Source organism: Mustelus asterias, chromosome 4 (assembly GCF_964213995.1).
Source record: "Mustelus asterias chromosome 4, sMusAst1.hap1.1, whole genome shotgun sequence".
NCBI classification, from domain to species: domain Eukaryota; kingdom Metazoa; phylum Chordata; class Chondrichthyes; order Carcharhiniformes; family Triakidae; genus Mustelus; species Mustelus asterias.
Genome location: NC_135804.1, coordinates 82,347,333 through 82,466,873, shown reverse-complemented (window position 1 = coordinate 82,466,873; position 119,541 = coordinate 82,347,333). Strand labels below are relative to the sequence as shown.

Below are 119,541 nucleotides of genomic sequence, written 5' to 3'. Positions count from 1 at the left end.
TCACCCTGTATCCCATGTGCATTTGCCTTCTTAATAAGTCTCCCGTGTGGGACTTTGTCAAGGACTTTGCTGAAATCCATGTAAACTACATCAACCGCACTGCCCTCATACACACACTTGGTTACATGCTCAAAAGATTCAATCAAATTTGTTAGGCATAACCTAAGTGGGAAATGGGAAAGTTAGTGGGTGATTGGGGAGAGGGGAAAGTGGGTTTCAAAGGTGACCTGTCTCATTTTTCCAATCTGACCTTGACCAATCAGTGAATCAGTCAGTGAGATCTCTCACATTGGGAAGTCTTTCAGGTAGTTGGAGTACAAGGTCAGTACAAGTGAACGAATATAGGGACACCCCAATAATTATGAAGCAACTGGATGTCAACCGCACTCCATTGTGTTCTCTCTATGGTGAAGGCTGCATTGCAGCAGGTTTATTCCCAACTCAGGGGCCCCATAACATTGAGTTCCCAGCAAGGCGTGGAGCTGCAGTTCATTGTATGCCATTTGTCATTGGCTGCAGCCGGCGGCAGGGATGCAGGGAGGGAGATGGAATGCCTCCAAGGGACATGGCTGGTGGATGGCTGCCAACTCCAAACCTTCATCCCCCCCGGTGAATGATCATGGCTGACAAGGGATCATGTGGTTACTCTTTCTCTGCTGCCAAGGAAGGTGTCTCTCTATAGAGTTTCAAGGATAGTGGAGAGTAGCGGAAAAGTGTCTGCATAAATCTTCTTGCACAAGACTCTCATTACCCTGGTCAATGGGCATTGTTGCCATACACATTCATGTTTGTATAGGAGGTCCTCCAGGATGTCCTTTACCTGGAAGGGATGGTATGCCATGTCCAGACAGAGGTCAGTTGAAGGCCTTAGCATGGGTCTGCTGGCTTTGAGATGGGGGGGAAACCTGTAAAGGGCTTGCTCACTAAATGTATCACTTTAATTCGTTCTCACATCCACTGAGATGTTGACAATTCAGGCAGTAGGCAACGCTGCCTTGGTCTCATCCAGAACAGGAAAAGGAGGGCTGACCTCTGTTTGGCACAGGACCAAGAAGAGCAAGAGGCTGATGAACATGAACCATTGTAACTGCAAGCATTGGCTCAACCATGGGTCTATTGTTGACAGTGTTCTTATCGGAGATGAGTGAAATGCAACGCTGGAGACACTCTTGTAAGTTCTAGAATGTGGTTGGTCACATCCATAAGCTTCTCCAGTCTGAGCTGCAGCTGCGAGGACTCTAGAAGAATAGTGCAGAGCTCCTGACCCGCAATGAGTGAATAAGTTTCCAGATGTTTTTTAAATATATAGTGGCAAGACAAGACCTTTGACTCCATGAAGTGAAGGCAATGTGAGCGACTTCCTGTCTGCCCCAGCACAAAACTTGCTGAGCTTGTGGAATCATTATTAAGGAGGTCAGAAGTGGAAGATCACACGTATTCACCCACCATGCCACCCAGCGGGAACACGTTGATTATCCTGTCTGCCATATTCTCCACAATGGAAAATTCCAGACCTAGTCTCAATAGGATTGGCCCAGGCAACTATCATTGATTGTTATAAAAAAAACACCTGGTTCACTTCAGAGAAGGAAATCTGCCCGCCTTGTGTGGTCTGGCCTACATGTGACTCCAGTTTGACTCTTAACTTCCCTCTGAAACTTCCCTCTCAACAAGCCATTTCATTCGAGGGAAATTAGGGACAGGCAGCAAATGCTGCCTCTGTCAGCTATGTTCCCTTCCTATGAAAGATTTAAAAAACGGATCATGTCCAGGACACATTGGAATATGTGGTGCTGCCTTGTCAGATGGAGCCTCTATCTGTGCAGTGCCTGGATCTGTCAAACTATATCTGCAATTTTTCAATTCTGATCCTTGTTGGGTACCTTTAAATAGTGGAGGTAAAACAGGCTGATGAGGGTCAACATAATGCTTGCCCGCTCTAATTGGTCAGCACACTGGAAGATTAATGTTGATGCAGTGGCTTGGTTAAAAAGCTACTGACAAATCTTCTGCTGACACTTTAATTTTAATTTTTAAAAATTTATTATTGTCACAAGTAGGCTTACATTAACACTGCAACAAAGTTACTGTGAAAATCCTCTGGTCGCCACACTCCTGGTGCCTGTTCAGATACGCTGAGGGAGAATTTAGCATTTCGGAATGTGGGAGGAAACTGGAGCACCCGGAGGAAACCCATGCAGACACGGGGAGAACATACAGACTTCGCACAGACAGTGACCCAAGCCAGGAATTGAACCTGGGTCCCTGGTGCTGTGAGGCAGTAGTGCTAACCACTGTGCCACCATGCTGTCCATAATGGTCCCAATGCCCTCTCAGCATCTCCCACAGTGAAGGGGTCTGACGGTTAAGATTCAGCCCACAATCTCAGTAAGACTAGAGCCAAAACAAATATTGGAACAGTTGTTCTAAAGAACTCAAAACAGTGTAGTGGATTGTTTTTAAGGTTCAAAGAAAACAATTCCTATTGTTTAAGCAAACACATGGAGGGTTTGGCATCACCTGAACTCCTGCCTGGTGCATCTGTAAGGTTCTGCCCCCTTTAAAAATTCAGCTGTAGACAAAACTGTAGATGCACTTTGATATGGAGTGTTCTGACATTAATACACATAATAGCCAATAAGGAACATGTGGTCTGGCACCTGTTATTGGTGAAATATTCAGGGACCTTGGATGTACGTATGACCTCTGCAACCAAAGCTAAACTTATTTTAATTACATATGGAAAAGTTCTTGTACTTTGCACTGCTATTGGACTCTGTTTCCGAACTCAGTCCTTTCACCAGGATATTGCAGCTGTGTAACGTCTTCAAACTGGAGTTCCACACCCTCAGCAAATAGAAAATCCTGCACCATTCTCCAAATGGACAAGGGAGAATTGTCTTTATCTGAATTCTCCCAGAATGACCATCAGGCACACCTTCCAGAGGACACGGTGAGTAATTTATCAAAACATGACAGTAAACGCCTGTAAAACTCTGAGACTGCTTATGATTTGGGGATTTTGGTTGTTGTGTATTGCAGCGCCTCTCCATGGGGTCCAGGGTGCTTCCAAACTATTAACTGTTTGCTGCAAAATGGAGAACAACACAATTGTCCTGGGTGAAAACTATTTATTGTTTGAGTTCCAGTCTGGGAAAGTCTTAATTTCAGAGTTGTCCATTTCCCCTCTTTCCCCCCAGGCTGTCACCAATGGACATGAGGGTGAAAGTGACGAGAATGTGGAGCGAGGCAACTGGTCCTCGAAGACTGACTACTTGCTCTCAGTGATCGGCTCTGCTGTGGGTCTGGGCAACGTCTGGAGATTCCCTTACTTGGCTTACAAAAATGGAGGAGGTAATGTAGACAAATCTAAAATAGAATGCAGGTAAAGTCAGAAATAAAGGGAACAATGCATGTATTTATAAAGAATATTACATTCAATGAACCAGGGAACACTTTAATTTACAGTCACCAATAACGACACCTTCCACCCTCACTCCAGACAAGTACTGAGGTTAGGTTTCAATTACAGCTTAAGTTGCATGACTGAAATTTAACCTAAACATACAATCACAATCAGAGATCATAAAACAACTGTTTTTTTCGGTCAGTATAGAAGCTGATGCTTGCTTCCAGGCATACAGCCAGTTGATTACTTAGTGTTTTGGGTGTTGTTGGTTATTACTTGTTTTGGAGACTGTGGGGAGTTCAGAGGAGAGCGGAGGGTAGCATTTCAGAAAAGGCCTGAATCTCAGGAGTTTTGCTGAGAGGTGAGAGATTAGCATCAACTGCCGGTGATTCCTGCAATATGATGAGTCACTAATGTTTATGACCCACTGAAATTATGTTTGTGTCAGCAATCCACTCACTCTGTTCAGCGATTTGAGCATAGTATCCCCTGGATGGATTGCTTGAATTGATTGAGTGTTCCTGCTGTAGTAATACTGATCATGTTGCTTACATAGAAACAGAAATTAGAAGCAGGAGTAGGCCATTTGGCCCTTCGAACCTGCTCTGCCATTCATTTTGATCATGACTGATTATCGAATTCAATACCCTGATCCCCCCCTTCCCCCCCATATCCTTTGGTCCCTTTAGCTCCAAGAGCGATATCTATTTTTTTCTTGAAATCAGTGGATGTGTGAAATGTGTGGAATTCACGACTACTTTCTGTGGTAGTGAATTCCACACATTCACCACCCTCTGGGTGAAGAAATTTCTCCTCACCTCAGTTCTAAACGATTTACCCCTTATCCTCAAACTATGACCCCTAGCTCTGGATGCCCCCACCATTGGGAACATTCCATGCTGACAAGCACAAAGTGTCTTCTTCAGTCGCACGTCAAACCTATAAGAATGTACCTTCTATTGGAAGTAGAGTTTTGCACCTATAGTGATACAACTTTGCTTGGTGTGTTACACCAATTTAATAGAATTAGACTCTCTGATTGACTGGCCTCCTTGTATATGAGATAGAGGGACAGCTGAGGAGTTAGATAGAGTCAGATTGGAGAGATTCACGGCGGTATTTTCTAGCCCCCCCGCAGCCTGTCTTTTGGAGGTGGCTCGTCCTTGGCTGTTGCAGGATCTTCCAGTCCCACCAATGTCTATGGCATTTTGCGTGGCTTACCTGTACCACCTCTGGGGAACCGACTGGGCAAGGGTTCACCTCTGGCAGGAGCAAAAGATTCTGCTGGCAGGAACGGCCGGAAAATCGGGCCCATAGATGGGGAATGCCTTGAGAGTCAGGAGCCCGAGTGAAAGCTGAAAGCAGAGAGGCAACCAGAAAGAGGAAGGAAGAGAGAAGGAAATCTGCAGTCCTTACCCTATCTGACTCCAGAGCCACAATAATGTGGTTGACTCTTAATTGCCCTCTGATATGGCTTAACAAACAATTCAATGTATCACTCAGTTGTATAGAAAAGAAAGCATTGTGGGTGTACCTATACCACGTAGACTGTAGTGGTTCAAGAAGGTGACTCACTACCTCCTACATGCACTTAGGTATAGGTAATAAATACTGGCCTTGTCAGCGATGCTCACATCTCACGAACAAACTAAGAAAAGAGTCACAAATTAGAGTGTGAGATGAGAGCAGAGAAAGTCAGGAGCCTGAGAGAGAATTGGGAGCCAAAGCCAGACACAAAAAATCAAGGAGTAACATCACAGAACAGGTAAATGATCAACTGTTAAATATTACAGTTTTACAAGGTCTCTTTTTCTAAGCTACGAAACTGTAACTTGCTATTTATTATCTTACTAAATAAGTAACTTAAACTAGATGAACTAATTAATTGTGAAACTAAAATCATTGATTCTAATAAAAAACATAAAATAATGACTAAGAAAATAACTGAATAAATTAGCAAGGTTAGATAGACATTAGGTGATGTGCAGTAACTGCAGAATGTAGGAGTTTGAGAGGACTGCAATCTCTGACAACTATGTCTACAGTAATAGAGTTATATAACACAGAAACAGGCCCTTTGGCCCACCATGTCTATGTCGACCATCAAATATCAATTGGACCATAGTCTACTATGCCTTGGTGATTTAAGTGCTCATCCAGATGCTTCTTAAATACAGTGAGAGTACCTGCCTCCACCACCCTCTCAGGCAGCACGTTCCATATTTCCAGCACCCTCTGGGTGAAAATATTTTTCCTTAGTTCCCCTCTAAACTGCTTATTCCTTAATCTTATGCCCTCTGGTTTTAGACACACCTGCCATGAGGAAAATATCCTTATGATGTGCCTTATCTATGCCTCCCATAATTTTGTATACCTCTATCAGACCCTCAGCCTCCTCTGCTCCAGGGAAAACAGTCCCAGCCTATCCAGTCTCTCTTCATAGCTGAAACTTTTCATCCCAAGCAACATCCTGGTGAATCTCCTCTGCACCCTCTCCAGTGCAATCTCATCCTTCTGATAGTGTGGCGACCAGGACTGCACACAATACTCCATCTGTGGCCTAATTAATGTTTTATAAAATTATGGCATGGTTTACAAAATTATGAGAGGCATGGATAGCATGGTTGGTCGGAGTCTTTTTTCCCAGGGTAGAAATTTCAATTACTAGGGGACATGGGTTTATGGTAAAAGGGGGAAAGTTTAAAGGAGACATGGGAGGCAAGTGTTTTTACACAGACGGGTGGTAAGTACCTGGGATGCGCCGCCAGAGGAGATGATAGAAGCAGATGCAATGGCAATGTTTAAGAAGCATCTTGACAGATACATGAATAGGCAGAGAATATAGGGATATGGACTGTGTAGAGGCAAAAAGTCTTTAGTTGAGAAAGGTGTCATGTGCGGTGCAGACTTGGTGGCTGAAGGGCCTGTTCCTGTGCTGTACTGTTCTTTGTTCTGTGATGATCCTGTGCCTTTAAGAAATTTATTTTGATCATGTTTCTGTGAAGGTTTTTCAAGCAGGCTTGGTGCTTTTGTTGCCGTGGTATCTGAGCCGGTGTCCTCTAATTGTTGCTAAAGCAATATAATGGGCATCTTGTTTATTTTTAATCTGGGCCTAATGCAGTGTCCTGCAGTTTTATGACCCTTTTGGAATTGTTGGGTGGAACCTGATTAACAGGTCAGGTGGAAAAAAAAAGGTTTTGGTTTCATTTTGGGCAGAAGCTGTTTGGACTGCAGACTGAAAGGCGTGAAGTGTTCGCTGTCTCTCGAAAATTCTGCTGTCTGTGTGGTGCAGCTGGAAGCCAGAGGCAAGCAGTATCTCTGTGTCACTCAAGATGTGCTGGAAGTTCCAGGGCTGGGAAGTCTCAGTTGTAATCCCACATTTCAAAGGACCAATTTGCAGCAGTTGTTGCAAAGCTGCAAAATCCAGCATCTCGTGAGCATACTTGCTCCCTGTGCCAAGCCTACAACAGGGTGTATGTTTGTGCGGGTTGTTTAATTTGAAACAGTATACTTAGCTGTTAAGGTTTATATGATATCATGGTTGTTCTTTTTGTAATTGTTAAAAGTTATGCTAATTTTCTTATTATATGTTAACTGTTTTCTTAAATAAACTTTGTTTGATTAAAGCTCTCTAGTGGGTCACTTAAATCAAACCTGGAATGAAATATCTTATGCTCACCCATGCCAAATGCAAAGTGCAAATCCTATGGTCGTCGAACCCTTGGAGTTTCTGGCCTGCGTCATAACAGTTCTTTGTTTTTAATCCCACAGCAAACTTGAGATAGGATGAACTCAGAGATTTAGTTCATTTGCGCACACACAAAATGTGGGCGACTCTCTGTGTATTCATCCAATAAAAGAGAGATAGAGAAAGAAAGATTTTGCAGGGCAAAGATCATAGAGAAAAGTATTATTTTTTTTACATGAGTCCAGAGTCCAGAATCAAGGTCTAATGGTGAATTCCTTCACAGAGGCTGCAGATTGATGCTGGACAATTCACTTTTCTAGTGGAGATCACTTCCATGATGCGATAGGCATACAGAGCTGAATTAGTGTTGTAGACGATGGTAGAGAAGTTCAGAAGTTCCAGTGGTAAGAATATGGATGGGACCAAGAATCCAAATCTGGACAGAGCCCCTTTTCTGTCCTGCTGCTTGGTAGGTGTAAGATAGCAGACTGAGTTACAATACAGCATGACAGTATAACTGGTATTCACTGCTCACAACACTTCCACTCCTCGACTTTAGCTTTGACAAAGGGTATATATTCCTTTGCCTGGGTTCCTGAGTTTTCTAATGTTCCAACTATTAAAAATTTGAAAGAAAGATTACAAGGCTCTTTGTCCTAGCAGACTAGTAGTCTCCAGTGGGCAGACCTGGCTTACGAAATATAGATGGCCTTTGTATAATTTCCTTTGAATTTGGCCATTACATTCCACAGGGGCCATTACAATCCACAGGGGTTGTCATTGTCACTTCAGAGGTGCTGGAGGCACAAGTCTCTGCGATACTGTCCTGATAGCTCTTATTGTTCGAAGATTACAACCAGACATGACTTCAGGAATTTCTGAAAGGTCATTGCTCAGTTTTAAAATTTTAGGAATTAGCCATGATTATATATATATATATATATATATATATTTTATATATATATATAATATATAAAATATATAATTCATAAAAATATAGTATAAACTCTTAGCTTTGTTACAACCCCTCTGTTGTTTAGCAAACAACAGCCCAGCAAATCCGGTAGAGGCGGCTGAAGGACTTCACTGGTGCATTCTGGGAGAAGTCGGACCAGCAACATCTACTAAGAAGTGGGAAGCGGAAGATCTGGTGTCAAGGAGCGGTTGGGGGGAATGGCCTATCAGGTGATTGATGCGCGTTATCATACACGAGGCTAGATGCTCGGGAAATAAAGGCTTTTATTTACTGTAATGAAGCAGCCAATAATTATATACACGATCCCAGACTGAGGGGTCCCAGCCAGAGCAGGGACCTTTATACCTCTCCCAGGAGGCGGAGCCCGACTGGGATGTACCACAACACTACAATACAAAGGTGTAACAACCCCACTCTAACCCCAACAGCAACAAGTAGCACAACCCAACAGTAACATATGTACATCCTTGTAGTACTGGCCAGACCCTGGCTCAGTACTATCCAGTGGGAACCAACGATGGTTCACCACATTCACCCCTCCTTTGAGAACAAAGGCTGGCGGGGTACAAAAAAAACAGAATAAAGTGTCATCAGTCTATAAGTTCAGATGGTCAGGGGGACCGCACCGTCGTTGTGACCTCCTCAATACCGGCGGTGACACCGGAGTAGGCACTTGCGGTGGCGTTCTCCCCAAGGCGGCGTCCAGCTGTTCTTCCACGGACTCACAGGCCGGTTGACCCTGAGGTGACGGTAGTCCCTGGAGTCCTGACACGCCCTGCAGTGGCGACCATCTTCTGGACTCAGGCAAGCTGTACACGGGAGTAAAAGGGTTAAGCAATGGTCCCGATGCTGCCCGCGCCGTGTCCGGGGGAGAAACAAGAGTTAAGGGGTTTGTAACAGGGGGTATGGGAGCGACAGGGGTTGCTACGTCCCCTGCTGGCGCCAGGTCTTGGATCGAGACCGTGTCCTCTTGCCCGTCAGGGTATGCCACATCGGCATACTGAGGGTTGGCGTGGAGGAGATGGACCTGTTCGACCAACGGGTCGGACTTGCGGGCCCTTACATGTCGCCGCAGGAGGACGGGTCCTGAGTACGTCAACCAAGACGGTAATGAGGTCCCCGAGGAAGACTTCCGAGGGAATGAAAACATCTTCTCATGGGGAGTAGCATTGGTTGCCGTACACAGGAGTGAGCGAATAGAATGGAGTGCATCAGGGAGCACCTCTTGCCAACGGGAGACTGGAAGACTTTTTGACTTCAACGCCAGTAAGACAGCCTTCCAGACTGTAGCATTCTCACGTTCCACCTGTCCGTTACCCCTAGGGTTGTAGCTCATGGTCCTACTAGAGGCAATCCCGTATGAGAGCAGGAATTGCCTCAAGTCATCGCTCATGAACGATGAGCCCCTGTCGCTGTGAATGTAGCCGGGGTACCCGAACAGGGTAAAAAGATCACGGAATGCCTTGATAACCGTGGCAGCGGATGTATCAGAGCAGGGAACAACAAAAGGGAACCTAGAGTACTCGTCAATGATATTGAGGAAGTACACATTCCAATCTGTTGAGGGAAGGGGGCCCTTAAAATCGACACTCAGTCTCTCGAAGGGACGAGTGGCCTTGACTAAATGTGCCCGGTCAGGTCGGTAAAAGTGCGGTTTACATTCCGCGCAAACCCGACAGCTTCTTGTTACGGACCTGACGTCCTCCACCGAGTAGGGCAGGTTGCGGGCTTTTATAAAGTGGTAGAGCCGAGTGACCCCAGGATGGCATAGGTCATTATGGAGAGCCTGCAAACGGTCCTCCTGTATACTGGCGCATGTTCCACACGAGAGGGCATCCGAGGGCTCATTGAGTTTCCCTGGATGGTACATGATGTCGTAGTTATAGATGGAGAGTTCAATTCTCCACCGCAAGATCTTGTCATTCTTGATCTTGCCCCTCTGCGTGTTATTAAACATGAACGCCACGGACCGCTGGTCCGTGATCAGGGTGAACCGTTTTCCCGCCAAGTAATGGCGCCAGTGCCTGACGGCCTCCACAATGGCCTGGGCCTCCTTTTCCACCGCTGAATGCCGGATTTCAGGGCCTTGGAGGGTGCGGGAAAAAAATGCGACGGGCCTGCCCGCCTGGTTAAGTGTGGCGGCCAGGGCGAAATCAGATGCATTGCTCTCCACCTGAAAGGGGATGGACTCGTCAACAGCGTGCATCGTAGCTTTCGCGATGTCGGCTTTTAATTTATCGAAGGCCAATTGGGCCTCTGGCGTTAGGGGAAAAGTCGTGGACTTAATGAGCGGACGGGCTTTGTCCGCGTAATTGGGAACCCACTGCGCATAATAAGAGAAGAAGCCTAAGCATCTTCTCAGTGCTTTTGCACTAGCGGGCAAGGGAAGTTCAGAAAGGGGGCGCATATGGTCTGGATCAGGGCCAATGACCCCGTTTTCCACCACGTATCCTAGGGTGGCTAAACGGCGCGTACGAAACACACACTTCTCCCTGTTGTAGGTCAGGTTCAGGCGAGATGCAGTGCGTAGGAAATTCAGGAGATTCGTGTCGTGGTCCTGCTGGTCATGGCCGCAGATGGTGACATTATCCAAGTACGGGAAGGTAGCCCGCAGCCCGTTCTGGTCCACCATTCGGTCCATAGCACGCTGGAAGACCGAGACCCCATTGGTGACACCAAAGGGAACCCTGAGAAAGTGATACAAGCGACCATCCGCCTCAAAAGACGTGTATTGTCGGTCCTCTGGGCGAATGGGGAATTGGTGGTAGGCAGACTTGAGGTCTATGGTGGAGAACACCCGGTACTGCGCAATCTGATTGACCATATCAGATATGCGCGGGAGAGGATACGCATCCAGCTGCATGTATCGATTAATGGTCTGACTATAGTCAATGACCATCCGGGGTTTGTTCCCGCTCTTGACCACCACGACCTGCGCCCTCCACGGACTAGCGCTGGGTTGTATGATCCTTTCTTTGAGGAACCGCTGAACCTCAGATCTAATGAAGATCCGATCCTCAGCGCTGTAACGCCTACTTTTAGTCGCGATGGGCTTGCAGCCTGGCACAAGATTCTGGAACAGGGAGGGTGTGGTGATCTTCAGCGTCGAGAGGCTACAGGCGGGGCGCGTTGGGCAATTTGGAGGCTGCTGTTCTCCCACTGACAGTGAAGGGAGTGGCCCACCGTACTGTAGGGTTACACTCCTCAAGTGGACCATGAAGTTTAGTCCGAGAAGTATTGGTGCGCAAAGGTACGGCAACACTAGGAGCTTGAAACGCTCGTAAACCGTGCCTTGCAGCGTCAAAGTTACCACGCAACTCCCTAGCACGGTGACAGACCGGGACCTCGATGCCATAGAGATTGTCTGTTTGGCAGGTTGAATCCGGAGTCCACTCCGCTTCACAGTGTCTGTGTGGATAAAGCTCTCAGTGCTCCCGCTGTCAAACAGACAATAAATCACGTGGTCATTTACCTGGATGTTCATCATAGATTTGTCAAGTCTATGAGGCTTGGCCTGGTCCAGGATGATCGACGCCACCGTTGGTTCCTGAGCGCCACTGCAGGCAGCTGAAATTGACGAGGAGGACCCCTGCTGGTCGTTCGCGGTCGGTGCCGGCCAACATGGCCGGTCCCATAGGTCGCACGTGGGTGATGGCGCCAAACTCAGCGACCCCTGGTGGTCACACACCTCCGACTCCGTCGACCGTAATGGCGTCGCCCTGGCCTCGCACGTGGACGAACCCCTCGATGATTTCGACGACAAAGAGCCGAGCTCTGAAGAATTGCAGGCCGCACTGCCGTTCCTAGATTTAGATCGGCACACTTTTGAATAGTGCCCCTTCTTACCGCAGGCGGAGCACAACACAGCCTTAGCGGGACACCGTTGCCGAGTATGCTTCGCTCCCCCACAGAAGTAACACCGCGGGCCGCCCGGAGTTGCTGCCGTCGTCTGGCCCGAGTGTGAGCACGCCATTACGCAGCATTTCGAACCCGAGGGACAAGGAGGTATTGGCGACTGCTCCTGCCACGTTGTCTCCACGTGGTCTTCCGGATACAATACTAAGCTTTTGGAGGCCGTCTCCAGCATCTCCGCTAGCTCGATTGCCTGGGTAAGGTCAAGGTTACCTTTCTCCAATAGTTTAAGTCGAATGTACGACGATCCGACTCCCGCCACAAACGCATCTCGGGCGAGGTTGTTCATGCTCTGCTCAGGCGACACAGCTTTGCAGTTACAGCCCCTGGCTAGCTGTAGGAGCTCGTTCGCATATTCCTCCATCGTTTCGCCAGACTGCCGTCGTCGAGTGGCTAAGAGGTAACGAGCGTGTATTTCATTGGGCGGTTTAATATAACGCTTCTTCAGAAGCTCGAGGGCCTTTGTGTAATCGGTGGCCGCACGGATCGCGAGGTAGACAGTGTCGCTTACCCTCGCATGGAGGACCCGGAGTCTGTCATCATCTGTGGTGACCGCTGCGGAGGCTGCCAGGTAGTCTTCGAAACACTTCAGCCAGTGGTCGAAGGTGTTAGAGGCGCCCACCGCACGTGGATCTAGTGTAAGGCGTTCCGGCTTCAGTATCTGCTCCATACTCTCTTTTTTTTTTCTTCGACGAAAGTTTAACAACAGTAAATAAAATTGATGCGCGTTATCATACACGAGGCTAGATGCTCGGGAAATAAAGGCTTTTATTTACTGTAATGAAGCAGCCAATAATTATATACACGATCCCAGACTGAGGGATCCCAGCCAGGGCAGGGACCTTTATACCTCTCCCAGGAGGCGGAGCCCGACTGGGATGTACCACAACACTACAGTACAAAGGTGTAACAACCCCACCCTAACCCCAACAGCAACAAGTAGCACAACCCAACAGTAACATATGTACATCCTTGTAGTACTGGCCAGACCCTGGCTCAGTAGTATCCAGTGGGAACCAACGATGGTTCACCACAGTGATAACAACAGCAGCAGCCAAGGCAGTGGCATCATGGCTGGCTCTGTTGTTAAGCAGGGAGGGACAAAGAGCACTGGAGCAATAGTTATAGGAGACTCTATAGTTAGGGGTGCAGACAGGCGCTTCTGTGGACGTGAAAGAGACTCCAGAATGGTATGTCACCTCTCTGGTGCCAGGGTCCAGGATGTCTCTGAACGGACAGAAAGCATTCTGAAGGGAGAGGGCGAGCAGCCAGAGGTCGTGGTACGTATTGGTCCAAACGACATAGGCAGGAAGAGTGATGAGGTCCTGCAGCAGCAGTTTAGGGAGTTAGGTAGAAAGTTAAAAAGCAGGACCTCTCGGGTTGTCATCTCAGGATTACTCCCTGTGCCACATGCCAGTGAGGCTAGAAATAGGAAGATAGTGCAGCTCAACACGTGGCTAAACAGCTGGTGTAGGAGGGAGGGTTTCAGATATCTGGACCATTGGGATCTCTTCCGGGGCAGGTGGGACCTGTACAAAAAGGAAGGGTTGCGTCTAAACTGGAAAGGCATAAATATTCTGGCTGGGAGGTTTGCTAGTGTCACACGGGAGAATTTAAACTAGTTTGGCAGGGGGGTGGGAACCAAAGCAAAGGTGAATTAACAGAAGGGGAACTAGGGAGCAGGGCCAGTAAGACTCAGAAGAAGAGCAGACAGGGTGTGGTTGCTAATCAAACAGGGTGTGGTGGATTGAAGTGCATTTATTTCAATGCAAGAAGTGTAACAGGTAAGACAGATAAACTTAGAGCTTGGGTAAGTACTTGGAACTATGATGTTGTTGCTATTACAGAGACTTGGCTAAGGGAAGGACAGGATTGGCAGCTTAACGTTCCAGCATACAGATGTTTCAGGCAGGATAAAGGGAGATGTAAAAGGGGTGGGGGAGTTGCACTACTCATTAAGGAGAATATCACAGCTGTAGTGCGGAAGGACACTTGGAGGGCTCATACAGCGAGGCAAAATGGATAGAGCTCAGGAATAAGAAGAGTGTAGTCACAATGTTGGGGGTTTACTATAGGCCACCCAACTGCCAGCGGGAGATAGAGGAACAGATATGGAGGCAGATTTTGGCAAGGTGTAAAAATAACAGGATTGTTGTGGTGGGTGATTTTAACTTTCCCTATATTGACTAGGACTCACTTAGTGCTAGGGGTGTGGATGGGGCAGAGTTTGTAAGGGGCATCCAGGAGGGCTTCTTGAAGCAGTATGCAGATAGTCCAACAAGGGAAGGGGCTGTACTGGACCTGGTACTGGGGAATGAGCCCAGACAGGTGGTCAATGTTTCAGTAGGGGAGCAGTTCGGGAACAGTGACCACAATTCAGTAAGCTTTAAGGTACTGATGGATAAAGATAAGTGTAGTCTTCAAGTGAAGATGCTAAATTGGGGGAAGGCTTATTGCAACAATATTAGGCAGGAACTGAAGAATATAGATTGGGAGCAGATGTTTGAGTGCAAATCCACATCTGGCATGTGAAATGCTTTCAAGTGTAAGTTGATAGGGATTCAGGACCAGCACATTCCTGTAAGGATGAAGATAAGTATGGCAAGTTTTGGGAACCTTGGATAACAAGAGGTATTGTGAGCGTAGTCAAAGTGAAAAAGGAAGCATTTGTCAAAGCTAGGAGGCTGGGAACACACGAAGCAAGTGTGGAATACAAGGAAAGTAGAAAGAAACTTAAGTAAGGAGGGCTAAAAGGGGTCATGAAAAGTCATTGGCCAGCAGGATTAAGGAAAATCCCAAGGCTTTTTATACATATATAAAGAGCAAGAGGGTAGCCAGGGAGAGGGTTGGCCCACTCAAGGACAGGGGAGGGAATCTATCCGTGGAGCCAGAGGAAATGGGTGAGATATTAAATGAATACTTTGTGTCAGTATTCACCAAAGAGAAGGACTTGGTGGATGATGAATCTGGGAAAGGGTGTGTAGATGGTTTGAGTCATGTTGAGATCCAAAAGGAGGAGGTATTGGGGTTCTTGAGAAACATTAAGGTAGACAAATCCCCAGGGCCTAATGGGATATGCCCCAGAATACTGAAAGAGGCAAGGGAGGAAATTACTGGGGCCTTGAGAGAAATCTTTGTATCCTCACTAGCTACAGGGGAGGTCCCAGAGGATTGGAGAATAGCCAGTGTTGTTCATTTGTTTAAGAAGGGCAGCAAGAATAATCCACGTAATTACAGGTCGGTGAGCCTGATGTCAGTGGTAGGGAAATTATTGGAGAGGATTCTTTGAGACAGGATTTACTCCCACCTGGAAATAAGTGGATGTATTAGCGAGAGGCAACATGGTTTTGTGAAGGGGAGATTGTGCCTCACTAAGTTTTTCGAGGAAGTGACGAAGATGATTGATGAGGGTAGGCAGTGGATGTTGTCTACATGGACTTCAGTAAGGCCTTTGACAAGGTCCCTCATGGCAGACTGTTGAGAAGGTGAAGTCGCATGGGATCAGAGGTGAGCTGGCAAGGTGGATACAGAACTGGCTCGATCAAAGAAGACAGAGGATAGCAGTGGAAGGGTGCGTTTCTGAATGGAGGGCTGTGACAAGTCACATTCCTCAGGGATCAGTGCTGGGACCTTTGCTGTTTGTAATATATAAATGATTTGGAGGAAAATGTAATTGGCTTGATTAGTAAGTTTGCAGACGACACAAAGGTTGGTGGATTGGCGGATACCGATGAGGACCATCAGACGATACAGCAGGTCATAGATTGGTTGGTGACTTGGGCGGAGAGATGGCAGATGGAGTTTAATCCGGACAAATGTGAGGTAATGCATTTTGGAAGGTTTAATACAGATAGGAAATGTACAGTAAATGGCAGAACCCTTAAGAGTATTGATAGACAGAGGGATCTGGGTGTACAGGTACACAGGTCACTGCAAGTGGCAAAGCAGGTGGATAAGGTAGTCAAGAAGGCATATGGCATGCTTGCCTTCATTGGCCGGGGCATTGAGTTTAAAAATTGGCAAGTCATGTTGCAGCTTTATAGAACCTTAGTTAGGCTGCACTTGGAATATAGTGTTCAATTCTGGTCGCCACACTACCAGAAGGATGTGGAGGCTTTAGGAACATAAGAAATAGGAGCAGGAGTAGGCCATCTAGCCCCTCAAGCCTGCTCCGCCATTCAATAAGATCATGGCTGATCTGATAGTGGGTTCAGTTCCACTTACCCGCCCGCTCCCCATAACCCTTAATTCCCTTAATGGTTAAAAGTCTATCTATCTGTGACTTAAAAACATTTAAGGAGGTAGCCTCTACTGCTTCATTGGGCAGAGAATTCCAAAGATTCACTACCCTCTGGGAGAAGAAGTTCCTCCTCAACTCTGTTCTAAATTGACTCCCCCATATTTTGAGGCTATGCCCCCTCGTTCTTGTTTCCATTGTAAGTGGAAATAACCTCGCTGCTTTTACCCTGTCTCGCCACTTCATTACCTTATATGTCTCTATAAGATCTCCCCTCAACCTTTTAAACTCCAATGAGTACAGGCCCAGTCTACTCAATCTCTCCTCATAAGCTAACCCCCTCATCTCCGGAATCAACCTGGTGAACCTTCTCTGTACCTCCTCCAAAGCTAATATATCCTTTCTTAAATAAGGGGACCAAAATTGTACACAGTACTCTAGGTGCGACCTCACCAGTACCCTGTACATTGCAGCATGACCTCCCTGCTTTTATACTCCATCCCTCTTGCGATAAAGGCTGACATTCCATTTGCCTCCTTGATTACCTGCTGCACCTGCAAACTGAGTTTTTGTGATTCATGCAAAAGGACCCCCAGGTCCCTCTGCACAGTAGCATGTTGTAATTTTTCACCGTTTAAATAATAGTCCATTTTACTATTATTTCTTCCAAAGTGGATAACCTCACACTTACCAACGTTATACTCCATCTGCCAGATCCTTGCCCACTCACTTAACCTATCCAAATCTCTCTGCAGACTCTCTGTGTCCTCCACGCAATTTGCTTTCCCACTCATCTTTGTGTCATCCGCAAACTTTGTTACCCTACACTCAGTCCCCTCCTCTAGATTGTCTATGTATATGGTAAATAGTTGAGGCCCCAGCACTGATCCCTGCGGCACGCCACTAGTCACTGATTACCAACCGGAAAAGCACCCATTTATTCTGACTCTCTGCTTTCTGTTAGATAGCCAATCCTCAGTCCACGCTAACACTTTACCCCCAACTCCGTGTACCTTTATCTTATGCAGCAACCTTTTGTGAGGCACCTTATCGAATGCCTTCTGGAAATCTAAATACACCACATCCACCGGTTCCCCTCTGTCAACCGCGCTCGTTATATCCTCAAAAAATTCCAATAAATTAGTCAAATATGACTTTCCCTCCATGAAAGAGGGTTGGAGAGGGTACAGAAAAGGTTTACCAGGATGTTGCCTGGTATGGAGGGCATTAGCTATGAGGAGCGGTTGGAGAAACTTGGTTTGTTCTCACTGGAACGACAGAGGTTGAGGGGCGACCTGATGGAAGTCCACAAGATTATGAGGGGCATGGATAATGTCGATAGTCAGAAGCTTTTTCCCAGGGTGGGAGAGTCAATTACTAGGAGGCATAGGTTTAAGGTGCGAGGGGCAAGGTTTAAAGGAGATGTAAGAGGCAAGTTTCTTTACATAGAGGGTGGTGGGTGCCTGGAACTCGCTACTGGGGGAGGTAGTGGAAGCAGGTATGATAGTGAGTTTTAAGGGGCTTCTTGACAAATACATGAATAGGATGGGAATAGAGGGATACGGCCCCCGGAAGGGTAGGGGGTTTTAGTTCCGCGGGAAGCATGGTCGGTGCAGGCTTGGAGGGCCGAAGGGCCTGTTCCTGTGCTGTAATTTCTTTTGTTCTTTGTTCAAACTATAATCTTTCAGGTTTTGTGGATCACTGTGCTATCACATATTGGCCGTTGCAGTGGCTCCATGAAGAACGAATATACTGTTTTCTCTCAAGGTTACAGCATTTGTGTTCCTAGCACTGCTGTTCCTTCATTTCCCTTACAGTTGCTTCTCAGGAAACCAGTCCTTATTGTTGCTCCTCATGCTAAGGTGAAGCAGTTTGAAGCCAGGCCCTCAAAGCCCAGAGCTGTTCATGGTCATCCTGCAAGGCCATCTATAATCTCCTGCTGTGAAAGTCAGCAGCTTTCTATCATTCAAGCTTCAGCCCTGGGGTAGCACTGGAGACTAACACTAGGACAGGCAATGCATCCAAAAGCAGATAGTGATGGTTTGCACAATGGTGTTTGTGTAATTGGGTGTGTTGATGGACAAAGAAGTTGTGTGTTGGTGACATTCATTGATTGCTGTTGGTCAAGGGGACTTTGTGGTGGGGAGTCTGAAATGAACGCGATGGTGGGGAATGGTGGTCTGTAGTGGGAAAGAGAGCTTTGTCTGAATTGAAGGACCTCTCACAATCTAAACTCTCTCACTGAGTCCAGTTACAGGCATTCAATGTTGCCTCCTCCCTCCCTCCACCTCTTTCCATCTTCTTCCTTGAAACGGTCTCCAGGTTGCAGGAGGTATTGTTTGTGCCCTCATACTGGCAGGAAATGGAGGATGTAGTGCACCATCACAATTGTGGAGATGCTCTCAGGTGCTCTTGTAAAGATCACCCATTAAAAGCCTTTTCTTGTGATGTCCACTATCCTCTGCTTCATTCGGGATTGGGATTCTTCCCCTGTTTCATAAACATAACAGCACCAACACACCTGAGGGAACTGGGATCAATGCGAGAAGCTTCTATTGGCAGTACAGATTATGTTTTCACTTCGAGCTCCAACCCAATAATGAATTTCCTGTAAACTATTTGACTGCTAAAATAGAGCACTTATTTTGTGTCAGTTGCCATTTGAAAGTCTCAAGTGCCAGGAACTGGGGTGTTGGGAGTAATGCAATAGGATAAGAGCCTGAATGTTCATAACAGGCTACAAGATGAAGGCACGTAAAATTGCCGGCTCCAACGCACCCCTCCCTGATGAGCTCAATACATTCTATGCCCGTTTTGAGCAAGAGATCAGTGAGAGCATGCCCTCCACCCTGGAAGCTTCGGATGAACCTCTATCTGAGGTCACTATTGCAGATGTCAGAGCAACTTTCTCGAAGGCCAACCCACAGAAAGTGACTGGCCCGGATGGGGTACCTGGACAAGCACTCAGAGCCTGCGCGGATCAGCTGGCGGGGGTAGTTGCAGAAATCTCCAACCTCTCTTTACGACAATCTGAGATCCATATCTGCTTCAAGAAGATGACCATCATCCCAGTGCCAAAGAAAAGCCAAGCAGGGTGCCTTAATGACTATCGTCCGGTGGTTCTGACAAGACACGATTCAAGACACGAATCAATTCCAGCCTCCTGGACTGCCTGGATCCACTACAGTTCACCTACCACCACAACAGGTCCACAGCAGACACCATCTCCCTGACCCTGCATTCAACCCTGCAACACCTGGATAACAACGACACCTATGTCAGACTCCTATTTATTGACTACAGCTCAGCCTTCAACACCATTATTCCTTCGAAACTCATCTCCAAACTCTGGTCTGGGCCTCAGCTCCTCCCTCTGTGACTGGATCCTGAACTTCCTAACCCAAAGACCACAATCAGTAAGGATAGGCAACAACACCGCCTCTACAATCATCCCCAACATGAGTGCCCCACAAGGCTGTGTTCTCAGTCCCCTACTATACTCCTTATACACCTATGACTGTGTGGCTAAATTCCCCACCAACTCGATTTTCAAGTTTGCTGATGACACCACCATAGTTGGATCTCAAGCAATGACAAGACAGAGTACAGGAATGAGATAGAGAATCTGGTGAACTGGTGCGGTGACAATAACCTCTCCCTCAATGTCAACAAAAGGAAGGAGATTGTCATCAACTTCGGGGAGCATAATGGAAAACATGCCCCTGTCTACATCAACGGGACGAAATAGAAAGGGTCAAGAGCTTCAAGTTTTTAGGTGTCCAGATCACCAACAACCTGTCCTGGTCCCCCCATGCCGACACTATAGTTAAGAAAGCCCACCAACACCTCTACTTTTTCAGGAGGCTAAGGAAATTTGGCATGTCAGCTACGACTCTCACCAACTTTTACAGATGCACCATAGAAAACATTCTTTCTGGTTGTATGGCTTCTGCTCCGCTCAAGACCGCAAGAAACTACAAAAGGTCATGAATGTAGCCCAATCCAACATGCAAACCAGCGTCCTATCCATTGATTCTGTCTACACTTCCCGATGCCTCGGCAAAGCAGCCAGCATAATTAAGGACCCCACGCACCCCGGACATTCTCTCTTCCACCTTCTTTGGTCGGAAAAAAGAACCAACCGACTCAAGAACAGCTTCTCCCCTGCTGCCATCAGACATTTAAATGGACTTACCTTGCATTAAGTTGATCTTTCTCTACACCCTAACTATGACTGTAACACAACATTCTGCACTCTCTCGGTTCCTTCTTTAGAACGGGATGCCTTGTCTGTATAGCGCACAAGAAACAATACTTTTCAATATGCACTAATACATGTGACAATACTAAATCAAATCAAATGGCTGTTTTGTTTTGTATTCTGACACTGAGTAAACTGACAATCTGCACTCACACTGTAATATCAAGGGGAACATTTAATTCCTGTGTTAATATGAGATGGTCCGTTTACTTGTTTAATATCCATTCTAAAACTGTCTGAATAAACCTGGTCTTCAACATCCAGACAATCTATTTCCCTTTCCTTTTACTACATTTTCCAGGTGCGTTTCTCATTCCTTATACATTCATGCTGGCATTTGCTGGGATGCCGATGTTTTTCCTGGAATCATCCTCTGGGCAGTTTGCCAGCCGTGGGCCTGTTGCAGTGTGGAAAGCAGTGCCAATGTTACAAGGTGAATATTTATCGAACACTAACTTGTTAACAATTGAAATGAGCAATAGTGTTTAATACCTATAAACGTACTGGCTATATTTTCTTATCAGATGGTGGTGTCAGCTGGCCTTGTTCTCAATCTCTTCTATTGATAATTTAAAAGGCAAGTGCAGACAATGAGTGGAATGTTTTATTTCCTCATTCCAAATTTAGGAAAATGTTCATCGCTTTCTCAATAATTGAAATAGACCTTGTGGGGAACTGGAGAGATTAGCATGATGACAACAGGTTATAGAATTCAGCCAGAAGCACAATGTTGCATGATCTCTAAATCTGAGCGAGTGAATTAGTGAAGATGTTCTTCAGGGTGGCTAACCCAAAGGAGATCTGAATGGGCCAGGGGATTCTTTTTATGGCCCAAACTGATGAAAGAACTTGGTATGCTGCTCCACATTAAGAATGTAATTATGTCTGTGTGCCATTCTCAAGCAAATGGCCTTGCAAAGATATTCAGTAGAACTCTTTAATGGGGAGGCGATGGCCTAGTAGTATTATCGCTAGATTATTAATCCAGAAACTCAGCTAATGTTCTGGGGACCCTGTTTCAAATCCTGCCTTGGCAGGTGGTGAAATTTAAATTCAGTAAAAAACATCTGGAATTAAGAATCTACTGATAACCTTGAAACTATTGACAATTGTTGGAAAAACCCATCTGGTTCACTAATGTCCTTTAGGGAAGGAGATCTGCCATCCTTATCTCATCTGGCGTACATGTGACTCCAGAGCCACAGCAATGTGGTTGACTCTCAACTGCCTGGCCAGCCAGCGACACCAACATCCCATAAATGAATTAAAAAATAGATTATGGTATAATTGGTTGCAGATAATGACGGGACAAATGTTTGTACTCTCCTGTTTCGACTTAGGGATGTCCCCGAGTTCTCTACAGGTTTGTCCTATTTGAAGTGACAACCTCATGGATTCCCTGACATTGTGAAGGAGCACAGTAAGAAGTCTCACAACACCAGGTTAAAGTCCAACAGGTTTATTTTGTAGCACAAGCCACTAGCTTTCGGAGCGCTGCCCCTTCGTCAGGTGAGTGAGAGTTCTATTCACAAGCAGGGCATATAAAGACACAAACTCAATGCGAGTCTTTACAGGTAATCAAGTCTTAAAGGTACAGACAATGTGAGTGGAGAGACGGTTAAGCACAGGTTAAAGAGATATGTATTGTCTCCAGCCAGGACAGCTGGTGAGATTTTGCAAGCCCAAGGTGGCCTTCACGACACATGACAACGCAGAATCGCTGAGCAGAAACTGATAGCCAAGTTCCGCACACATGAGGACAGCCTCAACCGGGATCTTGGGTTCATGTCACACTATCTGTAACCCCCACGACTTGCCTGGGCTTGCAAAATCTCACTAACTGTCCTGACTGGAGACAATATACATCTCTTTAATCTGTGCTTAACTCTCTCTCCACTCACATTGTCTGTACCTTTAAGACTTGATTACCTGTAAAGACTCGCATTCCAACCATTATTTTGTAAATTGAGTTTGTGTCTTTATATGCCCTGTTTGTGAACAGAACTCCCACTCACCTGATGAAGGAGCAGCGCTCTGAAAGCCTGTGGCTTGTGCTACCAAATAAACCTGTTGGACTTTAACCTGGTGTTGTGAGACTTCTTTGCTTACCCCAGTCCAACGCCGGCATCTCCACATCATTGTGAAAGAGGACAGGGAGGAAGAAAATCATTTCTCAAAAATATGGAACATGTAGGTGAGGGAGCAAAATGAGATGTATACACCCTTAGACATCACTGAGGGCTCATTTACAGAGGGCGCAGGAGAATCTGAGAGTCCGACATAATAAAGAGGCTGTGGTTAGAAAATCCAAACTGATGATCCCTTGATGGTCCTGACCTCCACATCTGAATCCAGCTTTTTGTATTGTAGCATGGATCTAATAAACCTACAGGAATTGTGGGCCCAGTGAACTATAAGATCAGACAGCTTCAGAGAAGGGAGCCTGAGCAGATAATACTAGATAAACATTCTGAGGTTATGGAGAGAGACTGAGAGAGAGAGAAAGAAACAGAGAGAGAGAGGGAGGCTTGCACAATGATGGAGGAACTATAATGGGACTTGACCCCAAGGTGCAGAGAACAGTTTATCTCTCTGCTGAACTGAGTGACGATGCGTATAAGTGGGTTCAGGCATGGTACACCAGGAAAACTCCATTCACATCTTGACCCAGGAGAATGAGGGTGATTTACCAGGACAGGACAACACCACTAAGGGTCATAATAAAGGTGAGACAATACCATTTACTGTACAGACTGTTATAATCTCAAATGATATGTAGTGAAGGATAAAACTGCAGCCAATCTTTACACCTGTCAACAAGCATCTATTTACAGAGGTAAACATTTTAAGTAAGCATCCTTTATTCCAACAATTCCAGTTTAGTTGCTCCTCTTTGGATGGGCACAAGTGAATCCCCAGCTAATGCCCGAAACCTGCATACAATTAAACACAATTAGCATACAATTAAACACAATTAGCATACAATTAACATGTTATTAACATACTATTAACATAGAGTGGATTCATACTTATATGAAGTGGAGCCTCTATGAGATAGTGTAAGACTGTTTGAGCTCATTGCAAACCCAGAGAAGTTTCATATTGGGTTTTTAGTCGCCAAATACCTAGAATATACCAAATAATTGAAGCCTTGGGTAAAGAAAATAGAAATTCTGAAAGCATGATGCCAAATTAGGAGTAAGAAATAAGTGAGAACTTTTGGAGCTGATTGGCTATTACTGGTGGTTTATTTTAAACTTTACTATCTGAGCACCCCCCTCTCACAGACCTGACTGAAGCTTGGGCATCAAACCGAGTTTGGTGGAGCCCTGAGGCAGAGGTATCACCCAGGCACCTGAGCCAACCTCTGTGCAATAATCCAGTGTCCAAGGTCCCAGGATTTAGGAAAAAATTAGTATTGCAAACATATGTTTCAGAGATTTATTTGGGAGCTGTAATCACTCAAACGTCACACACCATGTTCTATCTGATCAGAAACCAGAGTCTAGGAAACAACAGAATATTGTTATAGAGAAGAAGTGTCTACCAAAAATAGACATTCGAAATGTTCAAATACTGTGAAGGAAGTGACCCATTTATTGAAGAAACTAAGTAGCACAACGGACAGCACAGTGGTTAGAACTACTGCCTCACAGCGCCAGGGTCCCAGGTTCAATTCCCGGCTTGGGTCACTGTCTGTGTGGAGTTTGCAAGTTCTCCCTGTGTCTGCGTGGGTTTCTTCCGGGTGCTCCGGTCTCGTCTCACAGTCTGAAAGACACGCTGGTCAGGTGCATTGACCTGAACAGGCTCCAGAGTATGGCAACTAGGGGAATTTCACAGTACCTTCATTGCAGTGTCAATGTAAGCCTTACTTGTGATTAATAAATACACTTTGTTTTTACTTTAAAAATTAATAGAAGTTGAAAAAATAAATACACTATGCAACCTTTGAACTAGTGCCAAGAAGCTGGTGAAAAACATTACACAGAGGTGCAGGAATTCATAAGAACCTTGTATCCCTTTTGGAAAACAATGGAAACCTATAACAGAAATTTGATGGTAAGAAGAAATTGACCCTCAAAGATTCGCGGGAAGACAGCCTGTAACTTTACTGTCGGGTCACGATGGGAGATGCGCATCTGTGGCCTGGAACAGGGATTGGCGCATGTACCGGGAACGCATGCGCATCTCCCACAGCCGGTGAACAGTCGCCGGTCAGACCACGCTGGAAACCGGCGCGAAGGCAGGTAAAATATTTAAATCTGTTTTTAATCTGTTTTAAATATGCATATGAGGTAATTATCAGGACATTTCAGGTCCCGATCGAATCTCCCACCCCACCAGGAATGCTTCATTAAGCGGGGTTCAGACTAGTTCACCCCGCCGGAATGAAGGGGGGACAATCGGGGCCCCCCAGGGGGTCGGGCGTTGGGGGAGTGGTGTCCCCTGGGCATGGGCACCCTGGCTGTGCCAGCCTGTGCCCCTGGCACTGCCCAAGGGGCAAAATGCCCATGCCCAGGGGGCACCTTGCCACTGCCCACCTTTTGTGGGTAGGGCCTAGGGCGATCAGTGGGGGTGGAGAGTCCCACTGCCACTCTGCAGACAGGATCATTCTGGGATGGAGGGAGGGCAGAGATTGAGGCGGGCTGGGGGAGTGGTCTGCTGGGGTGGGGGGGGGGGGGGTGGCGGAATCACCACTGCTGGAGGGTGGGGCCTGGACATCGGGGTGCTCTGGGATGGAGGGGTCATGGCTGGTCCGGGAATTGTTGTGAGGGCTGCGATTGGGCCGTGGGGGGAGGGGGCTGGAGGGGCAGCACTGCGGAAGTCCCGAGCTGGCCAGCAAATGGGAGGTTGGGGCCACTGTGCATGTGCAGAGCTCCAGAACTATCAAATTCCGATGCAAATAGGCCCCCCACCCCCCCCTCCCCCCCCAGGTTTTTAATGAGATTCACGACTGGGACCTCTTCAGTGCATAGAGGGCGGAGATTTAGGTGAGAAGCAGAACTGACAGAACAGTCGGGATTTGGAACAGTTTTCCCACCAATTCAGCACTTTTGGGAGAATCGCGGCCGTGATTGCTAAGACTTAGTAAAAAATTATTTTTGTGGTATACAATATGCTATGCCAACCTATTTCAATAATCCACAGAGACAAAATTCATGTCTTAAAGAAACCACGGACACAGAGACATAGGTTAGTCATAATTAGTGGAATTTTTCATTTTTTCTTCTAAGTGCTGCACCAGGCAAGAAAAGTGGTGTGTAGCTTCTGGCTACACAGCTGACTTTTCTCACTATATTGCCCAGCATATAGAAGAAGTAAATCCTGGAGGTGTGTCCCATCGGTGGGGTGGGGCTTAAAAGAGCTGACAACATCAGCTTTCCAGAGATTGGGGTATCATTTTTAAAGGGTTCCCTTCGCCTGGTTCCCATTTTAAAAAACCTGTTGTAAACCTTGCTGACGTGATGTCATGCCGGCAAGGTGGGAAATCCCAATGTTGCGGGACAATACAGCAGATAGCTCACTAATGAGATGGAAATATATTTAAATAAGGTTCCTGGCCTTCCCCCTGGATAGAAGTCTTGTTATGTCAATGGTGGAGGACGTGTACAATTGCAACCTTAGATCTCACCGGCGAGGTTCTCGTTTTTTTCCCTCTTGCTGGGTTTTGCACCTATAGTCCCTTAACGGTTGAGACAAAACACACCCTAAATAAATTATGCTGGATTCTGTGCATAATCTTTTCAAGTTAACATCTGTTTGCACATCCACTTATTAATTAAGGTGGATTTGCACATTGTATGCAAATTTAAAGTCACGTTTAATCTTTGATTAACTACAGTTAACACTCATCAATACAGGAATATAGAATCATAGAAATCATAGAAACCCTACAGCGCAGAAAGAGGCCATCTGGCCCATCGAGTCTGCACCGACCACAATCCCACCCAGGCCCTACCCCCATATCCCTACACATTTACCCGCTAATCCCTCTAACCCACGCATCTCAGGACACGAAGGGGCAATTTTAGCATGGCCAATCAACCTAACTTGCATATCTTTGGACTGTGGGAGGAAACCGGAGCACCCGGAGGAAACCCACGCAGACACGGGGAGAATGTGCAAACTCCACACAGACAGTGACCCAAGCCAGGAATCGAACCCAGGTCCCTGGAGCTGTGAAGCAGCAGTGCTAACCACTGTGCTACCGTGCCGCCCCAATATAGTATAATATATTATAATATATAATATAGTATTAAATATTTACTTCTCTCGGAACAGTCACTGTCTGTATAAGTGAAGTGATTGCCTTTAAGACGATCTACTCCATGCTATGGTATAAATTACTATAATGTAATCTATAATTGATTTTTATGATAAATTTTCAGAAGCAAGTATAAAAGAATTGAAGTCTCATACTTATATCCTCATGAGCCCACATATAAATAATAGGATCCTATAATTCTTAAGTGAGGATACTGTGCTATTTTGATATATTTTATATGTAAGGTTGCCTTTAAACTAAGTCAAAGCAAGTACGCCTGTGTTTTGTTAACTAATTTTAATGAAGGGTTGAAGTCTATAAAATAAATATTTCTTGATTGGAACTTGTTAGGGGAATTTTCTGGGGGTTTCCCTCTGGGGGTCCGGCGTTGAGCCAAAGCTAATACAAAACTTGCGAGAGACAGTATGCCGTTAAAGACGTTCTATATTTGACCAGCAGGTATTGGGAGAGAGATGCTGGAGGATTCCAACTTCCCTCTGAAGTTGCGTCACATGAACCATTCTGATACACTATTTTTGAAGATTCATATTCCTGCCCAATCTGTCTTATTAACTGGATTGTCCAATTACATTAATACACACTATTTACCTTGGCCAACAGCACTCTATCCCTTTGCATAATTAGGAACTCATTGGTGAACTAGACTTGGAGGTCTTTCCCCCTGCTGCTTAGCAACCTTACCTACGCATGTCTGACAGGTTCAAGGTTCACTCTTGCCATCTGCATACTGTGAGAACTAAAAGCGAGTCAGGGAGTCATCCTGCCTAACTAGCTATAATTTATCATCACAGCCCCCACTGGGAGGCCAAGAGTGAGGAGCAGAATGCTCCTATTCATTTTAATTGGCAACTCAATCCTTCTATTCATTCCATAATCTTACCATACAGTTGCAAGGTCTTCCAAAGCCTTTCACTGATTAGGTTCTATAATTCATTGTTCCAGAGAATGTGGCCTGCCTGGTTCTGCTTTTTCCCATTATGCTTTTAGGGCAGGCTGCCCTTGGCCAAAGCTTACAAGACATTCAAAACTACATTTTAAAATTACAATATTTGTTAACAATTCACTACTGTTGATTATATTGTGTTTAATAGACAATGTCTTTGTATAATATATGTAGGAGGCACATAGTGATACCTTTGGTATATATAAGGCACATTATGATCTCTATTTTAAAGTGGTCTACTTTGTTTTAAAAGCCCCAGAAAGCAGGGGTTTTGGCATTCCCTGCTAAAGAACTCATCGGGCCCTATTTTACCATTTTGATTCCAAGTGCTGGACAGACTTGAATCTGACTTTTAGACCCGTTTTCTGGCACCCCCATACGCACTCTGCCTACAAAAATATCAGCAAGTCTGAATCGTGCTGCACAAGCCTGTGGGCGGGGCTTAATGCGCCCGAAGCCCTGCAGCTCCGATCGGCGCCTCCAACTGCGCATGCGCAGAAAAAAAAATGATAGAATGCGGCTCCCCTATTACTTTGCTCCCGGGCTGGGTAATGCCTCCCCCAGCCCCCACAGACATTGCCCCATCCCCACAACATTACTGACCCCCTTATCCCCCCACCCACCTGCCACCCAGACGATCCTGGGCCCCTCCCCCCTTTCCGCCCAATGATCTCAGGCAGAGTGGCAGCGGACCCCCCTTCCCCCACACCGAGCTCAGGTAGAGATTCATCCTCCCCCTCCACCTAACAGATATCAGGCAGTGATCCCCCTCACCCTGGACCCTCCCTCACAAGGCCCCCATCTCCTCCGGACTCCGATGGCTGTGTGACACCTCCCTCTCTCTCCCCTGTCCCAATCATTGAGGCACTGATCCACCAACCCGCTCCCCCCCCTCCCCCCTCCCCATCAGCACACCTGCAAGTTCTCACTTGCCTTCCCCTCAATGCTAACAAGCAAACTGCATGGAACTTGCTCTGCCAAACTGCCTGCAGCTGATCTGCCCTAACAAGGGGCAGTTCCAATAAAAACTCAAGAATGGACAGGCAGACAGGCATTCCTGCACAAAATGTGCGCACGACCAGCCCCCCGATTTACTGAGGGTGACCTGGAGAGGCTACTGGATGCAGCAGAGGCGAAGCGGGACACCCCCTTCCCCCAAGAAGGACACAGACCCAGGAGGGCTGATAGAAATGTGGCCTGGGAGGAAGTCACTACCTCGGCCAGTGCCAGGGCACTGGCCCCCCGAACTGCGAAGCAGTGCCAGAAAAAGTCAATGACCTCATCCGTTCAGCAAGGGTGAGTGCTGAACCCCATCTTGCATCTTCCTCCAAATTTCCCCCAGGTCCTCCCATCCCCAGCACCCTGCATGCTCCCAGCTCCTGACCCCCAAGCGCCTCCTTCCTATCCCCCCAAGAGCCCCACTGTGCTTGTCCTCTAAGGGCCACCACCTGATATTCTGCAGGAGTCATGCCACCATTTATTTCATGGCTCCTTCTGTCTCCACAGGAGAAGACCAACCATAACACTTGTGAGAGGGCGATGGGTGGTGAGCCAGATCTCCGAGTCCTCACCCCCTTTGAGGAGCGGGCGCTGGAGCTGTCAAGAGAAGGGGAGACGCGGGCTGTCAGTGACAGCATGGTCGGGCTGCCATCAAGATGTGAGCACCTGTCATTCTTCCACTCATTTTGAGGCAACTTCTCAGGGGCACAAGTTTCGGGTGCGAGAGGCAAGATTTAAACAAGATGTATGAGGCATGTTTATTTGTGATGTGGAGATGCCGGCGTTGGACTGGGATGTCTGTGTCAATATGCGCGATCTTCTTGGAGATCCTCTCCACTTGGAGCCGGCAGTTTGCGATGTCGATGGTAGTCATGATGTGGAGATGCCGGCGTTGGACTGGTATTAGTATTCTAGTATTAGTATTCACACTAGTATTCTGTAACTTGATTTCTGTGTCTCTGTGCACTGTTGGAGAACAGATATCCACTCCATCTGACGAAGGGGCAGCGCTCCGAAAGCTTATGGTATTTGCTACCAAATAAACCTGTTGGACTTTAACCTGATGTTGTGAGACTTCTTACTGTGCATGTTTATTTGCACGGAGAGGGTAGTGGGTGCTTGGAACTCACTGCCGGGGGAGGTCGCGGAGGCAGATACGATTGTGACCTTTAAGGGGCATCTCTACAGCTATGTGAATGGGATGGGAATAGAGGCATATGGTCCCCGGAAGGGTAGGGGGTTACAATTCAGATGGGCAGCATGGTTGCTACAGGCTTGGAGGGCCGAAGGGCCTGTTGGTGCTTTGTTCTATGTTCAATGGAAAAATGTGAATCACGTGTTTTACATCCCAGATTCCTCTCCCTCCCTTGCACTTAACCTTGTGTCCTGTGCTGCAGGGACAGATCAGGACGCCCTGGGGCCTTCTAGGCTCCAGACCCGTACTGCAGCTCCTGTCCATCCTGGTCCAGACAGCTCGGATGAGTCCTCGGAGGATATGGGTGAAGGGACCTCCGAGGGTGGCACAGTTTTGGCGTCAGCTTCCCCCTCACAACTCACCATCCCAGATACTAACATGTCGGTGGGTTCAGTTAGTGGTGAGGCTTCTGGGTCACTCTCTGGTGAGCACGACACATCTGATAATGTACATCGGGCGAAGAAAGGAATGTCCGAGGCCAGTGGCATGCAGGGGGCTTTCGGAGGCGAGGACTCAGCTGGCCCCAGGCTACATGCTGGGCCTCTGAGATCACTTCTCCTTCAGCTGCTGGAGATGCAGCAACAGAGCCAGGGAATGCAGGAGGGGCTGACGGTCACACTGGACCGACTGCGAAGCTGTTGGGAGGAGTCCCAAACCTTTCAGGCGGAGCAGCTATTGCCTGTCTTGCGTGGTTCCCAGGCCAACACTGCAAGGATGGTGCCTGCAGAGGAAAGCCTGGGGCAGAGGATCCTAACCATGAGTGGCAAGCTCCAAGCGATGGCTGAGTCACAGCGGGCCACAGTTGAGGGACTGAACAGGCTTCTCGAGATTCTACAGCCCAAGAGCTTGCAGGAGACCCAGCGGGACAGCGCTGAGACACAGCGGGCTATGGCAGCAGCCCTTGAGAACGTGGCCCTGTCGCAGAGGGTCATGGCTGAGGGCTTTCAGAGCATGGCCCAGTCTCAGAGCGCACTTGCTGTGGCTATTGAGAGGTGGCCCCCAACTCAAGTGGGCATCGCAGAGGGCTCGACCACCATGGGTAGGATGCAGGTAGTCCTCCAGGACTGGCAATGTCAGGTGACGCCGGAGCTTTTGGAGCTCACTGCAGAAGCACCACTGTCCCATGAAATGACCCAAGGGCCCACAGGAACCCCCAAGGGAGGAGGAAGGGCTCGGGCCCATGCCGGAGCCTTCCAGCCAGGAGACTGTGGCTGTGACTATGCCTTCTGACTCCCCACTTCCTGACAATGGGGCATCTCAGGAGCAGTGGGATGAAGAAAGTGTCATGGAAACATCCCAGACACCTGGAAGCAGGCCAGGGCCCTCAACGTCAAGGGTCTCCAGAGGACGCCCACCACGCGCATCACAGGCCATGGTGCATGGTAAACAGCTGGCCCCCTCCACCTCCGAATTACATTCTGGGGAGTCACTGAGACGTAGTTGTAGGCCACGTAAGGTTAGGAAGTTGTAGTTGCACTGAGGTGGCACAGGTGAAGGGCTGCACTAGTTAGAAAGGTATTTAAGCACTTTAATGTTTTCTGTTCACACGTTTTTATGTTAGGACGTCTCATTTAAACACCTTTATTGTAATTGTTAAATCTTTTTTCACCACCCACCTGCGACTAATTTGTCTCAGATTTGACTTGAGTAGGAATCCTCTTCCATTGATGATCGCTGGAACGATGCTTTATGTTGATGTCAGTTGGGGAGGCCCCTCAATATTGTGTCACTGAGAAAAGGAAGCCATTGGTTCCCCAGACCCCACTTGTGATTCCCTCCCGTTCCCCCACCCCTCCCGTCCAGGGCCCTGGATGGGGGTTTCAGATCCCTTACCCACTACACAGACGTGGGCCCAGGTGCCAGCGTGCATGCAGAGCTCAGGTAGGAGTCAGACTGGTTTGCACCAGGGCATCATCATAATGGTGCTTAGCGAGTCGTCATCACCCTCCTGCCTGCCAAAAAGCTCACTCACACAGAGTACCCAGGCCCACCGCTCTGGTGTGACAATGTTGCAGGAGATAGAAGGAATTTTGTGGGGGGAATGGAACCCTCAGACACAAACCCCTAACGAGTGAACCGCCTGGTGATCAGGGTCTCCCTTGCCGCCCTCACATGCCTTATTTGAGCTGCCAGCCCTCCAGTGCATGCCTCAGCATACTCTTCCTCACCTTCCTCCTCCTCCTGCTGGTCATCCTCCCCAGCGACACCCAGCTGGTCAGCCTCCACGTCCTCCTCCATTAGGTCACCTCTTTGTAGAGCCAGATTGTCCAAGGCACAGCACACAACTAGTACGCGGGAACAGATCACTGGGCTGTATTGTAGGGCCCCGCCAGATCGGTCCAGGCACCGGAATCGCATTTTGAGGAGCCCAATGCGCCTCTCCATTATCGCGTGGGTGGCTCCATGGGCCTCATTATAGCGGGTCTCTGCCTCAGACACAGGCCTCTGCAGAGGCACCATCAGCCATGTCCGAAGCGGGTAACCCATATCACCCACGAGCCACCCTCGCAGCCTGGGCTCCTCCTCAAATCCCTCTGGGATGTCCGAGCACCTGACATTGAAGCTGTCATGCACACTCCCTGGATGTCTTGCGCAGAGATGCATAATGTTATGGTCACACACGAGTTGAACATTCAGGGAGTGGAACCCCTTCCTGTTGATGAATCTCCGTGGATTCTGTAGGGGGGCCTTGAAGGTGACGTGTGTGCAGTCGATCGCTCCCTGTACATTAGGGCTTCTCGATGGGCCTGGTCCAGGTTAAATTTGATGTACTGGCCAGCCCGGGCATACAGGGTTTCTGTGGCCTCCTTGACACAGGTATGCACAGCTGATTGGGAAATGCCACAGACAACTCCGCTCGGGTCTGGAAGGAGCCAGTCACATAAACGTTCAGAGTGGCTGTCAATTTGACAGCCACCAAGAGTGGGTGCCCCCCCTGCCCCTGCATCTAGGTGCCAGGTCCTGCAACAGGTTGCACAGGTGTTGCACTGTCTCTTTTCGGAGGCGTAGATGTCGGCGGCATACGGTATCTGACACTCAAATGACACTCGTGCATGGAACCGCCGGGGTCTCTGTTCCCTCCATCTCCTGCGCCAAACTGCCCCCCCCACCGCCCCCTGGGTGAATGGTGGCCACCTCCTGCCTCTGGTGGTTGTCTCCCTCTACTCCTGCAAGTGGTAAGGCCCGGGCCTCCTGTGCTTGCAATTCTTCCTCCTGCTCCTCCTCAGCTCCAGCAGCAACCAAAAGAACAGTAAGATCAATCACTTGCATTGCAAAAACTATCTCGTCACTCTGAAAGGGGGTCGGGGGGGGGGGGGGGGGGGAGAGCAGGGTGGTGTTGGAGATGGAGTTGGAGATGGAGAGGAACACATGCAGAGGTTAAGGAATGTTGCTTGCCCCGAGCACATCAACAGTCACTGTCCATACTGCCCATTCCCCCAGCCACATGCTCCCCAGAATCACAGACCCCCATCAACCACATGCTCCCCAGAATCATAGCTCCTTGGAAAGTTCAGAGGTTGCAGCAGTGCAATTTGCGAGGGGTTTCTGCACATCCTTCGGCTGGCAGATTGCTGTGTGCACTAAGGCCCAGCAACATCCAAAAGACCCGAGGTCGGTGCTGAGACCCAGATCCGTGCTGCAAATCAGACATCGTAGACCCTGCTGAGCAACAGCCCCCGATCCTGCTCACACACTTGCAGAGCCCGGACCGACCCGAGAAACAAAATGGCCACAAAAAAAAGGGCCCCTAAGCAGCAGAGAGCCGTCCGATGCTCCGCACTAACCTCCTCATTAACCCTCACTGATGGAGCGCTGGAGTCGGACTTTTATGGAGCATGTCTGTTTTGTGCCGATTCCGGATGGGCGAACGCGGTGGTAAAGGGGGAAGTCCCAGTAAAGTTGGGCGTGCAGCCCATTAAGTCAATTTAAATGCATGTAAATGCCTTGATAAAGGGGGAACCGGCAGGGAGGCAGGCGCAGATCGCGCTACTTGCCTCACACCCGACTTTACCAAGTTTGTGCGCCCAAAAATGGGTGCAACTCGATGGTAAAATCAGGTCCTTAGTGCAATGAATGATCCTCCATGTGAATCATGTCATGGAGGCTCCAGGCGCTGACTCTTCCAAAATAGCCGCGACTCTGCGCCATTAACAAGGAGGAGCTGCATTTAAAGGCAAACGAGGTACCCACAGTCAGTCATGTCAAGAAGAGGGCACCTCGTGTAGCAACACCATGCTGCACAGGGAGAGTTGGGATGGCTGCTGGATGCCATGGAGAAGAAGAGGGGCATCTTCTTCCTGCAAGATGGTCGGCACCCCAAGGGTCGGGCCGGAAATACGGCCTGGGAAGCAGTGGTAGTGCCAGTCAGTGCCCGTGCATTGACACAGAGGACTGGTGACCAGTGCAGAAAGAAAATTAATTACCTCGTTTGGGCAGCAAGGGTGAGTGTCAATCTCATCCTGGCATCACTCCAATCCGTCACACCCAGAATGTCCACGTTGATCCACTCCCTGACAACCCACGGCCTCCTAGCACCCGAACTCCTAGCACCTTCCTCAAACACCTCCGGCACCCTCCTTCACAACCCCGGCCTGCCGAGGCATGGTGCGGACATACATCACCCGATTGCCCCCACCTCTGACATCTTGATACCCTGACATCCTACCAACCATCAGGCTTTCAGTCCCCCCCCCCTTTTACCCCACAGGAGAAGATAGCCCATAGCAGGAGAGAATGGGAGAAAACTGGAGCTGTGTCTCCTGACTTCCTTCGAGGAGTGTGCCATAAACCTGACAAGGAGGCCAAGGGTCAAGCTGTGACTGGCAGTCAGGTCGGCATGCGTCACATAAATGAGGATCTATAAAACGTTCATCCACATGACCTAACTGAAGTAAGTTGCGATCTACCCAGATACTTAGAACATAGAACATAGAAAAAATACAGCACAAACAGGCCCTTCGGCCCACAAGTTGCGCCGGTCGTGTCCCTACCTACCTAGGCTTATATATAGTCTTACCTATAACCCTCAATCCTATTAAGTCCCATGTACTCATCCAGAAGTCTCTCAAAAGACCCTATCGAGTTTGCCTCCACCACCACTGACGGCAGCCCATTCCAATCACCAACCACCCTCTGAGTGAAAAACTTACCCCTGACATCTCCTCTGTACCTACTCCCCAGCACCTTCAACCAGTGTCCTCTCGTAGCAACCATTTCAGCCCTGGGAAAAAGCCTCCGAGAATCCACCTCTCTACATCTATACCTCTCAACATCTTATACACCTCTATCAGGCCGCCTCTCATCCTTCGTCTCTCCAAGGAGAAAAGACCGAGCTCCCTCAGCCTATCCTCATAAGGCATGCCAACCAATCCAGGTAACATTCTTGTAAATCTTCTCTGCACCCTTTCAATCATTTCCACATCCCTCCTGTAATGAAGCGACCAGAACTGAGCACAGTACTCCAAGTGGGGTCTGACGAGGGTCTTATAAAGCTGCATCATTATCTCCCGACTCCTAAACTCAATCCCTCGATTGATGAAGGCCAGCACACCATACACCTTCTTATCCACCTCCTCTACCTGCGAGGCTGATTTAAGAGTCCTATGGACCCCGACCCCAAGGTCCTTCTGATCCTCTACACTGCTACGAGTCTTACCCTTGATATTATACTCCTTCATCCCATTTGACTTGCCAAAATGGACTACTACACATTTATCCGGGTTGAAGTCCATCTGCCACTTCTCCGCCCAGTCTTGCATCCTATCTATGTCACGCTGCACCTTCTGACATCCCTCCAACCTATACAAAACACCACCAACCTTCGTGTCGTCGGCAAACTTACCAACCCATCCCTCCACTTCCTCATCCAGGTCATTTATGAAAATGACAAACAGCAAGGGTCCCAGAACAGAATCCTGGGGCACTCCACTGGTGACCGACCTCCATTCAGAAAAAGACCCGTCTACAACCACTCTCTGCCTTCTGCAGGCAAGCCAGTTCTGAATCCACAAGGCAACAGCCCCTTGGATCCCATGCCTCTCACTTTCTCGAGAAGTCTTGCATGGGGGACCTTATCGAACGCCTTGCTGAAGTCCATGTAAACCACATCTACCGCTTTTCCTTTGTCAATGTGTTGTGTCACATTTTCAAAGAACTCCACCAGGCTCGTAAGGCACGATTTGCCTTTGACAAAGCCGTGCTGACTGCTTTTGAGCACACTAAACTTCTCTAAATGTTCATAAATCCTGTCCCTCAGGATCTTCTCCATCAACTTACCAACCACTGAGGTTAGACTCACCGGTCGGTAATTTCCTGGGCTATCCCTATTCCCTTTCTTGAATATAGGAACTACATCCGCAATCCTCCAATCCTCCGGAACCTCTCCTGTCTCCATCGACGACGCAAAGATCATTGCCAGAGGCTCTGCAATCTCTTCCCTCGCCTCCCACAGTAACCTGGGATACATCCCATCCGGTCCCGGCGACTTATCTATCTTGATGCTATTCGAAATTCCCAACATATCCTCTTTCTTAATGTCCATATACTCAATCTTTTCAGTCCACCTCAATCCTGTAGTACAACCACCCAGGTCTTTTTCCACCGTGAATACCGAGGTAAAATATTCATTAATCACCTCTGCTATTTCTTCCGGTTCTGTACAGACTTTCTCACCTTCACCTTTTATAGGTCCTATTCCTTCACATCTCATCCTTTTACTCTTCACATATTTATAGAACGCCTTAGGGTTCTCCTTAATCTTACCTGCCAAGGCCTTCTCGTGACCCCTTCTAGCTCTCCTAATTTCTTTCTTAAGTCTCTTCCTACAAGCCGTATACTCATCTAGATCCCTATCATCGCCTAGCTCTTTCCTTTCTTTCTCACTAGGTTCAGCGCAGCTTTCGTGCACCACGGTTCCCGTAACCTACCAAAACCTCCCTGTCTCATCGGAACGTTGTCATGCAGAACTCCAGACAAACATTCCTTGAAAATCTGCCACCTTACTTCAGTACTTTTCCTCGAGAATGCCTCCTTCCAATTTACGCCTCTAATCTCCTGCCTGATGGCTTCATATTTCCCCTTACTCCAGATAAACACTTTCCTGGCTTGCCTGATCCTATCTCTTTCCAATGCTAGCGTAAAGGAGATAGAGTTATGATCACTAACCCCAAGATGCTTCCCCACTGAGAGATCCGACACCTGTCCAGGCTCATTAGCCAGTACCAGATCGAGTACAGCCTCTCCTTTTGTAAGCTTATCCACATGCTGTGTCAGGAAACCCTCCTGAACACGCCTAACAAACTCCTCCCCATCCAAACCCCTTACCCTAGGGATATTCCAATCGATGTTTGGGAAATTAAAGTCTCCCATCACGACAACCCTGTTATTCCTACATCTAAGTAAGAAGTCTCACAACACCAGGTTAAAGTCCAACAGGTTTATTTGGTAGAAAATACCATAAGCTTTCGGAGCGCTGCCCCTTCGTCAGATGGAGTGGATATCTGCTCTCAAACAGTGCACAGACACAGAAATCAAGTTACAGAATACTGATTAGAATGCAATCTCTGGTATTTGCTACCAAATAAACCTGTTGGACTTTAACCTGGTGTTGTGAGACTTCTTACTGTGCTTACCCCAGTCCAACGCCGGCATCTCCACATCATTCCTACATCTGTCCAGGATCTGTTTCCCTATCTGCTCCTCAACATCCCTGTTACTATTGGGCGGCCTGTAGAAAACACCCAGCAAAGTTATCGACCCCTTCCCGCTCCAAACTTCCACCCACAGAGACTCCGGAGACAATCCCTCCATGGCTTCCACCTTCTCTACAGCTGTGACACTATCCCTGATCAGCAGTGCCACTCTCCCCCCTCTTTTGCCTCCCTCTCTGTCCTTTCTGAAACATCTGAAATCCGGCACCTGAAGTATCCAGTTCTGTACCTGTTGCCAAGTCTCCGTAATGGCCACCACATCACACTTCCAAGCATCGATCTACACTCTAAGCTCATCCACTTTATTCACTACACTCCTTGTCCCTCCTTGTCCCTCCCTTGCACTGAACCATGTTTCTTGTTGTGCAGGGGGTGACCCTGATGAGGCCGGGCCATCAAGAGTCGTTGCCTCCACCCCCACCCCACCCCCCCATCCTGCTGAGACCACCATCGACACCTCGAGGAAAGTTCCGAGACACCCTTGAAGCACAGACAAAGAACAAAGAACAATACAGCACAGGAACAGGCCCTTCGGCCCTCCAAGCCCGCGCCGCTCCCTGGTCCAAACTAGACCATTCTTTTGTATCCCTCCATTCCCACTCCGTTCATGAGTGCGCCCACCTGATCGACTGCTGCTGTGGCTTCCACGAATGGCTTGAGGTTCAGAGAGTTGGTGGAGAAGCACCCTCATGTCTTTCATGTGATTGTGGCCATTGTAGCAAGCACTGCAGAGTCCATGCAGTGTGAGGAGCTGTGTTAACACACGCACAACTCCCGTGATTGGTCTACACCTGCCAGGCCTGGTGCTTGTTACTGTTAGAGGGGCCTGGGATGGAATGTCTGCAATAAACCACTGAGCCTGAACAGCAGAGTGACATTAACGGGGTTGGGATTCGACCTAATATGCAAACCTTTGGTGGTCATTCAGCAGCCAGGGGGATTGAGCACAACACAAGCCCCAAGCCGGCGCCGGACCGGCACGAGCCCCCCCCCCCGCAAAGCCCCTGTACCCATGCAAGGCCTCCACCCTACCCCGTACCATGGCAACGGCTGAGACCGCTCTCTTCTCCTTCCTCCCCCAGCACCCCAGATGTTGGTGTTCAGTGATACTCATCTCCTCACTCTCCTTCAATGCTGCTGTGCCTGAGCTGCACTTTTATAGCGCAGTAGTGAATCGCGTTGGCGCAATGTCTCACCAGAGAGTTGGGAAGCATCTAGGAGAGAGGAAGTGTATGCGCCAAATCCGCCAATGGTATTGAATTCCAGTCAGCTGTGCGTCCATTTTATGCGCAAAGCATTGGCGCCATTAAGAGCCTGGGAAGATAGCAAACCCTTTGCCGCTGGGTGTGAATTGGCATCACATGCTATTTTCCCTGCTCGCCATGTTGATCGGAGTGGTAAAATCATGCCCAACCCGTTTTACATTCGTATAATTAGAAACATAACTATTTCCATTAAATAGCTTGGAATTAAAGTTCAACTGGTCCTAATCTATGAAATAATTCCAGAGAATTATGGATACACAATTAACTGCAGAAATTATGAGGGTGATTCTCCTAAAAGCACTGAATTGGCGGGAAAACTGTTCTAGATCACGACTGTTTTGTCAGTTCAACTTCTCACCTGAATCTCCGCGCTCTGCGCACTGAAGAGGGCCCAGTCGTGAATCTCATTAAAAACCCGGGGGGGCCTATTCACGCCGGAGTCTGACAGCTCCGGAATTCTGTGCATGTGCAGTGCTCCCGATCTGTCAGTCTCCCCGTTTGCTGGTCAGCTTGATCGCTGGCCAGTCCGGGACTCCCGCTGTGCTGCCCCTCCAGCACCCCCCCCCCCCCCCCCCGCCCCCGGCCCAACGGCCCGCTCGCGGTCCCCACAACAATTCCCGAACCCCACAACAATTCCCAGGCCAGCCCTGACCCCCCCTTGCCCCACCCAGAGCGCCCCGATGTCCAGCTCACCCCCCCCCCCGAATCAGTGGCGATCCCCCAACCCCCCTCACCCTGGCAGACCCCCCTCCTCCTGGCAGATCACCCTCCCAGCAGACCACACCCGCCCCCCCCCCCCAGCCCGCCCCTCCCGCCATCCCCGACCGATCCCAATGCAGAGTGGCAGCAGGACCCCCCACCGATTACCCCTAGGCCCCGCCCACAATACACCCCTTGGCACTGCTCGATGGGCAGTGCCAAGGTGGGCAGTGCCAGGGAGCACAGGCTGGCACTGCCAAGGTGCCCATGCCCAGGGGCAGCACCCCCCACCACCCGATCCTCTGGGGGGCCCTGATTGCCCCCCCCTTCATTCTGACGGGGTCTCCCGCTAGTTCCCCGAACGTGGGAAACGACTCTAAACCCCACCGAATGAAGTACTCCTGGTGGAGTGGGAGATTCAATCGTGACCGGTAAGTCCTCGATAATGAAATGTAAAATACATTTAAAACATATTAAAAAAAGATTCAAATGACTTATCTGTCTTTTTCCTGCCACTTTCCAGCGTAGTCTGGACTCTGACTGCTCTCCAGCTCTGGGAGATGCGCATGCGTTCCCGACGCATGTGCAAATCTCAGAACAAGGTCAGCGACGCGCACTTCCCACTCTGACCCACCAGAAAAGTTGCGGTTCAGGATGGGAGAATCCAATGCCGACTGGTATCTGGACAAAATTAGTTTGACTCCCAGCTGAAACTTGAGAGAGTTTATTTTCGAAGCAGTTTTGAATAAGCTCGTTTTCCTTGTTCTATTTTAAGGTTTAGGCATAAATATGGTCCTTCTTGAAACAATTGCCATCAATGCCTACACCTGCATCATCGCCTACAGCCTGTACTACTTGTTCGCCTCCTTCCAATCCCCCCTGCCGTGGGCAGACTGCTTCAGTTGGTGGGGTGCAGATGAAACATGCAGCAGGACTCCCAAAGGTACTGTCTGAGCTTCTATTGGGTAAAGTATACAGACCGACTGGTCAATTTTCATTCTGTCAGTTGGAATGAGAGAGAAAAATGGACAATAGTTTCAGTGACCCACTTCATTGGGATCGGAAATACTGGGATAGAAATCAGCAGCAGGAACCATGTTATTGAATCATTGGGATTTCAGGATAATCGATATTAAATGCTTTTTTGAATCCACAGAAAGCTTTAAAGAAAATAGTGATCTCCTTTTAAGTAGCTCATGAGGAAAAGTCAATAAACTGCGTTATAAATTTCTCCTTGATTGCAGTGCAGAAATGGCTACAGTAAATTGACATCTCAATTACTCCCGGTCTGAATTACTTTTCCATCAATGTCAGTGAGAGAAAATATCCCTGGGCTAGCAATTTTGTTCGCCTTGTTTTCAGGCAGGGAATTTCACTGAATGATGTTTTTTTTTGTGCTAAGTTGAGTTCAGAAAGGCAGCAGGCAAACCTCTTGCTGACCACTCATTGACATGATTGTAGTGAGCTGCCCAGTGTGAAACGCATTGCTAACTGACTGGACACTCATCAGTAGCCAGGTGTGTATGTGGCTCAAGCAATGAACAGCTAACTTGCACTTAAAGGCAACTAAGCAACACTACCCGCCCCTCCCAACCCCCGGTAATCTCCACCTGCACAGAACTCCCCACACCCACTGCTCCCAATTGACATGATCCTCCCACCGACCCACCCGCCCGCTCTCAATCTGAATGACAGTCCCCCGACTTGAACTATGCCCTCCTGACCTGAAGCACCCCCAACCAGACACACCACCAATCTGACTCCTCCCTGACCCAATGATAACCCACCTGACCCAATCACCCCCCCCCCCCCCCGCAACCTGACGCCTGGACCTCTCCCCAATGTCTGGATACCTTCGTTGTCCACCAATGTCCGGACGTGTCACCCAGCTCCCTGATGTCTTGACTCCCCAGCCGCCATGTCCGGATCCTTCCCCTGGGGCTGGATCCTCCCTACGCTGATGTTCAACGCCCCCCTCACCCCCCCTCCCTCCCCTCGCCCCTTACCTTAGAAACTTATACTCTCCCTGTTACGGCAGCCACTGCTGTTATAAGGGGTGTGTCGTCCTTTGCTCCGTTCTTTTTGTACTTTGCTGCTGCAGCCAGGGATGCGCTTCGCTTCTTCAGTCTCACCTGCCCTCAGTTTGAAAGGTCGGGTGAGACAGGTGCTTTCCATTTCAAGCACAGGTAAGTCAGTACAGAGTGACACTCTGCCGCTGATTGCCACTATGAGGAAGTTTCAGGCCATTATTTCGATATCCACTCCATCAAAACTTTTCATAATTTTGAAGACCTCTATAAGATCACCCCTAGACTTTCTCGTTTACAAGAATAAGAAACAAATGGCGGGATCTTCCCCTCCCATCCACCAGCAGGATTTATCGATGCATTGGAAGTCAATGGACTTTTTGCTGGTTTGCCGTATTTACTACCTCATTATCCATTATGGTGGGGCCAGAAAATCCTGACTAAGTCTGTCGATATTTTCCTGAGATATATACTCATGTATTTCTGGTATCTCTCTTTGCACTCTCTCCAGTGCCTCTATATTATTTTTATTATATGGCAACCAAAACTACACACAGTAAGTACTCTGTGTTGTCCAACCAAGGTTTGATACAGTTTTAGCAAAAATTCCTTATGTTTCAATTCTATCCTCCTAGAAATAAGGCCTAGAGCATGGTTTGCTCTTTTATTGCTTTGCCAACCTGTGGGGCAACTTTTAGCAATTGATGTGTTTGTGCTTTGAGGCACCTTTGTCCCAATCCCTACCTAGAGTTGCACCTATCATGCAATTAATGATGTTTCTACTCTTCCTACAAAAATGTATGCCATCATATTTATCTGTGTTGAACTTCATTTGTTACTAATTACCAATTTTATTAATATCCTCCTATAATTTGTTGCATTTCCTCAATTTGGTCACCTATAAAATTAGAAATTGGCTGGAATTCTTCAGTCTCACCCGTGGCTGGGATTCTATAGTCCCACTGCAGTGAATAGTATTTTTTGGTTGTGTGCCAAATTCTCCATTCTTGCTGGCAGTGGTAGCAGGCATATGAGATTGGAGAATTCCAGCCATTATGTTTTTAATTCCAACGTCCAAATCATTGACGTGAATTGTGAACAGCAGTGGTCCCAGAACTGATATTTGTGGAACATCACTTCCCACCTTTTACTATATGGAATAACTACTCTATATTCCCACTCTTTGCTTTCTGTCTTGAAAAAAGCTAGCATTCCATTCTGCCATTTGTCCCTTGTCCCCATATTCTCTGACCTTCTTCATTAGTATATTATGAGGCTTCTTATCGAAGGTCATTTCAAAATCCAAATAAACTACATCTACTGCATTACTATTGTCTATTCCCTCTGTTAGCACCTCAGAAAATTCAGTCAGTTTGGTCAAGCAAGAACTTTCCTTTTGTAATACCTGTTGACTATTCATTACTATATTTGTTATTATATATTTGAGATGTTCTTTTCAAGGATTCCATTATTTTTCCAATGGCTAATGTTTCTGTGTTTGTGCTAGATTTTTTTTCTCCTTTCCTCCCTTTGTGATTTTCTCCCCCAATATGTCTCCTATCTTCTGCATACTCCTTATGTCATAATAATGAAGGAAAACCACTAAATTACGTCCAGAAATATTGAACTCTAAATAAGACCTGTGGTATTTTTTCAAAAGCCAAAGGTGGCTGAGGAGGTAAAGTCAGTCATTGGCTGAATTGCTAGTGTGTGATACTTTGAGAGACAATGGAACCCCACCTTGCTTCCAGAAAAGGTCCTTCTCAAGCATCCAGAAACTAATTGCCACCTCTGGTGGAGACAATGGGACATAATGGGAAATGAGTGTCATCTCATCAAGAGATATCCTGGGCATTATGTCCTGACAGATTTGTTGATTTCACCTGATTGTTGAAACAAACCAAATTAGTGAAGACATACAATTGAAATGGGAACCGGGAAGCTTCTCCGCCAACTGCAGAACACTAGAAACTCAAAACTGACTATTCACCTACTGAAGTCAGTGCGATTGGAATCTCAAATTGCAATGGCCGCAACGCTCAATCATCTACTCCTCACAAGTCAAGGGCTGTTTCATTTACTTTTTTACATACTTTGGACTTAGTTCTCACTTCTAATCCTTATAAATGTATATGCATGTTTTCTTATCATGTTCTTGTCTTTAGTAGTTAATAAACGCTATCTTTCACTCAAGAAAGCCTGGTTAAATTGTCTCCTTTTAAAACAAAGAACAAAGAACAAAGAACAGTACAGCACAGGAAACAGGCCCTTCGGCCCTCCAAGCCTGTGCCGCTCCTTGGTCCAACTAGACCAATTGTTTGTATCCCTCCATTCCCAGGCTGCTCATGTGACTATCTAGGTAAGTCTTAAACGATGTCAGCGTGCCTGCCTCCACCACCCTACTTGGCAGTGCATTCCAGGCCCCCACCACCCTCTGTGTAAAAAACATCCCTCTAATATCTGAGTTATACTTCGCCCCTCTCACCTTGAGCCCGTGACCCCTCGTGAACATCACTTCTGATCTGGGAAAAAGCTTTCCACCGTTCACCCTATCTATCCCCTTCATAATCTTGTACACCTCTATTAGATCTCCCCTCATTCTCCGTCTTTCCAGGGAGAACAACCCCAGTTTACCCAATCTCTCCTCATCGCTAAAACATAAATATTGGGACCGGGAAAATATATCCATGAAGGATGGGATCTTTTTTGTTTATATTAATCATATTGTGACCAGTAGACGGGGTTGAATAGAGAAAGGGAGCCAGTTCATCCCTCCTCACCTGGGGCATAATAATTTGGGATATCCCAGCCAGACGGTAACGAATTGAGGGATCTTATCCAGATTAACAAATTTGAGGAACCTCACCTTGGGACTGGTTGTAACACTTACTTCTTCAACTTCTCAAACACTGCAGGTTTGTCCCCTTAAGTTCAATACCTTTTTTTCTTTCTTTTTCTTCTCACCTCCTAGTGAGCCCTAATGTTCAACTCAGGACTAAAAATCCTAAAACAAAAGCAAAATACCGGAGATGTTGGAAATCCGAAATAAAAACAGAAAATGCTGAAAATACTTAGCAGGCCAGACAGCAAATGTGGAGAGAAAATATGATTTAAGAGATAGTCATTGCAAATTTTGAGAAATTCGCTGCTGCTGCACATTGGGACCCAGTGGAAGTCTTGATGCATGCACAAGATTGGTACCTAATGCATGAACTTCAAAGTTCAATGGACAGAGAGAGATACGTTGCCCAGACTCTGTATCAATGCCTCTGATACTGACCCTGCCATTGTAGTCTTGGGCTAGATGCCCTGGGGTTGTCCAGATATTTACAGCTGAATGCCTAGAATTCTTAATCACAGGCATGGAAAGTGATTTACAGTGGAAGCTATATCATGAAGGCCTTTTCCTTACACAAGTCTTTTGTAAAAGTAAATCTACTGAACAATCCCCAACTCTCACTGATGCCATTCACCACCGCCACCCCCCCGTCCCCTCCCCCCCGCAACTCCCACTGCAGCCCCCACCTGCCATTAGAATTGAGGAAAGATGTAATTAATTTTGAGGAAGGGAAAGGGGGAGAAGAAGTAAAATTGAAAGTGTGTGATAGGATGGTTGTCAGGAAAGATTAAATGACAAAAGGTTTTGCAGTACAAAAACTAAAGAGAGTGGTAACGGGTCAAACAAAGAAGTCAAAGATATATCCATATAAGGTGTGAATGGTTGGATAACAAACATCTGAGTATGAAGTGAATGAATAAAGAAAGAAATGAGAAAAATAAAATGAAACAAAATGAAGCCAGAAGTTATGATCTAAAGTTGTTGAATTTCAGAAGGCTTCAGAGTGCTGACTCGAACAATGAGTTCTTTTCCTCGCGTTGGCCTTGAATTTCATTGGAACAGTGCAACAGGTCAAGGACAGAAATGACAGAGTGGAAGCAATGTGGAGAATTGAAATGACAGGCAACTGTAAGCTCAGGGTGCCTGATGAAGGGTCGGTAACTTGAATCAATGGTCTGAATTTTCTGGCTGTTCACCAGCTGCCGCTGCAACGGAGAATTTGGTGCTCAGCCAAATCTACGTTCACTGCAGTGGGACCAGAAAATCCCACCGTTGTGAATGGCCCGAAAATTCCTCCAATTTCTTTGTTTCTCTCCACAGATGCTGCCTGACTTTCTGAAAGTTTCCAGCTTTTCCTGTTTTTATTTCAGTAAATAGCAATGTAGTTTACTATTTATTTCATTCAAAGTACCTTTGAAATTTGTATCAAAACTTTTACATGGTTACTTAAATTAAAGGTTACATAAATATTCAAACATTTATGACCTTGTCCCACTTGACTTTCAGCGAGGCAAGGTGGTACGATTAGATGAGAGGTGGGAAAGGGCAGGAAGCTGATTTCAGTATTAATGACATTATTCGCATGTCATTCGTGAGTCCTGGAAGATATCGTCTGTGCTCACTTGAATTTACCTGATCGCTGGTCGAGCTTCCCACCGGCGAGAATCACAGATGATCTCCACCAGTGGGAGACCAGACGATGGCCTAGCCAGGGGGATTTGAGGACATTGAAGCCAGGCCGATCCCTCTGGTGAGGCCACCTGGCATCTTGCCACTGTCCACCTGACACAATGGCACTGCCTGCCTGGCACTTTGGCATTGCCCACCGGGCACCCTGGCACTGCCCACTTGGCACCATAACTATGCCGAGGCAGTGCCAAGAGGGTGGGGCCTGACTAGGGGTGGAGCCTGCGGGGGTGGAACTATGATGGGGGAGGAAATGGGAGCTCTGCAGTGGTAGGATAGAGGGAACTCTGCAGAGGTGGGGATCGGGGAGGGAAGGGAACTCTGCACGGGGTGTGGTCGGGTAGGGAGGGAACTCTGCAGGGGCGGCCATCGGGGAGGGAACTCTGCAGGGGGGCGAGTGGGGAGGGAGGGAAATCTACAGGGGGGGCGATTGGGGAGGGAGGGAACTATGCAGGGGGGGAGCGATTGAGGAGGGAGGGAACTCTGCAGGGGGGGACAATTAGCGGGGGCTGTAGACCGGCACTTCAAATTTTTTTTAGTAAGATTCTGCCCAAAAAACGTTTAAAAAGTTAATAGTTAAATCAATGCTCGATAACTGTAAAAGCACTCAGCACTGTGAAGCTGTTGGGCATCAAGGGAATTCCTTGTGTTGCTCACCTCAAAGTGGGCTTGGCCTTGATCTTCTGTACATGACCACTTCCCTTGTTAAGGTCTTCACAGATGGCTGTATCCTACAGCCAGGACAGGAAGTCCCTCAAGCTCCAGCGAGAAAAGATCAGGACAGAGTTCTTATTGTGGTCAATGACTCCACCACATCTCTATTAGGTTAAAGTCCTTTCTGGAGAAATAGAAAGAAGAAAAAACAGAGTTAACCATTCAGGGAGAAGAAACAACAAGGTAAATTGGTGAATAGTTTCACCAGTCCATAGAATCCCTACAGTGCAGAAGGAGGCCATTCAGCCAATCAAGTCTGTGCTGACTCTCCAAAAGAGCATGTTACCCAGGCCCAGCCCCCAATCCCTGTAACCTCATGCATTTACCATGGCTAATCCACCTAACCTACACATCCTTGGACATCAAAGGGCAATTTTGTATGGCCAGTCCACCTAACCTGCACATCTTTGGAGTGTGGGAGGAAGCTGGATCACCTGAGGAAACACATGCAGACACAGGGAGAAGGTGCAAACTCCACACAATTACCTGAGGCTGGAATTGAACCCAGGCCACCATGCCACATGTCAGTTTGTCGGTGATGGTTATAGGATAATATGATGCCAATGAGTTATATTCACATGAACCAGGTGGGTTCAGAGGGTTAATCTCTCTCCAGTTTTATTAAGATTGGAAGTTCTTCAATGCTGAACTTTTATTGGAAACATGTTGAAGTCCTGAAGTATGTTCTTGTCTATCCTGAGACCTGTGATAATGATGACTTACTCAAGGAATTCCTCATACTATAATGCCTTCATCCAATATTACAGTTGCAAGGATTTCTGGATCTGTGAATGAAATCCACCATTACAAGCAGAGTGAGCACCAGAGCTAGACTGTGCTGTGAGTGGAGTGTAGACTGTACCTTTGTGTTCTAGCCCATCTGTAACCCTACCCATGTAATCAGGGGGATTGAATTGATTCAGCAGAGGGAAACAGTCAGCCTGATACACATCACTAGAAATCACAGAAATTGGAACAAAAAACTGGAAAGAAAATGCTGTTATCACTAAAAGTGACCATGAGGTTGTTGGCTTGAAACAAATTCCACTGACTGACTAATGTCCTTACCCTGCCTGTCAGTAATAGACTGCAATCTCTTTGCAAAGCGCTTGGGCGGGATTTTATGGCCTCCCCTAGGACTTCCCCCTAACTACAACAGTGAAACTTCACCCTGTGCCAACTTAGTGGTCCACTATGTTCCTCTTCTTTCATTCCCTCCCACTCCTAAGTGTGTCCCCAGATTGCACATTGGAGGTGGAGGTGGACTGTTGTTGACCGTGCCCTTTGGCCTGTGATGCCCGTGGCGGGCATCTTCTGGTCGGTCGATCCAAGACCGGAAAATTCTACCCAAGGTCAATGGACCTATCCATTGTCTGCCTCTCGCCTGCTCCGATTCCTGTGGCGGGCAGGGCGGTAGAATTCCAGTGCTTGACTCTTAACTGCCACCTAAAGAGGTTTACCAACCCACTCAGTTAACATGAGCTGTAAATGCCTGCCCTGTTAACAATACACACACCTCAATAGCTAGATTTTAGAAAAATATCCTCAATAAAGCGTACTTCAACAACTTTTCCATATTTTCTAGATCCACTCTGCAACCTCACTCTGGGTGATGGATATTTTGAAATCGTTAATACAACATGGCTGCATGGAAACAATGAAACTTGTCCAAATGGATCAGAAATCTACCTTCCTCACCAGGGTCCAAGTGAGCAATACTGGGAGTAAGTAAATGACTACAGATAGCTGCACCTATAACCTGCACAGCTGTACCAGCAGCTTCCTCTTGGGAAGGTTAGTTGGGGGAATGTCCTGTTTAATGAGTGAAAAGCTGTTTGATTCTGATAGAGGTACTATTTACATCATACACCTGTTACAAAACAACATCACAACGGGGGCCCTTTCATTAGTTAACAGCTCCCTGGTTTCTAACACTGCAGGTTTACTTTAACAATATTTATACAGTGACACATTTATTGATGCTGCCATAGGCGGGTATGTAACACTTGCTTTCAAATACCCCCTATTAGGCATGAGTGCAGAGGACCAGTGAGAAGATCAGAGGTCCAAGCAGTCGACATAGCCCCCTCCCCAATTCCCCTTCCCTTAAGGGACAGATGTTACATTGATAGGCCAGACAGTATGGTGGTGACATGTGTTTATTAGTTACAGTGTAAAAGTGGTGTCCGCTTCCCCCTAACTACAACAGTGAAACTTCACCTGTGCCAACTTAGTGGTCCACTATGTTCCTCTTCTTTCATTCCCTCCCACTCCTTCTAAGTGTGTCCCAAGATTGCACATCGGAGGTGGAGGTGGACTGTTGATGACTGTGCCCTTTGGCCTGTGCTGCCCGTGGTGGGCATCTTCTGGGCCTGGAAGGTCCTGGGTCTGGTCGACTTCAGGTGTCACAGGTGACAACGTGCCACCCTGTTCTGCCCGCTGTCCAGGAGAAATGCCAGTGTCAGGAAGGGGGGAAATTCAAAAGGATTGGCAACGGCCTGAGTCTCCATGGTTGAAGGCCTCTGACTGGGATCCGGCGCTTACTCCTCCCTCAGGGTCCTCATTGGCCCCTGGGCCATTCCTTGGGATGGAGAGGCAGCTGGAGTGAACGCCAGAAGCCTCCCTGTCATCCAGCACTGCCAGTCCTGGAGACCTGCCATTGTCTTCACCATGGTTCTGAAAGCCCTTAGTGATTGGGCATTGCTATGGATGCCCTCAGCGAAGGTCCTGTGTGACTGGGCCAATCTCTGATGCACATCAGCAATTTTCCTCAACAGCAGTGAAATGCCCGTGTGTGACTGGCCTTGGTGCCTCGGGACGCAGCCATGAACATCATAGAAACATAGAAACATAGAAACCCTACAGTGCAGAAGGAGGCCATTCGGCCCATCGAGTCTGCACCGACCACAATCCCACCCAGGCCCTACCCCCACATATTTACCCGCTAATCCCTCTAACCTACGCATCTCAGGACTCTAATGGGCAATTTTTAACCTGGCCAATCAACTTAACCTGCACATCTTTGGACTGTGGGAGGAAACCGGAGCACCCGGAGGAAACCCACGCAGACACGAGGAGAATGTGCAAACTCCACACAGACAGTGACCCGAGCCGGGAATCGAACTGAGTGTGCCACACCTTGGAAGTCATTTGGCATGGTATGGACATCTTGGCCCAGACTTTCCACTGTGGACACGACCCTTGCAGTGTTGGCCTGGGTACCACTCAGTGCCAGCACCATCTCCTGTGAGATGAGGCTGCTGGACTCTTCCGGTTATGCCTGCATTTGCAGGAAGGTCGCTGATTCCCCCTCCTGTAAAGCCTGGCTCTGCTTTTGCGTATTGACCATTACTGGGATGAATGTTTCCAAAGGCCGGACATCTGCCTTGGGACCAGCAGTTCCCAGAGACCCGTCAGCCCTCCAACTGCCCACTCCCTTGGATGTTCCAGCCTCCACATGATGTGCGATAGCTGCAGTATGATGCTCACCAGAGAGTGCCCCAAAAGCCTGTCCACTAACGTTTCCCTCCAAGGTGTGTCTTTGTGCTGGTGCTTGGTGCTGGTGAATGCAGTGACTGTGTGTCTGTGTCCTCCCCGGAGCTGGGACCTGGGGTGCTGGAAAGTGGGATGCAACCCCACCGGATGGCACGGTCTCATTCAATGGAGATGCAAGACAAAGGACATGAAGTCAGCTGGTGGAGATGTCAAGGGTGTGGGGATGATAGATTCACTTCAAGAAGGTCAACTGGATCATGGTGCTTTGGGCTCTTACTTGCTCAGGGTCTGGTGACCTTGCAGTCAGCAACAGTTTGCTCCTGGGTCCACCTGCAATTTCCAGAGCCCTCTCTTCAGAAAGAGTGAGGACTCATACCTCAGGGATGATCCCACCAGTCTTCCCCTGCTCCCTGTTGTTGAAGGCAACCTTTGCCTATGGGGACACAAAGGTGACAGAGTGAGAGGTTGACCTGACTAGGATGGGGGCTGATTGCTGGTGGCATGTGTGGGCATGGGACCTAGACAATTAGGGGATGTGATGTGGACTGCAAAGTGGGGGGGATCAGATGGGGATTTTGTGTGACAATGTTAGAAGATGGTGCGGTGGGATTGAGGGGGTTTAAGGTGAGATGGCAGAGGTTAGGAATATGCGTGATGTCTGGGGCAGGGAAGTGGGCACTCACCCTTGTAAACCAGAGCATATCATCCATCTTGCTGTGGTATTGCATGCCCGCCCTCTGGGTGAAGCTCCTGGTGCTCACTGCCTTGGCCACCGCTTCCCATGCCTCCATAACCTCGGCTGATGGAAGATCCTGTCAACTCTCGGAAAGAAGGTGGCCCTCCTCTCCTCCACAGCTTCCAGCATCCTCTCCACCTCTGATTCCAGAAATCTGGGAGCTGACCTTTTCCGACCATATTGCTGGCTGAAGGAGAGTGCTGCTGAAAGGAGCGCTGAAATACTGGTCCCGCTTGTAGAGGACTAATAGCTGAATCCTGACTGCAGAGAATCAGGTGCCAAGCATCAGGAAGAATACCAGCGGGAAACACTCTGGCTTTCCTGCTGGCGTGGGCACTTAATCCCAGTTCGGGAGAATCGTGACCATGGTCTTTTGAGTCAGTTTTCCATTCTGGGATCTTCCCATCCAGTTATAAAATCAACTGGGATCGTAATACAAGGCATTGGAAAACAAAATATGACATGAGAACGTAAGAAATGAGTGCAGGAGTACACCATACTGCTCCTTGAGCCTGCCTTACCATTCAGTATGATCATGGTTGGTCATCTGTGTCAACTCCACTTTCCCTCCCACTTCCTTGATTCCTGGAGAGCCCAAAAATCTGTCCATCTCAGCCTTAAACATGGGCAAAGCTGGAGCATTCACTATCATGGGCGGCTAGGGAGAAAGTTGTGGGTCCTCTAGCCGAGATATTTAGATCATCGATAGTCACGGGTGAGGTGCCTGAAGATTAGAGAGTGGCAAATGTTGTGCCTTTGTTTAAAAAGGGCTGCAGGGAAAAGCCTGGGAACTACAGGCCAGTGAGCCTCACATCTGTGGTGGGTAAATTTTTGGAAGGTATTTTGAGAGACAGGATCTACAGGCATTTAGAGACGCAAGGACTGATTAGGGACAGTCAGCATGGCTTTGTGAGTGGAAAATCATGTCTCATAAATTTGATTGCGTTTTTTGAAGGGGTAACCAAGAAGGTAGATGAGGGCAGTGCAGTTGATGTTGTTTACATGGACTTTAGCAAGGCCTTTGACAGGTACTGTTGCATAAGGTTAAATCTCACGGGATCCAGGGTGAGGTAGCCAATTGGATACAAAATTGGCTTCTTGACAGAAGCCAGAGGGGGTTGTAGAGAGTTGTTTTTCAAACAGGAGGCCTGTGACCAGTGGTGTGCCTCAGGGATCAGTGCTGGGTCCACTGTTATTTGTCATTTATATTAATGATTTGGATTAGAATATAGGGGGCATGGTTAGTAAGTTTTCAGATGACACTAAGATTGGTGGCATAGTGGACAGTGAAGAAAGTTATCTCCAATTGCAACGGGATCTTGATCAATTGGGCCAGTGGGCTGAAGAATGGCAGATGGAGTTTAATTTAGGCAAATATGAGGTGATGCATTTTGATAGATTGAACCAGGGCAGGACTTACTCAGTTAATGGTAGGGCGTTGGGGAGAGTTACAGAACAAAGAGATCTCGGGGTACACGTTCATAGCTCCTTGAAAGTGGAGTCACAGGTGGATAGAGTGGTGAAGAAGGCATTCAGCATGCTTGGTTTCATCGGTCAGAATATTGAATACAGGAGTTGGACTGTCTTGTTGAAGTTGTACAAGACATTGGTAAGGCCACACTTGGAATATTGTGTGCAATTCTGGTCACCTCACCCTATTATAGAAAGGATATTATTAAACTAGAAAGAGTGCAGAAAAGATTTGCTAGGATGCTACCGGGACTTGATGGATTGAGTTTTAAGGAGATGCTGGATAGACTGGGACTTTTTTCTCTGGAACGTAGGAGGCTGAGGGGTGATCTTTATAGAGGTCTATAAAATAATGAGGGGCACAGATCAGCTAGATAGTCAATATCTTTTCCCAAAGGTAGGGGAGTCTAAAACTAGAGGGCATAGGTTTAAGGTGAGAAGGGAGAGATACAAAAGTGTCCAGAGGGGCAATTTCTTCACACAGAGGGTGGTGAGTGTCTGGAACAAGCTGCCAGAGGTAGTAGTAGAGGCGGGTACAATTTTGTCTTTTAAAAAGCATTCAGATAGTTACATGGGTACGATGGGTATAGAGGGAAATGGGCCAAATGCGGGCAATTGGGATTAGCTTAGGGGTTTTTAAAAAAAAGGGCGGCATGGACAAGTTAGGCCGAAGGGCCTGTTTCCCTGTTGTAAACCTCTATGACTCTATGTTCCTAATAGCTTGCTGCATCTGCATGTTAACCTTCAGTGACTTATGGACAAGTATACGCAGGTCCCCTTGCATTTCTACACTTTCTAATTTCTTACCATTTAGGAAATACTCTGCACATCTGTTCCTTCCACCAAATTGCATTACCTCTCATATTTCCACATTATATTCCATCTCCCTACTCACTGGATGTGATTTTCCCACCCTGCTATGCTACTCGACCAGCGTAGCCGGGCGGGAAATTTAAGCAGGAGGCCAAAAACGAGAATCATGACTGGCGATCTTCCCGGGGCCATTTTTTCTGATATTATCAGCCTTGCGCTGGGGGAATGGCACAAAGCTGAGTAAAACATTCATTGCCTCATTTCAATCTATTTAGTGAGCCTGGGACGGTATCGTCTGCGCTCATTTAGGTTTCCAACCTCGCCGATGGAGGTCCACATCCGCAGGGATCATGTGTGGTCCCCAGCAACAGGGACCAGGCGTGATAGCCTCACTGGTGGGACCAGAGACTATTGAGGCTCCTGGGGAGGTCAGGGCAGGGGGGGCTGTGCCCCTTGGGCAGTGCCAGCCTGGCACCTTGGCAGGCCCACTGGGCACACTGCCCCTGCAAACCTGGCAAACTGGCAATGCCCACTGGGCACAGGGCAGTGCCGAGGAGTCGGGGCCAGAGGGGGCAGGGCCCCATGGGGAGGCCATGATGGGGAGGAGCCAGACTTGGGGGAGGCGGGAGGTAGTAGGGGAGTGAAAAGGGGAAATCTGTATGGGGGGATGGGTGCTGGTGGTGGGTCCAGCCATTGGGAGTCCGGGGCCGGCCAGAGGAGAGGGAATCGGGGCTGGCGATTGGGAGACTGGCGATGGTCAGGGTGGATCAGGGCTGGCGATGTCTTGGGGTAGAGAGGTCCAGAGCCAGATTGGGAGGCCTTCAATATCTGGGGTAGTGGGGGCGGGCGGCGGGGGGTGGTGGGGGGCGGGGAGCGGGGCTACGGGGGCGGGGTTCATGTGAACCGAATTCTCAGTATCGTGGGAGATTGGAGCATGCGCAGTGGCCTCCTCAGCAGTCTGATGCCAGCTTCTCGAGTGGGATTAAGCCCCCCCCCTTCTCCCCACACTCGCATGAATCACCTGATGGCCTCTGTGTTGCACAGAGTGTCGTAAATTCATTTAACTAAGTTTGCCCAAAAAATGGATGGGAAAACCTCCCATTTTCCCACCTGTTGGGTACTCAGAATTTTTTGGGAATACTGTGCCCACTAAGTTTGTCCAAATCCTTCTGTAGCAACTGTACATCTTCCTCACAATACAAATTCCTGCCTAACTTTCTGTCATTTGAGAAGTTGGAAATATTACATTTGATCCTCACATCCAAATGGTTGATATATATTGTGAACAGCTAGGGCCCAAGTGCTGATCCTTGCTGTACCCCACTAGCCACAGTCTGCCAACATGGGAATAACCCATTGAAACCCACTTTCTGTTTTCTGCCTGTCAGCCAATCCTCAATCCATGGCAATATATTACCTCCTATTCCAAATGCTTTTATTTTACTTATCAACCTCCGGTGAGGGACTTCAGCAAAAGCCTTCTGGAAATCCAAATATACTATGCACATATAAATAAAAGCAAATTACTGCTGATGTTGGAATCTGAAACCAAAAGAGAAAATGCTGGAAAATCTCAACAGGTCTGGCAGCAACTCTAGGGAGAGAAAAGAACTGACGCTTCGAGTCCAGATGACCCTTTGTCAAAGCTAAAGGGCATAGAAAGTGGGAGATATTTATACTATGCCCACCGACTCTTCTTTGTCAATTTTGTTTGTAACACCTTCAAATCAAGTTTGTCAAACAGGATTTCCTATTTGTAAGTCCATGCTGACTCAATCAGATTATGATTGTCCAAGTCCCCATGGCGGCATGGTGGCACAGTGGTTAGCACTGCTGCCTCACAGTGCCAGGAACCCGGGTTCAATTCCAGCCTTGGGTGACTGTGTGGAGTTTGCAGGTTCTCTCCATATCTGTGTGGGTTTCCTCTGGATGCTCTGGTTTTCTCCCACAATCCAAAGATGTGCAGGTTGGGGGAATTAGACATGCTAACTTGTCCCCAAGATGTGTAGGTTGGGGGGTCAAATACATAGGACTAGGGGATAGGGCCTGGGTGGGATGATCTGTCAGAAAGCCATGCAGAGTCGATGGATCAAATGGCCCCCTTCTGCACTGCAGGGATTCTACGATTCTATGATTCTTTATGGTGCAGTCATGTAGTAACATTACTTTCTGTATTTGTGTTGACATATGGGTTATTTGGACTCAAACTGAAGCAAAATTAGAAGAATTTGGCAGTACCATCACTAATCTTCACCTTCCCCTAAAGCCACAACGCACAAGTTAAGTGTTAGTTCCCTAGACACCACAGTATTTAAATTGGCACAAGACAATGGACATTAGTTAGCGATAATAGTATTATTTTCTTAATAACTGACATTCACTTATACACACAACACACCATTACCCAAACACACCTTCCATGGATTGGTGAGGTCACAACTAATGTATTTCCAAAGCATATGCAGAAAGTTGGAAGATTTTAACCAGGCAGTTACTACCTTTTTTGCTGCATTTCAGAGCACAATCCCAGATTGAAATGTGAAGTTTATGTATCTGTATTGCAGTGAGTGGGAGAGCTTGGACAGACTGCTAATTCTGGATGAGCTGACAAAGGTCGTCAAGTCTTTTCAGATGAGTAATACTCCCAGAAGTGATGGCTTACTGGCTGAGTTGTGCTGTGCTCTGAGACCTGCCAGGAGTGCACGAGAATATGCTTCTGGAAGGCAGCATGTCAGAATCTATGAGGAAAGGCACCATTACCTTCATCTACAAGCAGAAGGGGCAAAGGGAAGAAATTAGAAATTGGCGACCCATTTCACTATTGAATGTGCACTATAAAATTCCAGCCAAGGTCATCACCAATCGGGTCAAGTTTGCTCTGGAGTCAGTGATCCGCCTTGACCAGACCTGTGCTGTACCTGGCAGGAAGATCTCTGAAATCCTCGCGCTATTCAGGGATATGATTGCCTATGTGCAGGACAGGGGTGTGGAAATCTGCTTCATCAGCCTGGACCAGGAGCAGGCGCTTGACAGAATATCGCACACCTACATGATGGATGTACTCTCCAAAATGGGATTTGGGGAGGGAATCTGGAATTGGATCCAACTGCTTGATACAAACATCAGTAGCTCAGTTTCAATTAATGGGTGGGAATCAGAAAGTTTTCAGATCAAATCTGGCATCAGGCAGGATTGCCCTCTCTCCTCTGTCCAGTTTGTGTGTTACATAGAATCTTTTGTCGAGTCCATCAGGAAGGATCTGGGCATAAGAGGAGTGCCGATCCCAGGCTACAGAAGCACGCACTCTTTTGGTGCGCAAGGCTCCTGAACATCTGCGACCAGTTTGAACTGGCCTCGGGCACCAAGGTAAACCATAGCAAGGGCAAGGCCATGTTCTTTGGGAACTGGGCTGCCCTATCCTTTGTCCTCGTCACCATCAGGTCAGATTATCTGAAGGTGCTGGGGATATGGTTCGGAGTGGCTGGGGCGTGCGCCAAAACTAGGAGGAAAGTATTGCCAAGGCAAAGCAGAAACTGCGCGTGTGGGAGCAATGCTACCTCTCCATTGTGGGCAGAAACCTGGTCATCAGCTGTGAGGTACTCTCGGGGTTGACATACGTAGCGCAGGTCTAGCCCAGCAGTCACTTGAGCCATTGTCAAATTCATCTGGAAATCCAAGATGGATCATGTCTGAAGCGACGCTTTGCACAATTCTCTGTGTAAGGGAGGAAAGAAGGTACCCAACTCTGCCTCATCCTGATGGCCACCTTTGTGTGTGGCTACATCAAGCTGTGCGTAGGTACTCGTTATGCAAACACCAAGGGGGTGATTCTCCCATTCCGTTGCGCTGTTTTGAGGAGACTCAAGTGGAGGCCGTTTCGCGGGCTTCCCACTGGGCGCCAAAGCTTCCACAAGTCTCCGGGAGCCGGATTTTTGGCGCCGTCAGCTCCATGCATCAGCGCATAATTTAGCTGCATAATTTATTTAAATGAGAATTTCCTGACAATTTAAATCTCATTAGTGGACCCGGGATTGAAATCTCCAGACCCGCTTGCCTCTTCCCCCCCGACAGGAGTGTTTCACTCCAGTGGGGTTTACAATAGCCCCCCACTTGCGGGGAGTTAGCGGCTTGACCCCGTAGGAGTGAAGGAGGCCATCGAGGCCCCTCCCAGGAGGTCAGGGCAGAGGGGGAGGTGCCCCTGGGCATTGTCAGCTTGGCAATACCAACCTGGCCCCCTGGCACTACCCAAGGGGCAAAGTGCCAACGCCCATGGACACCTTGGCACTGCCAACGGGGAAGGGCCTAATGGGGGTGGGGCCTAATGTCCTCTGAGGTAGTTGGGGGAAGATCAGTGGGGTTGGGGGTTCCACTGCCACTCTGCACTTGGGCTGAGTGACAGAGGGAGTGAGGCCAGTGATCGGGGCTGGGCATCAGGGTGGGGGGTTGGACTGCCAGGGGCATCAGGACTGCGGGGGGGTGGGGTGGATCGCGACAACCGGTGGGGGGGTGTGGGGGAGGATGGGATCAGGAGATTGGGGCTATGGGAGGGGGAGAGATCGAGGCGGGCTTGGGGGAGTGGAACGTGGTCGAGGCTGGCCTGGACACATCCAGGGGTCCAGTGATCAGGCTGTCGGGGAGTCAGAAGGCCAGCGATGCGGGGTTGTGGGTTTGTAAGAAACTTACAAAAGGCATCAATTCAAAAATATTTAAAATCAGGAAAAAAGAAATTAAGAATCCCCTAAAATGATAAGGGTGATATGGTAAATCAAAGTAAGGGAATGAAACACATATTGAATAATTACTTTGTGTTAATATTTGTGGTGGGGGGGAGGTCAACATCCAGAAATCCCAAGCAAATTGATATTGAATCAAGGATGGGGTCTCGCTATAAGCAAACAATAGTAATGAAGAAAACCATGGTACTAAAGAGTCGCTAATCACCAGGAACAGATGGTTTCCATCCAAGGTTTTAAAGGAAGTATGTAATAACAGTGTAGGTGTCCTACCTGCAACCATTCAAAATTCTTGCCATTTGGGAATCATTCCTTACGATCAGAAAATTGGGAATGGCGCTCCACCATTTCAAAAAGGTGAGTTAGCTTAACTTCTGTTGTCAGAAATTTAATTGAGTCTTTAATAAAGGATAGGGTGACTGGACAACTTGAAAGTTTTCAGCTGATCAGGGAGAGCCCAGCATTGATTTGTAAAGAGTAGATCATGTTTGACGAATTTGGTTGAATGTTTTGAAGAGGTGACTAAAGCAGTGGACATGGGAATGCTGATGAATGTTATTAAGTAAATGGATGTTCAGAAGGTATTTGATAAAGTCTCTCATGAGAAACTAAAGTTAAAATTGAAGCCTATGAAATTGAAGGCAATTGATTTTCCTGGTCAGAAATTCAGTTGAACTGTAAAAGTCAGAGTGTAGGGATAATGGGCCGGTGTTCTAATGGCTGCATATGACTAGTGGTGACCTGTAAGGATGTGTGTTGGAATTTCAACAATTCACTACATTTATTGACAAGTTAGTTTGCAGGATTGAAAGCCGCATATCTAATTTTGCCAGTAACATGAAGATAGACAGCATTACAAGCAATATAGGTGGAAGCATAAAATTACAATAAAGTATTGATAGATTAAAGTGAGTGAGAAAGACTGGCAAATGGATTTAATGTGGGCAAAAAAGAGGTCATCCACTTTAGACCGATTGAGGATAGAACAGAATGCTTTCTAAATGGTGAAAGGCGAGGAACAATGTAGGCCCAAAGAGATTTGGATGTCCAGATATATAGATTATTAAACTTTTATGGACAAGGAGAGAACATAATCAAAAAGGTTACTAGGATGCTTGTTTTGATACTTAAAGGTTTAGAATACAAAGTCATGCTTCAGTTATGTAATGCCTTGGTCAGACTACACCTGGAATACTGTGTAAAGTTCTGATCACCATATCTTTGGAAAAATATATTGGTCTTGAAGGGAGTGCTATGTGAAACTATCAGAACGATATCTGAACTCCATGGGTTAAATTACAAGGATAAATTGCATAAACTTGAGTTAAATTCCTTGAAACTTAGGAAGTTCAATTGAAGCTTTCAAGATATTAAGGGGAATAGGTAAGGTAGATAGAGAGAAACCATTCCTCTTATTTTGGTTGTCTTGGACTAGGGATATTGTCAAAAATTGGAGCTAGACATTTCAGGAGTAAAATTAGAAAATGCTTCTACAAACAGAGGAAGGTCGAAGTTTGGAACTCTCTTCTTCAAATGAAAATTGATGTGAGATCAATGGTAAATTTAAAACATGAGATTGATAGATTTTAGTTATCCATTGTATTAAAGGGTATGGGAAAATGTGAGGCGATGGAGTTAGCTTGCAGATCAGCCATGAACTCATTCAGTTGCAGAATGGACTTGAGGAGCTGAAATGGCCTCCTTTTTTCCTGTGTTCCTATGCATGGTAAGATAGTGAATGAAGCATCATCAGGAATGCCTTAGCATTAAATCAGCAACCAGTAAACTCATTAGTGCTCACTGTTTAAACTAAATTTTGTATTTAGAAAATTAACAGAAAGTGAAAATTCAAAAGTCATAAAATTTAATCTCAATTCTTTGTGACAATTCACTTTCAAAATCAGAATTAATTATCCTTAATTTGGATATCCTGATTATATTTGATGAAATGCTACAATACATTGTGAGGAATTTTACGACATCATCGTGTCCGTTTAGCGGTGGGAAAATGTAAAATCTGGCATGATGCGACCAGCGAGAATGGCACCTGTTTCCGCGCCCATTCCCATTTTACCCCCAAAAAATTGGCACAATTGGGATCCTGCCCAAAATAGGCAAAACGTTAATTTGCACTTTTTTGTATTCATCACAATGTAATTAGTGAGCTTCACGCCTTTAAGTTTCAGCTTTGCAACCATACTCCCCCCGGAACCCAAAGACTTTGGTTTCCGAATGTCCAACAGTTGCTCGTAGGACACTTGCACGCGGAACTGCCGGGGTCTCCACTCTCTCCTCCTGCGCCCCCCCTCCCTCGGGACGAATGACAGCCACGTCCTGCCTCTCGCAGCCGTCCCCTCTACTCCTGCAAGTGACAAGACCTGGGTCTCTGTCCGCGATTCATCCTCCTGCTCCTCCCCCTCAGCTCCAGCAGCAACCAAAACAACAGCAAGATCAACAGGTTGCAAAAGCCATCTCATCAATCCGAAGGTTGGGGGTGGGGAGTGGAATTTGGGGAAGGGGAGAGACAGATGGAGAGGTTTAAGAACTCTGCTCGCCCCCCAGGCCAGCAACACATAGTCCCCGTACCCCCCCCCCTCCCACAGCCCCCCAGCACCACACACTCCCCAGACCCCCCCCCCCACAGCCCCCCAGCACCACACACTCCCCAGACCCCCCCCCAGCCCCCCAGCACCACACACTCCCCAGACCCCCCCCCACAGCCTCACAGCACCACACACTCTCCAGACCTCCCCCCCCCCCACACAGCCTGACAGCACCACACACTCTCCAGACCCCCCCCCCCCCACACAGCCTCACAGCACCACACACTCTCCAGACCCCCCCCCCCCACACAGCCTCACAGCACCACACACTCTCCAGACGCCCCCCCACACAGCCTCACAGCACCACACACTCCCCAGACCCCCCCCCCCACAGCCCCCCCAGCACCACACATTCCATACCCCCCCATAGCCCTGCAGTAACACACACTCCCCAACCCTCCTCCCCCCAGTCCCCCAGCACCACACACTCCCCATACCCCCCCACAGATCCCAGAATGATAACACACGCCACCCATTCCCCGCCCCCCCCCCCACCACCCATCGAACACATTACAGAGCTTGTGCAGCAGTGGCCAAAGGCAGTGCTGCTTGACAAGTCCTGAGGCTGCAGCACTGCCACTTTCCAGCCCATCCCCCACCTGCAACAGTGCTTCCTGCACTCGGACCCAGAGTCACTGCTAAGACTCGAGGTCAGCACTCTGAGCCGCGTCCGTGCTGTGAACAGCAAGAGCCCCCCATCCCCCCACACACTCACAGGCCTCCAGACCTGAAACGCAACATGGCTGCCATGAAACAACATCCTCTGAGCAACACGGAGCAGCTTAAATGCAGAGACTTACTTCCTCGCTCACCCTCACTGATCAAGCGTCTGAATCTGACTTTTATAGAGGAGCTCCAGAAGCTACAGCATCACCTGACCCTGCCAGTCCTGGAGGACCACCGGCGTTCTTGCCATGGTGGTCGAGCCCTCAGCGATGGCCACCTGAGTTGGGGCCTTCTGAGACTGGGCCATGCTCTGCAGTTGCTCAGCCATGACCCTTTGTGTCTAGGCCACGTTCTCAAGGGCTGCTGCTGTAGCCCGCTGTGTCCTGGCGCTGTCAACAAAGAACAAAGAACAATACAGCACAGGAACAGGCCCTTCGGCCCTCCAAGCCCGCGCCGCTCCCCGGTCCAGGATTGAATCCTGAATCCAGGATCCCCGCCCAATTTTCCAGCCTATCTACATACCAATATCCTATCCACCGAGCTGTCCCTCACAGCTACGATGCTTTGTTCATTACAACCTATTAACTCACCCCCACCCCCCCATTCCCGACCATGTGATCTCCAGGGAGAGGCAAAAACCCAGAGTGAAAAACCCCAGGGCCAATATGGGGAAAAAAAATCTGGGAAATTCCTCTCCGACCCCCTGAGGCGATCGAAACGAGTCCAGGAGATCACAATGGCCCTGATCGGAAAATGCTTCCCAACCCTAGTCATTTCCACTTCCACGAACACCATATGAATTCCCTGCCCCCGAGACAGGTTCCCAACTATCCGCAGTCTCGCTCTGTACTGGCACCAGCAAGATGATCATAGAATGAAGCCATGAAACGAGAAACAAGGAACAATTAGCCCGCGCCGCTCCCTGGTCCAAACTAGACCACTCTTTTGTATCCCTCCATTCCCACTCCGTTCATATAGCTGTCTAGATAAGTCTTAAATGTTCCCAGTGTGTCCGCCTCCACCACCCTGCCCGGCAACACATTCCAGGCCCCCACGACCCTCTGTGTGAAATATGTCCTTCTGATATCTGTGTTAAACCTCCCCCCCTTCACCTTGAACCTATGACCCCTCGTGAACGTCTCCACCGACCCGGGGAAAAGCTTCCCACCGTTCACCCTATCTATGCCTTTCATAATTTTATACACCTGTCCTGCAGGGTCTCCTGCAAGCTCTGCAGCCCCTCAGCTATGACCCTCTGTGACTTGGCCACGATCTCAAAGGCTGCAGCCATAGCCCACTGTATCTCAGCACTGTCCTGTTGGATCTCCTGCAAGGTGTATAGCCTCTCAGCCATTGACCGCAGAATCCCGAGAAGCCTATTGTGGCTCTCAGATGTGGCCTGCTGTGACTCGGCCATCGCTTAGAGCCTGCCACTCATGGTGAGGATTTCCTGTCCCAGGCTTTCCACCATGGATGCCACCCTACCAGTGATGGCCTGGGAACCATGCAAGGCAGGCAATAAGCTGGTCCACCTGAAAGCTTTGGGACTCCTCCCAACAGCCTCAAAGTCGGTCCAGTGTGGCTGTCAGCCCCTCCTGCACTCCCTGGCTCTGTTGCAGCATCTCCAGCAGCTGAGGGAGAAGTGATCTCAGATGACCAGCATGTAGCCTGGGCCAGCTAAGTCCTCACCTCCGATAGGCCCCCGCAGGCCAGAGGCCTCGGATGTTCCCTCCTCCACCCGATGTATATCAGCAGATGTGTTGTGTGCACCAGAGAGTGACCCAGATACTTCACCACTAACTTGACACACCGATGTGAGAATCTCTGGGATGGTGAGTTGCGAGGTGGAAGCTGACGTAAAACTGGTACCGGCATCAGAGGTCCCTTCATCAGCTTCCTCCAAGGAGTCTTCCGAGCTGTCAGGGGCAGGATGGGTGGGAGCAGCAGTGGGGGCTGCGATTCCAGATGGCCCAGGTGTATCTGGATCCATTCCTGCAACACCGGGCACAAGGCAGGGAGAGGAATCTGTGCTGCCTGCAACTTACTTGAGATTTCTCCAACAAGTGGAGGATTGGCAGATGCTCTCTTCGGTGCTCCAGCTGGACCATGCTGTTGCTAATAGTCTGCATGCCCTCCTCTCCCGCAAGCTCCAGTGCTCGCTCCTCAAAGGGGATAAGGACCCGGATCTCAGGCACACCACCCCTTGTCTTTGCCCTCTCCCAGCAATTATGGGCATTCTTCTCCTGTGGGGACAGAAGGAGTCATGTAAAATCTGATGGCACGAGACCTGCAGGGTATCGGGGGTGGCACTCAGAGGGCAATGGTTGTGATACTCTTGGGTGGGAGAAGGGAGGTGCTTGGGAGTCAGGGGCTGAAAGTAAGCAGCGTGCTGGGGGAGGGGGGATCTGGGGGTCATTTAGGGGGAAGATGCTAGATGAGGTTAAACATTCACTCTTGCTGCCCAGATGAGGTTATTCAGTTTTTTGTGGCACTGCTTCCCAGTTCTCCTGGCCAGCGTCCTGGCTCTCATGCATGCTGCCACCACCTCCCAGGCTGCGTTTCCATCCCTTCCTCTGGGATGACGTCCTGCTGGGGGGATGAGAGCGTCCCGCCTTGCCTCCACCGCTTCCAGCAACCTGGTCAGATCAACATCAGAAAAACAGGGGGCTGTCTTCCGGGAGGCCATTTTTTTCTGCACTGCCTGCCTGTCTGTCCATTCTTGGGGTTTTTATGGAGCTTTCCCTTTTCGGGCAGATCAGCTACAGGCAGTTTGGAATAGCCACTCGCCCAATAGAGCATTCCAGCAAGTTTAATGCAGTTTGCCTTGTTACCATGAAGGGGAAACCAAGTCAGCACTTGCAGGTGTGTTGATGGAGCCGGGGGCGGGGGGGTGGGGGGGGGGGGGAGTAATTCGTGCCTCTGTGATGATCGGGGGCAGGGGAGAGAGAGGGTCATGTCAGTCAGCCATCAGGGCCCGGGGGGTGGGATGATGAGGGGGCAATGTACCTGGGGGGCCTGGGGTGTTGGGTAAGGGAGTCAGTAATGTTGGGGGGGGGGGGGGCGGTGGTTCCTGATGTCTGTGGGTGGGGGGAGGGGGAGGTTATATCTGGCCCGGGGAGGTTCTGTCAGCAGAGCTGTTTTTTCCCCGGTTTTCTTGCACATGCGCAGTTTGTGGCTCCAATCTGAGCTGCAGGCTGTCTGGCGAATTAGTGGCCCACTGTCTCTCGTGGCGAGAAATGGTCTGGTCCATATTTTCAAAGACTAAGTGCATAAAATTGGGAGTGAAAACTCACCCGAAAAATGGTTCAGTAACTCTCCTGTTTTCACGCTAGCTGGACACTTCGAAAAAATCTTGTAAAATTCTGCCTATTTTTTCTAATAGTGTCCGTGAGTAATGAATTATATATCCTTATACAAGTTGTTCTTTGTTGTCAATTTATTCAGTAAGGTGGTTTTACGCCGTTCCAGTTCAATCGATGAGACTGGGGAGATAGTCTGGTATTTAGCCCTCTGTCTGCTTCTGGCCTGGCTGATTACTGGGGCAGCGTTATCAAAAGGAATCAAATCTTCAGGAAAGGTAAATGATTGGTGATGAATAAAGTTAAAACTAGTGACAAAGTACAGATTACTGCAACAATAAAACTAGAATTTATCAATTATTTGTGAATTGGGCTGGTTTATCTCATGGTGATGTTAACAGTGACTCTTTGGGGAATGGGAGATCCATAATTCATGAGCACTTCAGGCCTGAGTGAGATCTGAAGCTCTTTCTCCTGAGTGAAAGAACAGCAGCAATTTCCCCAAACCCCTGAAATGTGCCCTTCATTCGAAGGGTTTCAGTCACTGATACAGGGATTTTGGGTGAATTTCCAATTGCTCGGGAAGGCTGGGCAGGACTGGCTCAGTGATTGAGCAGATTAGGATATGGCTTTACTTGAGTGAAATGAGGATTTGTCTGGACAATTAGACAATATAAATCAAAGTGAGGAGTGAGATATATTCATCACATTCTGGTTTATTTCCCCATTTTCTGTTACCTCCATGAGCATGACATAAGTTAAAATAATATTGTGCTATTTAGATAGAATTATGTTTTGTAGCTCAATGTTAAATTTACCCTTTATGTGATCATTGTTCCTCCAATTCTTTTCTACTTCATTCTCTGCTTTGATTACAATCCTATTAATTTACCATTCAATTGGATTCAATACTGTAAATTTGTACCAGCAATACAGAAAAATCTAACAAACTCCTCTCCATGGTCAGGTGGTTTATTTCACTGCGACATTCCCGTATGCTGTTCTGAGCATACTCCTGATCCGAGGTCTTACCCTGGAGGGAGCCTATAAAGGAATCGAATTCTACATTGGAAACCAATCAGACTTCTCCAAACTGGCTGATGCTGAGGTGAACACATCAGAATAATCCATAGAATCTTAGATGTAATTTTCAGATTTTCATGTTGCTGTATTTTCCTGTATGTGGGGAAATTCAGGTAGTGCGGTGCCAGCAGTGGGTCAAGAATGAAGTGAGCTTTGCTGTGACTGTTTAATTCAACCATGGCATTAACATCTGAGATTGGGTGTGATGGCAATCTGCATCTGTCAATGGAAGAATTTTGCGTAAAGGGATCCTGGCAGGAGTCGGAATGGCAGCATCCTGTATTGGTTCTTCAGGCTTCAGAAAGGACAAGAATGGAAGCCTGAGGTGGGAAAGCTGCAAGATGTTAAAGCAAGAACAGTCTCACATGGGACTAATAGAAAATGAATGAGGAAGATATATTAATTAAATTAAAGGGCTTCATTTTGGTGTTTATAACAATGGAAATCTCAATGTATGTGAAAATCTCAGTAAGTCAGGCAATGAAAGTCTTCTTTGTCCCTGCCTCTCCATTGTTGCTTCCCGTATTCCAAATGGATATTATCATTCGGATGAAGGGTATGGCCAGAGTAGAAGGTGAGCACGCAGTGTGCTGTGATGGAAGAATTTCTGACTTTGTGAGTGATTTATGTTGAGGGAGTGGGTGGATGGTGGTAGGGGTGACATTAGGTTTGACACTGGAGTACCAAATGGGTTCACACACTCAGGTTAGTTGAACTATGTCTTTGCCTACATGAGCACAGGTTCTTTTAGAGCCAATTGAGGGACTGCAGGCACCCTGTCCACTTAAGCCTCCTCCTTTGCCTCTTCCTGGTCCTCTGGCGGTCCTAAATGATCAGCAACTCCCCTCCTCTCTGTGGTGCCATGTTTTGCAATGTACAACAGACCTCTACTATTCTGGACACCCTTGGTGGTGCAGACTGAAGGGTGCCCCCAGATCTGTCCAGGTATCTGAATCACAGCTTCAACAATCCAATAGCTTGTTTAGTGCTTGCCCTTGTCCTCATGTGACTCTTGTACTTTTCCTCTGCATCAGTCTTAGGGCTCCCCACAGGTACAATAGCCACATCCTCTGCAGACCTGGGGCGGGATTCTCCGACCGTTCACGCCAGCAAGATTCTCTGCTCCCCCTGCAGTGAATGGAGATTTGGCTGAGATTGAATGGAGATTCTCCTTCCTCAATGGCAGCGGTGGCGGGGTTTGAACGGCTGGAGAATTTTGGCCACGATCTCCAAAGAGCCATTCATAGACTCTGTTTGGTTGTATGCAGGCCTGTGACTGGTCCAGAATGAAAGGCATCATGCTCAATTCCAGGATATCTTGCACAAACATAATTAAAACCTTCCAGTGGCCACAAACCAGGTGAACATTGATGAAGTGGAATCCCTTACAAATGACAAATACCCCTGGTTGTTCTGAGGCTGCCTTGATTGTTACATGTAGACCATCCATGAATCTGCGAATCTGTGGGAATTCAGCCACTGAAGCTAATGTGAGAGCCCTCTGTGTCTGACTGACCTCAAAGTGGACCTTGGCAAACCTGGAATTGCTCGCTTGAGAGATGTATTTGTGGGCAGTTGATTGTGAAATCCTGCAGATTTCACCATCATATTCCAGGAAGGAACTGGAGTAAAGACATTCAGGGCTGTGGTCACTTTGACAACCACTGACAATACATGTCCACCTTGCCATCTTGGAAGGAAGTTTCACTCCAGGGGATTGCAGATGTCAGTAATGTCTTGCCGCAAAAGCCTGACTCTCTTGAAGCAATGTTGCACTGTCATATCGAGAAAGCTGAGAATCCGATAAAGAAAGTTGTGCAATGTTGGTCTGAGAATCGGATGATCTCCTTGGGACTGCTTCGAGTCAGTGGACTGGTCAATATTTAAGAACTCAGCGACCAGCCTCAATAAGTACGTCACTACAGTGACAGACTTCATTAATAAGTGTGTGGAAGACTGTGCGCCAAAGAAGCAAATCCATGTGTTTCCCAACCGGAAAACATTGACGAACAGGGATATCCACTGCTTGCTGAAATCCAGGTCTGAGGCATTCAAGTCAGGCGACCCTGACCTATACATGAAATTCAGATACAATCTACAGAGAACCATCAAAGATGCCAACAGACAGAACCGGACCAAATGAGAGTCCCAGGCTAGCCACACTGACTTTCACCAACTGTGGCAAGGTCTGCAAGACATAACAGGCTACAAGATGAAGGTATGTAGAATCGCTGGCATCAATGCACCCCTCCGAAATGAACTCAAGGCATTCTATGCCCATTTTGAGCAAGAGGTCAGCGAGAGCATGCCTTCTGCCCCTGAAACCTCAGCCGAACTGGTATCCGAAATCACCATCGCAGACGTCAGATCAGCCTTCTTGAAAGTCAACCTACGGAAAGTGACTAGCTCGGATGGGGTACCCAGACAAGCACTCAGACCCTGCGCAGACCAGCTGGCGAGTGTATTCGTAGACATCTTTAACTTCTCCTTTCACTGATCCTATCTGCTTCAAGAAGATGACCATTGTCCCTATACCAAAGAAAAGCCAGACAGTGTGCCTTAATGACTATTGCCCAGTGGCTCTGACATCCATCATTATGAAGTACTTTGAAAGGTTAGCCATTGTACGGATCAATTCCAGCTTCCCGGACTATCTGGATCCACTACAGTTTGTCTATTGCCGCAATGGGTCCACAGGAGACTCCATCTCCCTGGCCCGACACTTAACTCTGGAATAACTGGATAACAAAGATACTTATGTCAAAATCCTATTTATTGACTACAGCTCAGCCTTCAACACCAGCATTCCTACAAACTCCGTGGCCTAGGGATCAGTTCCTCCCTCTGCGACTGGATCCTAGGTTTCCTAACCCACAGACCACAATCAGTAAGGATGGGCAACACCACCTCCTCCACAATTATCCTCAACACCGATGCCCCACCAGGCTGTGTCCTCAGCTCTTACTGTACTCGTTATACACTTATGACTGTGTTGACAAATTCCCCTCCAACTCACTTTTCATGTTTGCTGATGACACCACTGTAGTGGGTTGGATCTCAAACAATGATGAGACAGAGTACAGAAAAGAGACAGAGAATCTGGTGAACTGGTGTGACGACAATAATCTCTCCCTCAATGTCAGTAAAATGAAAGAGATAATTATTGACTTCAGGAAGTATAGCAGAGGACATGCCCCTGTCTACATCAATGGGAATGAAGTGGAAATGGTCGAGAGCTTTAAGTTTCTAGACGTTCAGATTACCAACAACCTGTCCTGGCCCCCCACACCGACGCTATAGTTCAGAAAGCCCACCAACGCCTCTACTTTCTCGGGGGGGGGGGGGGGGGCTAAGGAAATTCAGCATGTCTGCTACAACTCTCACCAACATTTACAGATGCACCATAAAAAGCATCCTTTCTGGATGTATCGCAGCTTGGTATGGCTAATGCTATGACCAAAACCACAAGAACTACAATGGTTTGTGAATGAAGCCCAGTCCATCACACAAACCAGTCTCCCATCCATTGACTTTGTCTATACTTCCCACTGCCTCGGAAAAGCGGCCAGCATAATCAAGGACCCCACGCACCCCAGACATTCTCTCTTCCATCTTCTTCCGTCGGGGAAAAGATACAAAAGTCTGAGATCATGTACCTACCAGCTCAAGAACAGCTTCTTCCCTGCTGCTGTCAGAGTTTTGAATGAGCCTACCTTATATTAAGTTGATCTTTCTCTACACCCTAGCTATGAATGTAAAACTCCATACTGCACCTCCCCTTTCCTTCTCTATAAACGGTATGCTTTGTATGTATAGCGTACAAGAAACAATATTTTTCACTGTATACTAATACATGCGACAATAAATTAAATCAAATCAAATCAAACCTCCATTTGTATATCTGGTATCAGGGGCTATTTCCTCGCTGGAAGTGGATCCCTGTGTCCATTCCCTCTGCCCTATGGAGAATCATGTGGCTGCATAGAAGACAACTGCTGTTACTCCAGGTGCTGTTAGTGTTGGTGTTGCTGGTCATCGTTTCCTCATCAGAAGTCCAGCATGGAGCTTCACAAGATGCTCCCATTCTGCAGTGAATGCTGACAGCAGGGACATGCAGATCAAAATGGATAAAGTCCAGGTTATGTGAAAAAGCTTCTAAAAGTTTTGAAATCGCCCATTAAGCATTGAAATCAGGTTCTCAGGAGGAGTCCTGTGAGTTTAGGACTTTCACATAGGCAGGGACACAACTGAGCAGTTACATTCTTTGAAGACTGCAGCTTGTCAGTTTCATTGATCAATAAATATGGGCGAGATTCTCTGGCTCCGCTGCGAAGTGTGTCTCAATGGCAGGAAGCAGCCTGCCAGTGGCCCCGCCACTCTCAATGGAATTTCCCATTAAATTCACCCCACTCTGCTGGGAAACCCAGGTCGGAGGTGCACCGTTGGTGGGACGGGAAGATCCCACCAGCAGGAAGGGAAGGAAATCCTGGAAGATGAAACCCCAAAGTGTGAAACCCCAAAGGTGACAGATATTTTCATTGGAAAGGAGGCTGGTGTTTGTGAGAGAGGAGTAGTTGGGGACTGCAGTTTTGCAAATTGGGAGAGAGGTGATGAGCTGGGAATGTGTATTTGTGCGATGAGAGAGAAAAATTCTGAAACAGTGTTCTGGGATGGAGAACCATTAGCATGACGCTTGATGTGGGAGAGGCTGAAGCAACACTTGGGAGGAAGAGATCAGAGAAAAAAGTTGCAAGCAGTATTTTAATGGGGATGGGTGGTGGAGGGCAATCATGGAGAATATTTAATGGGTGAGAAACTGAGAGCAGTGCTTGGCAGGTGAATGGAAGAGAGAGAATAAAAGCCGAGAACACAATTTTTAGGGAAGATACACTAAGAACAGCACTTTCAGGATGATGAAGAGAGTACCAGCATCAACTTTGGTAGGGGGAGCTGTCAGGAGAGAGAGAGGAGATAGTAAAGCATGAACTGGAGCTGGATGATTATAGAATCAGGGAGGATGGATTAGAGGAGCAGAGGAGTGCCAATTTCAATTGAGAGACAGAGGGGAGAATTTTCCTGTCTTGCCCATCATGGGAATCATAGCGGGCGGGGGACAGACCATGCAAAGTTCCCTTGACCTCAGGTGCAATGTTCTAGTTTTGGGGCGAGCACGGCAAGAACATCCCACCCAGAATGTTTCTGTGAACTCAGGAGAGGAGCCAAAGAGGATCAAAGACTGAAAGGGGCAGAAGTAATTTGTGGGAATTGTTTATAGCCTCTGAACAATTGTAGCCATTGTAGTGGAGGATAGAATATCAATCAGGAAATTAGCGATGCATGTAAAGTATAAATGTAATTCCATGATTATGGAGGACTTTAATCTTCGTGGTCAAACCAAATTTGCAACAGTAATGTGAAGGATGAGTTCAGGGAAGATAATTTTCTATTTCAATACATGGAGGAACCAACTGGGGAGCAGAATGTTTGAAGGGAGGTGGTATGCAATGGGAAATGATTAATTAATAACCTTGTATTTTTAATTCTTTCATACAGTGTGGCCACTGCTGGCTAGGCCAGTAGGCCCATCGCTAATTGCCCTTGAGAAAGTCTAGCTAAGGATTCACGAGGGAAGGGTGACCAAAATATGATAGAATTATATATTACAGTTGCAAATAATTTAGTTAAGTCCAAAATTAGGGTCTTAAATCAAAACAAAACAAGCTACGTAGCAACAAGGAATGAACTGTCTTAGATTAGTAGACTACACAAAAATATATGATGCAATGACAGTTATGATGCCATCAATATAAACAATGTCAAACATTTAAAGAATTAATACATAATTTACAACAAATATACATTTTTCTAAGGCACAAATACCCCACAGAAAAATATGATCCAACCATGGCTAACAAGAGGAGTTAAAGATAACATTAGATAAAAGGAAGAGGTTTATAATGTTGCGAAAAAGGAATAGTAAGCCTGAGGATTGGAAGAATTTGGGAATTCATCAATTGTATCTGTACAGCATCACAGAAGAAGATATTAAAAAATCCTGAAATAAAGAGGAAGCAAGGTCTAGCAGAATGAGGAACTTTTCAGTATGAGTAAAGAAACTGCTTTGGACTAATTGAAACTCAGCAACAACAAATCCCTTGGACCTGACAAGCTGCATCCTAGGGTTTAAAAAAACAGAGAGCTGCAGAGAAAGCAGATGCATTTGTTTTGATCTTCCAGAATACCTTCCATTCTAGAACAGTTTCCAAGGACTCCAAAGTAGCAAACAGTTCTTCCTTTCTTATAATGGGATTGAGAGAAAAACCAGGAACTATATGCCAGTTGCCCTAACATCAGACAAACCATTAGCTGAACATTAGACAAAATATGAGAATCTATTTTTAAGGCTGTGGTAACAGGACACTTAGACCATCATAGGCCAAGATTTTATAGCCCTGGCGTGGGGTGTCGCCCCCTGATGGATGCAGTGAGCCATTTAAATCTCCATTTAGTTTGGCGAGACTGTAATATCCCACCAGGTGAGAAAATCCTGGCCTTAGTATGATTACGGTAAGAAGTCTCACAACACCAGGTTAAAGTCCAACAGGTTTATTTGGTAGCAAATACCATAAGCTTTCGGAGCGCTGCTCCTTCATCAGATGGAGTGGAAATCTGCTCTCAAACAGACAAAATCAAGTTGCAGAATACTGATTAGAATGCGAATCCTACAGCCAGCCAGGTCTTAAAGGTACAGACAATGTGGGTGGAGGGAACATTAAACACCGAAAGCTTATGGTATTTGCTACCAAATAAGCCTGTTGGACTTTAACCTGGTGTTGTGAGACTTCTTACCGTGTTCACCCCAGTCCAACGCCGGCATCTCCACATCATGACTTAATATGATTAAGCAGAGTCAACACAAGTTTATCAAACAGAAATTGCATTTGACAAATTTGTTCAAGTTTTTTGAGGACATAACAGTAAGATAGATCACGGGGAACCATTAGACGTAGTGAATTTGGACATTAAAGGTTATTAGACACAAAATTGAATTCATAGCATTGGGGTCATATATTAGTATTGATCAAAGATTAGTTAATGGGCAGAAAACAAAACAAACAGCAGGAATAAATGGGATATTTTTGGGTTAGTCGATGAAAACTATTAGGGTACTCCATGGATCAATTTGGGCGGTACGGTGGCACAGTGGTTAGCATTGTTCTAATGAGCATTCATGAAATGCAATATGCATTTATATGAATATGAGTTGAATGCAATATATTCAGAAGAATGCAAATAGTGTTTGAGCTACCTGCCGGCGGGAAGAGCAACAGGCCATTAACCTGCCAGGGCGGCACAGTAGTACAGTGGTTAGCACTGCTGCCCCACAGTGCCAGGAACACGGGTTTGATTTCCGGCTTGGGTCGCTGTCTGTGCGGCATCTGCACGTTCTCCCCTTGTCTGCGTGGGTTTCCTCCAGGTGATCCGGTTTCCTCCCACAGTCCGAAAGACATGCTAAATTCTCCCTCTGTGTACCCGAACAGGTGCTGGAGTGTGCCGATTAGGGGATTTTCACAATAACTTCATTGCAGTGTAAATGTAAGCTTGTGACACTAATAAATAAACTTTATACTTTAAATATATGGTTGTCAACTGTTTCCAATCCACATTAATGACTAAGATGAGGAGGACGAGGTATACCATATCCAAGATTGCTAATGATCCAAAGTTAGGTAGGAAAATAAAGAATGAAAGGATGCAAAGAGACTACAGAGGGATGTAGATAGTGTTACAAACAGGAAGAGGGGTTAATTTAAACAGCACTAATTTCTCCTCTCTGTAAACAGAAAATGTTTGAGTTGTTTCCCCCTTTCTAAGTGGTGGCGTATTTCCCAACCCCTTTGTTTTGGTATAATCCAATTTTCCATGAATAACCTCACAGCAAGCTAGAGATAGAATCGAAGGGTGGAATTTTTTCATTTTTTGACGAAATGTCGACTCAGGCAGAAGAGTGGGGTGTAGCTCAGTGGGCTGGACAGCAGGTTCATGATGCAGAGCGCGCCAACAGCGTGGGTTTAATTCCTGTACCAGCTGAGGTTATTCATGAAAGCCGCACCTTCTCAACCTTGCCTTTTGCCTGAGGTGTGGTGATCCTCAGGTTAAATTGCCATCAGTCAGCGCTCCCCCTCAAAGGGGAGAACAGCCTATCATCATCTGTGACTATGGCAACGTTACCTTTACTATATTGCAATGTTTAGACATACATGTATATCCAGAGCTCCACTTCACTCACTACTCCACGACAGTCAGTGTGCCAAAGCAACAATGGTGGAATTTTGACCCTGCGTTAGCTCCCAACAATAACAAAATCCTGCAAGAGTTGGGAAACGTGATACTCACTGACGAGATCCCATTTCAGAATTTTCTCTGCCCCTCATCCGTGATGTAATGAGGTTCCCAGTCAGGGAGGTTGGGAACTTCATTTAAGTGCATTATCATCTCATTAGCAGTAAACTAATCAATTTGAATATTTATTGGGTTCTCGTCTGCTGTGGGTGGGAACCCGATTGGGGCTGGCAGGGCGGGCTGGGAGTACCACAACGGGTTTGACGTCCGACACCAAACCCATTATTTGCTCGATACCCTATTCGCTGGGCCATCACGATCCTCGACGGCGGCTAGTGGGCTGGAGAATCACACCCTTGATCATTTTTGGGAAAATACCGCCCATTGTGTCTGGGTCATCTGATTTTTTACATCATATTAATTAACTGGACAATTGGAATTATGACAAGTTTTTAATTGATATTCAAAACTTATTTTTAGTTTAGGCAGATAATGTTGTCTTTAGATGAGGGCCTTTATTTTCATATTTAATTTCTCACTTATTGTTGTTTTCAGTAAAAGAATGGCGGTCACTAGGTGTTAGTGAATGATCTATAAGAATCAAATCGTTGACTCTAAACCATAGTTGATAGGGGAAACCATCAAAGCGCCTGAAGAGAATTTGACAGCAAGTAGTGGACAGAGAATCAAAATGGTGCCCCTACTGTTTAATGGAGATACCATTGACCAAAGGGGACTTCATTCATTCAGCTCATGGTTGAACTAACCTTGAATGGGTTAGTTGAATACTAACCCATTCAAGGTTTCTCGTGGCTAATGTAGTTTTATCTGTTGAAGAAGTTCAAGCTCCCAGTTTTGAATAATTATTCCTTCTGTTTACCAGGTCTGGAAAGATGCTGCAATACAAATTTTCTATTCTTTCTCAGTGGGTTCTGGCACCTTAACAACACTGTCATCCTACAACAAATTCTACAACAACTGCTACAGAGATACAATTGTTGTCTGTGTTGTTAACTGTACTACAAGTGTGTTTGCTGGATTTGTCATCTTCTCCATCCTGGGACACATGGCTCATGTACAAGACAAACCTGTTTCAGAGGTTGCGCAGTCAGGTAAATGCAGAGTTAAATTTACTGTGTTCTCTGAAAATATTTCCAGACATGTGATAACACTGACTAAGTTCCCCAATCTCAACCTTTCCATTCTGTTAGCACAATCTGGATCCCATAGTTTGAGCTACAGAATGAACTGGGCTGTCTTTACAAAATAGGGGAGGTGGATCCTGAAGTGATTGAAAGTGACATGAGCAACAGGTGATAGATAAAAGGACAATTTTAGATACATTTCTTAAGTTAAGAAAAAACTGCAGACCTGACAGGATATAATCAAGTGTCCTGAGGAAGAAAATTGTAGAGGCCCTATGTTCCCCTGTATGGGTTACAAAAAACGGTTGAAAGTCCTACAACAGTAGCCACAGTATAATTCAGGCCCAAGTGGTTTTAAACAACAAGCTTAAATATACATTGATAAATAACAGTGTGGTTCTTTCCACATCAAGATAACATCAATATAAGTAATTTATACAATCTGGTTCCAAGGCTCAGAGTAATCATTTCTGACTCTTTCAGTTACCAATATAGTGAATGGCTGTCCAACTGCCCTGAGAGCATTCTGACTTTTGGAAGACATGGGTTCTGCTTTTGTACTATTCAGTACCTTGGCCTGCAAGTAATCATATTAGTATCCCATCAAACTGACAATAGGCTGAGTTTCTTAAGCAGCAGCCTAAAGGTTATTGTCTCTTATCGGTACCTTGCAAGTTTTCATAAAAGCTATCCCATAAAATAATGTGAGGCTGTGAAGCTTCCTGCCCCAGGACATAACTGCAGGAAATCCTCAGAGTAGTATCCCAGGCCTAATCACCTTCAGTTGCTTCATCAATGACCTTCCCGGCATCATAAAGTCAGAAGGACGGATGTTCACTAATGATCATTTACATTTGTGATTCCTCAATCTGTGTCCATTTGCAACAAGTCCTGGACACCATTCAGGCTTGGGCTTATAAGTTGCAAGTAACATTCATGACACGCAAGTCCCTCCTAAGAGAGAATCTAACCATCTCACTCAATGGGGACTTGTGTGTCATTTCTAACACTCCCATGGTCAACATCCTGTGGGTTACTTTTGATTAGAAACTGAATTGGACCAGACATATAAATGCTGTGGCTGCAGAATAATTCACAGAGGTTGGGAATTCTGAAGTGATATAACTCATCTCTTGACTATCCAAAGCTTGTCCAGCATCTACAAGCACAAATCCCTGGGTGGGATTGTGGTCGGTGCAGACTCGATGGGCCGAATGGCCTCCTTCTGCACTGTAGGGTTTCTATGATTCTATGATTCAAATCAGGTATGTGATTAAATAATCTCCACCTGCCTGGATGAACATAGCTCCAAGGAAATTTGTCAGTGGTGGTGTTTCCATATACCTGCTGCCCTTGTCCTTCAAGGTGGTAGAGATTTGGAAGGTGCTGTCAAGGGAGGCTTTGTAAGTTACTGTATGATGCGCGATAAATCACACGGGAGGCAGGATGTACCCGGGAAATAAAGGCTTTTATTGCCAACAATAACGGAGCTACTATATACAATATACAATCCCAGACTAAAGGGTCACCAGGCAGAGCAGTGACCTTTATACCTCTCCCAGGAGGCGGAGCCAACTGGGGTGTACCATAGGACTATATTAACAGGTAGAACAGCCCAACCCTAACCCCAACAGTAACATATCTACAGACTCATAGTACTGGCCAGACCATGGCTCAGCACTCCTGGTGGTAACCAACAATGGTTCACCACATTCACCCCTCCTTTGAAAACAAAGGCTGGCGGGGTACAAAACACAGAACAATTGTTCATCTGTCTATAAGTTCAAACGGTCTGGGGGTCCGCACCGTCGTTGTGACCTCCTCAACACCGGCGATGACACCGGTTCAGGCAATCGCGGTGATGTTCTCTCCAAGGCCGTGTCCAGCGACTCCTCCAGTGCCTCACAGGCCGGTAGACCACGAGGTGGTGACAATCCGCTGGACTCGGGCACGCCTTGAAGTGGCGACAATCTCCTGGACTCAGGCAAGCTGTACACGGGAGTAAGAGGGTTAAGTGGTGGTCCCGATACTGCCCGCGCCGTGTCAGGAGGGGAGATAATGGTTGGGGGGTCCCTAACTGGGGGTGTGGGAATGACAGGGGTTTCCAAGCCCCCTGCTGGCGCCAGATCTCGAATTGAGACCGTGTCCTCTCGCCCGTCAGGATATGCCACATATGCATACTGAGGGTTGGCGTGGAGGAGATGGACCTGTTCAACCAAAGGGTTGGACTTGCGGGTCCTAACATGCCGCCTCAGGAGGACAGGTCCTGAGTACGTCAACCAAGACGGTAATGAGGTCCCAGAGGAAGACTTCCTAGGGAATGAAAACATTCTCTCATGAGGAGTAGCGTTGGTTGCCGTACACAGGAGTGAGCATATGGAGTGGAGCGCATCAGGGAGCACCTCTTGCCAACGGGAGACTGGAAGTCCTTTAGACCTCAACGCCAGTAAGACAGCCTTCCAGACGGTAGCATTCTCTAGTTCAACCTGTCCGTTACCCCTTGGGTTGTAGCTCGTGGTTCTACTAGAGGCAATCCCGTATGAGAGCAGGTATTGCCTCAAGTCGTCGCTCATGAACGACGAGCCCCTATCGCTGTGGATATAACAGGGGTAACCGAACAGGGTGAAAAGATCACGTAATGCCTTGATAACCGTGGCAGCGGTCATATCAGAACAGGGAATGACAAAAGGGAATCGTGAGTACTCATCAATCACATTGAGGAAGTACACGTTCCGATCTGTCGAGGGAAGGGGGCCCTTAAAGTCCACACTCAGTCTTTCGAAAGGACGAGTGGCCTTAATGAGGTGTGCCCTGTCAGGTCGGTAGAAGTGCGGTTTGCATTCCGCGCATACCCGGCAGCTTCTGGTTGTGGACCTGACATCCTCCACCGAGTAGGGTAGATTCCGGGCCTTTATGAAGTGGAAGAGCCGAGTGACCCCCGGATGGCAGAGGTCATTGTGGAGAGCCTGTAATCGATTCTCCTGCACACTAGCGCATGTTCCACGCGACAGGGCATCCGAGGGCTCGTTGAGCTTCCCTGGACGGTACATGATATCATAATTGTAGGTGGAGTGTTCGATTCTCCACCTCAAAATTTTATCATTCTTGATCTTACCCCGTAACGTGTTGTTGAACATGAATGCCACGGACCACTGGTCCGTGAGCAGAGTGAACCGTTTTCCCGCCAAGTAATGGCACCAATGCCGAACGGCCTCCACAATGGCCTGGGCTTCCTTTTCCACCGCCGAATGTCAAATTTCAGGGCCTTGGAGGGTGCGAGAGAAAAAGGCGACGGGCCTGCCCGCCTGGTTAAGTGTGGCGGCCAGGGCGAAATCAGATGCATCACTCTCCACCTGGAAGGGGATGGACTCATCGATAGCGTGCATCGTGGCTTTCGTGATGTCGGCTTTTATTCCTGCAAAGGCTAAGCGAGCCTCTGTTGTTAGGGAAAAGGAGGTAGACTTGATGAGCGGACGGGCTTTGTCCACGTAATTGGGAACCCACTGTGCATAGTATGAGAAGAAGCCTAAACATCTTCTCAGTGCTTTGATGCGAGTGGGCAGGGGGAGTTCGAGGAGGGGATGCATACGGTCTGGATCAGGGCCAAGGACCCCGTTTTCCACCACGTATCCGAGGTTAGCTAGGCGGCGCGTGCGAAATACACACTTCTCCCTGTTGTAGGTCAGATTCAGGCGAGATGCAGTGCGTAAGAATCTAAGAAGGTTGGCATCGTGGTCCTGCTGGTCATGGCCGCAGATGGTGACGTTATCCAGGTACAGGAAGGTAGCCCGCAGCCCGTTCTGGTCCACCATTCGGTCCATAGCACGCTGGAAGACCGAGACCCCATTCGTGACACCAAAAGGAACCCTTAAAAAATGGTACAGGCGACCATCCGCCTCAAAGGCCGTGTATTGTTGGTCCTCTGGGTGAATGGGGAGCTGGTGGTAAGCAGATTTTAAGTCGATGGTGGAAAACACCCGGTACTGCGCAATCTGGTTGACCATGTCAGATATGCGTGGGAGGGGATACGCATCCAGCTGCATGTATCTGTTAATGGTCTGACTATAGTCTATGACCATCCGGGGTTTGTTCCCATTCTTAGCCACCACGACTTGCGCTCTCCAAGGACTAGCGCTAGGTTGGATGATCCCTTCCTTGAGGAGCCGTTGAACTTCAGATCGAATGAAGATCCGATCCTCAGCGCTGTAACGCCTGCTCTTTGTTGCGATGGGCTTGCAGCCTGGCACGAGATTCTGGAATAGGGAGGGTGTGGTAATCCTGAGCATTGAGAGACGATATGTGGAGCGCGTTGGGCAATTTAGAGGATGCGGATCTCCCACTGAAAGCGGAGGGAGTGGCCCATCGTACTGCAGGGTTACACTCTTCAGGTGGACCATAAAATCTAGTCCTAGGAGTATCGGCGCGCAAAGGTGCGGTAACACAAGGAGCCTGAAGTTCTCGTAAACCGTGCCCTGCACCGTCAGATTGACCACGCAGCTCCCTAGCACGGTGACCGGGACCTTGACGCCATCGAAATTGTCTGCTTGACAGTCCGAATCTGGAGACCACACCGCTTCACGGTGTCAGGGTGAATGAAGCTCTCCGTGCTCCCGCTGTCAAACAAACAATAAATCTGGCATCTGTTTACCTGTATGTCCATCATGGACTTGTCGAGTCTGTGAGGCTTGGCCTGGTCCAGGATGATTGACGCCACCGTTGGTTCGTGGTTGCAACTGCAGGCAGCTGAGATGGTTGATGATGGCCCCTGCTGGTCATTCGCGGTCGGTGCCGACCAAAATGGCTGCCCCCATAGGTCGCACGTGGACGATGGCGCCAAAACCTGCGGCCCCTGCAGGTCGCACGTGTCTTGCGACTCCGTCGTTCGGAATGGCGACGTCCTGGAATCGCACGTGGTGGAAGACCTTGAAGACACAGAAGACAAGGAGGCCGGCTCCGGGGAGTCACACACCGCACTGCTGTTTTTGGAGGGAGGTTTGGTCCGGCATAGTTTGGAACAATGTCCCTTCTTGCCGCAGGCGGAGCACAACACCGCTTTAGCTGGACATCGCTGCCGAGGGTGTTTCACCCCCCCCACAGAAGTAACACAGCGGGCCACCTGGAGCTGCTGCCGTCGTCAGGTCCGAGGCTGGAAACGCAATCGCGCAGTTTTTCGGTCCCGCTGAATAAAGTGGAGTCTGCGGCTGCCCCTGCCACAATGTCCCCACGCGGTCATCGGGGTACATCTCCAGACTTTTGGAGGCCGTTTCTGGAGCGTCAGCTAACTCTATGGTTTTAGTGAGATCGAGGTTACCTTGCTCCAGCAGCCGAAGGCGGATGTACGACGAGCCGATTCCCGCCACGAACGCATCTCGAACTAAGTCGCTCATGTACTGGGCTGCCGACACCGACTTGCAGTTGCAGGCTCTGGCTAGCTGCTGAAGTTCACACACGTACTGTTCCGTCGTTTCGCCGGACTGCCCCCGTCGAGTGGCTAGAAGGTGTCGAGCATGGATCTCATTCGGCGGTTTGTTGTATCGCTTTTTGAGAAGCTCGAGGGCCCCTTTGTAGTCTGGGGCCTCACGGATCGCTAAGTATACAGCGTCGCGTACCCTCATGTGGAGGACCCGGAGTCTGTCGGCGTCGTCGGTGACCGCTGTGGAGGCGTCGAGGTAATCTTGGAAACACTTCAACCAGTGGTCGAAAGTGTTCGATGCTCCCGCCGCACGTGGGTCCAACGTAAGCCGTTCGGGTTTCAGCATTTGCTCCATGTTTTCTTTTGTCTTTTTTTTCAAAAAAGAATTTACTTGTTGGCAATAAAATTGATGCGTGATAAATCACACGGGTGGCAGGATGTACCCGGGAAATAAAGGCTTTTATTGCCAACTATATACAATATACAATCCCAGACTAAAGGGTCACCAGGCAGAGCAGTGACCTTTATACCTCTCCCAGGAGGCGGAGCCAACTGGGGTGTACCATAGGACTATATTAACAGGTAGAACAGCCCAACCCTAACCCCAACAGTAACATATCTACAGACTCATAGTACTGGCCAGACCATGGCTCAGCACTCCTGGTGGTAACCAACAATGGTTCACCACACTGTAGTGCATTCCGCAGTTGCTACATATTGCTGCTGCTATGATTTAATGGTTGGGGGAGTGAATGGGCAAGAGATTCTGGCCTCCCTGTGCATGTTTCTCATGGTGGGAGGCTATGTTCAGAGGTAAGCAATGGAGGCATTGATGGCTCGAGTAGCATTTATTGCCCATTCCTAATTGCCCTTGAGAAGGTGGTGGTGCGCTACCTTTTTGAACTGCTGCAATGCAAGTAGTGTAGGTACACCCATGGTGAAGTTGGGGAGGGAATTCCAAGGTTTTGACCCAGTGACAGTGAAAGAAGGCTTCCAAGCCAGGATATTGAGTAACTTGGAGGAGAATTTTCAGATGATGGTGCTCCCATGTGTCTGCCGCACTTGTCCCTCTAGATGGTAGTGGTCATAGGTCTAGAAGGCGCTGTCTAAGGGGTGCTGGTGAGTTAAAACAGGAAGTTTTATATACATTGATTTCTTATATAACGCAACGGTTATATTACAGGGCAAGCAAGTAATACAGCCTGGTCCCTAGGCCCTGAGTGATTTAACTCCAGCCCCTTAAGCTATTTGGAAAGCAGATGGATCTTCAACTGTCCAGCAATGTCTCCAATGATTGGAGAAGCCAGGTTGTACCCTTATGTTCTTCAGCTACCTTAGACTGCACCTAAGTATAACATTATCCCACCAGTCCTGAGGTATTTACATCAAATTCTAATATTTTTTGCCTCCAACACTATCCTACAAAAGTAGGCTGGGATTTTCCCCTCCCATTGTGGTGGGACCCACCATTGTAGGATTTGGCTGCCCATTGACTGTCAGTGGGACTGGATGATCCTGCTGGTGGTTTAGGCTGGAAATCCCCATCCTTTGTTTATTTTACTATAATGGGTCTGCCAATCATTATCTTTCACTGTGGTATGATTTGTTATCCTCCTGACTGAGCTCATTTTGTTCACACGACAACAAAAATCTTCCCTTTTTCTCCGCATTCAATTTTATCTTTTAAAGAACTTTGAAAGATGCTGAATATAATTAACTACCAGTATTGTTCAGCTTCATTTTATTTTCTAATTTAACCATTTTTGCTGAATATGACCCACATGCCAAGTGCCAGGATATTGGACAAAGCTCTCTATAGGAAATGGATTTGAGATCCCCATTTGATCCTTTCTGGACTCTTTCAAATTTGTCTGAAACTGTTGCCATGTCGGCAACAGAAAATCAAAATGCTGCAGATGTGAAGGCCTGAACTAAAAACAGAAAGTGCTGGAAATGCGCAGCAGGTCAGTTTGCACCTGTGAGACACAAACTGAGTAAACAGGCTGAATTTTATTGGCCCCAGTGGAGACAGGTTAATGGGCTGGTAAGGCAGGTGGAAGGGATCACAACATGAGCAAGAAGATATTGCGATGGAAGCCCGCGTCTTCGTGCTGGAGCCGGAATTGAGAAGGGTGGCTGAACTTTTACAAGGCTGGCAGGTAATGAAGCTTAATGAAAGAACAATTAACTTGTATTTTACAAGGGCTTTTGCATGTACGGAACCACAGGGTTTCAGAGCCTTGCTAACTATAAGGAGATGGGTGATCAGTCCTTCTCCAAAAGGCAGTCATCCTGCTCCCTAGTGAGCCTTGGCAGGAAGGGTGGCACAGTACAAGCACTGGCGTAATCAGTGGAAGAATGGATGAAGGTGCCAGATGTGCACTGACAAACACCTGAGTGGCAGCAGTTGTATGAGGAAGTAAAGAGGCTTTAAGGTGATTTAGACAAGTTGGGCAAATACATGGCAGATGCAGTATAGCATGGATTGTTCGGAATGGGTTATGTCCTAATTTGATGTCAATTATTCAATAGAAGTCACTGATATATAAAGGGGCTGGAGGTGGCACTGGGTGTTGAAGGAAAATTGTATGTGGAATTGAATCAAAGAACTAAAGGTAGTTTATGAAGAAACTGAACTCATGTCTCCTTTACTGAACTACAATGGAGAGGCTCAAACAGTGATAGCAGACGATGGTTGCTGGTTCCAAGTAAAGGGCTGCAAGTTACAACTTTTTCAAAAAAAAGGAGAAGACTTCACTCAAATTCTAATCAACAAAGGAGTGAGCAGGAGACAACAAAATGGCTGAACTGAGAGTAAAAGTGCCAGGATATGACTATCCACCATTATTCTCAGACACTAAACCTTATGACCAATGGAAAAGTGAAGTCGCCATGTGGACTAAGGTAACCGGTTTGGGGAAAAGAAAACAAGGAATGGCCTTGGCTCTTTCTTTACCAGAGAGAAGTCAAATTAGATGCAAAGTATTTCCGAATTGGAGTTGGAACGTTTGGTTTTGATACTTCATTAACCTTTATGGATAAGATCCATCAAAAGGATGACTTATTGAGTGAACATAAAGCCTGGTCAGATTTCAATAGGTTTTGGAAATCAGAGGATATTTCTATTGAGGAATATGTGATGGAAATTAGCAGACAATATACAAGGCTGTAAAAACACCACCTGGAAATTCCACAGTCCGTGTTGGCATTTAACTTACTGGACCGTGCTAAAATTACAAATATGGATAGGCACCTGGTTTTGACAGGAGTTAAATTTGCAGACAAACATACCTTATACAATCAAATGTCAGAGGCTTTAAGAAGAAGTTTCAGGGAGACATCCTATCCCCGTGGCTTTTATGACATAAATATGTCAGTCAGTGATAAAACAGATGGCAGCAGATACACTGTTAACAGAATGGCGAAACCGTACAGGCACAAGCCGGCTACGAGAGTAGAGCAGAAAATTCGGGACCCAGAAATTATGAGGACAGAGGCAGCATATGGAGAATGGTAACAGGAAAGCGAACCCCAGAAACGCCCGAGGTATGATAAATCGGTGTTTTCAGTGTGACTCTAAATGTCATTATGTTTTCAACTGCCCAAAACGATCTTAGAGTGTTTGAAGCGACACATAACAGAAGAATCGGAAGAGGAAAAAGATAGTGACCAAAAAGAAGCACACAGGAAACTGCTTATTATTGGTCGTGATGGTGTCCGCTCCAATCGGAGCCTCCAACTGCGCTTGCGCAGCAAGAGAAAGTGTATCAGCTCCCCTGCCAGATCCCTTCTGGGCCGAATATTGCCTCCCCCAGGCTCCCATGAACATTGGACCCCCCCAACATTACTGACCCCCTTATCCCCCCACCCCACCACCACCCAGACCAATCACGGCCCCCCCCTCCCCCACCGATCGCAGGCAGAGTGGTAGTGCCCCCTCCTCCCCTGCTAATCGCAGGCAGTGTGGCATCGATAACCCCCCCCCCCTACCAATCTTAGGCAGAGTGACAGCAGCCACCCCTCCTCCCAACCCAGACTCACTAGCACATGGCCCCCATCTCCCCCTGGCTCTGATGGCTGTCTGACCACTCCCTATCTCTCCCCTGCCCCCAACCATCATAGAGGCACAGATTCCCCACCCCCCCCCCATCAGCACATCTGCAAGTGCTCACTGTGGATATGGTGGAGGCAAGGCAGGACACCCTCTTTCCCCCAGCAGGACGTCTTCCCAGTGGAAATGATGGAAAGGTGGCCTGGGAGGCAATGGCCACCTCCTGTGAGTCACATGGCACTGGCCAACAGAACCGGCAAAAAAGGTCAATGCCCTCATCCGGGCAGCAAGGGGAAGTGTTTAACCCCATCTAGCATGTTCCCCCTAATCACTCCCAGAGACCCCCACCCACAGCACCCTGCATGCTTCCAGCCCCTGACCCCCAAGCACTTCCTTTCTCCCCACCCTCAAGAGTATCACAGTGCTTGCCCTTTGAGCGCCACCCCCTGATACTCTGCAGGAGTCACGCCATCATTTTTTTCATGGCCCCTTCTGTCCCCACAGGAGAAGAATGCCCATAACTGTTGGGACACGGCGAAGACGGGGGGGGGGGGGGGGGGGGGGGGTGGTGAGCTTGACCTCCAAGTCCTCACCCACTTTGAGGAGCGGACGCAGGAGCTTTCAGGAGAGGAGGACATCCGGTCCATCAGTGACTGCATGGTCAGGTTGGAGACGAGAAGTGAGCACCTGTCAATCCTGTACTAAATTTGCGTCAATTACTAGTTGGGAATAGGTTTAAGGTGTGAGGGGCAAGGTTTGAAGGAGATGTACGAGGCAAGCTTTTTTACACAGAGGGTGGCGGGTGGCGGGTGCCTGGAACTCACTGCGGGGGGAGGTAGTGGAAGCAGATATGATAGTGACTTTTAAGGGCGTCTTGACAAATACATGGGACTAGAGGGATATGGTCCCTGGAAGGGTAGGGGGTTTTAGTTCAGATGGGCAGCATTGTCTGTGCAGGCTTGGAGGGCCAAAGGGCCTGTTCCTGCGCTGTGCTTTTCTTTGTTCTTTGTTCTATGTTCAGTGGAGAAACATCGAGTATGTTTCTTGCATCCCAGATTCCTCTTCCTGCCTTGCGCTTAACCTTGTGTCCTGTGTTGCAGGAAGGGAACCCCAACGTGCCCCTGCCATCTGGCATCGTGGCCCCCACTGCTGCCCACGCCCATCCAGCCCCTGACAGCTTGGAAGACTACTCCGAGAAAGCAGATGAAGGGACTTGTGAGGCCGGCACCTGTTTGGCATCAGCTTCCACCTCACAACCCACCATCCCAGAGATTCTCACATCGGTGAGCCAAGTTAGTGGTGAGGCATCTGGGTCACTCTCTGATGAGCATGACACATCTGCTGATGTATATTCGGTGGAGGAGGGAAAGGCCAAGGCCTCTGGCAAGGAAGGGCCTGCCGGAGGCGAGGACTCAGCTGGCCCCAGGCTACATGCTGGGCCTCTGAGATCACTTCTCGCTCAGCTGCTGGAGATGCAGCAACAGATCCGGGGAATGCAGGAGGGGCTGACGGCCACACTGGACCAACTGCGAGGCTGTTGGGAGGAGTCCCAAAGCTTTCAGGCGGACCAGCTATTGCCTCTCTTGCGTGGTTCCCAGGCCAACACTGCAAGGGTGGCATCCACAGTGGAAAGCCTGGGACAGGGAATCCTCACCATGAGTGGCAGGCTCCAAGAGATGGCCAAGCCACAGTGGAGTCCCAGAGGGCCGTGGCTGAGTCCCAGCTGAGGGACTCGATAGGCTTCTTGAGATTCTGCTTGCCCATGGCTGAGAGGCTCAAGAGCTTGCACGAGACCTAGTGGGGGAGCACAGAGAAACAGCGGGCTCTGACAGCAACCCCTGAGGACGTGGCCCAGTCTCCGAGGTCACGTGCTGCTACCACTGACAGGTGGCCCCCGACTCAGGTGGCCTTTGCAGAGGACTTGACCACCATGGCTAGAATGCAGGTGGTCCTCAGGACTGGCAGGGCCAGGTGACGCCAGAGCTTCTGGAGCTCACTGCAGAAGCACTGCCGTCCCATGGAGTGACCCAGGGACCCACAGGAACCCCGAGGGAGGAGGAAGGGCCTGAACCCATTCCAGGGCGTTCCAGGCTGGAGACTGCGACTGTGGCTACACTTTCTGACTCCCCCCTTCCTGACACCTGAAGCGGGTACCCCATTTCCCCCACGAGCCTTCCCCACACCCTGGGCTCCTCCTTAGAGTCCTCCCTGATATCAGAGTTCCTCAAGATGGAGCTGTCATGCACGCTGCCGGGGTTCTGGTGCAGATGTGCATCTTATGGTCACACATCAATTGCACATTTAGGGAATGGAAGCCCTTTCTATTCATGAATCAATGTGGATTCTGGATCGGGGCCTTGAGGGCGACGTGGGTGCAGTCTATAGCCTCCTGCACATTTGGCATCCCGGCCCTTGTCCGTGAATCCTGCAGCCCGGGCTTCCTACTGGCCCTGGTCGGATTTGAGATACTGGCTACCTGAGCATATAAGACATCCATGACCTCCTTCACACAGTTGTGGACGGCTGACTGCGAAATGCCACATAGATCTCCACTGAGGGTCTGGAAGGTCCCGGTGGCATAAAGGTTTAAAGCGGCCGTCAATATCACAGCCACCGAGAGGGGGTGCCCCCCCCCCCCCCCCCCCCCCCCCCGTGCCCCAAGGTGCCAGGTCCTGCAACAAATGGCACAGGTGTTGCACTGTCTCCTTTTGGAGCCGGAACCGTCGGTGGCATGTGATGTCCGACAGTTGTTTGACAGACATTCGCAAGTGGAACTGCTGGGGTCTCCGCTCCCTCCTTCTTCTGCACCCCCCCTCCCTCAGGACGAATGGCAGCCACGTCCTGTCTCTGGCGGCCATCTCTCTCTACTCCTGCGAGTAGTAAGGCCTGGGCCTTCTCTGCCTGCAATTCATTCTCCTGCTCCTCCTCCTCAGCTCCAGCAGCAACCAAAAGAACAATCAGTCGCAAAAGCCATTGTATCAATCTGAATTGGCGGGGGGGGGGGTGAAATTGGAGAAGGGGAGAGACAGATGGAGAGGTTAAGGAACTCTACTAGCCCAAACTGACTATCTCCGCAACCCCCCCCCCCCCCCCCCCCCCACAGCCCTCCAGCAACACAGCCCCCCATCCCCCCCTCAACCCCCCAGCAACCCAGTCTCCCATCCCCCCCACAACTCCCCAGCAACACAGCCCCCCATCCCCCCCACAGCCCCCCAGCTACACAGCCATCCCATAACCTCCCCACAACACCCCCAACAACACAGCCCTCCCATACCCACTCTCAGCTCCCCAGCAAAACAGCCCCCATACTCCCAACAGCCCCCCCGCAATACAGCCCCCCATACCCCCCACAGCCCCCCAACACACAGCCGCCCCATATCCACTCACAACTCCCCAGCAAAACAGCCCCCTCTGCAATATAGCCCCCCATACCCCCCACAGCCCCTCAACAACACAACCCCCCATACCCACCCACAGCCCCCCCTGCAACACAGCTCCCCATGCCCCCCCACAGCCCCCCCAACAACACAGCCCCCCCCGTACCCACCCACAGCTCCCCAGCAACACAGCTCCCCATCCCTCCCCCACTGCCCCTCAGCAACACAGCCTCCCACATCCTCCTCCCAGTGACGTCGACCCAGAACCCATGCAGTAGTGACCACAGACACTGCTGCTTTAAAAGTCCTGAGGCTGCAGCACTGCCACTTCAAAGGGTTTCCAGCACATTCCCCACCTGCAAAAGTACTGCGTGTGCTAGGACCCAGCAGCATCCTTCGGACCCGAGGTCAGTGCTGAAAATCGGACAATGGTCACCATGATCACCAACAGCCACACACCCCCCCACACATATTCGCAGAACCCTCCTGACCCGAAATGCAACATGGCCGCCACAAAACAACCTCCTGTGAGCATCATGGAGCCGTCCGACGGTAGGCACTTACTCCTCAGTGATGGAGTGCCAGAAGCTGACTTTTAAAGAGGTGTTTTCCAGACTGATCCGGCTGGGGCAAACAGGATGGTAAAGGCAGGCGGGCTGGTAAAATGGGGCGTGCAGCTCTCTAATTGCATTCAGATGAATGCTACAATATTTAAATTGACGACTCGCCCGTTTTGGGCGGGCTCCCGATTGCGCCAATTGTTTTCCCTTCGTAAAGTGGGAACTGGCGCGGAAATGGGTGCAGATCGCACTAATCGCTTCATACCCCACTTTACAACTTTTTCACCCCCGAAAACGGGTGCAATGCAGTGGTAAAATTCTGCCCAGAGTCTATAAACCATGGCTCACTTGCTTTCAATTGTCAAAACAGCATAGACTCCAGCACTCCCCGGAGGCAGTCACAGAGCTGTATGCCATGTTGGAGTAGAATGGTGGCCACCCAGTGCCAGTAGTATTGAAGGTCACTGTGGTGCTGAATTACTACACTTTCTGGGGAGATACATGAGCGAACTCCCAGTCTGCAGCTCATCGCTGCATCGAGATGGTCAACAATATGATATTCAAGAGGGCCAACCAGTACTTGTACTTTCAATTTGATCCAGACTACTGAGTTCAGCACCATAGCTAGGTTCCTCCAGGTGCAGGGTTTTGTTGACTGGACAAGCCAAGTGACCATCAAACATCCATGGAGCTCCTGAAGATGCAGTTCCAATGCCTCAAAAGATCTGGTGGAGTCTTGCAGTATGCCCCGCAAGGTTCTTCCATACCGTTATGTGCTGTGGCTTACACAGCTTGATGCTACAGAGATGCTACAATTCAATGCTACAGATATTGTTGAGCAGGATGCATCCTCCAAAGATGAGGATGGTGATGACTATGTGCAGGATGCTGCATAGTCCCAAGGACCTCAGGCAAGACATCATGCTTTACACACTTGATGTGTTAATGCAGGTGTAATGCAAATGATCCTCAGTAACAGACTCGTGCAATCCAATGAAGTTTCAGCACACTGCTGCCTCCTTCATTAACCTTACCACATGCCTGGTTAGAGTGCTGAGGGAATGGGGAAAGTCTCAATCTGATGCATTGTGCTCTGATCCATCAAATGCTTTGATGGTGTCAGAATGTAATTAATGTCCAGATGACCACCAAGATTTGCAAAGAGAACTCAGGCCTTTCCACATCAGAAAGTTAATATCATTCCAGTCATTTTCAAGGCTTTGTGAATCAAATAGAAACCTGTGCAGCTTAGTACTTGTTGCGGGACTGTTTGGTGTCAGCTTCTTACAGACTTTGTTCCCGTCAAATGAACAGATGAAGAATTTCAGAGTTTTAAAAATCGGCCATTTATTATGAGCTGTAGCAAGGGCTCCAGTACACCAGATGGTGGTGCAGTCCAAAGCACTGAATACAGAGTCACAAAACATATATACTTACAGATTTGATTACAAGTAATTGTCATATACCAATCAGAGATGTACATTTAGAACATAGAACATCACAGCGCAGTACAGGCCCTTCGGCCCTCGAAGTTGCATAGATGTTATTTATATCCATTCATAACTATTGGTTAGGATGATATCATGAATACTACTAATCAATAACAGCATGTGCACATCTACTTGATTATAATATCCAATCAATGTGAAGGTTTGAATACGCCAGCTGGTCTGATTTATCACTGGCTACAAGTTGTCCTTAATAGAACAACTTGTGTCTGACTTGTAGTTATAAATTATCCTCTATATTTCCAAGACCCCTAATGTTTGTTGAATGTTCTCAGGCTAGGAAGGCTCGATAGATAAACAAACCCTGTGTTCAAACTGTAAACTGTGTTGCTTCCCTATGTTGGGTGAGATTCTCCGGCTTCCCAGCTGTGTGTTCCCTAACAGCGGGAGGTGGCACGTTGTTTGCTAGTGGTGGGATTCTCTGATCCTGCTGCTGTTGATGGGAATTGCCATTGACATCACCCCACACCTGCGGGAAACCTGCGGGCAGGGGTGTGCTGCCGGAAGGACTGGAAAATCTCACCGATGTGAATGGCCAGAGAATTCCGGCCGTTATTTTTAGACCATTTGGTTATCTGAACAGCCCCACATTATTTTACAATGTGTGAAGGTTGACACCTGTGATGTTTCTGCCTGAGAACTAACAGCTTGCAGTTTGTACCCTTGGGCACTTGCTTGCATCTAACAGTGTGTATGGTTTTTCGACATTTTTTAACCCTTTCAGAGAATATGATTATTTTTATGGCTACTATCCCCCTTCAGTGCTCTTCTTAAATCTCTTAGCAGAATGTTACACTAGTATAACTTCTCTGAGGATCCGTCTCAGGCACACTGTTGGTATAGAGTAGAGGGATATTTATTTTCTTTCAGCTCCATTAATTGTACCAGATCAATTGTATCCACCATTTAGGTTTTGGTTTGGCCTTCATTGCCTATCCAGAGGTTGCTGCACAGTTGCCGTGGGCACCTTTATGGTCCAGTTTGTTTTTCATCATGCTGGTCACTTTAGGAATCGACACTCTGTTTGCATCTTTAGGTAAGAATGGCATTATTTAACCAATATCATTGTAAAAAGAAGTTATATAAAGTATTCAGACCACATTGAATTCAATCTATCAGTTTTGCTGACTCAATTAATCTATTAATGTCTCTTTGCAACTTTCCTCTCACTTGTATCTACTCACTGTGCTGTGTAGCATAGTTTCATCAGCAACCTTGCAGATTTGGCTTTCTGTTCTTTCATTGAAGTCATTGATAAATATAGTGAAAAGTTGTGATTCCAGTATGGAATCTTGTCAGAAACTATTAGTCACATCCTACTAATTGGACTACATACCCATTATTCCTACGCTTGGTTTCCTATTCCTAACCAATTCCCTGTGTATGTTAAAGCATTGCCTCCAATACCATGTGTTTCCATTTCTCTTAAGAGTGGAACATGATCAAATGCCTTCTGGCTGCCTATATAAATTATATTCATGGATACTCCATTATCTGTCATGTCAATGATGTCAAAAGATTCAAATTGGGTCATTAGACATAACCCACCCATAACCTACAAATCCTAGCTGGCTCTTCCTGGTCACCACATTTTTATCCAAATCGCAAACACTCTCAATGCAAACAGATTCTATCAGTTTCCTCTGTTCCTGGTGAATTTTTTTAAAACCACAATCAAACCTTGTGGTGATATCCAGCTTTGAATGTTGTAAAGGGTTGACAGCCTGACAGTCTCTCCAATGATTGAAAGTGTGGGCTAGGGAAAAATGGAATCTGTCCTCATCTGCTCCTCTGGTCTGGTGAACTTTGATTTCTCCTATGGTGGATTGCTCTGGGACTATGCAAGTTATCACTTAATTACTAATCACATGTCACAATCTTTATTTTACCAGAGAAAATTATAACAGTGCTGGTGGACAGGTTTCCTACGTTTCTACGACCAAAGCGTCTTCATCTGACAGTTGGCATTTGCATGTTGTTTTATTTGTTTGGTCTTGTAAGTGTAACACAGGTATGCTGCCCTTTAATAATTTGTTATGATTTCCATACTGATTATAACTCTGAAATCAGAAATTTCAAGTGATGCAATCATAAAGATCTTGAATTTTGGTCCTGTTATTTTTCCATTTGTTTAACATTGTGCAGTGGTGGTGTCAGACAAACTGACCCTAACCCATCTCCTGGTATCAAATACCGAGCCTGAGGTCATGGCCAAGTTAGGCTTGTACTTGAGTAAAAGCACATAATTTTCATGTCACAGCAATCCCTTATTTTGAACATTAGATTATGATGTTTTTCTCAAACACCACACTTCCACATGCTTCATTTTAATTACAGGCTGGAATTTATTGGATAAATTTAATTGACCGTTTTTGTATTGGTTGGGTCCCCATTGTAACAACTTTACTGGAACTTATTGGTCTGAGCTGGATTTATGGTAAGTAGGAAAAGAAATGAAACACAAAAAAAAACACAGTTAAAAATAATAATGATTGATTGGATGATGTGATGTAGATGGCCCTTCATATCTGAAGGCGATGGGATTGCTAGCACTCTCTTTAGTTGTCAAACATTTTTCTTTGAGTAGTTCCCAATGGCCAATATGGGACAGATTCCTGCCTGTGGTGGGTTTGGTGACAGGCGGGAGTGGAATATCTAGCCGAAGCCAAAAAGTTGGAAACCCACTGGTGTAAAATCATGTTGCAGCTCTGACCAATGTTGGGGTTCATGGCAGGTTAATGGTGGGTCGGTCTTCGCTCTAGCTGGTGGTGTGAATGCAATTTGCATTCATTTGCATCTTATGAATGCTCAGTAAAACAGCTACCCACCGGTGTCTCTTCAGACTTTCCAATCTTGTGCCATGCCAGTGAGTAATCAAATTGGTCCAAAACACGATTGCTAAAGAGTGGTGTGCGCAAGGTGGTCCTCAGTTCACAAAAGTCTTTGAGATGAGTGCAACAACTTTCCGCTATAGTGCTGCGATGCTCCTGAGGTGCTGGACCCCACTCTGCCTGGGCAGACCGGATCCTGCCCTCCATCTCCATGCTGGAGGGGTGCCACAGTGGTACAGTGGTTAGCACTGCTGCTGCACAGCGTCAGGGACCTGGGTTCAATTCCCAGCTCGAGTCACTGTCTGTGTGGAGTTAGCACATTCTCCCCGTGTCTGCGTGGGTTTCCTCTGGGTGCTCCGGTTTCCTCTCAGTCCAAAGATGTGCGGGTTAGGTGGATTGGCCATGCTAAATTGACCCTGGTGTCAGGGGGATTAGCAGGGTAAATATGTGCGTTACAGGAATAGGGCCTGTGTGGGATTATGGTCGGTGCAGACTCGATGGGCTGAATGGCTTCCTTCTGCACTGTAGGGATTCTATGCTGAGCTGGTCTTCTTTGACAGCACTTGTGTCACCAAGTTGGATCACTAAAGTGCCTGGGTTTGGGAAGTATAGGGTTTTCCTCCTCCCAGTGCCACATACCAGTCTCGATCTGGACTCATGCAGCCACCGCAACAAAAGTCCAAAGTTTGACTGGGGGAAGAGTGTGAGATGAAGATGGGGAGTGGTTCAGTGGCCTGATGAAGCAAGGGGCATGGAGCACGGGGGAGGGGGGGTGGGCAAGGGTTTACAATGACAGGCAGAGGAACAAGGAGGTGTATGAATAAGACAAACAATGGGAGGCTGAGGGAAAACTGAAGGGAGGGAAGGTGAACTCTGATAAACCGGCATGAAAACCTCACAGACAAGGGGTTAAAGGGATACCACATTGATCACTTAAGGTGATACATGAAGACTGCAGATGTGCTGAGTAAAGATCCAAATGGGGCATGGACATCTTTCAGGTGAGGGTGGTTGAATCGAGGAACAGACTTCTTCTTGAGGCTGCTAGCCTTTTCCCTCTAGGTTGTTGACATCCTGCATGGTCTGGCGAAGACAGGTGGGCTGGAGAGAGTGAGATCAGTGTACTGGACGGCATTTAAATATGATGCCAGGACCTCCATAAGCACCATCTCAGAGCAGGCAGATGAATCAGCTGTCAGCCCACCAGGAGAGCCGGAGAGGAATTTGCCTGTGCATAATTAATGAAGTTCCATATGCAGAATCTGGTGTGGAATCCTGCTATTCTGGTCAGCAGGACAGGCGCTGCTGGAGCCCTCTGCCACTGCACTTAGTCTCAAAAGCAAAACATGTTGTCCCTTGTTTTTGCAGGATATATCTGGTTGTTGTTGGGGTAAATTTTACAGCAGCCATTTTCCGGTTAATTGCTGTTGTTCAAACATCTTCACTTCATGTTAATTAGCTGTTTGTCACTTGACCAATTCAGTTACCAGTTTCTTCCAACTATCAAGGTAAATGGAACAACAGGGTATTAGTTTGATTTGATTTATTATTGTTACACGTATTGATATACAGTGAAAAATATTGTTCTTGCACGCTATAGAGACAAAGCACACTGTTCATAGAGTACATAGGGCAGAAGGAAAGGAGAGAGTGCAGAATGTAGTGTTACAGTCATAGCTAGGGTGCAGAGAAAGGTCAACTTAATATAAGGTAGGCCCATTCAAAGGTCTGATAACAGCAGGGAAGAAGCTGTTCTTGAGTCGGTTAATACATGATCTCAGACTTTTGTATCTTTTTCCCGACGGAAGAAGGTAGAAAAGAATATGTCCAGGGTGCGTAGGGTCCTTGATTATGATGGTTGCTTTTCCGAGGCAGCGGGAAGTGTATTCGGAGTCAATGGATGGGAGGCTGGTTTGCATGATGGACTACGTTCACAACCCTTTGTAGTTTCTTGCAGTCTTGGTCAGAGCAAGAGCCATACCAAGCTGTGATACATCTGGAAAGGATGGTGTAAAGATGGTGCATCTGTAAAACTTGATGAGAGGCTTGGCAGACATGCCGAATTTCCTTAGCCTCCTGAGAAAGTAGAGGTATTGGTGGGTTTTCTTAACTATAGCGTCAGGGTGGAGGGACCAGAAGAAGTTGTTGGTGATCTGGACACCTAGAAATTTGAAGCTCTTGACCATTTCCACTTCATCCCCATTGATGTAGATAGGGGCATGTCCTCCACTATGTTTCCTGTAGTCGATGACTATCTCCTCTGTTTTACTGACATTGAGGCAAAGATAAATATTGTCATCACACCATTTCACCAGATTCTCTATCTCTTTCCTGTACTCCATCTCATCGTTGTTTGAGATCCAATCCACTATGGTGCTGTCATCAGCAAACATGAAAATGGAATTGGAGTGGAATTTGGCCACACAGCCATAGGTGTATAAGGAGTATAGTAAGGGACTGAGGACACAACCTTGTGGGCACCGGTGTTGAGGATAATTGTGGAGGAGATGTCGTTGCCTATCCTTACTGATTGCCACACGTATTGTCCTTGATTTGGAAGTCTAGGATGCAGTGGCAGAAGGAGGAGCCGAGATTTAGACCACGGAGTTTGGAGATGAGTTTTGAAGGAATAATGGCATTGAAGGCTGAGCTGTAGTCAATAAATAGGAGTCTGATGTAAGTGTCTTTGTTTTCCAGGTGTTCTTGGGTTGAGTGTAGGGCCAGGGAGATAGAGGCTGCTGTGGACCTGTTGCGGTGATAGGTGAACTGTTGTGGATGCAGGCAATCTGGGAAGCTGAACTTGATCCATGGCATGACTAACCTTTATAAGCACTTCATAATGATAAATTATGGGGCAGCTTCAGTGTGTTCAGTGTTTCTTGCGACCTCCTGGAATACATTTTCTATTCTTCCACTCAAGGCAAGACTCACTTTAATTGTCCATGATCCCCATTCTGATAATGGGTCCATTCATCTGGGCACAGATCTGAAACATGTGCCTTTCCTAGAGTGAGTTATTCAGGATTTACTCTGATATTTTCCTTTCACAGGTAATCAGGTTGGTAACAGACAAAAATTTCCTCACCCTGTTTGTAATCCTGACTGATCCTTTCTCTGATTTAACCTGTTCATCTGTGACACCCAGTATGAAATGAACTTCTACAGTAAACATACTGACTTAAAGACTGGACTAACCAAGTGATTATGTGTCTCTGTTTTCTTGTTGTTCACAGGGGTAAACAGATTCATCAAGGACATTGAGATGATGATTGGTGAAAGGAATTGGCTCTTCTGGCTGTGGTGGAGAGTGTGTTGGGTTTTTATCTCTCCATGCGTGTTGACAGTAAGGAGATGTTGTACTACAATTAAATAAATTATTGCTAACAATTAAATGTAGATTAGAAATATCAGCCAAAGAACAGTGTTGGAACTGCAGTATATGGGTGTGGACAATGAAGCTTTCCAGACTACTGTATTTAAAAGACTTGTCTCTACTTAGAGACAGTACAACTCAGAGTTGCAGAGACTTTCCTATGTATAAGGGAATGGGGGAATCATCAAATAGCTTTCTCCAGAGTCAATCACATCTCAAAAGAAGGTATAGGATCAAGGAATCACTGTCAGTAAGCAGGATAGGGGGAAGTAAGGAGAAGCAAGTAGTTCCTGTAGATACTGTTCCAATCCAACAGGTACGGTGTAGTTTCTACCTGTGACGATTGAATGAAGGCTGTAGTCTGAATAGCCAAATGGCTGATCAATGGCACTCCATAGCAGGAAGCTATGCAAGTGTAATTAGAAACAGAAGTGTTACATTCTTAATGTGTGTCCTTGTTTGGGGATAGATTAGTCCTAGAGAGTCTAGGATTGTGTGGTGTGGACCTGTGCAAGGATAAAGATTACCTTATGTAATTGGCCAGCAACTTAGAAAAAGTATGGAAGACCCAGTTTTCATGCATGGCAGGACCATTAAGATTGTAAAGAAAAGGGCAGGGGTTATGCTAAAAAAAATCAGAAGCTCGGAGCTAAATTTAATAAATTGATCTCTGAAGTTCCAATCTTGTAGACTACTACAAGAGCTACAAGCTGATTGACATGGGAATGAGCAGATCAGGAACAGCCAGACATGTGAAATAGGAGTAGGCTATTCAACCCTTTAAGCCTACTCAACAAGATCATGGCTAATCTGTTTGTGTTTCAAGTTCTACATTCTGCTCAATAACTTATGATTCCCTTGCCTAATAAGAATTTATCTACCTCCACCTTAAAAATATCCAGTGACCCTACTTTCTGAGACAGAGTTCCAAAGTCACATAACCCTCTGAGAAAAAAAAAATCCTCATTGTCTATGTCCTAAGAGGGTGAGTTATAATTTAAACACTGTGCCCCTTGGTTCTGGATTCAACACACAATGGAAACATCTTTCCATTTCCATCTTTTCAAGACCATTCATGCTCTTATATATTTCAATCAAGTCACCCCTCAGTCTTCTGAACTCCAGGGAAACAAACCCAATCTTTCCTCATAAGACAATCTGTTCATTCCAGTCATAATCTAGTAAACCTCCTCCAATGCATTACATCCTTCTTCAAATAAGGAGACCAAAACTGCACACAATATTTGAAATGTGGCCTCACCAATGCCCTGTACAACAGAAGCACAACATCTTTACTTTTATGTTCAATTCCTCTTGTGCTAAAGGATAGCATTCATTATCATTCTTAATTACTTGCTGTAACTGCATCCTAATGTTTTGTGACTTATTTACTAGAATAGCTCATTCCCTCTGCACCTCAGAATTCTGAAGCTGTTCTCTATTTAAGCAATACTCTGCTTTTTTATTTTTCCTGCTTAAGTGAACAACTTCACACTTTCCCACATTATACTCTTTCTGCTCACTCATTCAACTATATCCACCTAATTCATTCAACTATATCCACCTGCAGCCTCCTCATGGCATCTTCACAACATACTTTCCCACCTTCGTGCCATCTGCAAATTTAGCAACCATGCATTCAGATTCCTTGTCTAAGTCATTGATATAAATTGTAAAAGGTTGAGGCTCCAACACAGATGCCTGTGAGACTCCACTTGTTATATCCTGCCAGAAAAAGACCCATTTATGCATAGTCTCTGTTTACCAGCAAATCTTCTATTCATGCTGTCCATTCTATCCATATGCCATGAGCTTGAATTCTCTGCGGTAGCCTTTGTTGTGGCACCTTATCAAATGCTTTCTGGATATCCAAGTACAGTATATCTATAGTCTCCCCTTTACCATCAGCGCATGCTACTCCTTCAAAGATCTCCAATAAATTGGTTAGACAAATATTAGGAAGCTTTTATCAAAACAAACTATATTTAACCATACAGTTTAACTATAATGAATGAATTAGCTTAACTTTTACCAATTGGACAATACTTAAACATGACAAGATACCGTTCTTAACTGCGAACCTATCCCTATGAGTCATCATTCAAGCAATATTTCTCCCATAGACTTAAACCCCTCTGCAAAGTCTTTTAGCAACCCCCAGGCCTATGTGCTTGTACTTGTTGAAGTACTGTACTTGTACTTGTACTGTGCTTACCCCAGCCCAACGCCGGCATCTCCACATCTTGTACTTGTTAACAGCCCTGGAGCCTTTTGAAACCTATGGAGAGAGAGAGACTGGACGACACCTGACTTCTGACAGACCCAAACAGCAGCCTCCACAGAGAGAGAGAAAGAGAGAGACAGAGACACCTCTTGCTCCTTTCAGGACCAGGCAGAAAACTGCCTATTTAAAATAAAGGAGAACTATGTGTTTTCCCTGCAAGCTTAGCTCCGCTAATTCACATGATCCTGCTCTGAAACCCTAGGGGAAAACCCAAAAAACAAAAATGCATTAACTCTGGTTAAAACAAACACATCCCATTAGCTAAAGCTAATTATTCTCCTGCATTCTCAGCATGGAGCAGCCTGTTTTGCAGACAAATCGGCACATAAAGATTATTTATTAGTCACAAATAAGGCTTATGTTAACACTGCAATGAAGTTACTGTGAAATTCCCCTCGTCGCCACACTCTGGCACCTGTTCGGATCAATGCACCTAACCAGCACGTTTTTCAGACTGAGAGAGGAAACTGGAGCACGCGGAGGAAACCCACGCAGACACAGGGAAAACGTGCAAACTCCGTACAGACAGTGACCCAAACCGGGAATCGAACCTGGGTCCCTGGCGCTGTGAGGCAGCAGTGCTAACCACTGTGCTGCCCATGTAAAATAGAGCTGAATTTTAAACAGACCCCTCACAAGAAACATGATATAAATACATTTCTTAAAGGCACAGTATCATCACAGAGTGCAGAACTCTGAGATTCAGAAGTGTTCGCAGAGATTAGAACAATTTTTTTCTTGCAAAAGGGCGGTAATTGGGACCCTCTTTTTCAAAGACCACGGAAGTAGCGTTTTTGAATATTTTTAGGCAGAACCAGAGAAGATTCTTGGTAAGCAAGGGGGTTAAAGATTATTGGGGGTAGGTGGGAATGTGAAGTTGAAGTTAGAATTAGATCAGCCATGATCCTATTGAATGGTGGAGCAGAATCGAGGGGCTGAATGGCCTACTCATTCTTCTAATTCTTACATTTGTATGTTTATATGTCCACAGGTCCCTGAAGGTAGCAGGTCAGTTTAATAAAGTGGTTAAGAATCCACATGAAATCCTTTCATTTATTAGCCAGGGCACAGAATATAAGAGCGGGGGGTGGTGGGGTTCTATTGGAACTGTATACAATGATAGTTAGGCTAGACCTTGAGGACTGCATGCAGTTCTGGTCATGTCATTCCTGAAAGGGTGTAATTGCACAAGAGAAAGTATAGAGGAGGTTTACAAGCATATTGTCAAAACTGGAAAATTGCAGTTATGAGGAAAGACTGGATTGGCTCCTTGGAAAAGAGGAAGCTGAGGGGAGATTTGATTGAGATGTACAAAATTGTGAGGGGCATGGATATAGTGAATTGGAAGGAACTATTTACTTTACAGAGAAATCAGTGGCTAGGTGACTAAGTGATTGGAAGAAAGATTAGAGGGGAGATTAGGAGATATGTTTTCACTCAGAGGGTAGATGCTGGGGTCTAGAACTCACTACCTGAAAGGATAGTAGAGGCAGAAACTTTCAACTCACTTTTCAAAGGTGTCTGGATATTCATCCGAAGTTCTGGGACCTGCAGGGCTCTGGACCAACTGTTGGAAAGTGGAATTAACCTGGGTGGCTCATTTCTGGTCAGCACAGAAACCATGGGACAAGTGACCTTTTTCTGCGTCATAAACTTTCTATGATTCCTTGTTCAGCTTTTATAAACATTGGTTCGACCACACTGGAGCACTGTACAATGCTCTGGTCTCCAAATTATGAAAAGAATATATTGCTATCACAGAAAATAACAAAAAATACACAAGTATTATATCAGAATTGAGAGCTTATAACTATCCAGAAAGATTGAACATACAGGTTGGTTTTTTTTTCTTGTGAAAATAAATGAGTGATCTGTTGAGACCTTCAAAATTAAGAAAGATTTGGACATAGAGAAGTTTCTTCTATCTGTGAGAGAGAAAAGACCAAAACCGGGGACCATAAATGTAAGATAGTCCCTAATAAATTCAGTAAGGAATTCAAGTTCTTTACTCAGGAAACAAGTAGAATGTAGAACTTGCTACCACAAGAAGCATTTGAGGCAAATAGCAGATATGCATTTAAGGGGAAATCAGATTGGTACATGAAGGAGAAAAGAATGAAAGGTTATGCTGATAGGGTTAGATGAAAAGCTGTGGGAGGAGTCTTGTGTGGTTCTAAAAAATGTGCATAGGTCTGTTGGGTTGAATGATTTTGGATTGTATATTCCATGTAATGTTTTAGTTAACAAAACTGATCTGGTTTTGTGCAATCATTTTAAACAGGCAATCTTGTTCTGGTCCTTAGCAATGTTTGCTTCTCCAACATATGGATCTGTTGAATACCCTGTCTGGGCAATCGTACTTGGTTGGTGTATGATAATCTGCTGTATTATGTGGATCCCTATTATCGCCATTGTGAGAATTGTTCAAGCTGAAGGTGCCACCTTGTGTCAGGTAAGAAAACAGCTTGATAAATTTCAAATAGGAAGGAATAGGATCTATATACATTCAGTAGATGATCATCAGGGAAAGGGAGAAATGGAATAACCAGTATTTTAGGCTTTTTTGGATAATTTGCTAATCTTTTCATTCTGAATCTCTATTGGTTCAAGTCAATATTGAAATAATGCCGATAAGAAAACCTCAGGGGTAAAATTGGACAAGACCAAAAATGAGTGCATGGATTGCAATGCACGATTATTGTACACCTGTTCCTTCCAATGCAGGTAACACTCAAACATCAGGCTGGTCACTAAATGTTAAATGTGTATCCCAATGCTGGATCCCAATGCGTGCTGTTGAGTGGCTGTATGTTTCAGTAGGAGGCTCAAGTTTCTCCAAGGCTGGTACCACTGAAAGGTGGTCTGCATTACATCAAACAAAACTGTGTCTGTTAAAGGTGTGGTGTATTCTGGCTGGTGCAGGTGCTGGAGGAGGCTGGAAAAGTCTTTCTGAGCAGAAAGAAGTCTAAACAGTGATTTAACAGACAGTGAACCTGTTCCAAGATTCTCCGCTGCAGCACAAGAACCAGAAACCAGAGTCCGAGAAGGAGGAAGCAAGGACAAAATGTGGGGAGAAGGTTCCAACTGCATCAAAAATCAGGAAAAAAGTTAACAGGAAGGAGAACTCAGGAGATGTTGTTAATGGAAGTGTTCGAATTCAAAAAGAAGGTACAAAAACTAGCATAAGGGCACTTTATCTGAATGCTCATAGCATTCAAAACAAGGTAAATGAGTTGACGGCACAAATCATTGCGAATGAGTATGATTTGGTGGCCATTACAGAGACATGTTTGCAGGATGGTCACGACTGGGAGTTAAATATCCAGGGGTATCAGACTGTTCAGAGGGACCGACAAGAAGGTAAGGGAGGTGGTGTAGCTCTGATATTTAAGGATGACATCAGGGCAGTAGTGAGAGATGATATAGGTTCTGTGGAAAAAAAGATTGAATCCATTTGGGTGGAAATTAGAAATAGTAAGGAGAAAAAGTCACTGATAGGTGTAGTCTATAGGCCATCAAATAATAACATCATGGTGGGGCGAGAAATAAACAATGAAATAACTGATGCATGTAAAAATGGTACAGCAATTATCATGAGGAATTTTAATCTGCATGACAATTGGTCAAACCAGGTCGGTCAAGGCAGCCTTGAGGAGGAGTTCATAGAATGTACCCGCAATAGCTTCCTTGAACAGTATGTAATGGAACCTATGAGGGAGCAAGCTATCCTAGATCTGGTCCTATGTAATGAGGCAGGAATAATTAATGATCTTACAGTTAGGGATTCTCTCGGAGGAAGCGATCACAGTATGGTTGAATTTAAAATACAGATGGAGCCTGAGAAAATATAGTCCAATATCAGTGTCTTGTTCTTAAACAAAGGAGACTACAATGGGATGAGGGAGGAGTTGGCTAAGGTAGACTGAGAACAAAAACTTTATGGTGGGACAATTGAGGAACAGTGGAGGACCTTCAAAGCGATTTTTCACAGTGCTCAGCAAAAGTATATACCAGTGATAAGGAAGGACTGTAGAAAAAGAGATAATCAGCCATGGATATCTAAGGAAATAAAGGAGGGTATCAAATTGAAAGAAAATGCATACAAAAAGTGGCAAAGATTAGTGGGAAACTAGAGGATTGGGAAATATTTAAAGGTCAACAGAAAGCCACGAAAAAAGCTATAAAAAGTAAGATGGATTATGAGAGTAAATTAGCTCAGAATGTAAAAACAGATAGCAAAAGTTTCTACAAATATATAAAATGATAAAGAGTGGCTAAAGTAAACATTGGTCCTTTAGAGGATGGGAAGGAAGATGTAATAACTGGAAATGAGAAAATAGCTGAGGCATTGAACAAGTATCGTGTGTCGGACACAAAAAACATGCCAAAAATTGATGACAGGAAGGCTATGGCAGGTGAGGACATAGAAACTATCATTATCACGAAAGAGGTAGTGTTGGGCAAGCTAATGGGGCTAAAGGTAGACAAGTCTCCTGGCCCTGATGGAATACATCCCAGGGCACTAAAAGAGATAGCAAGGGAAATAGCAAATACACTAGTAGTAATTTACCAAAATTCGCTGGACTCTGGGATGGTTCCCGCAGATTAGAAAACAGCAAATGTGACGCCACTGTTTAAAAAGGAGGTAGACAAAAGGCGAGTGACTATAGGCCAGTTAGCTTAACGTTTGTAGTAGAGAAAATGCTTGAATCTGTCATCAAGGATGAAATAGTGAGACATCTGGATATAAATTGTCCCATTGGTAAGATGCAGCATGGGTTCATGAAGGGTAGGTCATGTTTGACTAATTTGGTGGAATTCTTTGAGAACATTACATGTGCAGTGGACAATAGGGAACCTGTGGATGTGGTGTATCTGGATTTCCAGAAGGCATTTGACAAGGTGCCGCACCAAAGACTGCTACATAACAAAGATGTACAGTGTTACGGGTGATATATTAGCATGGATAGAGGATTGGTTAACTAACAGAAAGCAAAGAGTGGGGGTAAATGGGTGTTTTTCTGGTTGGCGATCAGTGGCTAGTGGTGTGCCTCAGGGATCAGTGTTGGGACTGCAATTGTTTACGATTTACATAGATGATTTGGAGTTGGGGACCAAATGTAGTGTGTCAAAATTCATAGATGATACTAAGATGAGTGGCAGAGCAAAGTGCGCAGAGGACGCTGAAAGTCTGCAAAGGGATATAGATAATCTAAGTGAATGGGCAAGGGTCTGGCACTTGGATTACAATGTTGGTAAATGTGAGATAATCCATTTTGGTCGGAATAACAGCAAAATGGACTATTATTTAAATAGTAAAAAATTGCAGCTTGCTGCTGTGCAAAGGGACCTGGGTGTCCTTGTGCAAGAATCACAAGGAGTTGGTTTGCAGGTGCAGCAGGTATTTAAGAAGGCAAATGGAATTTTGTCCTTCATTACTAAAGGGATGGAGTTTAAAAACAGTGAGGTTATGTTGCAGCTGTATAAGGTGCTGGTGAGGCCACACCTGGAGTACTGTGTACAGTTTTGGTCTCCTTACTTGAGAAAGGATATACTGGCATTGGAGAGGGTGCAGAGGAAATTCACTCGGTTGATTCCGGAGTTGAGAGGGTTGGCTTATGAGGAGAGACTGAGTAGATTGGGGCTATACTCATTGGAATTCAGAAGAATGCGGGGAGATCTTATTGAAACATATAAGATTATGAAGGGAATAGATAAGATAGAAGTAGGGCGATTGTTTCCACTGACAGGTGAAACTAGAACTAGGAGGCATGGCCTCAAAATAAGGGGGAGCAGATTTAGGACTGAGTTGAGGAGGAACTTCTTCACACAAAGGGAATCTGTGGAATTCCCTGCCCAGTGAGGCAGTTGAGGCTACCTCACTGAATGTTTTTAAGGCAAGGATAGATACAGTAAAGGAATTAAGGGCTATGGTGAGTGGGTGGGTAAGTGGAGCTGAGTCCACGAAAAGATCAGCCATGATCTTACTGAATGGCGGAGCAGGCTCGAGGGGCCAGATGGCCTACCCCTGCTCCTAGTTCTTATGAAACTTCAGAGAGATACTGTAAAGTCAGAGGGAGAAAATAGCCTTGCAGTCAAATAACAATGACTGCTCAAGGGTGAAGTGGTAAAATATTCAAGAGTTAACAATCTGCGCCCAATGCTGAAGAATCGGGTATTGTAACATTTTTGGGATGAATTTTAACTATCAAGTGAGAGGACAGATTTGTGTGCTGGGTAGGGATGTTGTATGCCCAAAACATGCTAGTGGGTTAGAAACTGTACATGATCATGTCCATTTCCAAGTTTCACTGGAACACATTCCCGATGAGTTTGAAATCCCCAAGAAGCAGTTGAGTCATTAATTTCAATAGGCAAGCAAACAATTAATTCCAGGTTTTATCTCAGAATTCTGTTTTTTTTATCAGCCAGCTCAGTGGTTTCCTGAGTGATGTGGAACTCATCAGAGCCAACAAGGTGAGAGCACAATGAGCTAACAACTGATTAAAAGGTTAGGTTGATTGGCATTGCTAAATTGCCCCTTAGTCTCAGGGGGGCTAGCAGGGGTTACGGGATAGGGCCTGGGTGGGATTGTGATTAGTGCAGACTCAATGGGCTAAATGGCTTCCTTCTGCATTTAGGGATTCTATGATGCTATGATCTATGATCAATGAAACCTACAACTGCATCGAAGATTTCCTCCTTCTAGGAAAGGTTTGTTCTGACAGCCTGATTTCACTACTTTACAAATGACTTTCAGCTTCTGGGGAATCACTTCATCTAGCTTGGACTTTATTCAGTTCCCTGCAGCAAGCCTTCAATGTAGCAGGGAAGAAATTTATGTTAACTAGTATTAGTGCTGACCTCTGATGAGCAACAGGAGAAACAGCCAGACGAACACCAGAAATAACAGGAGTCACAGCAAGAGCACCAGCAACAGGAGCAGGTCCTGTCCCTGCAGACTCATGCTATTCCACAGTACAGAGGTGGTGGACATAGAGCTCCAATGCAATGGCAGCAATATCTCCAGCACAGGGCATACAGACAGTGGATGCCAACATAAGAATACAATAAATAGGAGCTGGACAAGACCATTTGACACTTCAAATCTACTTCACCATTCAACAAATTCAAAAACCTTGGCTGCAGCTGGTTCGATGACTTTCAGGTGGTGTTTCCGATTGTATCTGACCAGAAAGGCTTCTGCCCTTAATTTTAAAAGCAGGTGACAAACATGGCTGCTTTACCCACATGACCTGTTGCAAATCCAAAGTCCTTTACTGAATAAGGTGTTGTATTAGGCTGGTGAACAACCTGCATTATGGTTTTTCACACCCTGAGCATTATAGGCAGTCAGGGTCTTTGTGTTTGGGATGAGGAACCAACACAATACAATGAAAGGTTGATGTGAACTATTTCTGGCATGGCATGTTGTAGTCCGACTTTGTCCAACTTAAAGCCTGTAGTCCAAATGTGGCCCACAAAATGCCTCCATGTGTTCCTGGAGTCAGTTTTCAAAATTCCTGTCAAAGAGATGAGTATCAATGGAAGATTTGGCATGGAATTGCTCCTCCAATCACAGGCCCTTTCTCTCCTGCGTTTGCTGCCTTCAGGCTGATTAGTGAGCCCAATGGCAGCAAATGAAGGAGAGAAACAGTCTGATTAAAGAAGCAGCGAACACTGGCAATGGTGAGTGGGCTGAGGGTTGCTGGGCTGAGGGAAGTGAATGTTTGGCAGGGCTGGAGCCTGGGTAGCCAAGCAACAATGACTTCATAGAGTCATAGAGATTTACAGCATGGAAACAGGCTCTCCGGCCCTGCTTGTCCATGCTGCCCAGATTTTACCATTAAGCTAGTCCCAATTGCCCACGTTTGGTCCATATCCCTCTATACAAATCTTACCCATGTAACTGTCTAACTGCTTTTTAAAAGATAAAAACTCACTTCTACTACTACCTCTGGCAGCTCGTTCCAGATACTCACCACCCTTTGTGTGAAAACATTGCCCCTCTGGATCTTTATGTATCTCTCCTCTCTCACCTTAAACCTATGCCCTCTAGTTTTAGACTCCCCTACCTTTGGGAAAAGATGTTGACTATCTACCTTATCTATGCCTCTCATTATTTTATAAACCTCTGTAAGATCACCCCTAAGTCTCTTACGCTCCAGGGAAAAAAATCCCAGTCTATCTAACCTCTCCTTATAACTCAAACCATCAAATCCCAGTGGCATCCTAGTAAATCTTTTCTGCAGTCTTTCTAGTTTAATAATATCCTTTCTATAATAGGGTGACCAGAACTGTACACAGTATTCCAAGTGTGGCCTTACCAATTCCTCCCACAGTCCAAAGATGTGCGGGTTAGGTTGATTGGCCATGCTAAAAAATTGCCCCTTAGTGTCCTGGGATGCGTAGATTAGAGGGATTAGTGGGTAAAATATGTAGGGATATGGGGGTAGGGCCTGGGTGGGATTGTGGTCGGTGCAGACTCGATGGGCCGAATGGCCTCTTTCTGTACTATATGGTTTCTATGAATGTCTTGTACAACTTCAACAAGATGCCCCAACTTCTGTATTCAATGTCCTGACCAATGAAACCAAGCATGCCGAATGCCTTCTTCACCACTCTGTCCACCCGTGACTCCCCTTTCAAGGAGCTATGAACCTGTACCCCTAGATCTCTTTGTTTTATAACTCTCCCCAAAGCCCTACCATTAATTGAATAAGTCCTGCCCTGGTTCGATCTACCAAAATGCATCACCTCTCATTTATCTAAATTAAACTCCACCTGCCATTCATCAGCCTACTGGCCGAATTGATCAAGATCCCGTTGCAATCCTAGATAGCCTTCTTCACTGTACACTATGCCACCAATCTTGGTGTGATCTGCAAACTTGCTAACCATGCCTCCTAAATTCTCATCCAAATCATTAATATAAATGACAAATAACTTCGACTTAGGTCTAACTTAGTGTATTTGAGGCCCCTTTTAACTTAGCATAGAGGTTCTCTATCCTGGGAATGGGGTAACGATCCAGCTGTGCTCCTCTGTTCACTGTCAGTTTTTAGTCTCCGCAGATCCACACGGTACAATCTGGTTTCAGGACGGGGACGATGGGTGCAGCCCATTCTGAAAACTGTACAGGTTTGATGATGCTCAAGTCTTCCAGCCTTTGCAGCCTGACCTCAGTTTTTTGGTGTAATGTGTACGGTATTGGGCAATCTCAGAAAAACCTAGGCATAGCCTTGGGGTTCAAGTAGTTTTTTGCTTTAATCCCTTTTATTTGACCAAGTTCCATGTGGAATACCTCCTAATGTTTACATAGGTGTTCCCGGAATCAACCATCCTAGGCCTTAAGTATTTCCAACCAGTCCAGTTTTATTTCTTTTAGCCAGTCTTTCCCCTTGAAACTGGGCCTATGTCCTTCAATCACTATGATGGGCAGCTGAGCAGACTGACTTGGGTCAAAGTGGCTGTTTACTATTAGGACAATCTGCATAGGTGGTACCTTGCTGAATTTTACTTGATTGTGTGTATAAGCCTTGGAGCCCTCCTTTAGTTCCTCTGCCAGCTTATTTCCAGGGGTTGTACTAATTGGTTCCCTTTTTTGGAGTATTCTGTGCAGCCTGCTTTGCTCTACATCTAACTTCTTTCTATATCTGAAGCAAATTCTTACATCAGCACATCTCTTGGGGGTGGTATCCCTCACATCTAAAGCATGTCTCAGATTCTGATGTTGAATGACTTTTTTCACTATTTTTTCAGCCCTCACTCAGCAGCAGCCAGCTGTCACCACAACTGGTTTACCTCACTACACGCCTTGCAGTTTGCATATGCCTTGCTCAGTGCACTCAGTCACTTGGGCCTTCTCTACTGCTTTCTCCAGTGAAATCTTGGTTTCAGCAGGCAGTTTATTTTGGCTGTTGGGGCTGTTGATCCCACATACAATGGCCCCCCAACATCTCCCCCAATGAACGCCCAAACTTTCAGTGCTCAGCCAGCCATTGAAGTTTGGCCATGAAGCTGAAGACCATCTTTCCTGGCTCTCTCACCTCAGATGAAATCTGTATCTTTGCATGATTAGGGAAGTTCGGGGGTTATAGTGATCCTCAACCAAATTGACTAACTAGTTGAAGGTGGAGCTTCGGGTGACTTCAGACTCCTCACCAACTTGTAGGTCTGTGGGCCACAGACTGTGAGCAGTATAACTTTTTGTTCCTCCTCAGCTGCAATTTTGTTTGCAATGAAAAAATACCGCGGTCAAATGGTTCTATCTTTCCAAAGGACTTAAGTAAATCAATTTCAAACTCAATATAACATGCATAATTCTATAATATTATGATCACTGTTCCCTAGAAGCTTCTTTACCATAATGTTGCTAATTAACTCTTTCTCATTGCAAAATATTAGATCCTATATAATCTGTTTCCTAATTGATTTCTCGAGAAACAAGACATGATTTATACAGTCCATGAATTTGCCCTCCACACTCTCACTATGCCAGGTGATGCCTCAAAAGGAAGTGATGTGTGGAGCTCGAAGGCTTGTTGTTCTGAGAAATGCTGTGCAGGAAAATGTTGGGTTACCCAGAGTGCAGGTTGCCATCTATAAGTATTTTGTGACTTATCTTTCCTGTTCTTATTAGATCATTAATCCTCTTGGGCACTGTATCCATGCTCTCAGGAGTGCACTATTGATGCTCACTAATTCTAAAAACTCCAAGGACTGATGCATTTCAGCAACTGCCCCCTTCTTCACATCCACAGGAAACAATACATCCCTCTGGCCCTCACCATTTCAAAACAATTCCAAAAGTGCCTGAGAATTGGGGTGGATGGAGTAGTTTGATTGGGGGGAATGGGGGAATTGGGCTGCAGCCTTCCTGCCATCATTGGTTTTCTTTCTGCCTTCATAAAGAATGAAGGATGCAACCGTTCCAACCTCTGCTTGGGACCTTTTAACTATGGAGCTTTTCATTAACAGGCATATGTCATCACCACTCTTGGACTCTGAGTGGTCGGGAAACCCAGAGGCAGGTTACTGGCAGAATGAAACAGTCATGGCAAAGCAAAACAATGGGACTACTTGGACCTTCCAACAGAAATTGATTCTCTTGTTGGATCAAACTGCAAGTGAATCTGATTAACATTAGAATCTTCTTTCCAGTCAGAGGATGGTGATTGCTTAAAGTTCAACAAAAAATATTAAAACATTTGACTTTTCTTTTCACAGAAAATCTCTGCCGCTTGTACGTCAGCTCCTGATTGGGGCCCATATTTGGAACAACACAGAGGAGAAAGATATAGAAAGCAGCCTGATTCTGCAGAAGCCCCGAACCGTGTGCAACTGCTGGCCACTCCTGAGATGTGAAATTTTAAAGGAAAAATTATTTTCAATTTGCACTCAATTTTCCTAACATCCACCACCATTCCCATGAACTCCCACTGTAATTTCATTGGAGTTCTATGGAACAGTCAATAATTCAGCTTGAACCCAAACAAGCTAGTTAATGTTCTTACCCACTTCTTTCAAAACCCTGGATGGAAAGCATTTGGTTCTGGGAATTTATCACTCTTTAATGCTGCTAATTTCTCCATTATTGTTATCTTACTGCTGATAATTTAGTTGAACCATGTCTATAATTCAGTAGCATTTTTCTTGAACTGTAAATAATGATGCCAAGTAATTATTTAGCATGTCCACCATATTTTATTTTCATTAAAAATGCCACCATTATCAGTCTTCAAAGGCCCCACATTGCTACTGGGCACACTCTTTCCTAATGTACTTGTAAAAGATTTTTGTCTTGCTTTTCCTATCTTTTGCAAATTTGTTTTCATTCTGTCATTTTGTAGCTCATACGATCTGCTTAGTCACTGTAAAGATGCACCTTCACAGACTTCATTAGTGAACACAAAGGTATTTTTGAATAAGAACTGTGCAGTAGCCTCATGGCTGTAGCTCGATCCCCGGGCCTTTCTCACCATGGGGTGATTCCACACTCTGAGTCCCAATTGCCACCCAAGCCAGGTGGCCCTTACCCTATTCAGTTGTCCTTAAAGGGACAATTACCATATCCTCCTGCTTTTACTTCTTTATACAAACTTCAATCACTAATTCACTCTGTTCCAAATATGAACTAAATATTACATGCAAGAGTTTGACCATTACAAGTCAATTCTTCGAGTGGATTTTTGTTTCTTGTAGAGCGGTGTATTTCTGTTGTCTGAGATGCTTCCACACAATTGACATTAGCAGGAACTGCAATAATGGGCATCTCTTCTCGCTTGCGCCACTCTCTCAGTTAGTCTGTTTGCTTCCACGGAGACACCAATTATGTCAATAACTAGTTGAGCAGGTAGTTTTGTGCTTACGGGCTCAAAAACATTTCTTGATGGCAACATTGACTGCTCTACTCCTCAAATTATCCACATGTTTAAGAATGATTTGTCCCTCCAAGATCATTTGGTATGAAAAGGATCCAGGGATGTAATTTGATCTACTATCGAAGTTTCTCCTGTATAAAACTTCATTTACCATAAATGATCGTGCTGTACTATGTGAATCATGGCTTGCTTTCTGATTACTTTGGCTGGCTTCTACCCTCCCTGGCAAATTTGGAAACACAAGGCTCACTCTTATTCTGAGATGATGTTTCATTAACAGTTCTGTTGGTGGAACTCCTGTTGTTGCATGTGAAGTGGTATGATAGCTGAGGAGGAATCATGAGATTTTGGTCTCCAAGGTTCCTCCTGACAGTTTCTTTAGGCTAATCTTGAAAGTTTGCACCACTCTCTCAGTTAGTCTGTTTGATGCTGGGTGGTTAGGTGCAGTTCTAATGCGTTTAATACTGTTGAGAGTGATGAAGTTTTGGAACATAGCAGTTGTCTGATACCATGACTTCAGGTAACTCGTGAGTTGAAAAGCATTGATGTAATCTTTTGACTAGCATGTGGTGTAGGTGACTTTACCTCAAAAATGTCCATCCGTTTAGATTGTGTGTCAATCACCGGCATGGTGGCACAGTGGTTAACGCTGCTGCCTCACAGCACCAGGGACCCGGGTTCGATTCTGGCCTTGGATCACTGTCTGTGTGGAGTTTGCACATTCTCCCCATGTCTGCGTGGGTTTCCTTCGGGCGCTCTGGTTTCCTCCCACAATCCAAAGATGTGCAGGTTAGGTTGATTGGCCATGCTGAATTGACCCTAATGTCAGGGGGATTAGCAAAGTAAATGTGTGGGGTTACGGGAATAGGGCCTGGGTGGGATTGTGGTTGGTACAGATTTGATGGGCTGAATGGCCTCCTTCTGTACTGTAGGGATTCTATGAATCACAACCTAAAACATTGTGGCCAGGAATGGGCCAACATAATCAATATGGACTTGTACCCATGGCCGGCCAGGCCATTTCCTAGGATGCAGTGGGACTGCAGTGGGCAATCTTTGTTGGAGTTGGCACTGTTGACAGTGCTTGAATGGCTTCTCGATATCAGCATCAATACCAAGTCACCACATGTCACTCCTGGCAAGTGTCTTCAGCTTAGAGATGCAAAGATGAGCGTTGTGTAATTCAGTTAGGAGCAGCTCCTGCCTGGTACAGGAACGATACACTTGCTTCTCAGAATATGATGCCATTCTGACAACTCAATTTATTTTTGCGAGTGAAGAATGATTTTTTTTCCTCGGAAACTGGCTCATTTATTCACCTATTGGTCCAGTTCCTGATCTGCTTCACTGGAGTTTGAGGACTATCTCAAAGTGGAGTCATAGAGGTTTACAGCATGGAAACAGGCCCTTCAGCCCAACTTGTCCATGCCGCCCAGTTTTGACCACTAAGCTAGTCCCAGTTGCCCGCATTTGGCCCATATACCTTTATACCCATCTTACCCATGTAACTATCTAAATGTTTTTGAAAAGACAAAATTGCACCCGTCTCCACTACTGCCTCTGACAACTCGTTCCAGACACTCACCACCCTAAGTAAATGGTATTCAACATACAGATTCTACACCTTATCATCCATCAACCAATGGATTAGCTGAACATTTGTACAGTCATTGAAACATTCTTTAAAATCTTTAAGAGAGGTGGGTTTGTTATCATGTTGTTTGAATAGCTTTTTGGCATCTTATGGAAACACTACTCATGCGACTACCGAAAGTTTACCTGCATTACCACTCCTAAAGAGAGAGTTGAGAACTATGTTTGATTTGTTATTACCTCCAGAAACTTCAGAGATAGTAGAGCGTCAACAAGAATTTCAAGTTGCTAACAAAAAATGAGGGCAAAACAACACTCATTTCAACAAAGAGATTAAGTGTTAGCGCATACTTACGCCATGAATGAGAAATGTGCACCAGTCATAGTTTTGGCAAAAACAGGTCCAGTTTCTTACACAGTTCAAACCAAAAATTACCTAATTTGACAATGCCATTCTGACCAATTGTTGTCATCTTGAAATGATTTCTGAGAATTGTCTCCAGAAGTATCAACTTCTTTAGTCTCTAGTGTTGTGAACACTAATATGGAATATTTAGTTGAGTCTGAATTACTGATAATTCTGTCTATGCCGAAAGCTTGTGTGGCTTTTGCGACCAAATAAACCTGTTGGACTTTAACCTGGTGTTGTTAAACTTCTTACTATGCTAATATACTACATGAGAATGATGCAGAATTATTTCCAAGAGAGGAAATGTCTACTGAAGTTTCAAATCATATTTCGAGGTTCAAGGACAGCTAAATTCCAGAACATTGGGTCCGATTTTACCATTTTCATTCTAAGTGCTGAATTTGGGCGTAATGCAGATCTGACTTAGAAATCTGCTTTCAGGTGCCCCCATACGCACTCAGCCTGAAAAAAAATTCGCCAGTCCCATTCGCGCTGTGGGCGGGGCTTAGCGTGGCCGAAACAATCAGAGCTCTGAACTGCGCATGTGCAGTTAAAAAAAAATTTGAAGAAACACGCCCGTGTCAGATCGCTCCCGGGCCGCAAAAAGCGGAAAAAGCGGCCCGGGAGCGAAAAGCGGGAGCGATGGCCCCCAAAGACATCACTGTCCTCCTTATCAACCCCCCTCCGCTACCCAGACCGATCGCGACTCCCTGCCCCCTTCCCCACCACCGATCGCCCGCAGAGTGGCAGCGGACTCCCCTTGCCCCCCCCACCAGAGATCCATCTGGCCCCCCCACCAGTGAACAATTGGGCTTCCCCCCCCCCCCCCGCACCAGAGATACATCTTACCCACCTCCCCCCACCCCTCAGAGAACGATCTGGCCTCACTCCCCCCCCGCCCCCCCCCCCGAGAGAATGGCCTGGACTCCCTCCTTCCCCTCAGAGAATGATCTGGCCTCACTCCCCTACCCCACACCCCCCCCCCAGAGGAACAACTGACCTGCCTCCTCCTCCCTCTTCCCCGCAACCAGACAACGATCGGCCCTCCCCCCCCACACCAAGACAACGATCGCGCCACCACCCCCCCCAACCACCAGACAACGATCGGGCCCCCCTACCCCCCAGAGATACATCTGACCTGCCTCCTTCTCCCCACACCCCCCCCCCCCCCTCCCCAACCAGACAATGATCTGGCCTCACTCCACCCCCCCCTCCCAACCAGAGAATGATCTGACCTGCCTCCCTCCTCCTCCCCCACCACTGATCTGAGTCAGAGAGCCATTGGAAGCTCTGAACTTGCTCTTCAGCAGCTGGAGCGCCCGCTTCAGACTTTTATTCAGCAGGTTCATTTTGGCGCGATTCCGGATCAGCGAACGTGGCGGTAAAGGGGGAAATGCTGATAAAGTTGGGTGGGCAGTTCATTAATTCAATTGAAATGCATGCAAATGCATTTAAATCGTCGTTGCGCCTGCTTTGGGCGCGAAGCGGATCGCCGCCATTCCTGGGTTTCGGTAAAGTGGCAATCTGCACGGCGCGGGCGCGGATCGCGTTAGTGGCCTCACACCTGACTTTACCATGTTTTCGCGCCCGGAAATGGGAGCGACGCAATGGTAAAATAGGGCCCATTGTATACAACCAAAGAGAAATAGATTGACTCTGTATAATAATTAATGATGATGTGGAGATGCCGGCGTTGGACTGGGGTGAACACAGTAAGAAGTCTCACAACACCAGGTTAAAGTTCAACAGGTTTATTTGGTAGCAAATACCATAAGCTTTCGGAGTGCAGCTCCTTCGTCAGATGGAGTGGAAATCTGCTCTGAAACAGTGCACGGAGACACAAAATCAAGTTACAGAATACTGATTAGAACGCGAATCCCTACCGCCAGCCAGGTCTTAAAGATACAGACAATGTGGGTGGAGGGAGCATTAAGCACAGGTTAAAGAGATGTGTATTGTCTCCAGACAGGACAGCCTGCAAGTCCAGGAGGCAAGCTGTGGGGGTTACTGATAATGTGACATAAATCCAACATCCCGGTTTAGGCCGTCCTCATGTGTGCGGAACTTGGCTATCAGTTTCTGCTCAGCGACTCTGCGCTGTCATGTGTCGTGAAGGCGGCCTTGGAGAACGCTTACCTGAAGATCCGAGGCTGAATGCCAGTGACTGCTGAAGTGCTCCCCCACAGGAAGAGAACAATCTTCCCTGGTGATTGTCGAGCGGTGTTCATTCATCTGTTGTCGTAGCGTAGACGGTGGGGCGGCACGGTAGCACAGTGGTTAGCACTGCTGCTTCACAGCTCCAGGGACCTGGGTTCGATTCCCGGCTCGGGTCACTGTCTGTATGGAGTTTGCACATTCTCCTCGTGTCTGCGTGGGTTTCCTCCGGGTGCTCCGGTTTCCTCCCACAGTCCAAAGATGTGCGGGTTAGGTTGATTGGCCAGGTTAAAAATTGCCCCTTAGAGTCATGAGATGTGTAGGTTAGAGGGATTAGCGGGTAAATATGCGGGGGTAGGGCCTGGGTGGGATTGAGGTCGGTGCAGACTCGATGGGCCAAATGGCCTCCTTCTGTACTGTAGGCATTCTATGATTCTATGAGACGCTACAAGAACAAATGAATGAACACCGCTCGACAATCACCAGGCAAGACTGTTCTCTTCCTGTGGGGGAGCACTTCAGCAGTCACGGGCATTCAGCCTCGGATCTTCAGGTAAGCGTTCTCCAAGGCCGCCTTCACGACACACGACAGCGCAGAGCCGCTGAGCAGAAACTGATAGCCAAGTTCCGCACACATGAGGACGGCCTAAACCGGGATGTTGGATTTATGTCACATTATCAGTAACCCCCACAGCTTGCCTCCTGGACTTGCAGGCTGTCCTGTCTGGAGACAATACGCATCTCTTTAACCTGTGCTTAATGCTCCCTCCACCCACATTGTCTGTATCTTTAAGACCTGGCTGGCGGTAGGGATTCGCATTCTAATCAGTATTCTGTAACTTGATTTTGTGTCTCCGTGCACTGTTTGAGAGCACATTTCCACTCCATCTGACGAAGGAGCAGCGCTCCAAAAGCTTATGGTATTTGCTACCAAATAAACCTGTTGGACTTTAACCTGGTGTTGTTAAAACTCTTACTGTAATAATTAATGATACATAGTATTGTTTCTTGGGCATTACTGATTCTATGTATAACGTCGTGGTAATTTTTTGTCATCACCACAGAAGTGGGCGGCACGGTAGCACAGTGGTTAGCACTGCTGCTTCACAGCTCCAGGGACCTGGGTTCGATTCCCGGCTTGGGTCACTGTCTGTGTGGAGTTTGCACATTCGCCTCGTGTCTGCGTGGGTTTCCTCCGGGTGCTCCGGTTTCCTCCCACAGTCCAAAGATGTGCGGGTTAGGTTGATTGGCCATGCTAAAAATTGCCCTTAGTGACCTGAGATGCGTAGGTTGGAGGGATTAGTGGGTAGATATGGGGGTAGTGCCTGGGTGGGATTGTGGTCGGTGCAGACTCGATGGGCCGAATGGCCTCTTTCTGTACTGTAGGGTTTCTATGATTTCTATGATTTCTAAGTAAAGTAGAGATGTTATATATTTAAATGGTTGCATGATTGCTTTAAGAGCCAGTCACATGATTTGATTGTGATGTCATGGGTGTTTCACAGGTTCCTGCTTTAATTTTATGTCTAATCTGCACTGTCAACATCTCCCACAATATATCTATTGTTGCTATTTTGAATCTACGTGTGCAAACCACATCTTTTTCTTTTTTTAAACCCACAACCTTTAACATAGTTAGGACATTACATTGTTACAGTGCTATGGTAATGGCAGAATCCTGATTGTAGAACATCAAACATTTAAAATTCAAAAATGGATAGACCTACACGGGAGGCAACAAGATTTTCAAGGACTTTGGAGATGGGGGGGGGGGGGGGTGGTGATTTGCACGGAGTTTGAGGGAGTGATGACAGATGTTTAAAATGGGAAGGAGAAATAACTGAGGGAAGGGAATTGTGTCAGTTTGGGAAGGGAAGTTTGGTCATCAATTATTTTTCTTCTGTACTTCCTCCATGAACAAAGAACAGTACAGCACAGGAAACAGGCCCTTCGGCCCTCCAAGCCTGTGCCGCTCATTGTTCCAACTAGACCATTCACTTGTATCCCCCCATTCCCAGACAGCCCATGTGACCATCCAGGTAAATCTTAAACGATGCCAGCGTGTCTGCCTCCACCACCCTACTTGGCAGCGCATTCCAGGCCCCCACCACTCTCTGTGTAAACAAACGTCCCTCTGATATCTGAGTTATACCTCGCCCCTCTCACCTTGAGCTCATGACCCCCCGTGATCATCACCTTCGACCTGGGAAAAAGCTTCCCACTGTTCACTCTATCTATACCCTTCATAATTTTGTACTCCTCTATTAGGTCTCCCCTCATTCTCCGTCTTTCCAGGGAGAACAAGCCCAGTTTACCCAATCTCTCAATGATTATAGGAGTAGAATTAAGGGAGCAGCAGAATGGTCTTATGGACAAGTTGAACTTAGAGAGGGGATGAGGGATGATTTGTGAGAAACTAGAGCTCTCTAACATCTAGTTTATTTGTTTTATAAACTAAGTTTATTCATTACAGTAACACTGCCGTGAGTTACTGTGAAATTCCCCTAGTCGCCACACTATGGCATCTGTTCGGGTCAATGCACCTAACCAGCATCTCTTTCAGACACTAATCTTTGACACTAAAATTGAAAGCACTTGCATAGCTTACAGTGTTCCTCACCAGTCCCTTCCTCTTTACTGTCAAGCTCCCTGACATGCTCCCCTCTTTCTGTTTATAAAATAAATAAACTAGATGTTAGAGAGCTCCTTCAATGTGATGCTGAAGGTGGGAGTAAGATTTAAGCAGATGGATAGTGGAGGAAAACGACCATCCTCCCAGTAACAAAGAGAACCCAGGCAGTGTGCCTTAATGACTACCACCCGGTGGCTCTGACATCCATCATTATGAAGTGCTTTGAAAGGTTTGTCATGGCACAGATCAACTTCGGTCTCCAAGATTGCCTGGATCCACTACAGTTCACCTATCACTGCAACAGTTCCACAGCAGATGCGATCTCACTGGCCCTACACTCAACCCTGGAACCTGGATAACAAAGCCACCGATGTCAGACTACTATTTATTGACTACAGCTCAGCCTCATCGCCAGTATTCCTACAAAACTCATCTCCAAAATCTGTGGCCTAGGGGTCAGCTGCTCCCTCTGCGAATGGATCCTTGACTTCCTAACCCACAGACCGCAATAAGTAAGGATAGGCAACAACATCTTCTCCACGATTATCCTCAAAACTGGTGCCTCTTAAGGCTGTGCCCTCAGCCCTTTACTAAAGTCCTTATACACCTATGACTGTGTGGTCAAATTCCCCTCGAACTCCATTTTCAAGTTTGCTGATGGCACCACTGTAGTGGGTCAGATATCAAACAATGATGAGATGGAGTACAGGAAAGAGATAGAGAATCTGGTGAAATGGAGTGACGACAATAATCTCTCCCTCAATGTCAATAAAAGGAAGGGGATCTCATTGATGTCAGGGCGCATAGTGGAAGATATGCCCCTGTCTACGTCAATGTGGATGAAGTGGAAATGGTTGAGAGCTTCAAATTTCCAGATGTCCAGATCATCAACAACTTGTCCTGATCCCTCCATGCCAACGCTATAGTTAAGAAAGCCCATCAACACCTCTACTTTCTCAGAAGGCTAAGGAAATTTGGCATGTCCACTACGACTCTCACCAATTTTTACAGGTGCATCATAGAAAGCATCCAGATATATCACAGCTTGGTATGGCTCCTGCTTTGACTAAGACCACTGGAAACTACAAAGGGTTGTTAACATAGCTCAGTCCATCACACAAACCAGCCTTCCATCCATTGACCCCATTTACACTGCTGCTTCCTCTGAAAAGTAGCCAGCATAATCAAGGACACTACACACCCTGGAGATACTTTCTTCTTTCATCGAGAAAACGATGCAAAAGTCTGACATCACTTACCAAGCAACTCAAGAATATTGCCTTCCCTGCTTCCATCAGATTTCTGATGGACTTAGCTTATATTAAGTTGATCTTTCTCTACACCCTAGCTATGACTGTAACACTATAATCTGCACCCTCCCCTTTCCTTCTCCCCTATGTACTCTATGAAAGGTATGCTTTGTCTGTGTAGCGTGCACAAAACAATACTTTTCACTGTATATCAATACGTGTAACAATAATAATTCAAATCAAATCGCAGTCTCAGTGTCATTGGAACAGATAGGGCCCTATTTCACCATTTTCATTCTCAGTGCTGGGAGGACTTGAAACTGGGAGTGTTTCAGATCTGATTTTTAGGCCCGTTCTGAGGCGCCCCATATGCACTCCGCTTGCAAAAATATTAGCAATTCAAATCTCAGTGCAGAAACCTGTGGGCGGGGCTTAACTCACCCAAAACCTGCAGCTCCAATCGAAGTCTCCAACTGCGCATAGCGCAAAATA

General features: G+C 46.9%; 1 protein-coding gene across 2 annotated transcripts; it reads left to right on the top strand.

Moving 5' to 3' along the window:
* The first annotated feature begins 2,881 nt into the window (after positions 1 to 2,881).
* LOC144492341 (sodium- and chloride-dependent neutral and basic amino acid transporter B(0+)-like) lies at positions 2,882 to 113,234 on the top strand. Of its 2 annotated transcripts, none has more exons than XM_078210335.1 (14): positions 2,882 to 2,953; positions 3,201 to 3,354; positions 20,785 to 20,916; positions 40,355 to 40,522; positions 48,431 to 48,569; positions 64,806 to 64,938; positions 65,628 to 65,768; positions 74,970 to 75,198; positions 91,051 to 91,176; positions 92,033 to 92,151; positions 92,478 to 92,577; positions 96,205 to 96,314; positions 100,910 to 101,080; positions 109,858 to 113,234. In XM_078210335.1, exons 1-14 carry the CDS (start codon positions 2,882 to 2,884, stop codon positions 109,993 to 109,995), a joined length of 1,932 nt encoding a protein of 643 aa, XP_078066461.1. In that variant the 3' UTR covers positions 109,996 to 113,234. The 2 variants fall into 2 exon arrangements, with proteins under 2 accessions (XP_078066461.1, XP_078066462.1); XM_078210336.1 differs by having other exon boundaries at positions 2,882 to 2,967; positions 3,221 to 3,354.
* The last annotated feature ends 6,307 nt before the right edge of the window (positions 113,235 to 119,541 follow it).

Coding starts and splice junctions, on each gene's coding strand:
- LOC144492341 (XM_078210335.1), top strand. CDS start 2,882: ATGGACAAGGGAGAATTGTCTTTATCTGAATTCTCCCAGAATGACCAT. Junction 20,917..40,354: donor AGCAGTGCCAATGTTACAAG/GTGAATATTTAT, acceptor TTCTATTTTAAG/GTTTAGGCATAAATATGGTC. Junction 75,199..91,050: donor TTCAGAGGTTGCGCAGTCAG/GTAAATGCAGAG, acceptor TCCACCATTTAG/GTTTTGGTTTGGCCTTCATT.